The following is a 126,899-nucleotide window of genomic DNA, read 5'->3' as shown; positions in this document are numbered from 1 at the left end:
CAAATCCATGGGCCCTGATGGGATGCACCCACAAGTGTTGAGGGAACTGGCGGATGCCATTGCAAAGCCGCTCTCTCCCCTAAAATAAATGAACCAAAGCTTACTGCACATTAGTGCGGAAATAAAAATGTATGCTCAGCTCCAAGAATTTAAGTGGTGTTCAGGAGGTTGTTTTCTTAAATTGTGAACCATTTAACCTGAGTCATCACCCTGAAGCAGCAGTTCTACTCTAAAGAGGCTTTTTAGCAAGATGGGTCATCATCCTCTAGGATGAACACACATTTAGGAGATCCGAGACACAGAGTAAGTCAGATCTTGGCTGTTACACAGGCACCACTTACTACAGGAAGACACACGGTCGCTCTTTGCTTCAACTTTGGAGTGAATCTCTGCAATGGTCAACCACAAAAATCCTCAGGATTTAGCCCCACTGATGGAAGGACTGAGGCCACAGACTGACTTCACACTTCACCTTTGCAGCATGGCCTGGAAGCCCCCCGCCCCTTAAGTATGTCGAGCTACATAATCTATCCTCTGTGCCCTCTCTTCTCTCCTATAATATAGGGGATCGTTCATAACATGAACAGGTAAAATATTTCAGCCCCTGTATTTTAATAAATCTGTGTTTCCAAATCTTTTCCCCCCATTTTTACTTATTCAAGTTCTCCTAAGTTTTGACCTGCATTTCAGAGACTTTTTTGGGATTCATTTGTTGCTGATGCCTCTCTCAGTCAAATGTAGGATTGGCATAATGAAAAATGTTCTGATTCTCTATTACATCACATAGGTCTTTTCCTCTTAAAAAAGGGATGCTGACATAGTGTGATGAACTTGTTTTCCTTTGGATTGCTTCATCTACCATATTGCTACCACACTTCATGGGCACTTCTGTCATAATTGTTGATATATTCACATACTATTAATATAATTATGAGAGAAGCTGTCCCATCAAAAAAAAAAAAAATCAAATCAAATGCAAAACACAGCTAACATGGACACTTTCATTCATTTTTTTTGTATGGAAGATTTTGGCAAGACACAGCGTAACTACTTAGACAAGGCACTCCATGGTCACGTGAATGCACATATGATTATATGACAGCACAAGCTTTACTGGCATTATTTACTTTTTGAATGGCAAAACATCAGTGGAATCCATTTAGAGGACTTTTCAGATTCTATTTATTTACCTGATTTTTTTTCCCCTCAACACATCATCAGTACCATGTTAGTTGCTTGTTTTGTACGGGAGATGGGAAGCTGGCAGACAGAAGCAAGCCAAAATACTGACTCCTGCTCTCTCTCTCAGGAATCCCTGAGTGCTGGCAAGCATCCCTAGCAGCAGGCTTTTGGAAAGAGAGCTGGACCTGGACTGTACCAGAACCGAAGCATGGGTTTAAGCTTGGCCGTCAAATAGTTCCCTGGAAAGTCACAGTCTTTGCAGGATTTGGGGCTTAAAAGTATAGAAGCTTGTCCCGGTTTGGCTGTGCAGTTCCAGGGCAGCCAGGGCAGCCGACCCGAGTTAGCTCCAGGGGTAGCCCACACCATGATGGCACGGTCATTCTAAAGGGGGAAGGTTTGCTGAGGAGAGGGAGCTCCTGTGGGGTTCCTCTGGCTTCTCCTCAGGACTGCCCTCTGGCCAATGGGGACAGCTGCATATTCCCTTGGCTAAGCACGTCTCTGTTGGTATTGGTGGTGTTTTCACTAAATCTGCTGCACTTCTACCCCAGGTCTGCTCTCCTTTTCCCAATTCCCCTCCCTGGCTGGTGAGGGTTCACCAGGTGACAGAGTGACTGTTACAGCTTAGCCCCGGGTACAGGCTCAATGTAGACAAAGATACACGAAACCCAAAGTGCAAAGTCTGCAAGAACTGGAATTTATGAACCATATCACAAAAAAAGTCTTTTCTTCTACAGTACGAGTAAAAATACCATGTATCTTTTAAGGCAGACGCAATGGCTTTTAAAAGTTAGCAGGAGGGCAGACAATTAAAACCAGCTAATGAGATTTTACAAGACATTTCTCAGCGTAAGGATGACAAGTGAGAGATGCTATGGAAAAAGTAGGAATACTCCAACAAGACAAAAGTACGGACAGCTTTGCTTACAGGAAGCCATAGATGCTTTATAACAGCACCAGAGGATGCTTGTCAAGGCTGACATTCATGATCCACTGACAGCAAGAGATACCTTCAGGGTGATGTTCTTTACCTCCCTTTGGTGCAGATACAGATCGAATAGAAGAGAGAGATTACACCAGTAAAAAATTAACAATTTCTTTTTTTTTTTTTTTTTTTTTTTTTTTTTTTTGTATGTGTGTGTGCTGGCTGTATTATTTCCTTTCTAGTCCTAGAAACAATAACCAAAGAATGACAGTTTTATTGGATCACTCAGAAATACTTATACCTAATAGGGCTTCAGAGACAAAAAAAATAATATTCCTTAACAAAAGAGCTGGATGGTGGGGTGGAGCAGGGGAGAAGAATAATTGTTTCGTTTTTTACAGCATACGTTTCTATTTCAATGAGACAACTGTATGCAAGTCTTCATTTTTTTAAGTGTTCATTAAAAACAAGTGTTTGATTACCTTCATGAACATTAAGTTTTGTTTTCCTCCTATCATCCTCTGTTATTTACAAAACCTGATACAGACAGGAGACTGACTTCTGCGGTCCTCGCTTTGGGACTATCTCACCCCACAGTTGACCTGTCACCAAGAATGCTGCTAGTGGTTGTGTTGAACCAGCTGCACTCACCAGGCATTGCCCAAACTACATCCACAGACACAGAAATCCTTACAAAGCTCTTCAAAAGCAACCAGGCGCCGTAAGGCACACAGTGATACAGGCTAGAAAGAAATCCAAGACCTGCAGAAGCAGAACCCGGGAGATGTGAATTTTGACTACGGTGGTTTTGACTTCCCTGTGGGAAGGTTCTCTGTGGAAGAATGTCTGAACTTCAGCAACGCTCATCTCACCTCCATGAGGACAGTGGAAATGAATTTCTGGTTTCCTGTTACCTTAAAACCCCATTTCCTGGAGTCCAGCTGGGCCCTCAGCTGACTCCATGCAGATAACCGGTAAAAAGGAACAAAGGGAAAGTTTCAAGTGGATTTCCCACACCTTCTGCTCTGTTTTACACGATGTAATTCTCTACTACCTTATAAAAACAAATACCAAAGAGAGAAAAGGGGACCAAACTACGGCACTAATAGCTTGGTGTACTGGGGGTGACCGAGGAAGAGACCTGAGCTGTTCCAACAAAGAAGCAGGCGACTGGGACGTGAGTTCATGTTCTCACAGGTCTAGTGGGCTGAAGAGGTATTTGAATTTTCAAATAAACGCAAAAGGAGATTGCTGGCAGTAAAATACACCTACATCATGCAACAAGTTTTTTAAAAAATAAATTTCTTTTCACTCTGGAATAACTGAACCAAAAGATTTCTATAATGAAGAACAAGAACTGGTTGACACTAATTACTGACTAGTCAGTGAATATATTCTTTATTGTCGCACAGCTGAAAAACATTAATGAGCCTTCTAATTTTCAGCGATGCGATGGTTTAATGGAGGACGTGCCGAGACTCAATGGAGCCCTGTTTGCTAGCAGAAGTTTGGGACAGACTGTCACGACATGAAATCCTTGGCAACACAGCAACAGGTCTCACTTAATTTTTAATGACATGCTCTTCCATCTCCAGAAATTTTTTTAAACTGACTTAAAACTCAGATCTGAGTTGCTTGCTTTGTTCTCTAACATATAAAATTAAGCCCCAAGATCAAGAGGATGTCAACAGCACTTTTTAATTTTATTTTTTTTTAAGTGAATCTTTTGTACCTAATACTCTAAAGGGCGTTTCAAGTGCTGGCACTCTCCAAATCTGCTTTTAAAATGGAAACCACACAGACAGCGAGTGCACAGGATGGCACAAGAACCGAACAAGAACACCTCATCCATTCAATGCATAGAATAAGCTTGCTTATTCTGTGCAAGGAATACTCTGCCCAGGTGTGCTTGTGTCACCATTTCAGGCAACTGTACTAAATGAACATGAACCTTTCCATAAGACTTAACCATAATATAAAAAAATAAAGCTTGAAAAGTCAGGAGAAGATACGTAATCTACTGCAATGTCTTTTAATGATAGTTGATTTTAAACAAAGATTTCTTTTTTGTTTTTCTTTCTAGTTCTCTTCTTCTATAGAAGAGCACTCCCTCGCGGGCAGCGGCACAGCAGCAGCGGAAGGGAAGTGTCTGCCAGGGGTCACCCAGCGCCCCGGGACCCCCGTGGCTGTGGCACACAGGGCAACGTCACTGCTGGACAAAGCACCCAGGTCATCGTGGGTCATTGTCCCTACTTTTAACGGGTCTGCGTGGCAAGGTTTTGGTAGCGGAGGGGTTACAGGGGTGGCTTCTGTACAAAGCTGCTAGAAGTTTCCCCTGTGTCAGATATAGTCAATGCCAGCTGGCTTTAAGACGGACCCGCCGCTGGCCAAGGCCGAGCCCATCAGCGACAGCGTTTTTCGCCTCTGTGATAACGTATCTAAGAGAGTGAAAAAGCTGTTGTGCAGCAGTAATTGCAGCGAGTGAGGGGAGTGAGAATATGGGAGAGAAACATCCTGCAGGCACCAAGGTCAGTGAAGAAGGAGGGGCAGGAGGTGCTGCAGGCGCCGGAGCAGCGATTCTCCTGCGGCCTGTGGTGAAGACCACGGTGAGGCAGGCTGTCCCTCTGCAGCCCATGGGCGGTGGAGCAGATGACTGCCTACACCCCGTGGAGGACCCCAAACCGGAGTAGGTGGGTGCCTGAATGAGGCTGTGACCCTGTGGGAAACCTGCACCGGAGCAGGCTCCTGGCAGGACCTGTGGCCTGTGGAGAGAGAGAAGCCCACGCTGGAGCAGGTTTGCTGCTGGTGACCCCGTGAGGGGGCTGACGCTGGAGCAGTCGGTTCCTGAAGGATGGCACCCCATGGAGGAGACCCACGTTGGAGCAGTTTGTGGAGAACTGAACCCGTGGGAAGACTCACGCTGGAGAAGTCATGGAGGACTTTCTCCCGTGAGGGGGACCCCACATTGGAGCAGGGAAAACGTGTGAGGAGTCCTCCCCCTGAGGAGGAAGGAGTGGCAGAAAACAACAGAGTGATGAGCTGACCCCAACCCCCATTCCCTGTTCCTCCCCTGCACTGCTGGGGGGGGAGAGGAGGGAGAGAAATCGGGATCAAAGTTAAGCCCAGGAAAGAAGGGAGGGGTGGGGGGAAGGTGTTTTAAGATTCTAAACATAGAAAAAATTAATCTCATTATGAAAACTAAGTGGTGCATGACATTGCAAATATGTAACTAAAAAAGTATTTTGTATTTTTAAAAAGGACTCAAAATGTCCTGAACACAAATAGGACAGGACTTCGGACAATCTTTATAAATACAACGACCGCCCCAGTTCTCTGAAGTCTTTCATTATGTTGCTGTTTGCGGTCTTTTTCCCTCCATTTGAATGGTCGTTCCCCAGGCTGAATGCCAACAGCCACTTATTAGGTAAAACAAATCAGTACATTTATCTTAAACTTGTCAGTGCTGGAAGGTACCAGCTACCAGGCTTGTGGGAGTCGGCTCCTGGACCTACAAAAATAACCTTTATAAAGTGAGATATGGTTTAGGAAATGGTTAAGCCTTTATTTTCTACTATGCTTTATCCTAATAAACCTAATCCCTGAAAAAAGTCAGGACCTCAAACGCTAATTATTCATTTTGTAAAAATAACAAAGTGCCCAGCACTTTCCCAATGGAGGTGCTGAGGCTGGGCACAGCAGGTTTGGCTCTATTTTGAACCAAGCTTTAAGGAACCTCTCGCGGATGAAATGGCAAGCCACCCACCCTGCAGGAAATGCTCACTCTGCCCGGGCAATGCAGCTGCTGCTTGGCAGAAACACACCGCTTCCACACCAAAACAAAACACCGACACCACTCCAACACGGTACACGTCCCCCAGCCCAGCAGCTCCGCAGTAGGTGAGCATTAAGTGCGGAAGGGAAGGAGGTGGCACGGGAAACAAGCCTGCCCAAATGGCACAGCAGTGTGGGAGCAGGAGGGATTGGCACGCCATGGGCGATGGGTCAGGGAAAAGGAGGAGGAGGCAGCAGAAATGCGGCCGCTACCCAGTGCCAAAGGTGACCCGTGCCGGGGCTGCGATGCAATGGCCAGTAACCGCATCACGGCACTGGTGCCCGCACTGGATACAGCGGGGCCGAAAGGGAGCAGCTGGGGTGCTGGCCCCAGGCAGGCAGGCAGGGAGGAGCAGGCAGGCAAGGGCTGCAGGGCAGCCCAGGGCAGGGCACCCCACCGGCTGGCTGCCCCCCAGGCTGGCAGTGCTCCCGGGCACAGCGAGGGGCACGGCTGTGCGCCAGCTGGTGCAGCTGCTGGGGTGCGGGGGGACAGGTCCCATCGGCCAGCCAGGCACCGCTCCTGCTGTCTCCAACCCCCGGGTGAGGGGCAGGGCACGTTGGCTGCTTTGGGGCTCCTGCGCCCCCGGGTCACCTCTGCAGTCATATCGAGCCCCCACTCAGTGTTTTGGGAAGAGGGAAATGACAGGGAAGAGGAGAAGCCACGCTGGCGTTCAGCAGCTCTGCTGAGCCATGCCCTCACAGGAGACCTTCACAGGCCCAGAGGAAAGCCAACGAGGTGCTAGAGGCTTACTCGGAGCAGGCTCCCCGTGAGCTCAAGGTTGGAGGAGAAGGAGGACGCAGAGCAGGGGCCAAGCCTGGGCAGCAGGGGAAGGGGTTGGAGGTGCTTACTTCTGAAGTGGCTTTGGAACCCAGCCCTGGGGGTTCCAGGTGCCAGCCCAGGGGGAGCAGGCAAGGGTGGGGCGGGCAGGGAGGCAAAGGGAAGCTTACACCGAAGGCTCACCCTTTTAAAAGTAAACTTAAAACAAAACCCCAACCACAAGCAGCATGCACCGTGGAAATAAAACACCAGCCAACCCGCCCAAATGATGGCCTGCAACTGTCTCTGTGGAGCAGCTCACTGGTGCAGCTGAGGGGAACACTGCTCACCACAAAAGGACGCGACCTAAAGAGTCTGAAGTAGCCAGCCAGAACCCTTTTGCATTGACTTTTTTTTTCAGATTGTGTGGCTTTCTTCCACAGTCACTTGAAAAAAGGCAGTTGGCTGAAGACTCGTGTCTTAAGCAAAACAGGCCACCTCCTATTGCAGGGCTCACTGCAGCCTTCAGCAGCTGCAGAGGCAGGAACAACAAGAAACCCAGCAAGTCACAGGCCACAGCTACACTTACTGCACTGAAATGTTAACGAGACTCCAGTGATACACTCCTCCAGCCAAAATTCCGGGTCATAAAGCACAGAAGACAGCCACTTCTTGGAGCGAGAACTGCCTTTCCAGACACGAGGCACTAACCTCCCCAGGCGCCAACCAACGGCCACAGCAGGTCTGCCCACAGCCACGCACATCCCCTGGGAAAACCCACCCAGATCAGCCCAGTGCTTTCCTTTGCCTGGAGCTCCTGGAGAGCAGGCAGGAGGTGCCCTCGCTGCGTGCTCTGTGCAGCGTCAACACCAAGGAGATGGGCACTGGAGAGCAGCGCCAATCCCCCCACACGAGGTCAGTCACCCCGGGGGTGGATACACTGGGACACCTGCACTCCTAAACCTGGCTCTGCTCCTAGGTGAAGGAGGCAGGACCCACCCAGCCAGAAAGCTTTGTCATCCTTTTGCTCCAAAGCAGCAGTTCTTTTTGCTCCTACGTCTGCTGCCACAACAGGAGAGAGTGCCAAGAACCCCGGGAGGGTGAGCAGAACAAACGTCTGAAATCCCAAACGCAGAGGAGGCAGAGGCACTGCCTTGCAGGGCTTCCCCCCAGAGCCATTTCTCAATAGCACGCTTCTCCTCCAGAGCACAGAGCAGGCTGTGAAATGCATCCACCTCTCAGACAGGAGACGAGCGCTTGTCTGCAGAGCAGTACAGAGCACAGCAGCAGCACAATCCAAAACCCACTGACTTTTAGCAGGTTAAAGTAGGGGAGAAATTTTGACAGACTGAATAGTTGCATGACAGCAATGAAAACAGCGGTCCAGAACTGAGGAAGCACTCACATACAGACCCTGAAACATTTTCCACATAGATCAGTAATACCTGTATTTCTCTTTTTTCTGAAGGCAGCATTTTAAGCATCAGGAAGGAGCTTTTAATGCAGACTAGATTCCTTAGTGCAGTGGTTTAATTTGATCACAGAAGTAGGAGATACAGCTGAAGGAACTTCTGTTTTTGAAGTTTTGAAAAACTCTGTTTTTGGAAACACCACCATCTCTCAAAACTATGCAGATCCACTTAAAATCCTTTTGCGTCTATCAAAATTTGTAATGATTTTGAAAACAGATGTACCGTCTCATTACACAGGTTTCAAGTGTCATCTAGTGGCTATTTTCCACTTTTATTTCAACTTGGTATTTAAAAATAACTTTCCCCCCTTTTTAAATTTTGAAAAGTTTGTTATTTCTATCACTTACTGTTATTTTATTATGCCACTCTGGCTCCTGCAATGGTAAGCAGATGCCCAAGTTTAAGCATTCAGATGGACTGAATCTGAGCCATAAGACAGCTGATTTCAGGACTAAAGAATTAAAAGAGAAAGAGAAAAAAAATCTTATCCATCTTGTCTATAGAAACAAAACAAGGCACAAATGTCAGTTCATGATTTAGAGCTTTTTCAGTACAACTTAATGACTTCTTACAATGAGAAAATTCTGATGCGTTAAAGTCCATAATAAAGTGTATAAAATCCACAGTGCCGTGTCAGGAGGTTTGTGTTTTACACTAACCCAGCTGGTGATCTCACACAGGCCCAAAACTTCGATACCCAGCTCAGGTTGGTGATTTACCATATTACTCTCATAATGGGAACAATTAGTTCAGGTCTTCTGTCTCCCACCTCAAATATCCTCTTATTCGCCAAGAATAAGGAACGGAGATGACCAGGTGCCCAGAAAAATGGCTAAACCTGCACATGCAATGCAGCGTGCCCAAACAGCCATCAGACCTGCACTGCATGCCAGGCAGACATGGCGGGAAACATGCAAAGCACATCAAATCCTGAATCCCATGTGTCACAAAGACATGTAAGTCCATTTATACTGCAGCCTGCTAGAACTCGGTGACACGACGCGCTGTACGTAAGCCCTACACCAAATTAGAAGCCAGTTACATCCCTCGGTGAGTGTTTGATATTTGACATTTTGCTTTCCCCAGATCACGTCTGTCACGTAACTTTTCATAGGCTGTTACGGAAATTCAACTCTGCAGGCTTCTAAAATTTCCTGCTTGTTTAGGCCATGGAAGTTACACTACATATACAAGAACAAGCCCTTCTTTACACAGGAACTCGCATTAGTAAATCAAAACCAACTCAGCTGCCTCCAGTTCTTATTTCAGTCTCAGAGCTGTTGATTCTCAGTTACCTTAGGCTGCTTCCTCAACACCACGAAGCTCAGAGGATGCCAGGGGAATAAAGCTGTACTGAATGTTGATACTGATTGACAAGCAGCTGAATATGAGTCAGCAGTGTGCCCAGGTGGCCGAAAAAGCCAACAGCATCCTGGCTTGTATTAGGAACAGCGTGGCCAGCAGGAGTAGAGGTGATTGTCCCTGTCTACTTGGCACTGGTCAGGCCACACCTTGAGTGCTGTGTCCAGTTCTGGGCACCTCAATACAAGAAGGACATTGAGGTGCTGGAGAGAGTGCGGAGAAGGGCACAAAGCTGGTGAAGGGCCTAGAGAACAAGTCTTATGGAGAGCAGCTGAGGGAACTGGGGCTGTTTAGTCTTAAGCAAAGGAGGCTGAGGGGAGACCTTACTGCTCTCTACAACTGCCTGAGAGGACACTGTAGAGAGGCAGGTGCTGGTGTCTTCTCACAGGTAATTAATGACAGAACAAGAGGGAACGGGCTCAAGCTGCACCAGGGTAGGTTTAGGCTTGACATTAGGAAAAATTTTTTCACTGAAAGGGTTGTCAGACATTGGAATAGGCTGCCCACAGGGAGGTGGTTGTGTCACCATCCCTTGATTAAAGGTCATTTAGATGTGGTGCTTGGCCATATGGTTTAGGGGTGTCCTTGGTACAGTAGGGTTGATGGTTGGACTCGATGATCTCAAAGGTCTTTTCCAACCTGAATGATTCTATGATTCTAATGTTGGAATTTACAGCCATGACATATGTGGCTGCCAGTGTGTCACAAAACCCAGACTGATTTCAGATGAAAGAAACTACAAAGCTGAAGCCTCACAAGGCAAATCATTCACTACTTCGATTTAGGTTAAACAGATTTATGAGCTTAGAAATAGGACTAAGTTACTGCAATTTGAGTAGCTGAGCTGTACAGCACTTCAGCCTACAGCAAAAGCCAGGTCAAGCACATTTTTGGCTTATGAAAGTCACACGATAGGAGGATTTGAATGCAGAAGATTCAGTGGAGGAGGTTTCTGGAATATACCTACTTTACCTCACCACTGGGACAAGAGTATTCCCTGTGGAAGCTGCAAATACTCAGTTATCAAAACTTTCTGCTGAAACATATCCTTAACCAGTGGTCTGCTGCAAGGTCCATCCCAACAGTGCCAGACTAATGTTCACACCACAACACTCACCAGGTGTCCACATTCCAAAGACCGCCGTGACCACAGAGAGGCCTCCATGTGTGAAAACAATGTGCATGGTGTGTCCCACCACACACCTGGTCATGCACCCAACATGTAATGGCCAGCTCTTCATGCATCTCTGACTACACAAAGGGGGACACAGCAGTAGCTGGCAACTGACTGCAGTGGGCTATCCCACTACAGCCCCCGTTTGAGATACAGGCTTGCAGTGACATTACCCAACCTCAGTGTTCACAACTGAACACACTGTTAAAAGGCTCAGGCACAGAATCAGATGCTGGCCAGACACTGCTTATCCAGCTCACTCTAACATAGAGTTATGTCAACCACCATAGACGTTGGGAGAGGGCAGGTTTAGACCGGATACAAGGAAGAAGTTCTTCACCCTGAGAGTGGTGAGACACTGGCACAGGTTGCCTGAGGAAGCTGTGGCTGCTCCATCCCCGGCAGCGTTCAAGGCCAGGTTGGATGGAGCCTTGAGCAGCCTGGTCTGATGGGAGGTGTCCCTGCCATGGCAGGGGGTTGGAACTAGATGATCTTGAGGTCCCTTCCAACCCAAACCAGCCTATGATTCTAACCCAAGAAAGCTGCTGCCCAGAGTCAAAAGCAAACAAGGACTGCCTGGAGCTCAACATGTACCCTTCACTCCTCAATTTCTGCATGAAGGAAATACAATACTGGATTCACAGAGGCTTAATCTAAGATGGGATTAAAGATAGAAATATCAGCTTGAGTTGGAGGAAAATGAGGAAGCAGGCATCTTCCTGAACAGTGTGGTAGTACTAGATGCCACAGCTAACCAGCACACTCTTGAATCTTGTTACCTACTTTAAGTCACAGGTCACAACCTCAGCAAGGCCACTTTCTTCAGCTGACTACACCGATTCACAGTACGTAGACGATCTGCCCCATGTTATCAATAAACAACTTGCACCCTCTGAGCTCTATAAACTATTACCTCTGGCTTGACAGCAGTAAAATTTACCCACCTTCTTCCTACCAGGACTCCTTGATAAATGGCAACTGCTGCTCAAACCAATGCTAACTAGAGATGAAATACTTGAAGATTTTGAAGTATTCGCCTAACCTCTAGCAAAGAGATTATTCTTGGTGAAGATGTTACAGTCTGGAAGAGCTGCAGGCTGGAGGTGCCCGCCCGAGCCTGAGGACATGGGCTCAGGAACCCCCAGGACCCAGGAGGCCACCGTCTCCATGGAAAACAGAAGCACCACAGAGACCCAAGTAAATGAAAACAGAATGGCCGCTCCCAGTGCTCGTCAGGATGCTGCTTCCCCATTTGCTTAGCACCTGCCAACACTTCAAATGTCCTTTTGAAGGGACCAAGTTTAACAAGTGCTGTCAAGCAAGTGGGAACTGCGAGCAAACCTGCAGGTGTATCCCTACAGCTCACAGCAGCCAGCTTCGCTTTCATTTACCAGCTCACTCAGAGCCACTGATGCAACAAACTTCATCCCCTAGTAAAAAGCTTTCTCAGGAGCTGTACGATACCAAAGTATTCCAAACACTTGAGCAACATAACCCTTTGCCTAAGGACCTCACAGCTTAAAGAGTATCTGATACACAAAGCTACACAAAACAGTAACCAGCCTCCAAATTGGAAAAGGCTCCCAAAGGTGCTAGAGAGCTGAGAACTATCCCAGCTAATCACGTTAGATGTTATGATCCTGGCTATAGTTCAGAATTACACAAACAGAAAATGCAATCCCCTTCCAACTTGTCAGGGGCTTATCCACATGGACTTTGTCTGAAAATCAGAGGGTGATACAAGTATGGGAAGTGCTTTTCACTATCACCTCCTGATGGATCCCAAGTCTTGCCTCCTAACTCCTAAGAGACTTTAATTCTAAGAGGCTGGGGGGGGGCAGGGCCGGACAGGGGGGAGAAAATAACATAGAGGCATCTCATCTGAACACCTGACATGCCCATGCATCCACCAGGATTAGGACAGGTTTCTGCCACCTGCTCCATGCTAGATGGAGAGAGAGGGGGAGATAGGGCTGAGAAGAGAATGGGTTTATCCTGAGTTTCAAAAGAAATTTTCCTCCTTCTTTCTACACAGCTTTCCCTTTGGGTGGAACAGGGTGAGCGCTGAAAGGGCTGATATCCAACTGATAACGCATTTCAAAAGGAAAAACCTAACTTTCATAGGTTAATTCAGCTTATGCCCTCAAATAAAGTCATGGAACCGAATTTCTCATTATGACAAAGCTTGGCATAAGGCATAGTGTTTCCATATGAGCAGAAGTTGCTTTCACTTGGATGTTTACACAGCTTGCACAAGTTTGGAAACTTGGCTGTGAAAAGAGAGTTGAAAACACAGCGGTTATCTCCTCCCTTAGGTGTGCTCCTGGGCCCTTTCAGACCACTCTGAACTACTGGGGACCAGCCTCTTTGCCTTGCCAAGCTCTTCCAAGCCAGCGTATGGGACCTGATCCCAGAAGTGAGGAACTGTTCTGCAGAGGAAAGAGGTGGTTGACAGTGCACATGCTTGTCTGTAGAGTGGGCACAGCAGAGCCACAGCATTGCTGTACGTGCTGCTACTGCTACGCAACAACTGCTGAGAGAGAACAGCAAGAGCTCCCGGTTACCCGTGTGGGAACACAGGAACCACGAAACAAGGACCTGCACAGTGGCCATGAACTTACTGAGACCAGGAAGACGCCTGTGCACGCACACCTGAAGCTTGGGAAGACAGGTCCTGAAGGTGTGTACATCAAATTCCAAATCTGTTCATTTTAATGTCCTCCCCAGCCTAAAATAGCTCTGTAATCTTGCTGCAGTACATGATATTTATTTAGTACTACATATACAATATATTGCTGTACAATGAAAAGCTTCTGGGCACTATAAACAGATAACTGTCCACCAGAATAAGGCCAATTTTAATTCCACTTAGCCAATTCTCTTTAATTCTCCAAGCGTTCTCAAAAAGGCCTCCATTGCAAGCAGCTGTAGATCATCAGCACAATCCATAGTCCAACACATTTTGCACTGAAAAAATGTTAACCTAGAGCATGAAATGTTTAGTGCAAATGAAAGTTAATCATATGATAATACCAGAATACCTGAATGTAGCGATATTGCTTGTTTTCCTGAACATCATTTCTTAATAGTGCATTAAATGGGTAAGAAAAGACACTGTTCTTTTATTTTCAGCACTGATTCACCCAAGTTTCATCATTCCTTAGAAATACTCATGAAACTAGAAAAAAAAATTAAGCAAAAACATTAAAGCAAAGTCTTCAATAAGGAGAAGCGTACATCCAGCTTCTTGTGGCTAGAGAGAGGGCAGTCAGAGCAAGGCGAGTGAACATGACCATCAGAAAAGCAAGAGCTGAGCAGTCCAGGAACCACAAAGCTGAGCAAAAAAGGAAGGCAGGGGGGCGGAGGTAGAAAGGGAGACAAGGAGACCCAGAAAAGACAACTTGAAATACAAGTGTCAACTAGTCTTCAAAAGCCTTTGTGACTTCTCAAGTGTTTATTCAAAGGAAGGTGTCTTCATGATATGTCTTGCAGCAATCAACCTCTCCAGCAAACACCTTCTGAAGGCTGCCGCGGCAGCTCTGCTCAGCCAAGCACAACGCTGCAGTCCAGTATCACCTTCACGTATCCGAGTGTGCTGTGCCTGCTGTTGTTACAGGCAGCTGGTAACATGCTCCTAAGTGAGAGGAGGTGAGAAAATATCTTCTGTTTGCATATATTCTTCTTAACTGTTACTCATCTCACACCTTAGCCCTTATCGAAGAGCCACACCAATTTAGTGTCCAACCATCCGAGCTGCAGGAATGATTCAGCTAAGAAACAAAGGCAGAAAACAGAGGATGTTGAAAGAGTTCTTTGTACGAAAAGGACAAAATCCTACTGCATTTTGAATCTCCTGTGTGAGCAGTGTGCGTGGCCTTCGCTTCGGCTCTGCTGAACGTTGCACCTCCCAACAGGTCTTTGCCAAATGGAGGGGTACGGCTCTGCATAACTGAGGTCACTGCTCTTTGCCCAGGGCCTGCACAGGGGGATGTTTACCAGCCTTCACCCCAGAACAGCTGACAATGAAGAGGCACCAATACAGAGGGAGCTCAAGGAAAAAGAAAAATAAAGAAAGGCCCTTTCGGTGTTGTTCATCTATCAAGATACTTGCACTATTTATAGGGTAGGTAGAAGACAGAATCTTACAGAGAGAACATCTTAAGACCAGAGGAGATTCCAGGACTGAGTCAACAATTGTATGGTTTCAAATAACAGTCATTATGAACTCCGCAGTTTGGCATCTAACTCTGAAGCTTCAAGGACTTGCAAGATATTTTTTGGGTTTCAAATAATATAACCATCGGACAGTTACTTTAATTAAAGTCAAGAATTTTAAAATCAAGAATTTAAATGAACATAATTTGAAGAGCTGAATCTTTAATCAGTCACTAGATAGCATGAAACCCAAGAAAAGAGGAGCTGTTAATAGCAACACCTCTTTGAAGGCTATTTTTATAAACTCTTGTGAATTTTATTACAAATAGCTGATAATCCACACCCCCCCAGCACTCTTATGCTAGGCCTCAGCACACTTAATGTCTCTATCAACTAATCCAACTGCTAACACCAGTACTAAATGAGCCTTTTACTACAATGTAGGGACATCCCAGATGTTCTCTAGCTGGTTTTGAAATCTGAGATAACAAGCAATAAAACAGAGTTATGTTTATGATCCACAAGACAATGTTGAGCAAATCAATTCCGTTACTGTATTTCATTAACATACCTGCATTTGGGGGATTTAAAGGGGAAAGCACAGCCAAGACAAGTAAGTAGGCATGAAATTCTAAGACTGAGAGAGGGTTGCTTTGCATTAATCTCAATGTCATTTAAAAGAAAATGACTAAAGCCATTAATTGTAAGGTATTTCCAGTGTCATACATCTGTTGGTGCATGTCAACTCTTCATACCAGTGCAAAATGCTTCCCACCTGCATGGCAGAACAGTCTTCAAGCTTCATACTGGGAAAAGAATTACAGAGATGTAGTGCAATAATGGTGATTTTGGCCTCAAATATCAGGCAACTCATTTCTATCTCAATATTCTTTTGTTAGTTCACTGAATGGAAAATACAGTGGACTCAGTAGACTTTGAGCACAGAACATATGCAAACACACGGTTTCTATGAGGCAATGTGCATACAAAGTGGGAGATGGAAGGGAATCAAGCTTGCCCACCAATCCTGTCAATGTTATTTCAAATAAACAAGAGCAAGCAAATTTCAGAGCAGTGAAGCAATTCAGAAAACACAGCAACAATGACATCCACAATGAAGCATCTTTAAGTAAAATGAAAATGGTAATGTTTCTATTTGCTTTATTTAAAAAAAGCATCAAAAATGTTTGTTTTCACTTAGCAACTATTTCTGCTTCTTCAGCTCTAATTACTAGCTTGCAGTTACTACTTTATCCAGTGAAGTACAAGTCTGACCTCTAGTGACTGCAATATGCAGATTGAGTGGGATTAACGCCGTAACTTCGCCGCCCCCCCCCCCCCCCCCCCCCCCTTTTTGACCAATGAAATATTTGAATCCTGATGATTCCTGCTAGCAAGATAAGGCGGGACAGACAAAAATCATGTAAGAAGGTTGGATTCATACCATAAAGAGAAGCTGATCACTGGAGTTTATTAAAGGGGTTCTCACCAAGAATAAAATCAAGCCAGTCCAATTTGGTTTTCTTTGGTACCGTGGAAGCCACATGGTTTGCTAAAGGAAAGCAAACAAACAAAACCCCTGCATCTTACAGGGCTGCACGGAATACTGAAGACAGGCAAACCACCCTAGGTAAGACAGAGACAGTAAATGACAACAACAACAACCACCCAAACAAAAAGCCAACCAAACAAAAAACCCCAAACATACACACACAGGAAACCCATAAATAAACCCCACCAACCTGCAAGTGGGATTTGCTCTTTCTTAGGATCTGAAAGGAAACACGGAAATTTAAACAGCAAAAAAGGAGATCCGAGGAACTGGATTTTCAAAGGGAGTGTATGTTCAATTTGAGGTTGAATCAACTGGGGAAAAGGAAACCCTCTCTTCACAAATTGTAACTATGTATTGCAAAAGCGAACATTTGGCACCCCGCAGTTACAGGTTAGGGCCAAGAATGTTAAAGCACTATTGGATGAGCCATTTCTTCAGGTGCCCTGCAGATGACTGAGGAAATGGGTCCCCAACGCTGATCCTCTTAACAATCCTCCTCAGGCCATGGAATACACTTGGAAGGCTGAAAAGCCCCCCTGGGAATGGAAAGATAATCACCTCCACCACGCTGTCAGGTCAGACAGCTTTCTAGCTCGCTGTATGTTAGTTGGGGAAGCAGCCTTTCACACCTCCAAATTATATTCTATGTTCATCTCAGGCACACAGACATGGAAGGTTACACGGTATGATTATTCCATTAGCATGTTGCAAATTCTTGGAATCCAGTGGTTTCTGCTTTCCTTCAGAGTAAAAGATGACAAAACTCCTAAGTGCAGAGGAATGTTTAAAAACCCAAGTTGCATGCATGGGGACAAAAAACCACAAAGTTGAAAAAGCCTCCTTGTCCAGCTTCATTAAAAAGAGGGACACATCAGTAAGCAACCACTGCTCTTGGATGCCTGTGTTATGTGGGTTTTTTTCAGTGGCTCGAATTGGCCCTGTGCAAGCAGGGACTCTCACAGAGAGGCTGCCTTCTCAACAACCCCTCTCCAGTCCCATGTTGTCTCAAAATGGGAGGCACTGCATTTAAATTAAGGAAATAAAGATACTCTATGATTACAAGTCCACAAAGACGTATTTAAAAACAGACTTACAAGAGTGCTAGAACAAAGCTGGTTTTTAAAAGGTAAAAAATAATCCTAGTTGCTCTTGCTGTTTCATCTCAAGAACACAACATTAAAACTATATCATGGTACCAAGTTTTACACACAGATTACATAAACTTGCTATGAATGTATAGATTTGCAGTGCTCTGTGATCTTTGATAATTTTCATCCAAGTGTGCCTTCAGCTACATTTTCAGTCTTTTCCTTCCTCTTCAGGGACATAGGTTTGGGTCAAGAAAATTCTAGTCCTGGTTTGCAAAGACTCAACTTAATCCAGAATTGCATTTTTGGGAGCTAACTCAGAAGGGGTTTTGCACCTATCAACAGGTCTTAAGTATCTAAGAGAGAAAAAGGAAAACTACAGCTGAAGAAAACTTCCAAACATAAAATGGTTTGGGTTGGAAGGACCTTAAAGATCATCTAGTTCCAACCCCCTGCCATGGGCAGGGGCACCTTCCACTAGACCAGGCTGCTCAAAGTCCTGTCCAACCTGGTCTTGAACACTGCCAGGGAGGGCACTCACAGCTTCTCTGGGCCACAACATGATAGAAGCAGAAAGGCTGATACACCTGACCCTTACTTAAAAGATAGACACTCCTAATGTATATTAAGTTCAAAAACAGGACTAGCACTATGCTCACTGTGAACACTGAAGCTGTAATGTTTGAATGCTTCCAAGAGTAACATAAAATCTTCACAGGTCAAGCCACAGTTCAGGGCCAAATCTCTATGGGATTCTTGGCTGATGAAAACAATTATGAAAAAGAAATATCATCAGCCTCGGTACCGCCGTTTTACCCAGCACATACTTTGCACCAGGAAGTGGTCACATTTAATGGCAACTAAGGATTCATTATTACATCTCAGAAATAAAAATGGATGTCAGAGAAACACATGGAGCAACAGCGGGACCATCTCATCGTCTAAATACCTTGATAAAGTGACTACATGCTTAGTACAGACACTGGCAAACACACGTTTATGAAACTGAAGCATCATTTACGTTGTCTCTAAATGACAGGAAGACTATTTACTCCCGAGCATCTCAGGGTGAGTGGACCCTCTGAGTACGCAGGGAAATCTGTAGGGAGTTTGTGGAAATTCTGCCTGGGCCTTAATTTCAACAGAGTCTGTTGAAATTTTTTCCAGCCTAACAAGATTCATCCATCCATCCACCTCCAAGACGCAAAGCAGTGGCAAAGATAGTGTTATGTTGCTGCTGGGGTCTTTTGTGAGTCTTCTTGCTTTGTAAGCTCGCAAAAGAAGAGTTTTAACAGCAGAGCTCAGACATAAAACCAGGCATCATTTGCAATCTAGTCACCCAGTAGTACAACCTGTAAAATTAGCTTCTTCACACGTTCATTGCCTCAGTAAATCCACCCTGACCTTAGGGAGGGCTGGACCTTTGTTTTGCAAATGCTTTCAAAGGACATATTAACAAACCTCACCAACTTGTGATCTGTAGAGGTGTATTCCCCTGTAGCTACTTCAACTCAAACTACAAACCACGTTAACACTTCCTTCAGTTGCGAGACATCAACCATGTATTTTGGTGCCTCTCATTCAGTACAGACCAAGAACAGCCCTCTCCTTCCCACACCAGCTCTTCACTTCCACAGCTTTCCTCACCTTTACCTACCAGCAGGCTGAAGGAGTCATCTAGTGCCCACAGATAATTCCCGCAGCCTCATCCGCTTCTTCAGTCCAGCTGTCAGGGCAAGACACTAGAGGTGTGAACTCTTGAAGTACACGCAGCCCTGACAAGATCCGGGCGGTGAGCCACTGCGTCCCACGTCACTCGCTGTATGTATTACCTCATTAGTATTGTTGTTGTTACCGTTGTTTCTTCTCTCTTCGTGCTGTTCCATTAAAACTGTTCTTATCTCAACCCGCGGGGTTTCACCCTTTTCTCCCCATTCTCCTCCCCACCCCGCCACAGTGGGAGGGGTGAGTGAGCGGCTGCGTGGTGCCTGCTCCCAGCTGGGCCCAAACCATGACGGTCCTTTTTGGTGCCCAACATGGGGCACGAGGGGTTGAGATAATGGCAGATCTGGCCAGAGCACATTGAAAGGTCTGTCATACCCCTCTGTGACGTCAGTTAAATCACCGCTGGTCACGCTGGTTCGGCTGCTCACGCGGCAGTGCTGTGTCAACTCGTACATGCACTGTGTGCTCCCTGTGCTGATGGTCGGGACCTCTGGGAGGGGGATCAAGACTAGCATCTTGCTGCACCGACTGATGTCGACTCAGGATCTGATTGCATCACTGGTCAAGAGGTTAAGCTGGTATTTGTATGTGGCATTGCTGTCATGCCCAGCCCCCAGGCACCTTCTCACAGCATTTGTTACTCATCGCACCCAGCCCACAGGAGGGACAAAGGAGGTCACTTTCTCCCACTCTTCCACCTCCCCTTCCACATTCAGGCTCATTATAGCAGCTTTTGAGAATTCCAAATATCCCTGGGATGCCCAAGCCAGCATGTTCTTGCTGTATCTCCTGAATGTGTCCCAGGGCATTGTTCACGGTTAAACAAACTTTTGCTAAGAACACCACCCAGAGATCTGCCCTGAGGATGGATAATTACGAGTGGCAGGGTGTGTGGGAGAGTACGGGCAAGTGCCTGGGACAGCGGTCACCCCCAGTGTTTTGGGATTTCACCCCTGAACAAATACAGAATCCTGAAAAACTAGTAAAATACTTGGAAAAGGTATGTTGTCACCCTGGCAATTCCAGAGAGACACAAATCACTGCAATATGCTGGGGCCTGGCCCACGCCTACCGAGCCCTTCTCAGCACTGCTCAGTGCCCTCAAAGGGAAGAGAAGGTCTCTGGACCTTCTGAGTAATTTTCACAAGGAGTGACTCTGATGAGGATTAGAGGGGCCCTGCCTCCAGCCAGGGGGAGGAAAGGGACAACCGGGTTTACTGGACTGCGTGGGCCCAATGGCCTGGCACGTCAGACCCACAGGAGTCTAAGGCTCCAGGAGACGCTGGTGCACACTGTACCCTAATGCCATCAAGCTATAGAGGGGCAGAACCCTTTCGTCTTTCTGGAGTGACAGGCGCATCCCAACAGCTAACTGTACTGGAAGCTGACCTGAGTCTAACTGGGAATGACTGGCATAAACACCCCATTGTGACTGGCCCAGAGGCTCCATGCATCCTTGGCACAGACTGCCTCAGGAGGCGGTATTTCAAGAACCCAAGAGGGTACCTGTGGGCCTTTGGTATAGCTGCCTTGGAGACGGAGGAAGTTGAATAGTTGTCCACCTTGCCCAGTCTCTCGGAGGACCCTTCTGTGGTGGGGCTGCTGAAGGCTGAAGAATAACGGGTGCCAGTCGCTACCACAGTGGTACATCGGCAGCAATATTGCACCGACCGAGACTCTCCGATTCCCACCCATGAGCTGATTCATCAACTGGAGAGTCAAGGGGTGATCGGCACAACTCGCTCACCCTTTAACAGCCCCACGTGGCCAGTGTGAAAATCTAATGGAGAGTGGAGACTAACAGTAGACTATGGTGGCCTGAATGAAGTCACGCCACGCCTGAGTGCTGCCATGCCAGCCACGCTAGAACTTCAATCCCAACTGGAGTCAAAGGCAGCCAAGGGGTACGCCACAACTGGTATCGCTCATGCGTTTTTCTCAATCCCTTTGGCAGCAGAGTGCAGGGCACCGTCTGCTTTCACTTGGAGGGGTGTCCAGTACCCCTGGAATCGACTGCCCCAGGGGTGGAAACACAGTCCCACCATTTGCCATGGACGGATTCAGACTACACTGGAACAGGTGAAGCTCCAGAACACCTGCAATACATCGATGACATCATTGTGATGGCCAAACCATCTGGTTCCCGACATCTGGATACCAGCATCTGCACAAAGCACCTCTGACCAGTGCAACTGGCGCAGCAGCTGCCCCTGGGACTCAGCTGGAACCACAACTGGTAGCAGACGCTGTGCTGGGCCATCTCTGTGGCTCACCAGCCCACGCAAGGCATGAAATTGAGCGTCGCTGCAGCGAGGCTCTGACTGATCCCTTCCTGCTGTGCAGGCTACAGCACGTCCATGCATAGATCTGAATCTCAGCTTCCGAAGTTGGACGGTTACCAGAGGGAAATACACTGACCGGGTGCTGCTTTCTCCAAGGCTGTCGGGATTTCCTTTGGAACTTGGGAGGTTTTTTGGGAATAGCTCCCTATTCTAGCTTTCTACTTCCCTCTTTGACAAAGTTAACAGAAAGTATGAAGGTAAATGTCACACGAAGAAAATACTGAAAATGCATTCTTACTGGACTACTCATCCCTGGGATGCCAGCTAGGAATCAGCCTGGGATCCAGCCGAGGAGTTGGAAAAGCCCTCCCGGTGGCCGCATCTGCAACCAAACACCCACGAGAAGTTACCGTCACGTGTTCTGACCCATGGGGCCATAACTGAACAGCAGAACAGAGAAAGGGGCCACATCATGACACAGCACAGGCACGCAGGGCTGCGTTCTCATCCCCGCAGAGGCGCCTGGCTGACTTTGGGCTTTGAGCTGGCAGCTCCCGAAGGTTTAAGGACAAGGCCATGACACACCCGCGCGACCTCTCTGCAGGCCAGCCCTGGAATCCAGCCGGGAAGCTGGACAGCCCTCGCCTGCAACCGTGTCCGTGAATGAACACAGGACAGAGCAGCTCCTGTGAAATGTTTCAATGTGCTGCTTCAGGTCTGAATGCCAGCGAACGCAGCTCAGACACAGGACTGCTCCAGAGCGCTCCTCTTGCCTTCTGCTCAGGTGCCTCTTGCAGATAGTTACCGGCTGCCTGCAGCGGCATGGAGATGTCAGCTCCCTGGAACTCCCAAGGCTCCTAATCAGGCTCCAGCTGAGAAGCTTGATAAGCCAGGCCAAGGCCATCACCTGCAATCCATCAGAGCTCAGAGAAGTTTCCACACACACAGGGGAAGCCCACCCCTGGGAACTGGAGGAAAAAGTGACAACAGACTGTTCCAGGCAGCAGCAGCACTACCCCTGCCTGTTCCTGCAGGCTGGGGACCTGCGGTTCATCCGAGGGGAGCAGGACTGCAGGACTGGAGCAGAAATGCTCCTGTTTTCCCGAGCAGACCTCTCCTGAGCGTGCCCCTCTGGGGTGGCCACGAAGCTGACAGCCAGGATCCAGCCAGGGAGTGGCACAACCACAGCCCTGGGCATGGCTGCAGCCAGCCCGGGGAGAAACGCTGCCGTGGGCTGCTGTCTGGCTCCTGCGGTGCCACGCTCTCACCCGCCCTGGCACACAGCGGGGGCAGGCTGCCCTGGGGCAGGGCACTGTGGCACGGGGCCGGCTGTCCCCACAGGGACTTAGTGCTGGATTTCTTACCCTGCACGGCCGCTCCCACCAGAAAATGCCCCCAAAGCAGCCACAGCCCCTCTACAGCTCCACGCAGGGTGTCTGCCCCCTCTGCCCATCACCACAGTGCCTACCTGGCTTGCCTGGCCCAGCCCAGCTGCTCTCCCAGACTGAGCCTTAGTCTTGGCCCCGCCGCCGCCCCACTGAGGCGCACTGGATGCCACACCGCACTCCTCGGGGCTGGGTGCTGGCCCTCTGCCTGCCTACCTGCTCCCTGTGCTCATCTTGGAGCATCCTGCAGGCTTGCAGGACCACCAGGAGGAGAAGGAGGCGGGTAAGGACCCGGGCCCCACACACTCACACCATGCTGCTACTGGCTGCTGCTGCTGCTGCCGCTGCTGCCGGAGTGTTGCCCACAGCTGGCATGGCACAGCACAGCAGGGCAGGGCTCTGTCACCACAGAGACCTGCCAGGCCCCATGCCCCACCAGGCCCCCTCAGCGTACACCCGGTGCCATTGAGTTACCGAGTCTGCACACTCTTGCGTTTCCTCGTTCTCCGTGCGCGGGGAAGAAGCCGAAGCGGAGAAGGGTGGATGGACCTGTTTTGGGAGGGGTCGTGTCTCTAGTACCTCACCTGTCGTGCCTCTAGGATAGAACTCATGCGTGAATATATTTCAAAACACCTTTCTCTGTCTTTGAGATGAGAGGGAGAGTTATATACCCTGTTTGTTTTCTGGGTTAAGAAATGAAGGAAAACAAGGCCTGTCTTCTCAAGTGTGGCTTCGGGAACCCACTGGTGAAAGAGCTTGAAAGGCTGGAGCGGATGGTGAGCCTCCGAGGACAGCGATCTGTCTAACTGCAGTGCTGCACTTCAAAGTTAATGGCTGAAATACGTGGCTGAAATCTTTTGTGCTTTTCCTCGGGAGCCAAATGCAGTATGTCTGACCTCACAGGCACGCTGATTCTCCAGATGCCCGCGGGCTATACCCAGGCAGGTCCGGAAGAGCAGTCCAGGGTCACTTCTGCTGTCCCCTCCACGTGGGCACCAGATACGTCAGTGTGCTCAGAGGTGCAGGTCCCGCCCTGCCCAGCGACCGGTAGTTGTTATCACCTGATACAAAACAGTACGTAAGCGCCTTGACTGAGCACCGGTTTGGTATCAGGAAGGGCTGTTGAGGCCTCTTCCATTCAGTACCAAAGCCCGTTACCGGCCTGCAAGTACAGACCAGGCTGTATGAGGGGGCTCCATCTGATGCCTTCGAGTTCAGCTGATGACAAACCCATGACACAGCGCAGCTCTTTCACCTGCAGCCGCTTCACGTTTTACCGGCAGAAGGTCCTTGGCAGACCCTCGCCTGCCCACGTCCACCTCCAGGCAGCAGCTCCAAAAGGCCCAAAACTCAGCGCACAGTTGCTCGGGGTTCTGCAGCTCTGGTGTCCCGTTGGTCACTATCAGATACATCACCTAGAGAGAACAGAGACACGAGACTCCACCTGTTTCTTTCTTACCCAGAACTGCTCATATAGAGCCCGTTTTTTAAGGTCCAGTCTCCGGTACCAGTTTCTTCCCTGGCAGAGGGTTAGAGATGATTTTTCTATACGTACAAAAAAACCCCTGATGCAGCCACAGCTACTCCAACATCAACATGATCTTGCCTTGACAGCTGATTGCAGTGGCTGACCTGGTTAGTATGAACTCCATCAGCAAAAGCACATTTTGCTTCTCCATGCATCAACACCAGCTTTACTGGCTATTTTAAAGAGTGAATTTGGGTCAGCTGTATTATTTCAAAGGATGATTATATAAAATGCATCCCTGCAGTGCTCACTGCTCCCTAAAGTACAGCTTCCTTAAAACAAACCTAGTCCAGATTTTCACTCTGTTCTAGATAAAAATGGTAACCAGATGAAAAAAACCTAGATCCGTCAGCTTATTCCTTGGACAAACAGAAACATTTGGAATCTCATTTTCTACACAGATGTGTAAGCTGCATACACAAATTTACTATGAAGAAAAAGCATAACTGGGCAGACAGGAGCTACCTCAACTCTGCCTTTCAGCAGTCTCCAAATTCCAGATCAGCAAGTCTACTTAACAGACCTCAGGCCAAGGAATTAGAACAGAATTTTGCAAAACACAGGACGAGCATTATCCGGGACAGTTCACTTGGAACCAAGGTCTCACATGCTGAGAAGCTGGACAGATGAGTTCATTCTGCTTTTGTAAGACATTCTTTAGAAACGCAAGACAAACATTTTGAACTGTTTGCACCTAAATTTGCAGAATATGTCTCAAATATACAGCAATAATAATAGAAATAGATCTAGGAGTCTTCCATAAAAATGTCTGCCATGACAAGAACAGCTCTGCGCTACTGGCATTTAAAGAGACGGTGGCCAAAGGGACTTTGCTCTTATCCTCTTAAACACAGAGGAAAATTTCCAGGCCTAAAAAGGTAAATGAACTATCCTAGAGTAAAAACAATAAAAGGAAGTTTCTCTACTTTTCCCACAACAGAAGTGTCACAAAATCAGTCCTGTCCCGTCCCTCTGCAGCTGCCCTCAGGCACCAGGCACAGCGGTGAGCCGGAGGGCCTGTCCTCACTGTGGTTAAATGATGCTGCCCCAGGGACGTCCCTTCTCCTGCGGTAAAGGAACACAGCACCCATGTCAGCCTTGGGAATTTTATTCCGGCTCCATTCACCTGGCTGTGAAACAGGAGTGCCAGGACAAAGGGAGCTCTTTCAGCTGCTCCTTTCTTCACAGAACTCCAATCAGCAGTCATCTGTAGCTGGGTACTGCACCTTTAAACAGTTCTACAACCACAGAAAAAGGTCTAGGGGAAGCTGAAGCACCTTCTTGCCGTGTCTCTTTTGCTTTCCTGTGATCCAGCTGGCAGAGAAAAACAAGTACAGTACAAAGGAAAGAAGTGTTTGCAGTAGCTGCAAAAGGGCAACAAGCTCATGGATTTCTTTAACGTACCCAGAAACAAGAAGGGATTTGGCATACAGCTGCAGCTGCAGTCTGTGAAAATGAGACCCTAAAGTTATCCAGGGCACCCAGATACATGACAGAACAACATGCAGGTGATTTAGAAGCCTGAAACTGTAGAAGATCCACAGCATTTGGAAAATGGCTACAGTTTTGAAGAAAATTGATGCAGGGTGGTTAATAAATGCAAAAGCAAACAGAAATGCCTAGGATTTGGTTTGTTGGGTTTTCTTAAAACTGAAACTGGGGAGGTCCGACCAGCATTTCAAAGGACATTTATTGCACCAATATTTGTCCCTCAGGCCCCAGGCATACGCCTGGTGGAAGGAAATCACAGTGAGAGAAAACAAACACCATCACAGAAACATCCAGGACACTCTTGGCTGGAAAATGATTCATTCCTGTGAATTTTGCATCAGCTGGGAAGAACCTGAGCACCAGGGGATGCGTTTGCTCTGCACATGGAAAAGCACAAACGCATCGACATTAAGCCTGGCGTTAACTCTACAATTAATGATCCTTTAATGACCTTACAGTATATTTCGGTATTTCAATCCATGTCAGTAACGGAAGCTGCTGCGTGCCTTGCACTATTAAAACAAGCATTCACAAAAATGTGAAAGAGCATGCTTTGGTTTCCAGGCTTCGCAGAACTCCCTGGATGGGGTCTAAATGTGACTATTAAACCCAACAGCTACTGTGTGCCACCAGCTAAAAACCTGACCTGCAAACACAGGTCTTGCTTATCAGCTCTCCTGTTTGGATGCAGCTGAGAGCTCTTGCTGCACTCTGTGATTCCACACACAACAGCAGAGGGATCCTGTCCCTGCTGGGGATGATTCACCTTCATAAAACCAGCTGGGAACTGGGGAACATCAGGTGATCCATCACAAGCTGTTCCCTGTTCCCAGCTCAGGGGCAACAGCCTCTGCCCAAGACTCCAGGAAGTGAACACAGGTGGGACCAACTCCAGGTGCCTGATTTTAACCTCCTGCAGGTTGACTCAGACACCTGAAGATGCCTTGAAGCTCCAAGTGCTGATCTCAACTCCCGCAGCAGACGAGGCATGTATGAAGAAAAAGAGCATCTCGAATAATCTGGGCAAGGGCAGGAATCGCTGAATGTGAATTTGATCAGAGATAAGAAATCCAGTTCCCTTCCTCACAGTTGACCTGAGGCTTCTCGAGGAGCCCTAATCAACAGTTGAGGTTAAGGAAGCTGGGAATTTTCAGCCTGTAAACCAGGGACACAGGCCTACTGCCACCCTGCCAGCTGTGCTGCACTCAGCTGACTCAGCATCAGGCTGAACCCAAACCTGTTTGCTTCTTCTGAGATAAAAGCCGAACCAAAAAGCTCACCCTGAAACGGGCAGCTCAGATGCAAAACCCAAGCCTAAAGGTGAGCTAAAGCCCAAACCAGAAAGGTCACTGAGACAGGTAGGTCAGATGCAAACCCGAACTCTAAAAGTGAAATAAAAACCAGAACTAAAAAGCTCACCCTGAAACTGGCATCTCAGATGCAAACCCCAAGTCTAAAGGTGAGCTAAAGCCTGAAACAAAAAGCTCACCCTGAACCAGGCAGATCAGACACAAACCTGAACTTTAAATTTGAAGCTAAAACCCGAACCAAAAAACTCCTCCTGTGAGGGAAGGGGCTAAGGAAATCTTGGTGAAAATATTATTGCTTAATGATGATCTAGATTACTGTGTAACCCAAAGAATCAGGCTAATGGATACCGCTTAATATTTTGCTGACTATTGTACAAACTAGTTGAAGCAAGGAATGTTGTGGCCCCGTACAAAAGACAATTCCTGATAAACTCACAGAATCACGAAGATTTATGGCTCCACACAAGGATAGTTCCTGATAAGAACCTGGGGGATGCCTCAAGAACCGACTGAAACCAACCCTACGGTTTGAGCAAGAGCCAAGGAGCAACTGAGTCTGCGCAAGAACAAGGGGTTACTAGCGGTGACGAAGAGGAGCCATCAGCCTTCAAGGGGTTAGTAGCGGTGGCAAAGAGGAGCCATCAGCCTTCATCTCCACGACCCCCCTACCTGCCCCCTCCCCCCCCCCCCCCCCCCCCCCCCCCGACGACCACCACAAGGAGGCACTGCGCAAGCGCAGTTAGGAGGAGTTTATGGAAACGACCTTTTGGAACTAATTTTAATACAAAGCAGGGACAGGTTATGCCTATGTATAGGTGTATTGGGAAACCTTAGGTATATGTAGCATCTGACCGTTTAAATCAGAGACAAGTTGCCGCGTTGGGGCGCACACGATTTTGGTGGGGCTGCTCCCCGTGCTGCCCAGCGCTGAATACACATACCTACTTTACAGTCTCACAGATTGGGGAGTGCGTTTTCCGCACATCACCTGAAACAGGAAGGTCTGATGCAAACCCAAACTCTAAATTTGAAACTAAAAGCGAAACCAAAAATCTCACTCTGAAACAGGCAGCTCAGGTGCAAACCCAAACCCTCAACATGGGCTAGAACATGAACCGAAAAGCTCACCCTGAAATAGGAAGTTAAAATCCAAACCTAAACTCTAAACATAACCCAAACGTGAAATGACATAACCCCCCACTGCTCCTTTCTGGACCACCAGGCTGCAAGGGATGTTTTTTCCAGCTGAACTGAAGAGCGCATCAGCCTGCTCCTGGTGACACATGGGTGTTGTGTCAGTGCTCGGGAGCATTGGCTCGGCAACAGATTCACAAAAATAAACACAAAATTAAATGAAATAAAATCTAAAGACAAAACTCTGTTTCCACTTGCAGTCTCTCTGATTTGTGTTGCTGAAAGTGATTTTGGAGCTGAGCAATCCGGAAGGTAAAGAGCTTTGCTGCTGTTGGGACTGAAGTAAGGAACAGCCTAAAGCAGAGCCTTCCTGGCACAGGAAGATGTGTCCCCAGAAGAGACACAAGCCCTAACACGGGAACAGACCTGTGTCTGGCTGAAAATTCGCACTCCAAGAATCACAAGCTTCTGCTCCAGGGGCAGCAGAGCACCAGCTCAACTGCGTCGTCGTAATTTTACCCCCCCCCCAAGAACGCAGAACATGCGCTATCCTTTAAGGCTGCAGAACGGTAACCAAAGTGGAGAAAGGCTTTGAAATTAAGTCAGGATGGCACTTGCTCAGTCACACTGGGAGCAGGTGCAAGGCAGGGAAGACAGCAAAATGGAGATTATTCCTTACTCACACAGAGCTGACTCGGACTCAAGTCAGTCTTCCTCTTCTCCTCCCTCCAAATCAGGCATGCCCTCAGGCAAGAAGTCCAGATTTTGTAGCCATCTCTGCAGACAAGCAAAAAACGACCCTGGCTCCGCTTTTGCGGTATTTAGGAAATTGCAGAATTCAGCAATTGCAGAATTCCAAGACTTCATTCCCATTTCAGTACCCATCTACATGCATCGGCACAGGATAAACTAAGAATCACAGCGTTTCCAATTTGCTGTGACCCAGCAGACCTCCAGGTTTCCTTTCAGAGCACACGAAGGTACATCTCTCTGGGCATCACGTGGCATCATCATCATCGCCAGATGACTTGGCGAGCTTGTAAGCATCCAAACGGCTGCCAATGCGTTGATCCGTAAGGTGGTGGATGAAACGCAGCTGGATCCCACCCTGCGCGCTCCTGCAGGCAAACGTCTGCTCACCCCTTAAAAGCCACCGCACGACCCAGCCCACAGAGTGGGCAGCAAAGCCAGGGATTCCCTCGTGCACCTGAAGACCAGAAAAACATTCCCCAAAATAAGATAAGGGCCACGCTCCTTTCAAGTTCGCTGTAACACGTACCAAGTGAGGCAGTAAGATCCCCTTCCCAGCATCACTGACACACACACACGCCCCCAAAGCTACTTGAAAACAGCTTCTGTAACAGAACTGCCAGAAAGCTCAGCTTGAAGTAGCTGAACTCGACGGCCGATGGATTTACAGGTACAGAAGATAAATGCTCGCGGCCTTTAACAACAACGACTTACCACTGCCGTGTTATTGCCACTGAGCAAAATCTGGTCTAGCTTTGTGATTCTTCTGCCCTCAGTAGAGGCAGCAGAGTGATTCTTCTGCCCTGCTGTAGAGTTAGAAAAAGCAAGTAAGAACACGTAACCAGGGACGCTGATCCCAGCTTTGATCACAGAACTGCCATCAATCTCTGCATTAAGAGGACAGTTGCTGGAACCAACAAATACATCAGCCACGCTGCAGCATCATCTCGAGAAACCTGCGTGAAGAAATCTACCTGGCCACTGAAAACATGCCTTGTACTTTTCTGCTCAGCACACAGATACTCAGATTTACCCTCGAAACCTTGGCAATTTCTTGAATACCACCGATACTCAAACTGGCTTTCAAATAGCAACAGCTCACGGCACAGTAGCAAATATCCTTAACTTTGCTGCCTTTTGAAATCTTTGCCTTGGGGAAATGTAGCAGCAAACAAATGAGCTACTGGGAAGTTCAGCACACAACCCATCCAAAATTCAGGCTGCAAATTAAGAACCTGATTACAAGTAGGAATCATGCAACCGCTAGGACAGGCTGTCTGACAGATCACCCTCTATAGGTTAAGTCCAAGGGAGAAACTCCTCAGCTGGCAAGTACTCCAAAAATATAGAAATATATAGAAAATACAGAAACCCTTTGGTTATAGAACTTACACACTATTTTTCCTTAGGCGGCCCAATGCTAGACTCTAGCAACAAGAGTAACACCCTAGCTGAAAATCGAGTTTCGAGGAAAATTAGGCCCAGAATGCTAAAATCAAAATACCTAGAAAACCCCAGAATACTACACTTAGCCCATACAAAAAGGCTGGGTGCAGTGAGCTCAAACCTCTCCACAGCAACGGCTGAATCAGGCCCAAGCCTCAAACGTTTCTGCTGCAGGACACGGACACAGTCACCAAACCCAGCAGTGTTCCTGCCGTTCCTGTGTCGCTCCTCACCACGTCTAAACCAATATATCCCTAAAACTATGTAAAATCTAAACATAAAATAAGATAGAATCTAAATCTGAAATCTCAGCCTAACATCTAGACATAAAATCTAAACATAAAATTGCATAAAATTTAAATGTTACATCTAGATGTAAAATCTAGACTTCAAAAGTTAAACTTGAAATCTAAATGTAAAATCTAATCCTAAAACATAACCTAAAATCTTGAAGTAAAATACAATCATCATATCTAGACGGAAAATCAAACTGTAAAATGACATAAAATGTAAACATAAAAACGAAACCTAAAATGATGTAAAATCTAAATGGAAAATAGGACAAAATCTAAACCAAAAATCTAAATCTAAAATCTAGACCTAAAATCTCACTGTAAAGTGGCATAAAATCCTGCTGCTCCTTTCTGTACCTCTGTGACCGCCCTTCGGCTCGGAAACAGATTCGGAAAAATAATCTAAATGGAAAATGACATGAAATCGACAGGTAAATCCTAAACAAAAAAAGGTAAACTCTACACCTAAAATGACAGACTTTCCTCAAACAGTATTTATAACCTATCCAAGTAAGGGGACGCCAATACTTCCAATAGGTTACATAATCCAGCTGTAGGTCTTTGGGCTCAGCTAGAGATCCTGATTCTCCCAAACCTGATTTCCAAAAAGAACGGCAATGAAACACTCTCTTCCCCCACAAAAAAAAACCCACACCAAACCAAAACCTTCCTGCCGTCATATTGGCACGCCAGGGCTGTGATCTAACCTGCTTTGAGCCAGCTCTAGAAGCAGAAGGAAAGGTTGCTTCCCAGTCCAGGCACAGCAAGAGCAGGCTGCTCCTGATGGGATGGGGATCTCCGGGCCAGCAGGACCTACCTCAGCACCCCAGTAAGGCAGCAGGGCAGCCCCAGAGGTGGCTACAAGTCCAGATCACCAGGCAAAGCCACGGGGACAAGGCAGGGCCCATACCAAGCCAGGAAGGTAAGTCAGGATCACGGCCAGCCAGCGCAGCCAAGGTCAGACACAGTCCCGCAGGGGCCAGGCAGGCCTACAAGGACAAGACAGACAGACAGACCAACAGCCAGCATGCTGGGGCCGGGAGCAATGAAGACCCACACTCCCACAGCACTGCTCAGGGAGAAGGTTATAGCCTCAGGCTGAGCTTCAGTGGAGCTCCTGGGCTGGGGGCAGGCTGGGGGGAGACCCCAGGAGAGGCTGAGCAGGGTCATTAAGGCTGTTCTCGCCCTTGGGGCCCTGGAAGTGAAGGTTCCCCCCAGGGGAGAAAAAGGGTTTTAAATATTCCCATTCCACTATGAGGAAGGCAACTCTACTTATATCATGGGCGCTGGATACTGAACTAAAATCAAACCTATCACCTGGAATCTCCCTCCTACCAATCCCAAGGCACTCGCTTGTCCAAGCTCGTTTCCAAATCCTGCAAACTTAGGAGAAGAACCCATATTCCTTCTCGCTTCACCATCAGCATGTGAAGCAGCACTCCTAAAGAAATCACAGGCAGCTCAGTGTCCAAGGAAGGCTTAAACAGGGAATACTTCTTCACCGACCTTTCAGAGTAGCCGGAGGAAACCCGCCTGTCACTTTTGAGTGCTCAGGAAACGCGGGATACCTTTACAGTACAGATTAAACATTACTCAGAAAAGGACCACAAGAAAACTGGCTGCATTCATCTTACACGACGGTCCTGGTACCCAGCACTATCTCCTCAAGGCACTTGCAGGAAAGTGGATCTTTCCACTAAGCACAGCTGATTGGATAGTCCCCAGCTGCCCCTGGAGAGGAACAACCCCAGGCACCAGTATATGCTGGGGGCTGCCTGGCTGGAAAGTGGCTTTGCAGAAAAGGACCTGGGGGACACCAAGTTGAACACGAGGCAGCAACGTGCCCTTGCTGCAAAGGCGGCCAACAGCACCCAGGGCTGCCTTGGGAGGAGTGCTGCTGGCAGGCTGAGGGCAGTGATCCTTCCCCTCTGCGCAGCTGTGGAAGCAGAGCTAGAGGCGACTTGGAAATTAGACTTGGATTAACGGTGCAGCAGTGTTCCCCCGCTAAGGAAGGGCACAAAAGCAGAGTGCGGCGGGTACACAAGGAATCCATTCCCCAGGAGCTCCCCAGGCAACCTTGGCTGTTGGCAACATCAGGGGAGCTTGATGTGCTGACTCTGAGAGACAAACGGCACGGCACAGAGGGTAGGGGCAGCCAGGCTCTGCGGTACCGACCTGGGATGGGAACTGGATGCAGTCCCAGACTCCTGCAAGAGACATACAAACAGAAAATCATCTTGGGTAAGGAAAGGTCCTCCTCCAGAATACACCCGAGACTCCTCCCAGGTACCTCCCAGTCCTTCGACCTCTGTTTAGGGACCTGAGAGCCCAGGTAGCAACCCCAGACTCCTCCAAGGAACCTACCCAAGATCATTTCTCCATTTGCAGACAGATCTCTCCTCCAGGATCAACCCAAGACTCCTCCCAGGCATCTCCCGCAGTCCTTTCACCTCCGCCTTACCACTTCAGATCTCACATAGCAGACCCAGACTATTCCAAGGAAGCTACTTGAGAGCTTTTTTCTGTTTGAAAGGAAACTCTCTCATCCACAAACATCACTAGACTCCTCCCAGATATCTCCTGGACTCCTGTGATCACTGCTTAACGCACCTAAGATCTCACGTAGCAGCCCCAGACCCCTTCAAGGAAGCTACCCGAGAAGTTTTACCTCTTTGGCAGAAAGTTTTCTCCTGCAGGATGCACCCGAGACTCTTCCCAGGCATGTTCCTGGGTCTTCTGACCTCAGCTTTAGGGACCTGAGGTCCCAGGGAGCAGTCCCAGACTCCTGCAAGAGACATACAAAGAGAAAATCATCTTGGGTAAGGAAAGGCCCTCCTCCAGAACACAGTCGAGCCCCTCCCACATGTCCAGCAGGGTTCTTTGCCTTCTGTTTAGGGAGCTGAGATCCCAGGTACCAGCCCCAGACTCCTCCAAGGAACCTACCCGAGATCATTTCTCCCTTTGGGGACAGAGCTCTCCTTCGGGATCCACCCAAGACTCCTCCCAGGTATCTCCCGGAGTCTTTTCACCTACGTTTTAGCACCTGCGATCCCAGGTAGCAGTCCCAGTCTCCTCCAAGTAGGCTACCTAAAATATTTTACCTCTTTTGCACAAAGTTCTCTCCTTCATGATGCACACAAGACTCCTCCGAGGCATGTTCCCAGGTCTTTTGACCTTAGATTTAGGGACCCGAGGTCCTGGGTACCAGTCCCAGACTTCTCTAAGGAAGCTACCCAAGAGGTTTTTAACCTCTTTGGAAGAAAACTCTCTCATCTGCAAAGATCACTAGGCTCCTCCCAGATATCTCCTGGACTTTTTTGATCCCTGTTTTTGGTACCTGAAATCTCACGTATCAGCCACCGACGACTCGAGGAAGCTTCCTGAAAATTTTACCTCTTTTGCAGAAAGCTCCTTCATCTGGGATGCTGCTGAGACTCCACTCAGGCTTGTATTGGGGTATTGTGTCCTCTGTTTTAGAGACCTGATATCCCGAGTACCAAATCCAGGCTCTGTGCTGTAATAGATACTGCTACCAATGCCACAAATTCCCCACTAGCAAGTGTGCCCGGTATTAAAGAAGCAAGTGTGTGTGTACAAATCTCTCTGCCAAGCTATTACAAGTAATTATCAACAATCAATTGCTGTAACAATCACCATTGGCAACAACAGATAACAGGAACACCAAGTGTCTGGATAGTACTACAGTCAATGCAAACTTCTCTCTAAGAAAGCAAATGTACCAGCGCTAGGACAGGATACACTTGGGATAGGTTCCTTCTAGGTCTACATATGGTACACACTGCATGGGAGAGATCCCTGAAGGGGAACCAGCTGTCCCAGAGGTGAGGGGACAAACTGAACCACCCCAGCAGTAGGCTCAGAGGGGGGCTAAGAAAGCAACAGACAGAGTCTCATGACTTACCCACAATGCTGGGTGAAAATTAAGTCATTTTTCTACCATAGAGACCCCAGAAGGTGTACGACACCACTGCTTTGAGCAGTCAAGCGATGCTGGTAATTCCTGTGGTTCACCGGGGCACATGATGGTATTTTGTTCTCTCAGACCAATTTTTATTTTCCCAGACTGTTTTCCCTTCCTTGCAGTGAGAAAGGCCAATGGCAGTTACCGATCCTTACTTTCTCAGGGTGTCTTCCTCTTTTTCCACACTATTTTTCACATTTTCAGGTGACCAGTTGCTGTTACAGTCCCTAGTTTTGCACTCATCAATGGTACCTCAAGATGTCTCCTGTTCCTCGGTACCGTTACCGAAATGGATTTGCTGCATTTTCTTCTCTTCTAGTTCGTGCACGGGTGCCGAGAGAAGGCAGCAGAAGGGCACGCTCGTTAAAAACCCTTTTTACTGCCAGCAATGAAGGTGCCTGCCGGCAGGGAGCACAAGAAAGAGCCCCTATTACAGCTCTTTCAATTCTCTGCACTTCTCCAAAACCCCAGCGGATTACTGCCTCAAAACCCCTCACAGCATTCCAGCCACGGTGTCAGAGAGGTCGCAGCGGTGCCAATGGTAGAGCTGGGGAGAAGAACATCTGCGGGTGGATAAATACCTCTTAGTCAAAAAATGGGGTGTGACTGTCAGCCCGCAGCCAGCCTGAGCCCCGCTTCCATCACCATTCCCAGGACAGAGCCTGTGCCCGTGTTGGCTTCGCATAGCAGGTGAAAGACCCCCCTTTTCGGGACACACCGCGACGGCGGGGTAGGCCTTTCAGACCTCGGCAGCCCCGCTGGTGCAGACGGACCGTCACCCCCCACCCCCCATGACCACCCTTCCCCGCCCAGCGCCTCGCCCCTGTCGTACAGAGGCACCTGGGGGGCGAGGGGGGCGAGGGGGGGATCGGCCGCCGCCCCGAGCGTGGACTCACCTCCGCCGTCCCCTCCATCCGCTGCGGGTCGCCGGCGCTCCCCGGACTGCTCCTCACCGCGGCTGGGGTGGCCGCGGCCCTGCGGCCGGGCCGTGCCGGGGCCCCCGCTCGGGCCGGGCCGGCTCCGCGGCGGCTCCCCCCGGCCACGGGCCGCTCCCGGCCGTTGCGCCGCGCTCGAACCTCCTGCCGTTGCCCCGGCAACGCCCAGGCCGCGCCGCGGCTCTCGGAGCGCTGCCGGCTGGCGGCGGGTCCCGCCGCGGCCCGGGCCGGTCCCCGCCGGAGGGGAGCCGCTGCGCGCCGGGGCTGCCCGGGGCTGCGGGCCGGGACGCTGCGGGCAGCTCGCCTCGGCCGGGGCCGGCCGGCTCCAGGGGCGCCCGGGCGGGCGGCAGCCCCGGCGCCTCCGAGGGAGCTGCCCGAGGGGGCTGCTGGCCCTGGAGGAAGGCCCCTGCCCCGGGGCCCGCCCGAGACTCCCTCCCAGGCGCCTCCCGGAGCGCTCCACCCTCTGCTTTAGGGACCCGAGGTCCCAGAGAACAGCCCTCGGCTCCCCCAGGGAAGCTTCTCGAGGTGCTGCTTCTCCCCGTCTGGAGACAGCTCGCTCCTTCGGGATCCACCCAAGACTCCTCTCCAGAGGCTCCTCCCCTCTGCTTTAGGGCCTTGAGCTTCTGGCCGATGGGTTCCGATACCCATCCCACTTTTGCTCCCGCAGAAGGAGGCCTCCGTCGGTCTGTCTCGTCTCATTTCAGTTTTCCCCACCCTTAGGAGTCCAGCCGTCTCTGTCTCCATGGCAGACACAAGGTTAATGTGCCTGGGGGATGTTGTCCCTCTCCCTTTAAGGGTAACGGAGCAGCCCAAGTCCCACCGCTGCTGACCCAAACAGTGTGACCCGTGGGTGGGATAGTGTCCCGGTTGCAATCAACTGAACGGAACCTTTCTGTTTGATCGGTCCATGTATCCAGAAGGGAACTAGTTTGACTTGAGCATTCACACCCCCATTTTAATGCTTGGGTCACCGGACCTATTCTTTGAATTTCAATGGAGTTATTTGACGTGGAACAGCTACAAGTCAAGCTACAATTCCATCTGGGGTGCTTCCTAACAGTTTAATTCCAAGTAATACACCAAGGTGTAATTTGCATATATTCCCAATCTCCTGTTTCTGGTTTTTTCCAAACCCTGGGGACTGTCATGCCCCATGGGTATAAATGACAGTTTCCTTCGGGATCAATCCATTTGTTCGGCCCAGATTTAGAGGCCAAACTAGTTCCCAGCACTGTTGTAAGATTATCACTGTCTCTGGTCCGTATTCACCAACATGTAAGGTCGGAGTTGGTTACCTTCCACAACTTTGACCCCTGTCCTAGTCCTAGCACCATGCTGAAGTTCTTCTTTTCTTTTAATTGCAGTGCTCCATCGCCTTCCCCTAGCATGGCCTGGCAGGTAGCATTTAAACCTGGAGTTAGCATTCCCCATGCTACCGGTTTAGCTGTTGACTTACATAGTGGTAAACAAGCAATTATATTGCTGGTGTTATGGATCCTCCCGAATGACTGGATGAGCTGCAAAATTAATTTCCTTTATATACTGTGAATGTAAAACAAACTGATATTACACTTACGGCATCCATCTTAACAAGGGCTGATTTATAATAACAGCAACGCTGCCAAGTCCACCTCTAAACCATGTCCCTGAGCGCATCAGCATCAGCCTTGCACTGTCTTTTCAGGAAAGTACTTGGAGATTTTATTTCACTGAGTTGTTTTTTTTTTTAACACTGTGTGTTAGAATTTGGCTGCTTGAACTTGCAAAATGCATCAGTTTAACTCAGAACCAAGCAGGGAAGAGGGAGCAGCGTCAATGTGATGCCATAACCTCCTTACACATCACTTCAGGATGGGTTTTTGCGGTGGCAGGATGCTCTCCCCACCCCTGCTCCTGGGCGGCTCAGCACTTGCTGTGATCCCTCCTCCCTGGGCCGCACACCAACCTAGGGCAAGTCGGGTATAGAGTGCAAAAGGCAGCAGCGCTTGGGATTGATTTCATTTAGCAAAATCCATTGATAAACAGTCACTTCGTTCTGCTTTGTGCTGTACGATCAGTTGAATGACAGGATCTGCATGAGGAGCTGAAGACCCTCAGGTGCGTTTTTCAAAATGGTAAAGCTTTGAGGAGCATGCTGTGCAAAGCACTGACACGAGCAGGTGTCCCCATGTCCTTCAGGTGTTGTGAAAAGAAAAGGGTGAACAGTCACAAAAATTCCAGGTTTCACAACTAGGTGGGCTTGTGTAGTTGATGGGGGAGGGTGGGGGGATGGGGGTGGGGACAGGGACATCAGACCTTGGTGGCACCAAACTATTCTCAAACAAAGACAACAGGAGTTTGGAGAGAAGAGATTGGTAAATGTCTGATTTCATATGTAAAGTTAGGAGTGACATCATTTACTTCACTGCAGTTTCTTTGTTGTTATTTTGTATATAAGACCGGGTTTATTTCCCCGAAGGGGTGCTGGCTTTGTGGAGTTACCACCTAGCACACTTTTCTGTGCAGAATTGGAATGAAACAAATATCCTGACTGTGTTTTTCAACTCTTTGCACACCAAGTAAAAGAACGCTGATTTTGGGGACAACAGGACTTACAGTGCTAATACCCTCCCCGCAGCTTTTTGAAAAACACATAGAAGAAAGTGTGACAAATGAGCTCATAGAGAGGAGGGGGGAAGAAAATCCACTAGATGAGTAAGAGCTATGTCTGTAGTTGGATAAAGCTGCTCTGAGAGAGAGACATCCATCTTCCCTCCATGGGAGAGTCAAGGCAACGATTAGAAATGAGGAGCTGTAATCAGGTGTCCTTTTTTAACCCCAGTGTCGAAGCTGTCCTTTGAGCATTTCCTAATCCCACTGCAGCTGAAGTGGGTCAGGTACCTCAAAAGCATCTCTTGACTGACCCAGCTGATCTCTGCACTTGTCCATATGTGAAATGGGAAAATGCCCGGTTTGAATAATGGCCTCATTAATGCCTTTAGCCTTAGGGTCTGGATATGGACTGTGACAAACATGAGGAGTTGAACAGACTTTTTAATGGGTCACTCCCTTTTGCTACTAGTGTCTCTGTAGAGATCCTTCATCTGTTAAGTACAGTTCTTGCCTCCTGTTCCACTTGTCTCTCTCTGCTGGTTTCAGCTGGTAGTGAAAAGTCGTGGGTTTTCTCCGTTTTTCCCTTTCTAAAACAAGTGTTCTATGATGTGAAAAAAAAAGCTAATGCTGCCTTTAATTTAATGTTGCCCTGCCCTGTCGGTCCTGTGCTGCTTCTGACTGCAAATGAGCCTCAACACGCAGGACAAGTGGAGGGTGGGAGGTGAAAATTGTGCCTTGCTGTAACTGGAGTTCCGGGGCAGTAACCTGGGCAGCCTCCAAACCAGGTGCCTGGTGTCGTGCTCTGCCTAACTGGGCAGTGAGCTCGCTGAGCCAGATCTGAACACCTCTACAACCAGAGCTTGGCTTGGGCTGCTTTGTATGCTGACTGCTTTAGATAAAACAACCGTGTGTACAGCTGAGCCTCTGGACTATAAAAACTGAACACCGTGTTACGAGCAGGAGGCTCTCCCAGCAGCATTCCCTGCAGATTGGTTCATGTTCTCACACTCTTCCATAAACAAACCCAAGGTAATACTGAATTTACTGCATCAGCTGTGTGATAGGTAGAGACACCGACAATTTAAAGTGTCAAAATCCAATGCGAATTTTATTATATTAGCAAGCGAACAAGAGCAAAGGCAGCGCTGGGCGGCCGGGGAGTCTGCGCTCCGCCAACGGCTCGCAACTTCCCGCCTCGTGTAAGCACATTATATACAGTCTCATTTCCTGCATTCGTGATGTCGCAATCAGGTCGATACTCTGCGCATGTTCCTTCTGTTGCTGGGGGGTCTTTCTCTGCCTCCTGGTGATGGTAAGGATGAAGGCTGAAGGTCTTCCTCGTTGCCCTGTGGGTGGACTTATGCAAGAATGTGACTACTCAACCCCCTCAGCTACGGGTCCTGTTGACTTATGCAAGAATGTCCTTCGGTTGGGCTATCAAGCCTTGCAGGCACATAAATCTTCCATCCATACCTTCCCATACAGGTTTAATGAACAAAGCACAATATGTTACTTATTACAAGCTGTGTTTAACAGCCCGTTTCGTTAGATGTCCTTCCACTAGAAGGCCCTTCCAGAATCAGCAGCAGCAAGCAAATATATTTAACTAAAAGAAGCCGGTGTTAAACTATCTTGTTTAATGTCAGCAGGAAGCTGATGGGAATATCCTTAAATCACAACTGGTATGGAACTGGAAATGGGTCCAAAACTTCTGCTGTGTGACCCTTAGTGGGATTCAGACCTTTTCATTTCCTGGTGATTAGTTCTCCCTGTCCAGAGCAATGCAAATAAGTTGTGTTAAGATGGCAGCAACTTGGATCTTTTCTTCTATCCCCAAATGTTTTTTAAAAGAAGTAGTTGTGGCTTCTAAATTGGGTCAAATTATCTCAAAATCATAATCAGGATTTTTTTTCTCATTTATGTTAATGCTGGGTAGAAGAGCAGAAGCTGATTTGGAAACCTGTAAGCTGAAGGGTGTTTTCCAATAAGTTTCTTTTTTGTGGAGTCTTCAGCATTTTAATTTCTCCCACAGGACTTCTAGGCTGCAGAACCAGCCCCAGGGGCACTATGCAATTACTTCTGCAATTAGCTTGGCTCCCTCTAAGGACATAGATTGCTATCATACTCAGAAGCTGGTTGAAGCGATGAAGCCATGTGGGGTATTTGAAGAAGAGGAAGAACTGAATCGCAGGTGTGATAAATAATTTTGTCCCAAATCAAGTTTTTAAACAAAGTTTCCAATTTATTAAATGAATAGAGATAAGCAAACAGCGCTGGGTGTGCCGGGAGTTTCTGCTCTACCAGGACGCACACCAAGTTCTAAAGGCAGCGTCTTTTATATTCTTGGTGCACTTTTCTCCTATTGGATCCTTTGAAAGTCTCAGGGTCCCATCTTTTGGCGGGCTCTTCTAAGCAGAGGTGACATCCGCTCTAAGCGGGGTTTTTTCTTCTTTTTTTCTTTTCCTTTTCTTTTTCTCTAAAAAGTGGTTACATTGTTCGAAGCGAGAAGAACACTTGTTTATATTCACAAATTCTCAGTTTGATTCAAACATTCATCACAACCATGATATAGGTCGCAGTGACTACAAACTACTTCACACAGGGCACAACAATCACATTTATCACACCATATTCTATTTTGACACAAATCATGCCTATGTTTTCCACAGCAGGTATAACAAGGCTGTAAATCTTGTTAACTTCTTCAGTCTTCTAGGGCAAACTTAATATGAGTTTTCTTTACAGGCTGGTTGTTCTTGGAAAACTGAGTAACTTGGTCAAAGAATGGATGTCAGACCTTGGTGAGAGCAAGGTAAGGATTTTTTATATGTTCTTCTCAAAACAGCTGAAGCTTTTTTGTTTCTTTTAAAGGGCATACTACTGGGATTTATGCTAAAGCTCAACTTTTAACTTTCTTCTGAAGTATTGAGTGGAGCCGTTGTAACTGCCACTGAAATAAGGTATAAAAGATACTTCAGGTGAAGATCTTGAAGTCTTTGGGACACTGATTGAATCTGTGAAGTGGCTCCATCAGTTGACTTGTAGCAGTTCACAAAGCTGAAACAAGGTGTTGTGGGGTGAGGTAGATGGTAAATAGGCACTGATTTGCCCCAAACAGCCTGCAGCACCCAATCTGGTTTGGCATTGTGACAGGAGACTTGCCTTTTGTGTAGCTGCTTCAGGTGTGCCTGCTGCAGGGAAGACTAACAATAGGTCTTGTTTTGGGTAAATTAACGAAAGGAATGCTACATTGGGGTGGGGGGTGTGCTGTGCTTTTTTTCTTTGGTTTTTTGAGTAGCAAGCACTCACTTCAGAAAAATAGCATCAGCCTGTTAGACTAACAGCTCCGCAGGGGAGTGAGAAGACACTGTTTATGAAGGCTGTTGTGGTCTTTCCAGTAACTTGCAGATAGGTCAGTGTGTTTCTTCTATTCTACAGTAAACTCTCTTCTGCCCACAGAATCTTCCCCCTTCAGCAGCAGCAAATGTTGGTGGCAAATATTTACATTCGGGTCTTACAGGCTTGGAGTTCACACTAAAGGTAGAACTTTCATTGTCTAGTCATAGTTCTAACATTTGAAAGCGACTTCCAACAACAACAGAAGAAATGGAATCTCTTTGTTGGTGCTGACATAGATGCTGTTTGTGTTGTTTCCTAGATGTGCGGAAAGATCAGATTTTTTTCAGGCATTGTTTGAAAAACTAAAACATTGGGAGGAAATAAAGAAATCTAAGAGTGAGTAAGCTTTCACCTTGATAGATTGTGCAACTTCTTCAAACAGACTATTCATGTTCAAGACTCGTATTCGTAGTGAATGTCTTATAAGCCAAAACTAAAAAAGAAATTGTTCCTGAGCACCTTCTAAAATACTATTTTATGCAGCATGAAAAGGCTGAAGTCGAGCTTTTGGTTCCTTTCCACGATGACCGTACATCGGATAAGAATCTTGGTGGTACACTTCTCCCCTGCCCATGGTTTGGGAATAAGTCAGCTGCATCAAAAAGCCAGCTTGTCCCTAGGAGCCTTGCTTTAATCTTAGCTGTAGGAAGGGGCTTGGAAATGAGGTAATTGCATGCAGGAAAAGGGAGGGGCAGCCTGAAAAGTGAGGTAGTTGACTGTCAGTGGAAAGGCTTCTGTCAGTACCTCTGCCATGGTGTTCCTCTGGGTGTCCTGCAGGACCTCTGATTCCTTCTCCTCTGGTCACCTTCCTCTCCGGCTGCTCAGCTGGAGGCTTTGCGGCAGGGCCGTGCTGTGGGCTCTGCAGAGAGTCAGCAGGAGCTGTGCTGTGAGCACACAAACTGCTCTGTGAAATCACCCGCAGGTGCCCATGTGGCGTACTTTGCCCGTACAAGTGAGCCTCGAGAAGTGTTTCTCTTGGCCTGGCCTTCCTCGCGCAGACACGTTGGAAGACTTCATGCGCACAGCTGAGGGGCCTTCCTTTAGAGGATGGTCACCTGCCAACAGACTGGCAGTGGGCTGTGGCACGGCTCTAACAAGCGGTCTGCAGCACTGAAAACTGCCCCGTGAGGTAGCTGATAGCATCTCAGGCACGGTAGAAAGTAAAAATACAGAAGACGTGTACCTTGTCAAATTTTTTACATTTCTCTGGATGTTAACCAGTAGTAAGGCAGCTACAGAAATGTCTCACTTTTCTTCCTCACCACCGAGGTAAGTACCTTGCGGTCTCTGATACTGATGGCTCGTTGTGCACTGTTTGCTCGTTACAATACATGATCAGCCTCCGAATCTCTTGGCTAAATAACTTTTCAAAGCTAGTATTAGTACCGTATTAGTGCTAGCCTGCTTGCAGCTTAGTAACACAATTTTTGGTTCGGGAGCAACTCAGTCTGTTGTCCCAAAAATCAGAGTTCTTTACCCAGTGTGCAATGAGCCAAAAAAACACATGGAGTTGAGATATTTGTTTAATCCATGTCTGCACAGAGATGTGTGCTAGGTGGTAACTCCACAAAGCCAGCACCCATCAGTGATCACAGCGTAAGCATTTACACATGTTGAGCAACTGCTGTCAGTACTTTTGCACTTACTTTCTCAAATGGTTTAGTCCTCTTTATTCTTACTGGTTCTTGCATGGTCTTGTCTTTAAATAAAGACAGTATAAAGTCACGGTGTTGATCTGCTCTCGGCTGAAGTGGACAAAGTATTCTATATCTTGTGAAGCAGGTGCTGCAGATTTGAAGGAATATACTTGGGTATTGAAAGACTACAGGCTGACTGCAATGCATCCATTCTAGGGCGTGGCATTTCCTCCAGCATGCTGCGTTTTCTTGGTGGGGTTTCCTGGGCAATCCTGGTAGCAAGAACATGTCAACTCTATCCCCATGCTTTGGCTTCTACTCTTGCGAACAAGTTTTTCTTGTGTTTTTCAAAATGGTAAGAGCTATTGTTTATTTTAATTTGCATAAAGGAAGTGGGGCGCTTCCACAAAGTGGCTCTTCCTTTTTTTTTCTGGCCAGGTGGCTGAAGCCACCTCTGAGCAGTGAAGAAAGTTTCAACAGGCTGACTGAGTGCTGCCGGCACGTCTTGTCCTTTCTTTCCATGGAGGAGATGGAAGTACAAGGGGAGATGAAGGCAACAGCTCAGGACATGCAGGGACCCACCAGGCCCTCCCTGCTCACCTCTGTGCGGGATCCCAGTGAACCCCGGCAGGCACCATGATGCCAAACCTCCGTCCTCCTTTCCTGCTTTCAGGCTCAGCTCCACTTGTGTGTGGAAGATCTGGGCTGGATCATGGCAGCCCTTCTTGAGGCAGAGGTGACCTCTGCCTGCTCCTGTGCCATGGTCCATGTAAGTAGCCCTTGGGCAACAGGGAAAGCATTGGCCTGTCAGGAGCCAGGGCAGAGTTGCGGTCAGTGCTCAGTGGGGCTGGGGGCTGTGCGGAGCTACAGGGCGGCAGGGAGATGGAGAGGGCATCAGGGAGAGAAAGGCACCCGTCATGAGACAGACCCACCCTCCACCAGGTCCAGTTGCTGGCTCAGCTCACCCAAAGTGTGAGAGCGGGAGGGGGCCCTGTGGGTCTGCACGCACATGCCGGGCATTCCCGAGGAGCGATTCAGGCACCCCTGCATGCCACCGTGTCCCCTTGCTGCTGGCCACAGCCTCCAAAGGGAGCCCTGCCTGTCTGGGTGCTGGGTTTGGGGTCTCTGGGGGTGAGGGGGTGGCCCCTCTGCCCAGTCACTGATCGGGGGCAGCGTGGGCACTGGGGCTGTCAGTGATCCTTTTCCTGGCCTTGCCCCGGCAGAGACAATGTGTCTGGAAGCACTTGGGCTCCTTGGTGGTGCTGCTGGGGCCTCACACTAGGGAATTCCTGGTGACGTCCAGTGAGCTCACAGGGTTGTGCCTGGGCCAGCTTCTCCAAATGCTAAGTGAGGAGAGCGGGCACTTCCCTGCCTTGGTCAGCCAGATCCCCCCCTCCCCTCCCTGCCTGGCCACCGAGATCCCGTGGGGCCATGCCCCATCTCCAGGAGGCAAAGTACTGGGCTGCTGTCACTCCCCAGCCCTGTCCGTCCTCTTCCCCCGTGCCCAAATCTCCGATTACGTCACTTGAGTTGGTGACCAACAGGTCCAGTATCGCATCCCCTCTGGTAGGGCTGTCTACTGCCTGTGATATGGGAAAGTAGAAAATATCTGAAAATATTCTTTTTGAAATATGTGATATGCTTTAGTCTCTGCAATATTAGCTAGCTAGCCTTGTCTTTGGTAAACAAGAGTGTGACCCCCTGCCCTTGGCAGGGCTTAAGTAGGGTCTTTATCACTTGAAGGCCTGCTTCATTGTGCTCAAGTAGGGTCTTGATCACTCGAAGGCCTGCTTCATTATTTTAGGTGAGATGGGGTTGGGGGAGGAATTGTATTTGTGCTACAGATCGTGACCACGGAGGGGGATGTTGCCTTGCTGTGCCTGAACTGCGCACTCTGGAGGATGGGTTCAAAAGGACAATCATGATGAAGACTATCGAGGAACTCTTACTCCCTCTCCAAGACCACGAAAAGACCCCCGAAGGGGAAGACTGAGCCTGCGCAAGGGGGAGGAGATCCAAATTACATCTGAAGTGGGACAGAGTGATAAATATGTAAATATGTAAGTTTTGTTGCTTTAAATAGGACGCAATTACTGCAGCTGGGATGCAGCATTCTGCACCGGACCCTTGCTGCACCCAGCGCTGCAGAGCTGTAATAAACAGACCTGCTTCACCATCAACTTGGATTGCGGAGTTCTTTTGCGGATCACCTGGCTTAAGAAGTTATCCTCAAAGCATTCCAGGAGTCTCCTGGATGGCCTATGACTCGCCCTGCTACTTTCCCAGCAGATGTTGGAGTGACTGAAGTCCCCCAGCAAGACAAGAGCCTGTGAGCGTGAAGCCTCCTGTAGCTGGAGTAAGAAGGCTTTGTCCATAGGCTCCCCTTGATCAGACAGCCTGTAGTGGACACCAACCAAGAGGTTCTCTTTGTTGCTTCAGCCTCTGATTCTTACCCTAATCATGGTGGTTACGGTGGACTTTCAGACTGCCTTCTGTCCCAAGGACAATTCTTGGGCTGGCAGGCAACAGCCAGGGCCACAAGAAGAACGATCGGTTCCTTTTTTCCTCTCAAAACAACCATTCTTGGCATTTGGCCTTGTAAAGGGGCAAACGGGCCACTCTGATACAGGCAGCAGTGCCCTAAGAGTCACTGGGACCTGTGGCAGAAGAGACTGGAGCAGAAAGCCTGGTCCAGGACCTTCCATAGCTTTCCCTCTGCTATTCAACTCTGCCCAGCGCCTCCCGCAGCTGGAGCCAACAAGCCCATTGAAAGTACCAGCCCCTGTGGGGGCCCACTGTGCCCTGGGGCCTGTCCTCTGGCCACCATCAGTGGTACCCAGGTAGCCGCTAGCTTCCAGTTCAGGGCCTGCTGCACCTGGTGCAGTGTGCTGAGGTCCAGAGGGGCTGCAGTGCCCTTTGCTCTGAGCACAACGGCACCTGCTTGATTTTGAGAAGTGCCCACAACACTTGGCTCCTGGCCGCAGGAGACCAGAAACCTCCGTGTGCCAGGCGACCTACGGAGACACCAGAGTTTTTCAAGCTTGTCTGCCAGGGACTCATCTGAGCACAGGTCTTGTGAGGAGGAAAAGGAGAGTAAACCGTCTCCTGTCCCATCCACCCCCTTTACCCACGTGGGTTTCCCACCCACGAGAGTTTTTTCCCATGGCACACCACCCGCATCCCCTGCCCTCCTATCTCACGCCCCCCCCTTCCTCTCCCATCTCAGCCCCTGCTCCACTCCCCCATATTCAGCACTGCCCCCCCCCCCCCGTCACCCCTCTACCTCCAGACCCTGGGGCTGCTGCTTGCACCCCCCCACCTGCTCATTGCTCCCCACCCAAACTCTGAAACGCCCCCCACGCTTCCCTGCACCCCGCTCCCATCCCACTCTCCCTCCTGCTGCACTGTGTGTCTGTGCTGGGAACAGCGTTGCTCCCCCAGGGGTGAGTTAGTCCCTGCTGAGCGGCGCTTGCACAGCGCCGGGGCTGTTCTGCCCCCCGCACCCCCGCCAGCGAGCGGGCTGGGGGTGCACCGAAGGTGGGGACAGCTGACCCCGAGTGACCCAAGGGGTGTTCCAGACCGTGTGGTGTCATGTTTGGTGGTAAAACTAGGGGGGAGGTTGGCAGGGGGCTGATGCCTGGGGACTGGCCGGGCATCGGTCAGTTGGTGCTGAGCAGTTGTTTCCATCTGCATCGCTTGTCTGTCTGGGGCTTCATTTTTCTCTGTTTTTTTTTTTTTCCCCCTCCTTTTCCTTATGTGTTATTATTGTTGCTGTCATTATTTCTCTTTAATTATTAAACTGCTTTTATCTTAACCCATGAGTTTTCTCACTTTTGCCCTTCTGATTCCCCCACCCACCCTACCTGGGTGAGGGGGAGTGAGTGAGTGGTTGTGTGGCTTAGTTGCTGGCTGGGGTTAAACCCCAACACCAGGTTACCTGGCTCGTGCTTTAGGGTCTCCATGTTATTCCCACCATCCCGACAGCCCAGCCTTGTCCTTCATCGCTGCTTTATCGTGCCTTTTGCGCCATAAGTAGCAGCACCGAGGCCGTGCAAGCATACCTGTCTGCCAGCCTCTGAGAAGTAACTCTGCCAAAGACAAAGAGCAGAACAGCCATGGCACAGTCTGCTGCAATTCTGCCCCTCAAGGCACCCGGCAGCCTCTCTCTCTCGCCTCTGGCTCTGCCCAGCTGGGCAGGGCAGTGCAGCTGTTGCAGAAACTGCTACACCCTGTGACTCCTTCTCAGGCTGTAGCTTTGCCCTGTGTACGGGCTGCCGAGGCCATCGACTGCCCGGGGGCCAGGCAGCCTGGAGAGCTTTACCCCAAGCCATTCCCTTCCCCTTTGGGCAGCAGCGGTTCTGCCGCTGCTATAGGCAGCCGCCTTCTCAGGGCAAGGGGCTGGGACCACAGGCTGCTGCCCGCTCCCATCAGACCGAGATGCTGGTCCCCGGGCACCTGGTGCAGGGAACGCTGAGGCCCGTTCTGCACTGCCCACGGCTCTGCACGAGAAGAAGGTGTCTGTCACCAGCAGCCACGGGTCACTGTGCCCAGCGACTTGGCAGGTGTCCTGCTGGTTCGAGAAGAGGCGTATTTCTCGCCTCGTAGTCTTGATGCCGAAAACGGTTCGGGGTTCAGCTTACAAAAGTCTTTTGACATCAAAGCAAGATGACAGATTTTTACCAGCACTGTATTTCAGCTGTGTTGCTCGCTGAAAACAGCCTGCAGGCCAGGGGATACTCAGAGGGGTCTGAAATAAAGAAACTGAGTGTTGAAATGATTGTTTTAAGGAGGTGGATCAGGCAGCCAAGGGAAGCGAGCTGCTCACCTGCTCATCGGCAGGGCAGCCCATCCAGCCCAAGCGTTGCGTGTTGCAGGCAGCAAAGTGCAACTGCCACGGTTGCTGGCAGGAGGGGCAAAGAGAGCAGGGCTGAGACGGAACCTCCAGGGCTCTGCGGGCACCAGCTGAGGACACCTCATCTACCAGCCGCCTCTTTGCCTGCCCTACTTCACGGCTCATCCTTTTGGCCCCCGGAGGGGGTGAGTGCCGTGGCGCAGTGTCCCCTGTGGGAGTGAAGCCTCGTGTGCGTGCAGGGCGGCAGAGCAGAGCACAGGCGGCTCAGAGGCGAGGGAAAGCGCAGCCGCCCCCCCAGAGCCCGAGGTTCACCGGCGTCTTGCCCCCCGGCGGGTCAGCCCCTCGCCTCTGGCCAGCCTGGGGGCGCTGGTTCCTGGTCAACACCGCGGCCCCTCTCACCGAAAGCAGCCTCTCCTCTCCCGCCTTCAGCACGCCGCCGGGGCTGCCTTCCCCCCGCCAGCGTGTGCTGACACGCTGCTCTCCCCCCCCAGCCCCGATGCCGCCTGCAGACCGACACAGCGACCCCCGGGACTGTCTCCGGGGGGAACAAACCCGTGTGAGGGGTTCTCTGCGCGGCTGCTCCTCCCCAGCGAGAGGGGCGGGGGCACGGGCAGGAGCGAGCCCCAGGTCTCCCAGCGGCCGAAGGTGAAGGGCCGAACCGCTCCGGCCCCGCGGGGCCGTGCGGGCCAGGGCCGGGACTGCCGCTGCCCGGACTGCGAGCGGGGCCGGGCAGAGACCGGCAGCCCTGTGCCCCGAGCAGGGCCGGGGCTCGGCGGCTCCGGCGGGGCTGAGGCACCGGCCGTTCCCGCCCAGCTGGGCGCTCGGAAGGGGTCATTAAGGACACAGAGTCATTAGGGACACAGAGTCATTAAGGACACAGAGTCATTAAGGCGACACAACGACCAAGGCGACCCTACCCCGCCACCACCAAAGTGCCGACGCCCGCTGCTGTGGCCGGGCCGCCGCGCATGCGCCGTGGCAGCACTGTGCCGCGGGGCGGTGCCTCGCGCTCGCCGCCCCCTCCCGCTCGGGCCGCGCCGCCGCCGCGTGGCCGAAGCGCGGTCCTGCAGCCCCGCGGTCGCGCGCCGGCTCTGGCCCCTGCGCCGCGCCGTCGGGACCGGCGCATGCGCGGTGCCACGGCAGGAGCAGCGTGGCGGCGCGGCGGGCGCGGGTGGCGGCGGCGGCGGCGGCGGGTGAGGGCCGAGGCCAGCGGTGAGGCGAGCGAGCCCCTTGGGCGGGCGCGGGGATGTCTGCTGCCCGCGGGGCGCCCGGGGGTGGCGGCACGGGAAGCGCCGATCCCCCCGCTGCGGCGGCTGCCGGTCCGCGGGAGGCGAGCCGGGCCGGGGCAGCCCCGGGGAGCTGCCGAGAGCGGGGATAAGGGGAAGGAGGCGGACGCCGCCCCCCCTCCCACCCCGGACGCAGACCCCGGGTCGCCAGAGACGCCCCTGAGCGTCCCCGGCCCCGCTCGCCCGTGCAGCTGCCGCCAGCGCCGGCACCTCCCCCGCAGCCTGTCCTGTAGCTCCAGGCCGCCCCCGACGCCGTCATGCCGGCGGCAAGACGACATGGAAAGTGTCTCCAGAAGCCCCTGACGTTCTCTCGTTCCAGGTTCCTGTCCCTGTGTTTTCATTCTTCCCCCTCTGTCCTGTAGCCCGTTCTTGCCTTCGCTGATCTCTGTCTGGCTCCCTGTCCCTGGTCTTTAATTGCTCTGCCTCTTCCCCTTGAGCTCATCGAGTCTTTTTGGTATTTCTGAGTCTCTCTCTGTGCCCCTTACTGACCCCTTTCTTAAATCCTCCCTCTCTGCCCTGTGGCCCGTCGCTGTTCTTTCTTTTTGTCCATCTCTCTCAATCTGGTTCCCTCTCCTTTCGCCCTTTCTGTCCCGTAGCCCATCGCTCATTTTTTTCCCTGTGCCTCATTCACTGTGGCTCCCTTTCCCTATTTTTCAGTGCCCCCTCTCTGCTCTGCAGCCGATTGCTGTTGTGTTGGGTTTACTGGCAAGGTTCCGTTAGCGGCGGGAGGCAGGGGCTGCAGGGGTGGGTTCTGTGAGCAGACACCAGGAGCTGGGCACAGCCACTTCCAGCTCCAGGAAGGATCTGCTGCTGGGCAAAGCTGGGCCCATCAGCAGCGCTGGTGGTGCCTCTCTGATGGCCTGTTTAAGAAGGGCTGAAAAATGCTGCTCAGAGGCTGAGACAGAGGCAGTGTGAGCGTGGAACAGCCCTGCGGACACCAAGGGCAGTGGAGAAGAGGGGGGGAGGTGCTCCAGGCACCAGAGTGGAGATTTTCCTGCAGCCCGTGGTGAAGACCACAGTGACGCAGGTTGTCCCCCTGCAGCCCATGGAGGTCCACGGTGGAGCGGACATGCACCTGCAGCCGTGGAGGAGCCCGCGCTGGAGCAGAGGAGGAGCGTGAGGAGGAAGGAGCAGCAGAGACAACTTGTGCTGAATTGACCGCAGACCCCGCTCCTGTGCCCCTGTGTTGCTCCAGGCGTGGAGGTAGAGAAGTCAGGAGTGAAGGTGAGCCCAGGCGGGGGGAAGGTATTCTTTAGATTTGTTCTGACTTCTCATTATCCTACTCTGGTTTTGATTAACGATAACTCAAACAAAAACAATGCCTAAGTGGAGTCTGTTTTGCCTGTGACAGTAATTGGGGAGTGATCTCTTTGTCCTTTTCTTGACCTGCAAGCTTTTATGTTGCGTTTTCTCCCCCTGCCTTGTTGAGGAGGGGAGTGATAGAGCGGTTTGGTGGGCACCTGGCAGCCAGCCAAGGCCAACCCACCACAATCTCCTCCTATCAGGCTCTCTGTCCCTAGTTTTCGGTCCTGTATTTCTTGTACCCCATTGCTTTTGGAACTTTACCTCTCCGTCCCTATTTTTTTTAAGTCTTGTGTATGTTTCTTGAACCCAGTTGCTTTTTAAATTTTCTTGCTCCCTTTCCCTCTCTCTCTGTTTCCCTGACCTAATTTTAATTTCTTGCCTGTGTTTCTTGTACCCCGTCGTCCTGTACCCCGCCACTTTTCCGTTTGATTTCTACATCTCCCTCTTTCTATCTCCCTGACCCTATGTGTTAGTTCTTGCCTATGTTTCTTTTCCTTTGTCACTTTAGAATTTTTCCCTTTCCCCTTGTCTTGTCTCCATCTTCTTGTCCCGCTGTTCCCTTCCACCTCTCTCTCATAAGTGTTCCTCCATCTCTCTCTCCCTATTTTTTTCCTTAGTCTCTCAGCTCTCCTCTCTCTACACTGTTGTCCTGCTGCCTGTCCCTCCCTTGTTTGCAGTGTCCTGTTTTCTGGCTCCCTGTCCTCCACGTCTTCTCTATGTCCCTCTGTCCTTCCTCCTGCTTTTCCCTTTTCTCCCACTGTCATGGCCAAGAGTGTGCAGTCTTGTGCTGGCGACTGGTTGTACCAAAACCTGAAGAAGGTGGAAGGCTATGTCCCTCCCAGTGTCACCCAGGCTTAGGTCCAGCAGGCTTAGTTAGGTCCAGGGCATGTGGCCCTTAAAAAGGGGAGCAGAGATTTGGAGGAGACCTTGAAAAAGGTCCCTGAAACCTGGCCATGGGGAAGAGTTTGTTCCTTATGTCAGGTATCTTACTCGATTTCATGCCCTTTCAAAATTGCTGTATTTCAGTAATTGAAGAAATTGTTATTCTGCTTGTCTAGGGCAACTAAACTTGTCGTATTGTGCTGCATCCACTGGCCAGCTGAACTGAAGAAGGGTAGAAGTCTTCAAGGGAATTACACTCCTGCAAGCAAGAGTGACTCTGCTAAGTGCTTTTCCCAGAGGAAAAGCAGCAGGATTTTGGTTATTAACTGTTGTGCTTGGCCGCAGCCGGCCAAGCTGTGTCCTGGCTGGAGAACCCCGATGTGCAGAGTGGTGGCACTGGTCTCCCCAGCCCAATGGGGAGAGCAGATGGGATCTGGAGGGGTGAGCTATGGGCAGGGGACACAAATGGAGACAAGCCTTGTCACCTCACTTGGCAGTCTATTAGCTGAACCAAGCGTGACAAATTAGGCTCCACTGTCAGTGGCAGCCAGTGCCACGCTTCAATTTTTATCTTTTCTGCTGGCTTTAGAGGCCATGTCTCTTGATTTCAGTAGAACATCCCCTTGATGGTGCTCTGGGGCGGAGGCTAAACCAAAGTGGTGCCTGTGCTTTTGCCAGGGAGATGCTGGTGCTGAGGTGCCAGGAGGAGGCTGGTTGTTGGTGAGAGCATCTAGCCAGCCTCGGGCTCTGATCTCCCCCCTCCTCCTGGGGCTTGGGGTGCTTTTGGGCTGTCTTCTGTCACTGGCAGCCTGTGTGATAAAGAGTAGCTTTGAAATGAAGAACACGGGGTCCCCCACCTTGGGACTGCTGGGACAGCTGGGACAAGGCTCTGTGCACAGCTGAGGTAGGATGGGGCTTTATTTCCCCTTCATGTGCAACCTCTGTGAGGAGCGATGGGTCAGCCTGACGAGGTGTGAATGCTATCTTGCTAGAACTGGGCCTTGGTAAAGCACAGCTGCATTTTTAATGTTGAGTTCTGGTTCCTCATTCACTTGCGCAAGGCTGGAACGACCAGATCCCTTTAATTAACTGGTGCTGAAGTAGCTTCCGGAGAACTGAGTGTGGTGGCTCCTCAGTTGTCCCTCAGGGCAGCCATCCAGCCGTCTCTCAGATGCACGCTGGTTATAACCAAATGTTGGCAGCTCTTCTTCACAATGAAATCTGGCCTGGGAGAAGCTAACGATCTCAGCATTGAACTTCTTGATTGAGTGATTGATCCCAACGCTTGCCTAGAACTCAGGGACTCTGATGTCCAGTAGTGTAAGTCCCTACAGGGGCAAAAATAGCCACCATCTTTGCCTATCCAGTGCATACAGCTATTGCATCATTTTCCGGAGCATTCAAGGATAAACAAGTAGCAGGGATGTTATCAGAAGTTAGAGCGTGGTCTTCTAAGTGGAGGAGTTTTTTTAGTGTGACTCTGAGAGATTTCTTGTCTCTGGGACACAGCCTGGATGGGTGTAGGCAGAAGCTGACCTAGAAACCCGAGTGAATCTAGCCCAGCAGAGCCTTTTGGTCCTGGCAGGTCTCCTGGTCAGCGATGCCCTGTGCTGCCCCTTGGACCCACACCAAATGCTACCTGAAAGAATGAGGACACGATGCAAATTGTGCTCCTCTGGAGCGGGCTGTTGGCCTTGCAGGGCCTGCTGGGTCTGCGCTGGGCCACTCTGGGAGATTCAGAGTCTGGCTCCATCGAGACAGCCTGTCATTGTTCCTCAGTAATAGCTTCTTGGGTACAATTTACTGCCCGGCTTGTGGCCAAGCTTTGATAAATGAGCTTTGTCAGAGAGCAGACTTGCAGCTTCACCTCTGGAGCAGAGCTGTCAGGTCTCCTTTTCAAGCGAGCTACCCTGTCTCAGCCTGAATCAGAGGAAGAGTTGTACATTGATGTCAGTGAGAACCTCCCGCCCAGCAGCTCGGTAGGAACGTGTTTGCTGGGTGGCCCTGGGCCGATGGCAGCGCAGTGGCTGCCTCCGAGGCCTGGCGATCAGCTACGGGTGGGATGCAGGAACAGCAGAAGAGGGTTGGTGGGATCCTGTGTGGTCAGTGAGTGTTCACCCTGTGCCAACTGCCTTCCTCCATCCCATTCTTACCTAAGACTTTCTTTTGCAGCTCTAGAGGACAAATTAAATGGAGCTGGGTTTATCAGTTTTGCCAGCGCCTGGAATCCTTTTGATGCCTTTGGCGTGCTCCATCCTGGGATGCAGGCGTGCAGACCTGACCTGCTCTCCGTGCTGGGCACAGCCAGCCTAAGGAGACGCCGTAGCTCAGGCACCTACACATACTGCGGGGACGCTGAGTGCTCACCGGGCTGTTGCTTCCCTGGCCTCCAGCTTGTCTTACCCTTGTTAACAGAGGTTGTTCTGAGGGGGTTATTTAAAATGCTTCCCATGACTTTGGTTGGAGTGCTGCTTGGTTTCCTGATGCTTCTCTCCCTCGGGCTGGCTGGTGTCCTGTTAAAGCTCAGTGCTGCCAGCCTGACAGATGGAAACTCAAGCGGACTTCACCTGGATCTAGCCTTGCTTGGCTTGTGTCAGGCCTCCAAGCACAGTGTTGGTTTCTATTAAAAAAAAAAAAAAAAGGAAAGCCCCCTTCTGTTACAATACTGCAGAGTTTTAGGTGAGTAGTGCCTGTCGTCCCAAACCCAGCACTGAACTGTGGGGTGCAGGTACCATCAGCACAGTGATGGACACTTGGAAGGCGTACATCTAGGCCCTGGTGCATTTCGTGCTGGACAAGGTGCATTGCATGCAGCTTCTCTTCTGCGAGCAAGCTTGCTCCCTGTGACTGTGGTTTTAGATGGGCTGGGGGTCCAGCACCCTTATTGCCCCATTTGTAGAGGGAGGTCCAAGAGAAACCCGAGGAGGAGAGTGCTTGGGAAGCCGGGGCCGTGTCCACAGGGCACTTCTTGCAGTTTTCTTTGTGCTTATGACTTTACTGCCCTGCTGTAAACACTTAGAGCTGGATTTTCCAAACGCGGCCACTGTTGTCGGGAAGCCAGGAGAGAGAAAGCAGCTTCTCTTGTCGCACACTCCAAAAGAGAGGCTGGAGGGGGAATAACTCTTTGAGGATGAGCATCCCTTGGGTTGGGCAAAACTGGGTTAGTGAAGTGAGTCTATTAAAGGAAGGTAAAATAGAGGCTGTATAAGCTCCTGCATAGCTGCTGTTTCCAGACACGGTAAAATTAAGCCTTTGTGGTTTTTACCCTCGTATCTTTGGTCTTTCCTTTTCCTGCCCTCCCCCAGGCTCCCTGGTTTCCATCCTGTTTGCCCTGTCTTACAGTCTGGCAAATGCTCATGCTGGAGGATTGAACCCAGTAAAGGAGTGATCCCCTCCGAGGCAGAGTTGTCTGTGGCTGTCATAGCAAGCTTGGACGACACTGAGAAGTTCAAGGACAAGGTGAACCTGTACATCGAGATCAGCTGTACCTACGTCATCCCTGTCCGGGCTGTTGGCATCGGCACCACGATTGTCACCGACGAACGATTTGCTCCGGAGCTCAACTTGGGACCGCACTTCAGGTAGGGTATCTCTCAGCTCCCACTTCTCCCGTGGGCTCAGCAAGGAGGAGTTTGGCTGTAGTCCTTCAGGCTGGTTCTTTAGTGCTCAAGGTCCTGGCTCTGTTTCACTGAAGCCCCAGGGATTCCTTTAGAGACATTTGATGGCCACTTGAAAGTTCTTAGATACCCTCAAAAGCCATCCAGATGGAAAGCAGTTGCTCAATTGTCACTGAATTGTCTTTAGTTATAAACCATTTGTTTTCTCACTCTACCAAATAAAGATTTGGAGGAAAACAGCAGGTCCCAGAAGCCTCCAGCTGGAAAATGCTACATTACAAGTATAAACCTATTTCCCTTTGCAATAGCATTGCTTGCTTTTCCATTCGCTATGGAGTAGCATCTCGCCACAACAGCAAACCTTGGTGGGTAGCTCGTTACCAACCCCTCAGCTAAATGAATGGTGCTGTTTTGTTTCCCTTCTGCCCAGCAGTCCTGGAGGAGCAGCAGAATTTCTTTGCCCTGCATTATGCTTCAGTTCACTCCTCTTTCCCAGCTCCCCTGCCAGGCTGCTCTTTATCAGACGCAGTCGCCCTTCCCTCGTTTCTCCTGCTGGCTTTCCTGGCTGCCTGCACCGCAGCAGCAGCCCGAGGCACAGGCAGGTGAGGTGGCTGCAGGACCAGCTCTGAAAGGGAGAGGGGGAGAAGCCCGCTGAGGTTGGGTGGGATAAATTGGGAGTGTTAATTGAAAGAGCTTCGCTCGAAGGAGGGGATTCACCGATCTTAATGCCTGTGTCTGAAACTGCGCACGTTCTTATAAATGAGAGAAAAATAAGGCTTTTCAAAGTGCTGTTTGCCTTGTGTTGGAGACCTCTTGGGATGAGAAGAATGGTCTTCTCAGTGTCTGTTCCTTTCCCTGGCTGCAAAGAGGGTCCACAGTGCTCTGATACTGAAATTTTGGGGTAGAAAGGAGAGGTTAATCCTACCTTAAGCGTTTAGGATAGATTTGGGGAGGGGGCTAAATATGCACCCACAAGCCATCCACATAAGCAGGGACGTTGCAGGGAGGGTGGTGCTGTGCTCTGTGCAGCCACAAATTTGCTACACAACAGAGGGGACAATGTCAATGGGATCAGTGCCATTGTCTTCTGCCACCCTTCATGTCTTCGCCTGCATACTGGGTTTGGAGTTGTTGCCATCGCTGTTGGCTGTGGAGCTGCCACTGGATGAGCTGAGATGGGACCCAGGTAACACCTCAGATAAGTTGGGCTTTCCCAGAGCCACAAATTCTGCATCTACCCAAAGCTTCTCCAAACTTTTAGCTGTTGCTGTCCGCAACATAAACCATTTCATACTGAGCTGGTACACATCATTTTTACCAGTCTGTTTCAAAGACTAGTTTGTTCTGTGCTGTCACTTCTGTGTTTGTATTTAGCTGCTTGTGGCAGACAGGCGTTTTGTCAGCCTCATATTCTGTACCTTTCAAAAAACCCCAGTCGCTGTTCCAGAAACATTTCCTGGCTGTGCTCAGATTTATAGAGGGTAAAAGAATTGCTCCAGACTAGCCTGCAATTAGTGTTTCTCTATCTGAAGGAATCAATTTCCATTGAATATCCATTTTGGCTTATATCGGCTCCAGTTATTCATCCCTTGTTGTTGCTTCATTCCCCCTCAGCAGCTAGACCCGGTCCTGCTGCTGTGTTCGTACTGGGGAAGCTTCTGTTGATGGTGTGTTCTCATAGTGCTTTTGTGTTCCTAAAACACGAAACCAGCTGCACCGTTCAGGCAAAGGGTGCTGTGTTGGGGGCGATGAGAGTTGGATGCTCCCTGAGGGGTGGGGGGATGAGAGGGCTAACATGGGTGCCAGGGCAGGGGCCTCACCAGCGAGGCCAGTGGTGCCCAGGTCACCAGATGAGTCCATACACCCTGCAGCTTCCCAATAGTATCTTCAAAGGAAGCCACCTGAGGCAGCAGCTCCCCAGGGGGAGGTGAGATGGCAATGAAGCTGTTCCTCCATCCCCGTGCAGCCAGGACAAGGCCAGCTGAGCATCCGATGCAGTGAGAGCTGCAGGAAGCACCTTGGAGAAATGCTCTGATTATTGAGCACCAAAGGCTGGTGATGCTCTGTCCACAGCAACTGAGGTGGTGATCTTCAGGAAGCTTTTCCTTGCTGTAGGCAGAGAGACCAGCTGCTGGATGGTGATAAACTTAGGGGCAGCCAAGGTCTGACGTTTGCTGAAGCTTTGATCTGGGTCAGCCTTTTTGGAGGTGATTTTATTGCTGAGCGTGCCGTCAGAGAACGCCGTCAGGGTGCTGAAGCGGGGCAGCCGCTGGGAGACAGCAGCTCCCGTGACGTTTTCCCTCTCTGCTTCTCTCCTAGCCTGGATCCCTGTCGTTACCGCTTCAAGATAACGAACAAAGGGCGATGCACCCATCAGCTCTACTGGACAACGGAAGGTTTTGCCCCGTTTCGCCAGCGTGATCGCCCCCCTGCCAGCAGTAAGGCCAAGGGCAGCAGCTCCTCCCAGAGGCCCCAGCCTGCCTGCCCTGTGTTTAAGCTTCGACCGCTGAGGGCAGAGCTGATGCCGGGCAAGACCGTGGAGATGATGCTGGAAGGCTCCTCCAGCACTCCCCAGGTGAGGTCCCTCACGAGGGCTGTCCCTTCCCCATCAGATCACCTCCCCTGGGACTTCTTCTGCGGCCCCTTGACATTTGCCTGCGAAAATGAGCAAGTGCTTTCAAGAAACTGTTTTAAGGCCACAAGTTACCGTGGCAGCCCCAGTGGCTTTCCTTGCTGGCCACTGTCAGTTGCTAAGGCTTTTTTGTGTTGCCATAGCTACCATAAACCCAATTTGCTGATAGCAGAACGCGGGCTGAAGGAAGTATTGCTGCTTCAGGGGCCAATGGCAGGTTACAAGGTGTTGTGTGCTGAGGCAGGAAAGGAGGGCAGAGAAAGTAAGTTCACTGAGACGATGAATACAGGCAGAAAGTAAATTAAAAACTGCCAAGTAATGTATCTGGGGGAGCAGTGAGTAAAACCACCTGCGAAGGGAGGGAGTGTCTGGGAGCAGCATCATTTTTCCTCTGTAGACAAACGTGGGCAGAGGGCTTGTCCAGCGCTGAGTCCTGGAGGAGAAAAACGAACACAGGGTGTCAGCTCTCATGATCGGAGTGGCGTTCGTCCACATGGGAAACAGTGCCCAGGGATCATTATAGTTGACAGTTTGACTTTTGACAATATTTCCGTAAGAGCCTGCCCCAGTGTCCCAAGGGCAGTCGGGTCTTGCAGCACCCTTGGGTGGCAGCTCAGAGGGGAACATGTCAGCAGGGTCCCTGGGTGCCCTTCTTCCCAGGGGAACCCAGCTCTGCGGAGAAGCTGCCAGCTGACCCTCGTGTGCATTCCCTGGCTTCAGGACCACTGGGCACAGATGTTTAAGCAAATGTGAGATAAATCTGCATTAAGCTTCTGCTGATACTGGTGTTTTGAAAGGTGTCTTAAAGAGTTACCTTAGGGGTAGCTTGAGGCAGACTTGATTACTCCCCTGGGTGCCTGCGATGGGACTGTCCCTGTGCAGTTCTGAGCCCAGAGGTTTTGCTGAAGAGGGGAAAAAGGTACCAGAAAGAAAATAAAGTGATCAGGGCACTGGTGAGGGTGTCTTGCCTGGAAGGCCAAAAGGGGATCTGTGAGCTCAGCTGTGGCTACCTGGCTCCTGCAGTCAAAGCCAAGACCATGGGAGCAGACTTTCCACCTTCCTGAGGCCTTGAGAACTTAATACTCTGCAGGTTGGCCAGAAGCCCAACTCCCTGCATTGCACATGCAACACAGATTATTTTGAAGTCTGTAGGCTCTGAGGAGGAGCTATGTTGTGGTGTTGTACCAGAGGGAAGAGTGAGGAATGAAGGGAAGACTTTGAGGAAGTGAAACCATGAGAAATCAGGAAAAAGTCTTGAATGCAAAAGCATCCCACTTAAGCAGAGGGTTTTTATGTAAAGTGCAAGACAAGTCTTTCCTGGGGAGACTTCTTTTAAAACCGGCTCTAGGAGGGCGCAGTACGTCCTAGGAAGGAGTGATCCCTTTACCTGAAGGCTGGCTGGCTATTGGACTGATTTTTTTTTCCCAAGGATGCTTTCCACTCGGCTTCCAAGGAGGGTTTGCTGCCGTTGGCCCTTCTGTCACCTCTTTCTCTTAATATAGTTCCAGACTTTTTTCTAATTAGTTCCTACAGCTTTCTGTAAGCCTTATGCTTGGCAACAGGACAAACCAAACCAATAATCCTTTGGGGCAGGGGTTATCACAGCTGTAGGCAACACGTCACTCGCGAGTGCCGTTTGTGGCTGTTGGGGTGTAGCATTACGGGCGTTTGAGGGCAGAATAAATAGGACGCTGCACAAAGAGAAAAGGGGGCAATTGAGGAGACCAGGGACTGTAACTGTGTGGCAGTAACACGGCCCGTGGCTGGGTGGCCAGCAAATGCAGGGTGTTTTCTGGACCCTCTGGGTGATGCGTGACTCTTGCTGCAGGTGGTGAAGGAGCAACTGCTGTGTCACGCCGTCGTGGGGAGCGAGGCAGGGAAGGCACAGATAATGCAAGTGGATGTCACGTGTGAGTTTGTTGCTCCCGTTCTGCAACTGTCCTCCAGAGAAATCGCCTTCCGGATGGAGAAGGTAAGTCTCTGGGTTGCATCCTGGCATTCAGTAGCATGGCTGAGGACTGGAAGCCTGTGGGGCGTGTGTGCTGGTGTTCAAAGGAGGAAGTTAAGCAGCTTCTCCAAGTCCATGGGGCTTTGGCTGTTGGTTTGAGCGGGATGAAGCTTTTGCCGTTAGCCCTGAGATCGTCATTTTGCTCCTCTGGGGTCGGGGACAGTCTCAGTAGCTCTGTTCTGCCCTTCTTGATGTGGAAACAGAATTGAGCTGCTGAGCCAAGGGCACGGGGTGAGATGATGTGTGGGGACCCACAAGAACAGCGTGGGCTTTGCACAGCTACCTCGAATGCTGGGGCTGCAGGTGGGAGAGCAGATCGCTGCAGCTGAGAGATGCTAAACCCCCTCCTGCCCTTTCTGAGGTGCTTTGTAAAGTAAGTGAGGTTGTTTTTAGAGATGGGACTGGTTTTCTTAACTTCACCAAAGTAAAACTGAGATTACAGCTGCTCAGAGATCATGGCGGGGATCATGGCCACTTCTAGAGAGCCACCAGTTTCTGTACTTGGTATAAAGGGGAGGTTTTTGAGGATCCTCGGGGGCACGGTGATGTCTTAACACCGATTCTGTAGGGAAGCTGAGACAGACTGAGATTCCTGTCAGCTCCTCAGTCTGATGAGGCAAAACTGTCATCCCTTGTCCCTCTTTGCCTTCTCTGCTGTTGGTATGGATGGTAGCTCTTTGCATTTCCCCAAGCCTTACTTTCTTCAAAGGACCTGCAGATGTCCTTCAGCTGCAGTGATGATAACACCAACGCAAAGCAGGTGCCCTTTGGTCTTCTGATCCTGACTCCTGCATCATCTTTTCCTCTCCCATGAGGTGTCAAAAAAGAGAAGATATTTCATTATTTAGTTCCTGTGTTTTCAGGTCTCTTCTCTGGTTCCCAGGCTTTCAGAGAAGCATGAATTCCTGTGAGCAGGCAGTTCAGCTTTTAATAAGAAGCTTCTCAGCCACCCCTGATGTCTTGCCTGTGGTCTGCTTGATGCCACGCGCTCCGATTTTTCAAGTGCTGTGACACTGCAGCTGTTTGATATCAGGACATCCAGAACTGGTTTCCCAAACACTGTTCAGTTTATGTAAACCATGCAGGAAGCCCAGAGCAATGCATAAACAGGAAGAAATAGCTTAGGTTGAGCTTAGCTTTGAGGCTACAGACACCTTGTCGCTGTAGCAGGGGCAGCAGGAGACACGTTGCAAGCGGACTGTAGAGGTTTCTAGCTGGCTGTATGTGCCTTGAAGTGTTCAAAGCTAACCTTGGGCTACTGCAGGCTCTCCACTATGGGCCAAATCCTGCTTGCTTTTCTCCTCTGACTAACATCACTGCTTTTGTGAGGCTACTAGAACCGATAAGGTTGTAAGAAATGACTGTCTGTGAGTGAAGATCGTCTTGTGCCATTGTGCCCAAGAGAGCATACAAAACTGGAGACAAACGGTCTGGGTTCACTTTCTGGTTTTGATCTTGTTCAGGCAGCTGCCTCCTCTCAGCGTCCTGTTCCCTCGTCTGTATGCAAGACTGTTTCCCTGTCCCCTGGGGGATGCTGTGGTTTCTGAACATGAAAAACATCCGATATACTTAGAGAAGAACCTTCTTGAAGGGTAGAAACTAATAAAAATAGTAAAGAGAGATGTATGCACCTTTGAGGTTGAAAACTTTGAAATGCATCGGAAGGGGAAGGAGATCCATGGCCACTTCAGGTTATTTTTCCCTTGTCTCCTGTTTCTGTAGCAACCCAATGTTGTCCTGACTCTTCAGTACAAGCCTCTCTTTAAAAAACGTCTCCTCCCTGCCGCTCAGCATTGTCCTGGCCTTAGGGCAACCCTTCTTAATCTGCGAGGTGGACCAGCAGCCCCTCCCTGCAGACGTTCAGGTGAGCAGCCACCGACCTTCCTGCTGGGGGCGTTTGCAGAGGGAGGAACGTGGTGGTGCGTTTGTGGGGGGAGGTCCTCTAGCAGACAAATTTATTCCTTAGAGTCAGCAGTAGACTCGCCTGAACTAAATCAGGTTTGAAATGAGCTGCTGAAGGAAACAAAATATACCTGAATTGGGAAGATTCGTCCTGGCTCTGAGACATGAGAAGGGAACAGACAGCGAGGTCTGGGCAAGCCATGTGGTAAAGGTGTCTGCTGGAAACCATCCCAGCTCTCCAGCAGCCGTCCTCAGATAACCTCCAGAGCAGCTTGCTCTCCAAGGGCAGCCCTGCTTTCAGGAAGGCTGAGGACGCTTCTCCAGCTGCTGCCTGGCACCTGCCCCACTGTCAGTAGAAGCTGTTGGACATGGACTCTGCTAAACACGTGTTGTTGTGGGCATGGCCGCCACTTCTGTGCTGTGCCAGTGAGTAGCCCCTGCAAGGGCGAGGCAGCGACGCTGTGTCACTTGTGCTGTGAGGTGAAGGAGTTCCTCTAGAGGCAGGGCAAAAGGCCCTGGCGTGCCAGAGTGCTGATCTGGTTGTGTATTTAGTGTATAGCTTCTGTGGGTCCAGAACTCAGTAGAACAATATTTATTTCCCTCTTGTATTAGTGCAGAGCACAGTGACGTGAGCCTGAGAGAGTCTCAGACGAGAGTCTCATGGTGCTTGCGGTCAGGCGCACACTGTGCAGAAAATAAGAGATGAACTGAGAAGCCTGAGCTGGGGGTCACACTTTGAACATTGGCGTGTTTTGTGCTATCAGACCCTGGGACTTCATCACCCTGCTGGTTAATACTCTTCATCTCCTTACAGCCCATCAAGCTGGAGATAAGGGAGGAACTTCATCTGTCTATCAGGTTTAACCCTGCTTATGAAGAAGACTTGAGTATCTGGGTAGTGGAGAAGGTTCTGAAGATCAAGTTCCTTGAGCATCCTTGTGAGGAGCTGGTCACCGTTTGGGGAGAAGTCTGCTTCCCGAATCTCCGTATCCAGACTGTGGCCCTGGACTTTGGCTGCATCTTGAATGACACTGAAGATGTGCGTTACGTCGAGATGACCAACTGCAGCCCGCTTCTCGTCCGGTACCACTGGTCGTTCCTGCCAGACGGCCACGTGAGGCAGATGAGGTACGTGCACCTTCGCTCTCTCCTTGAAGCAATTCTTCCTGATCTCCTGGTTGTAACTTGCGAAGCCCAAGGCTGTTTGCCTGGGATGTGACAAATCGCTTTCAACTCTCCCTTGTGGAAATAACACCTATGGGCTGTGGTCAGGCTAGATGCTCGGGGGAGAGTTGATCTCCACCGGTGTGACTCTTGGAAGCAGACAACGTTCTGCAGCCAAGCTGGGACTGTAAAACACTGCCAACGCTTCTCACATAGCCCATGACCCAGAGTCCTGCTCTTTTTCTGGAGCTACAAAGCTGTGCTTAGGCACTTGGACACGCAGATATAGAGCATGACCTCGTGTCCTTCCCTGCCGACCCTGTGTGTTGTCACCTCATGCTAAGAGCCTACACAGGCACTGCCACCAGAATGATGTGCTGCTGTCCCAGTCTCTTGCTGCTGCTTTGCTGTAGCCCCTGTGCTGGTTCCCTGAGAGGGAAAGCTGGTGTGGAAAGCTGCTTTCTCAGACCTTTGTGGCCTGAGGCAAGCGCCACCTCGGTGAAGTGAGTTTTTGTCTGTCGAATTGCACGTCACGTTCACAAAACAGCTACTTAGTGTTTTACAGTGAAGGGGCAGGTTCTGCTGCGGCTGTAGGTACAGCTGTAGATGTTGGTGGGAGCACTTGTCTGGACATACTTGGGAATCCCCAGGGCCATCCAGAGTAAGTCCGTGGTTTCCAAGCCTGAGAGCGATCTTGCAGTCGTGCTGGAGCACACCTATAAACACATTTCTAGCAGTTCCTCCCGCTGTGGCCTCTCTGCATAGTACAAAAGTTGTCTGGGCAATTTTAATTACAGTAGCAAATGGGTTTTCCATAATGCCCCAGGAAACCGAGCAAAGTTAACTATTGTGCCTTGAAGTGCTGCTATTATGAATAATAGAGATCATCAATAAAGAGTTTTGTTTAGGGAATTGGGATTTGGCTCAGAGGAGATGACCTATTGGGAACTGGAGATTAGCTGTGGCTATGAGGAGGGCTTGGGGGAGAAGACCTGGGCACTCGGGTAGCCCATGCACAGCTAGGTCTTACCAAGCAGGCTTTAGCGTGGCCCTTGATGCATGGCACCTTCCAGAACAGACCCTGAAAGGAAAGTCTGCAAAAGCAGGTGGAGGGAGATGGGCAGGGAAGGAGGAGCAGGACTGTGTGTGGTTTGGCAGCAGCAGGGAAGCGGTTTGCTTGGTGTAACAGAGAAGTGGCCTCTTATTTCTCAGAGGTGAAGTATCTTGGAGCAAGGACTGGGTGCCAGGCAGGCTTCGCCTCTGAGGTGGCAGTCCGGCTGCCCTGAACGGCTGATGGCGAGGCTGTGTACTTGTGAACAGAGACAGTGGGGAGCTGAAGCGAGGGCGAGACGGAAATTTGCTCCCTGTTCCACCCAGACAGGCGGAAAAGTAACTAAAATGATTGCCAAGGAGGGGTTTGGAGCCAGGCGTAAGCGAGCACATGTTGTCAGCAAGTCTGTATGAAAGACGTGAGCCTGGATACTGGGTGGGGCCCAGTGGTGCTTTATTAGGACAGAGGTTGGGGGGTGATGATGTCCTATTTGTAACATGTCTGCAAGCTTCTTCCTTCTCCGCCTTCACCTTCAGCATGGTGACCATCACCATGCACCCTCCATCTCTGTGCCTCTTCCAGCATGGTGCTGCTCTTTTCCCAGCTGGCTTGCTGGCAAGTCAGCCAGCCTGCCCAGGCCTGGGCATGGCACCTTCTGGTTGATGACTGCACGGTTGAGACGGCTTCTGCTGCCCCAGAGCTTCTGACCACTGGTTATGCTGTCATGCGCCTGGAGGACTTTTACCCAGGCCATTGCAATGGAGGTTGGAGTCCAGAACAGCCGCATGGGAATCGCTTTGACTATTGCATTTGGGTTTTCTGAGGCTCAGCCTCCTCCTTTGCACAAGGGTGACAGACCCTGAGAGCTGTCATTTGCCTCAGTGGACTGGGGAGCAGCCCCTGGGGGGTTGGAGGAGCAGATTGAGGGTAGGGGAGGCAAAGGGGAAAGCGCTGCTTGGGTGAAAAGCACTGCGCATCCCACCCAAGGTGCCGTCAGGCAGCTGGCTGTCTCCCTGGCAGGTGACTTCTTGCTCTGCCAGTGGTGTTCAGCTGACAAACCTGGGGAGCAGCCGCCTTCTCTCGTTGCTTTCTGACCATCTTCATTGCCCAAGGACGCAGCGGGAACCCGAGGTGCGCTTGCACTGCCAACAGCGTCCTTCTCCCTAGAAATGCCGTTCCGCCTGTGCTGCTTGGATGGCTGGTGCTTTAATTCCCTCTGGGCAGGAGGCTGCAGCTCCAGGCCCACCTCTGCAGAGCTTTACTCTTTGAGACAAAATGTGGATTTTTGCGGTGGTGGTGTTTGTGGGAGCTGCTCGTTGTCGTAGCCTGGCTGAGGCAGAGCGAGAGTATCAACTGGGGAACTGCTGCTGTTGCTTCCGCTCATCTTTTTGGTGGAGCACTGAGCAGGGAAGCCATTGGATGAAATCTGGGTGGCAGGATGGGCTGTTTACTCCTGCTGGTTTGCTGTCCTGCTGTCACTGCATGTGGCAATGATGAATGAGTAAGGTGACATAATTTTCCAGACCTCTCTTCTCTCTAACTTCTCCAGCTGTTTCTCAGCCGTCATTCTTTTCCTGCTTCCTGCAAGCTGTGCACCAAACAGCTTTCCCTAGGGGGAAATTCATCCGAACGCACTGGCATTGTCCTGCCCAAGAGTGCCATCTGTAGGAGCGCTGTGCTCTTTCCTGGTGCATCCCTGTCTTCACAGGGTGGCTGAGAAATCTGTAAACTCTTAGGAGAAGAGGCTCAAGCCAAATTTGAGTCCAGGTGCCAAATGGTCACATGTTTTGGGGTGTAAATGTGCACTGGGGAGTTTTGTGCTGATTCCTTCTAGTCCAAGGAGCCTCCTAGTGCAGAGGTGATGGAAAGCCCAGCTTTCCTGCCGGTGCCATCATCAGCCCTGAGCTGGCTGCTGCCGAGACAGGGATTTGCAGCAAAAACCCTTGCAGAGAACAGGGATTTTGTCCTGCGTAAGGCTGGACACTCACAAGACAGCGAAACTGATGCTTGTCCTTCTGTACAGCCGCTCTTTCCCCTCGAGAGGCTGGTATTGGGGTGGTGGCTGGACAGTGTGGGGTTTGGGTGGATTTCAGATCCCTTGCTGCTTACTGGCTGGTTTAAGGCAGACAAGGAGAGCACCAGTCAGGGAGATTGTTTCCCAAAACATCATCACAAATGTCTTTTTCAGAAAGGGTGGGATCTGCCCGGCATGTGCCAGTGCTCTGTTTTCCTGTTGTATCACTGAGGAGGCAGGAGACTATCCCAGTGTGGAGCAGAAGCGATGCTTGCTGCTCCTCTCAAAGCCAAGTGGCCAAAGCCAGTGTTTTGGTTCCCAAATCGTTTCTTTGCCCGCAGCCCCAGCTCCCCGTGCTCTAGGTGAGGAGCCTCTCCATGCTGTGATGAACTCTGTTAAATGTTTAAAAAAAAAAAATCCTCTCCCATCCAGCTGGCCCATCTCTTCATCCCTGAAAACAGCCACAGCGTGAAGAACTGCTGTTCTGCTGACCTTGTAGCTGCCCAGGAGACAGGCGACGCTCTGCAGGGGCAAGCGAACGCCTTCGTCCCCTCCAGTCCTGCTTTGATTTTCCACGGGGACGGTGCCGAGGTCTTGCTCGGGGTCCCCTGGGGGGTCCCAGCAGCAGGCACAGGGAAGGCTGCAGAGGAGCTCAGCTGGGCCAAGCCTTGTTCTTGTGTGCAGCTGCAGGAAGGACAAGTCAGGTGGGACCTCTCAGGTTAGGAAGAGCAGAGCCTCTAATCCAAACATGAAAACCAGCCTTAAATAATTAGCTACAAAGCTAAAGAGAAATCCTCATTTGGGAGCACATCATTGAAGGCACCGAATTCCCAGCTGGGAATGAAGCAGCCAGGTTGCTGTAGAACATCTGCCTTGTTTGGCTGGGGGGGGAACACTTGCAGATAGGCACGGTGCCAGGCAGGCAAGGTTCGAGTGTGTCCATCCATTTGGCGTTAGAAATACAAACAGAGTTACTGTGAGTGCCTGCTGTGATGTGCACCAGGGAATGTAACCTGAGTCACCTGGGAATGTTTGAAAATGTGAAACCATTTACTTTTACTGGCAGATGTTGGGCAGGCTATGAACAGCTTGTTTTAGGAAGGAACAGAGCTGAGTTTGAACTGCTTTGCTTGAATCATTTGCCACATTGGTCCTCAAATGGTTTGTGTTTAGAAACTGCTGGGGAGGGAATTGCGCCATCGGCAAGTGCCACATGGGCTATAACCTAATTTCAGCAGAGCTGCTGCCCTTTTAGCTCGAGGTGCAGTTAGAGCTGTTGTTTTGTGACCAGGGAATACCTGCAGCCCAGCAGGGAGCTACATCTTGTCATCATGTATGGGTTAAAACTGACCAGAGCTTCCTTCCCCAAAGTGCTGATCGCTGCTGCTTTGGTGCTCATCAGGGGTCAACGGGCTGTTTCACTGTGAGTCTCTGCCTGGAGCTGCTCGATGTGTCTTTCCACGTTGCCTTGTGTGTGCGAGGGTGTCCCGTGCGGGGCTCTGTGGGCGCCCCTGGGCAGTGCTGGGCTCTGTCAGGGTTGGGGCACAGTGGGCTGCGGGCTCCATCCCTGCTCCTGCCGGATGGTGCTTGGAGAAAGCCACGGGGATCCGCTTGCTGGTACCGACCTGAAGCTGCGGGTCGTTGTCAGGGGCAATATTCAGGATAAATGCCGAGGAGAGCTGCAGAATCTGTCGCTTTGGCCTGCTGGGCGGGGGAGGCCCAGTCCATGGCCGTGGGTGCTTTCAGGAGGGCACTGGTGGCTCTGCACTAGCTCATCGCTGTCCGGATCTGCCCCTTTGGGTCTCTGTCTCAGCTTTTTGCACGGTTTGAGTGTCTCTTCCTTTCCTGCTGTGTTTTTTACCTCTCCACAAGGTGTTCACCGCTGTCCTCTTCCATTTCTCCTTGCAACCAGCTGCCTGCACCACCGCTATACCAGCGTCATCCCTGGGCAGCCCCAAGCGTTGACCTGCTCCATGCTGGTTTCTGCTGGGTCAGACCCATTGCTGAGCTCACACCACCAGTGCCCGCCCAGGAGCCCCATCCTGCTGGGGGGTCTGTGCAGGCTCCCCTCCCTCCCACTGCAAGTCCGTGATCAAAATGACATTATTTTCCAGGTTCAGTCCTCCAACACCTAAATTTTTCGTCAAACCCCAACCACCGAAGGAGGAGAGAGCCTGGTCAGAGCGCTCAGCGTCTGCAGAGAGCAGCTCCAATGGTGGAGGTGTGGAGGAGCCAGCCAAAGCCCTGGGAGCAGTGGGGGATCCTGCCCGAGAGCCAGCAGATGCAGACCACTCCCCAGAAGCGAAGGTACGTTTTCCTGTACACCTGCCGCTTGCGTTGCCTCCCCAGCTTCCACTGACAAGCCGTGCTCGTGCCAACCTCCCTTTCTGCTGCCCCGCTGTTGCGTACCCTGAGAGCGGGCTGGGCAGCAGGGCCAGCAGCTGGACACGGGGCTGCTAGGGAGGGAGAAATGGAGTAGTTTTGCTTGGAGAAGCCCAGTCAGATCCTACTGACCTATGTTGAGTTTGGGATTTTTTTTCAGGGTGGTTTGTTGTTTGTTTTTTTTTTTTTTTTTTTTACCATGTAAAATGAGGCTTTTATCTGTGTTGTGATGTGAAGGCTTCCAGTTTCCTTCCTGTATCAAGCTGTGCCAAGTACTGCCACCTTGTTCTGCATCGTGTGGGGCAGAGGCTGCTCCTGGGGCAATAAAAAAGGATGTAAGAAAGCACAGGAGGTTCTGAAAGTGCCAGTGTCGGCACTAAGTTCAAGCAGAGGGGTTGTACCTGCTTACATCCAAATATCAGTCATTTTGACGTTATAGCTCTGCACGTTTTTTCTGACATAGGAGAAATGATACCCTGTAAGCATCAAGAATAGTGTGGCTGAATGTTTTCAGATAGAAGTATGAAATCATCTTGATTTCCTGCTTTGTTGCCAGATGTGCACAAATAAACCAGGGAAATTCAAGTGGATATGGCTTAGTGGGATCCAGAATTCTTTCAAGGGATGCATCTGGATTGCAGCTTCATCTGCTTGTGTCACTGCATCAAGGCAATATCCACACAACACCTCTGGGGTGGTGGGAGACCATAGGCCTAGGAAAGATGTGGGGTAGCATCTTTGGGAATACGCACTTGGCAAAGCTTTGTTGGGTTGGAAAATGTGGAGACGACAGAAAGAGCATTGAAGCATGAGAAATCTCAGCCCTCCCCAGTGTTTTATCTGCTGGGGAGATGTAGCCTCTGATTAGGTCTAAGGAAGTCCCGTAAATATTCTTGCAGATTCTGCCGATGTCAAGGCCCCAGCCCAAAGCACTTCTTGAAGCAGGGGTTCTTAAACTTCAAGAGCCATCACAAAGCCCTCGTTTATAAATAGGGCTCAGAAGCCCAGGAACAAGGTTGCTTTTGCAAAATGACATCTCTGAGGTTAAACACCAGCTCTCAGCTGCTGCAAGACAGAAAAACATCTTGGCTGCCTTCTTCAGGAAGGTGTCGTTCGAGAAGAATGACCCAGGGGAGATCCTCAGCCCTCCAGCAGCAATGAGTGTGCGAGATGAAACTTAAGCACTATCTGAAATTGGATGGTTGTGCCAAGGACTTATTTTCCTGATTTTGATACTTCTCCCTTGCAGCTGTGTTCCTGTGTTTGTCGTGGAGAACCTGACCTGTCCACGTGGGGGATTCTCAGTGTGTCCTTGGGCAGGAGTGACCAAAGCTGGGCTGGCGTGAGGGTGCAAAATGGCCTTGAGGTCTTTGCCAGGACTGAGTGCTGGGTGCCTCCAGCTTCCTCGTGCAGCTTGTGCGTAGGAAGCGCAGATGGAGCCCGTGTGTCATCTGTGGGTGGACTTGACCCATACCCAGCTGATGGCATGGACAGACCCGTACTTGATTTGCACCCAGGTCCCATCTCAGCTGCTCCTGGCTTGATGAGGTGGTGGAGCTTGCAGCAGAGAGGTCTCACCCAGACCAGCCAGCTGCATGCTACAGCCCATGACGCTTGTTTTCCAGATGCTGCCATCAGGTGCTGCGGAGCCTCAGAGCCTGGTGGGGATCAAGAAACTGATGCCGTTGGTGGAGGCAGAGCCCCTGCCCTTGGGAATGGAGGAGGTAAGTGGGAATCTGTATTGCTTCCGTGTTTCCAGTGTGGCAAGCAGTTATGTAGCCGCCACTCCCACTGGTGGCCCTCAGCGCCGCTCACGGAACAGCCTCACAGCCCTCCAAGCACCTTGCACAGCACCGCTGAAGCAACTGGTCGTTGGAGAGGCCACGCGGGACATGTCGTGGGGCTGACCGAGGGTGTCACCTGCGCAGCAGCTACGGAGGGCGTTGTTCATCTTGCTACTAATCAAGTGGTTGACGGGAAATTTCTGCAGTAGCTTTGCTGTAGCGTCTTGAGAGAGAGCAGCGTGCAACTGGGAGAGAGTGAAAAGCATCAGGAGTCAGATGAGGTGGGCTGCAGTCCTGCCCCTGGCCCCAGGGGCTCTCACCTCCGAATCTCATGGTTTTCTAAAGGCAGTAAAAGGTGGTTTTAAAGGCAAGTTCTGCAGTGGAGAGAATTTCTTGCTGCCAGGAGACGTCCCAAATTACTTTAATGTAGTGTATTAATTAGGGAGTATGGGAGAAGATTGTTCCCATGGTCCCTCCACTGGTAAGTGGAACGGATGCAGGATGAGGTTCGGATGATTTTGCCTGTGTTGAGGAAGAGGCCCTTCCAGCCATGTCTGTACTTTGCTCCAAGCTGTGGCTGCTCTTCCGCATCAATTTCCATGCTCGACATCTCGATCTCTCCTCCCCTCCCTCCAGGTGTTCGACATCCTGCCGCTGTACGGCGTGCTGCAGCCAGGCGAGAGCCAGCGGGTCACATTCACCTTCTTCGGCCACGCAAACATCGTTGCCCGTGTCATGGCGCTGTGCAGGGTGGAGGGAGGCCCGACCTACAAGGTGGCGCTGAGCGGGGAGGCTTCGGTCATCAACTACCTCCTAGACACCGCAGAGATTGACTGCGGGCTGCAGGTACTGCGCGCTTCTCTTGGCCAAGGTCCTGGTCTTGAGACCATCACTGGCGGATTGCTGCCCACCTAGGCCTAGGGCTCACTTCCCCTTCCCAGCTTCTTTTTTGTTTTGGCTCTGTGCCTTGGAAGTACAACCTTTGAGTGGTACGTCCTTCCTCCAAGCTGGTTTTTAATGGCTATCTCCACCCTCCCCAAAGCTGGGAATTGCTCCTCTTCAAGGTAACTAATGCTGCTTCATGAGGCAGGCAGGATCCCAGGGGTGATCTCCAGAGGGACGTGCCCAGAGGCATTCATCTGCTGATCCACTCCTAAAGCCTGAGGTCCCAGGAGATGCTTTCTTTCAATGCTTTTGATTAATCAACAGAATGAACCAGGGAGGAAGTTAACTTGGGCTTCCCAGTCACTGTAGCTGGAGAGCGTGTCCCAGAATAGTCCCCACTTCTCTTCAGTTACAACCCCCCGGATGTTTCCAGCTGTTGGCCCATGCATGTGTTGCACTGTCTCCCCTTTTGCTGTCGCTGCAAGCTCCGCAAGTACTTGTATGTGGGTGCCTTTTCTTCTGCAGTGTCTTGATGCCACCTCCTTTGGTTCAGGTGGGCGTCAGATGACACCTTAAAGGGCAGAGAACTTGTATCCTCTTTGGTTCCTTTTTACTGATCTTCATGGGGTTGGCATTGCCCCTCTGCATGCTGCCAGAAGTGTTTGTTCCTGTGTAGGGCTCAGAGGCCCCCTGTGGCTGTGGGTTCCCCATGTCAACCAGGGAGAGTCAAGTGCCTGAACCTCCTCAGTCTCTGCTTCTCTCCTGTGTTGTGTTCATTCGCTCTCACCCCAATGAAAGCAGGAGATCCCCAGTATCAGGCCGTGTCTTCAGCCTCCCACTCCTCCGTCCTCTCTTTAGATGTTTAACAAAGTCACCGAAGCGGAGGTCACCCTGCAGAACAGCGGGAAGGTGGGATTCACCTACGTGGTGCCAAACCCTAGCGCAGCCACCGCAGAGAGCCCTCTGCCCGGCGTGCCCCTGGTCGTGCCCAGCGCGGTGAGTACGGAGGTGGTACAAATGATTAACCCTGGCCCTGTGTCAGGCTGCCCAGGAGAGGGTTGTAGCGGAAAAAGGGAGAAAACAAAAGGAAAACCAACCAAACCCCACAAAAGCCGCCAGGAGAGAGGCAGGGCTGTAAGCAATGGCTGCTGGGGGCAGAGTAGGCCAAGTGGGCACAGTCCTAATCGACTCCCTTAATGGCCTCTGCTGGCGGGTGGCCCTGCCGTCACACAGCAACTGCCAGCGGGAGGCTCGACTGCTCCGGTGCCTCCCTGGGCCCCAGCTGCTGAGCGCTCTGCTGGTGCTGGCACCGGAGCCGGAAGGTTCAGGCCCTGTTGAGGGTCACCTCACGGGGCTGTGTGATGGATGGGATTTGCTCCTGCCTGTAACCAACACTGCCTGCCCTCTGCCAGCACTAGCCAGGCGAGACCTAAACGCTTCCTTGCTCGGGCATGAAGCTCTTTTGCCAGAAATCCTGACAGCCCCAGTACCGCTCCCTCCCTCCTCCAGCCTCACTGCTCTGCGGCAGCTTTGTGGGGCAGCGAGGGGGCCAGGAAGCAGCAGGGCTGGAACAGGGCGGGGAGGAGTTTGCAGCATCCCGCCAGCCCAGCTTCAGTCCGGCGTGGATGTCTGGGCTGGAGCAGCCATCCTAGCTATGTCCCTCTGTTGCAACGGGAAGGGGAAGCCAAATGGCTTTCACACCTCCTCACGCTGGCCCCCACAAGGGAGGACACACGGACACCCTCTTCCCGCGAGCTCCTACAAACACAGCTCTGCCTGGGCCCGCGCAGTCAGCGATGTAACAGCACCATCGGTGCTGGCAGCTCGGCGGGGCTCGCTCTCGCTGCGCTGTGTTGTGTGCTGGAGTGAGGGTTCAGGGAACCGAGTGGCAGGATCTGTCCCACTCAGCAGCTTGTCCCTGCAACGGGGAGGGGAGCGGGGAGCCGAGGGTCCAGCCCTGCGTGCAGAGCGTGAGCCAGGGAAAGCTGCAGCTGTGTCCTGTCACCCGGAGCCGTGTTGCTGTCTGCTTGCATATGCTCTCAACCCGGCTGGTGTGAGCCCAGCCCGGGGCTTGGACAGACCTTCTGGAAGCCCGGAGAGGAGGTGCCCTTCCCGGCAACACCTTCTTCCCTAAGTCTCGTCCTAGTCTCTACTCCTGTGTTTCCAGGGATGTCTGTTTTCAGGTCAGCATGAGTCTGGAAAGGCTTGTGCACCCTTGGTGTAACCGCCCAGGCAGGAGATGTTTGGTTGGGATTATTAATAAGGGGCCAGGCCCCTCGACACCAGCCTGGGAGCCACTGATGTGCTGTGACAGGAGCTGCCAGCCCTGCTGAGAGTGTGGGCACTTCACTCGTCTTCCATAGCGGCTGGTACAAGAGCTTTTATTTACTCGGTCTGGCTCTTGCTAGCAGAGGGTAAACACCATCAGAGAAGAGCTGTGCTCGTGCTGAGCCACGCGCAGTCTGTTGGTCTGCCGTGTGGGAGTGCCTCCCTACAAGCCCTCTGAAGGACATCCTGCATCCTGGGGTAGGAGACTTCAGCTTTTGGATACCGGAAAGCTAGAAAGTGATGTTATCTGACATTTTCTTCTATAAGGGAACCCATCTCCTCTTCTCACTGGGTCTATTGTCTGAACCATCCCTCCCCAAACCCTATTTGGTGCATTCCCTCCCTCTTCTCTCACGCTCTGCAGTGTTACGTTGAACCTGGCAAGGAGCAAGTGCTGAAAGTCTGTTACCTGCCGGGAGTGCCTGGAGTCTTCTGCAGGACTTTCCAGATCCGAGTGGGTCACCTGGAGCCACAAGAAATTTCCCTGAAAGGAGAGGGGATCTTTCCCAGGATCTGCTTGAACCTGCCCAGGAACATCAAAGGTGAGCACTGCCTGTCTGCTCCCCAGGAAGGTCCCCTGGCTTTTCCCCCATGTCGTAGACCCACAGGGCAGCTCACACCCGCCTCCACCGAGGCTGGAGGTTTCAGGGCTGTCAGACCAACACTCAACCCTCTGGTTGCTTCCTGAGTTTCTAGAAGCCCCTGTGGGCTTCGCCCCGGGAACCATCATGCAGAGCTTGCCAGCGTATCTGTCGGAGGCCTGGAGAGATGATGGCTAGACAGAAGTGCTTGGGAAAGCTGTAATACAGGCTGGCAGGGATTTGGGCAGGGATGGATTTGCATCATGTTGTAGGGGATGAGATGTTCCTGTGGGGAGGAAGATGGGTGGGAGGGAACATCAGGATTGATAGAGGAAAAGCAGCATTCACTTTCCATACATTGTGTGAAGAGTGTGTTTCTGGGAGAGGCCAGCATCGGGGAAAGTGGGGCTTCCCAGCTTCACTGGGAATGGTGCTGTGCCCATGCTGCTATTTGTGGATGTTTTCTTCCTTCAGGAAATGAAAAATACGAAAAGGTCCTCAAGGAGGTGACAGAAAAGATGGAGAAAGATGGACAGAGAGATGAAGCAGTTGCTCTGAAGGAGGCTGTGGCTGCAGAGCCACCCATGGACGACTCTGGCACTGTGGTGAGAATGGCTGCTGCCCCATTTGGCACATGCCACCCTGTCCCTGTGTCATCTGATCCCCTTGCACCCTGCTCAGGCTTCCTGGTGCCCTGCTGGCACTTGGGACCTCCCTGCCCACACCTGGCCATGATCATGCATCAGCTCTGCGTTGCCCCAGGGGCTGCTCACCTGTTCCTTCTGTAGATCATGAGCTTCCTGACTACCCCAGGGAGATCCTGAAGACCATGCTCGAGTGATTGCATTTCTGGTACTTTGTGATGGGCATGTAGGTCATCACTGGGGTGTTGGTTGCTCACCACCCAAGCCCTGCCAGGTTTATGGGGCTTAATAGCAGCAGCCTGGCTGGCTGGGACTGTGCTGTCAGTGCTCATCCCCAAGGGGCACCAGCTTTATTGCGATTCCCTTTTCAAGAGAGCTTTTGTCCCAGCCAGGCTTTGGTGGCAGCTGGGGGCAGGCAAATACTTGGAGCTCTGGAAGGTTCCTGACTTTGTCTGTCTGTCTGGACAGGTCAGCCTTCATAACAGTGACTGGGCAGGCAAAGATGCTGGAGTTCGTTTCCCTTGAGATGAGGTCCTGACTAAGAGAGCAGGAGGTGTCACAGACACTGAGCAATGAGACAGGAGGACCCCATCACCCGTCTTGACAAGAGCAGGGTGGGTCCTCTTTCAGAGACAAGCCTGTGCCTTGGGAAGGACCTTTGTTAACCAGCCCTTGTCTTGCCTTTCCTCAGCTGGACACTCGTCTGCAGATGGAGATGGAGCAGGTGCTGATAGAGAAACACGCCCTGGAGCAGCAAAAAGCTCTTTCCTCTGGTCCTCTGGAGGCCGCTGCCTTTGACCAACATGCTCGTCGGAGGCTTCTCAGGTTAGTAGGGACTCCTGTACCCTATGTCCAGATGCCCCAAGGGTAACACCCAGCAGTGCACCCCTGCTCCTGAGAGCTCTTTGTGTCTGCAGAGCTGGGAGTAGCTGGGGACTTCAGAAAGGGTCTGATCCTGATGGCTTTGACATTTGAACAGTGAGCAGCTGAGTGTCCTCACGTCCACAGTGCCACCCTGAGCTTTGGAGGTGCTCAACTCCCCACAGATGCTGGGTTCTGTTCTTAGAGCTGAGGGGGCCCAGTGCAGACCATCAAGCCCTTCCTGACAGCCCAGATGCCATCCCTGCTGAGCAGCTCTGGAAGAGGCGACTCAAAGCTGGTGTCTTTGTTCCAACTAACAGACCACACTAAGCACAAAGAGCAGGGAATCACATGGGTTGACAAACCCTAAATCAGGTGGCTTGGATGCTTGTGGGACTTCAGGGCTTACCTAGGTAACTTGGCCCTTCCCTTTGCTCCTTCGTGATGAGGCACGGGCACGGTAGGCTTCAGTTCAGGAAGAAGCTGGTCTGCAAACCAGATCATTTAGATGCTTTTCTGAGTGGGATTGCTCTGGAAAAGGCCCTTCCCGTGAATCTTGTAGGTGTTGATTTACCGGTGCTGCTCTGGGGGCAGATCTGGCTGCAGAGCAGTGAAGATTTCCTGTGCAGGCAAATCTTGTTACAAAGTCCTGAAGTAATTTCAGGCTTGGGCTGTGCACCAGGCTTAGCAGTGTCACTGAGACCAGTGGACGCCCAGTGGACTTACCTACTGTGGCTTTTCATAGCAGAGGAGCTGTGACCAGTGTCCATTTTAAACTAATTTTATTTTGAGGTCCCATTGGTAGCTGATGAAACCTGGGACCCACATTCCCTGTGACTCACCAAAGCCTTATTACCAGGTGGTCAGGCCTTGGGTTTCACAGGCTTGAATTGAGTTTTTACAACGGCGGATACAAAACTATCCACTTTATTTGCATCTTCCTTGGAAATGTAGCCAGGCTGTCCTTGTTCCTCCTTTCAGAGCTGAGCTGCCCGAGTACATCCTGGACTTTGGCTATGTCATTCTCTGTAGCGTCTGCACGCACATGGTGAAGATCACCAACACCGGGCGGTTCCCTGTGTCCTTCCATGCTGATGGACAGGTCCTGCGTGACACAGGTAACCAGGGCTGGAGAGACTTTGTGTGCACTTGAAGGAGCTGTCTCTGACAGATTACCTTCAGCCACTGGACATGGGGCGGGTTTTAAGTGCTTGTTTGTGTAGGTTTTTTTCCTCCTGGGGACCCTCTGCCTGGTGCTTTAGAGCCTGAGTTCTCCTGGCCAGCAGTGCTCAGAGACCTGGCCTGCCTGTGGCTGCCCTCACACTTCGTTGCAGGGGCTGGATGGGCTGATCACCTTGGTCACCTCTCAGTATCTTCTGCTCTTGGCTACCGTGAGCATCATCTGAGTTTCTTTGTGCACTCTGTGGGCTTGTGTTGCAAACAGATGGACCCTCCGTGGTTTGGAAGTGCTTTGTTTGGAGTTCATAATGTCGCAGCACTTCTGTTCAGCCTTTGTTGAGAAAACAGCCTGTGGGGTCCTCTGTTGTATCGAAATAGGCTCCTGAAACAGGCCCCCATCACATGGTGACTCGCTGTGTTTGAAGGGTGGTCAGGTGTCTCCTCTAAGCTGTTTTCCAGGGAGCACCACAGCATGGAGGAATCTCAGTTGGGAATTCTCCTTTGGAGAGGTCTGTGCATCCTCCCCTGGGATGCCTGATGAAGGAATTGCTGGAGCTTCTCAGCTGATACATTTCCTTTTTACCGTGTGGGCCTTGGACTCTGGCTGTGAAAACCCTTTGTCCTTGTGCAGTGACAAGGGAGAAAGAGTGGCAGGCTCCTCCAGAGATGCAAAGGGGTCCTTCACAGAGCTGCTGGCCAGACACCCAGATGGCCTTCACGTGCTTGTGACACATCTCATGTTGCTTGTGTATCTCAGCTGCTTTATCTCCATCTGTTCAAGGTTTCAGCGTGGAGCTGGACCATGCGAAGCACCTGCCCTGCTGCGAGACGGAAACATTCCAAGTGCGCTTTGATCCACAGAGCGCCAACCTGCCACTGGGAGAGGTGGATGTGCTCCTGCCCATCAAGGTACCCCTCGATGCTTCCTCACCTCCGCATGCCTGCACCACCTTTCGGGGCAGGCAGGAGGTCTGGGAGAGCAGCAGATGTCACCTGGGCTCTGAGCTGGATGTTTTGTCCTTCACTAGGTAGCAGGAGGCCCCACATTTCACGTCCGCCTTCGTGCCACCATGGCTGTGCCATCCCTCTGCCTCTCCCGGGACAGACTGGAGTTCTCTGCTGTCCAGTGTGGGCAGTGTCAGGAAGAAACCATCCAGCTCCACAATCAGCTCCAGGTCCCCTGTAAATGGTTCATCACCATGAATGAGCCTGTTCAGAAGGTAAAGCACAGACAGCACGTAACACCAGACTTCTTGGTTGGGTTTTCTTTGCCTCTCTGGCACTTTCTGCCCCTGTGGCTGCCTGAGCACTTGGGCTACGCCTTGTTTAGGAAGCTTTTGAGGGCACAGAGGAAGGCTGGTTCACCTCGACCTGTTCACTAGCTGATGCTTCACTGCTCTGCCATCTTCACCCATTCTTCCTTCTCCTCCGAGGACAGTGCCTCCCCCTCTGCCTGCCCTGCCTACATGTTTCCCCTCCAGTTCTAGGCCAGTGGTGGCCATGGCTGGTTTGGATGTGGGTGCCAAGGGTCTGTCCTCACAGACCAAGGAGACCTCACACAACTGTGTTTTGTGCTCAGGTGGACAAACACTTGCCAGCGAGCACGCGTCAGAAGCTGCTCCAGCAGTTGCAGTCCAAGCCCTGTGTCTTTGAGGTGCTGCCCTCGGCTGGAACCCTTGCTCCAGGGCAGCGATGCAACGTGCGAGTGAGGTTTTCACCCACGGAAGAGGTGAGATTGGCGGATCTGGCAGGGCAGTGTGGTAACAAGAGCCCAGCGCAGGGAGCAGGAGATGAGCTCTGCCTCCCTGTGGAGCTTTCTGCAAGTGCCGTACCCACTGTGCCTCAGTTTCCCCTGCAGTGCACTCTTCTGAGAAGTGCTTTGAAATTCCCATGGGGAGCTTGCACAGAGAGCATCAGGGCACTGCAGTGTGGCTGCCTCTGGGTGCATGGGGGGAAAAATCTGCCTGTTTCCCCTCATCTTCCCCCCTGCATGGGCGTATTTGCAGGGTGCAGCACCCTGGTGCAGAGCAGCTGGCACGTTTGCAGCGGATAACCCTGGAAGAGGCAACGTAGGCTCATCCTGCTGCTGGTACCAGCAGACAAAACAGCCACCAGACACCTTCCTGGGCACAGCAGGACAGTCCCCTGTAGCAGTGTGCTGCCAGCAGCTCCTGTGTCTCTGGCCCAGCCTGCCTGCACGTTCCCAGGCAGTTCGGGAGGCGGCATCAACGCCGGAGCGTTCCCAAAGGCAGTTTGCATGTGGCCACCGTGACTTGGAAACTGGCAGGGTGTAACAGTGTGGACACAAGTGCTCCCATGCCTGGGAATAGTCCCAGGGGTGTTTAGATGGCTAATAGCAGTGTAACCATCTTGTCTCTGGCTTTGACCAGAGCCAAACACTGAGCAGAGAAGACGACCCTTATTTCTAGCCAGTGAGAGCTCATCTGCCTCTCATGTAGCTGCTGTTTGCCTGACACAGCAGTGCCAGGACTGCGTCTGGGCAGCACAGCCCTGAGGACCTTTCTCCTGAGCATTGCACTCCCTCGTGTGAGGTGAAAACATCTTATAGTCCATTTAAATCTGTCTGATACCCAAATATCCAGTTACGCATCACACCAGGATTCATCCCAGTTACTCGGAGCCAGCATGCAGATGCTGTAGCCCCTGCTCTTTTTTCCCTTCACCTTAGAGGTACTGGTGACACCCTGACCTTGGTGCAAGGGTTGCATTTGAGGCCCTGTCACCTGGGACTTCATGAAGGAGCTTTCTGCGCTTCTCTCTTTTCAGAAGTCCTACAGAAGTGAGCTGAGGATTAACGTTTGCCAGAGCAGCCAGCATCTCCACCTGCAGGTCTCAGGGCAGGGGCTGGAGCCCCAGCTGGAGTTCAGCCCCCCAGTGCTGGAGCTGGGACCGTTGCTGCCATACAGCCGTGGGGCGGAGGGGACAGTGGTGGTGAAGAACCCGTACGAGTTGCCCATTGAGTTTTACTCGCTGGAGAACGATCAGCAGTACCTTGCTGAGGAGCAGGTGAGCGGGAAGGCCTGGTCCCCCTGTGCGTGCTCCCGTAGCTCTTCACAGCACTCCAGCATTCCCAGGCTCGCGCCAGGGCGATGGAGGCAGTCCCCAGGGCAGAGCCTGGTGGCATTTCAGGGTTAGGCAGCTCTGCCCGCGGGCTGTGAAGGCGCTTGGATAGTCCGTGTTGTTGGGAGGAAGGAACGAGGGAGAAGATGGGTTGGTGTGTGAATCTGTTCATGGGATGAAGGTCCAGAAATGCACCCCGTCTGTGGTTTCTCTTCCCCACGTGCACAGATCCTGCGGCTGCTGAAGGACTACGATTGCCACAACACCTTGTTGTTGCCTCTGCGCACCCCGGGTGAGAAGCTGCCCCTGGAGGTGCTGGAGTACTATCAGGACCAGAAGAGGCTGCAGGATGAGCAGGAGCAGTCCAAGGCTGGCAAACCAGCAGACCAGGACAATGGTGAGGGTTTGGCATTGGCTGTGCTGAATGTAGGCACAGCAAGGAGTCCAGCCCACGTACCCTGAGCTCTCCATGGGAAGCCCGTGCTTTTAGCAGCCGCCCGTTCCCCAGCTTGGTAGAGGAATTCCCGGGTGAAAGTCTGTGGCTCACGCCTCCTTTACCAGCCCTGAGTGCAGCCAAAGCAAGCTCCTATCTGCCTGCCACGCACTGGAGAAATAACCAGTATGTCCCCTTGTGTCCCTCAGCCATGAAGGGTAGAACTGGATGAGTTCTTCAGCCAGTAGGACCAGGTCTAATATCGCTAACTGTTTTATATTTGCTCGTTCCCAGCAACAAAAGCACAAGCTCAACGTTCCCATGAGGGGAGAGACAGCCTGGACAGGCTTCTCAGTGCCTCAGGAGTCTCCCTCCTTGGGAAATTTTCGGTCTTTTGCGTGTGGCCTTGCAAAGTGGCAAATAGCAAAGAGCAGATTGCTTGGCCATGTTCACCCTCTTCTTCCCTCTCCGTGTCCTTCCTCTTCAGCAAACTCTGAAGGTGTCCAGTCTCTGTCAGAACAAGGAGGAAAGCACTCTGCTGGGATCGTTCACACCATCTCATCCCATAGCTCAGTCGTTCTCTCCTCCATTTTTGATGAAAGCCAGTCCAAGAAGGTGGATTCTCAGTCTGCATGTGGAGAAGAGGAGGAGGAAGGTGTTGAGAAAAGATGCAGGACAGGTAATCCTCTGTTGTGGCAAAAGGGCCTCAGTGGAGAACTTCAGTGTCACCTCCATCACTTCACTGCAGCCTGGGGCCATCTTCACTCCTGTAGGCCCTGAATCTGTTCTTCTATGCAAAGGCTGTAGGATCCCAAGAAATCTGGGCCAGGGACAAGTGAGAGGCCAGGGAGGTTTTCCATTTGGCTTTGCCAAATGAGCACCTTTGCCCCCAGGAGCTGCTGGGATCAGGATGATGCTGTTCCTTTTCCTAGGCAGGGCAGCACGCTCTGTCCTGCGGGACGCTGCAAGCTGAAGGGGCTTTCTGTGACCTCCTAAGGGCAATGGTGGGAGCTCTTTGTAAATGCTGTTACGGTGAATTCAGAGCCCAGCCACATCTCCTGGTGTAATATTCCTAAAGCACCCAGCTCTTGGATAACTGCTTGATCCTCAAATGGAGCCTCTCCTTGGAACTGTGTGAAATGTCCAGTTCTCCCTGTCCCCCTGCCCGCACTCAGCAGGACCCGGGACCAAACTCCCATGAGGACCATGTTGCCAGTTCATGGAAGGAGATGCGGCCCAGTCCTTTTAGGTATTGCTGGATGCTCGTTCTTTCCTCTTTCTGCCGTCACATTTACTATACTGTGAACAGGCACCTTCACCAGTGTCTAGGGCAGACCCTGGCCTGCACAAGCCTAGAGGAAGGGCATGGTGAGACCTCAGGTGTGACCTTGGTTTCATCAGAGTCTCTTCACCTGGGATCTGAGGGGACAGGGAGGATGGTCAGGGTCACAGGTAGACAGGAGGCTGACTTTTCTATCCGGTTCTGCACAGCAGAGCATCGGCAAAGCACCGCCAGCAGCCAGGAGGCCGCGGGAGAACTGGGTGACAGCCCTGTCTGTAGGGCCATCGCCTGCCACATCGGCATCGATACCTTTGCAGAAGGGCACGCAGCCCGAAACCGCAGAGGGATTGTCGTCATTGTCCATGGGGCACCCCTGGCAGGTACGTGAGCCGCAGCCCTTGGCTGCAAGGAGTGGGGGAGCAGGAGAGAGATGTCCTGGTGGACCATGGGGCTTGGCTGACCAGCTGAAGTGAAGCAAGGTAAGCCCCAGTTCTGCTGGCACATGAAACTGCCCGAGGCCTTCGCCTAGCTGGTGCAAGTGGTGTGGCTCATCTTGTGTCTGTACAGTCAGGCTCTCGTTCCCCCAGACAGGGTGCTCGTGTCCCTGTTGCTTGGGACCACACTGCCTAGTGTCCGTGTTGCCTCGTGGGAGCAGCCCTTAGCCTGTACTGACCCCTAAACCGCGCCTGGATGTTGCCTGAGGCAATGCCAGCCAGCACAGGCTAACACGAGCGGTCTGAATGGTGGTGGGACAGGGCTCGAAACGTCACCCTGGGCCCAGGGTTGAGGTCACCGCGAGGGGCAAAGTCCTCAGCTGAACATGAGGTGGAGATGATGCACCTGGCTCTAGAGGACAACACTTTTAACCATGTTCAAGCTGCCTCCTTCGTGGTTATCCCTGAAAGGACACTTGCCTTCTGACCAGCCTTGAGACTCTGAAAACCTCTTTGGGAGATTTTCAGAGCCTGTCCCTGAAAATGCCTCACATGCAAGTGTCGCCAACCAGTCCTCCTCTCTCTCAAGGCAAGACGTCAGCAGCAGTCGCCCTGTCCAAACACTACGGCGCTGCCTGCTTGTCCATCGATGCCGTGGTGACGGAAGCCATCTCGGACGGGAGCAGCTCAGCAGGGCTCCGTGCCCGGGAGCTGTGCATCAGGGCTGCCATCGAGCAGAGCTGCAAGGAGTCAGAGGATGCCGGTAAGGAGAAATGCTGGACGCAGAACAGCTCTTCAGAAACCTGCCATGACCATCCACTTGTGCCTGCTCCAGGGAAGGAAGTTTGACAGCTCTTGGGTGTCTTAGGGAACATGGATGGGTGCAGCACGTAGAAATGCAAAGCTGTTTCATAAAGCATCTCTGGTTATTAAAAAGAAAAAAAAATCTCTATTTTAAGGGCTCAGACAGGGGCACTGTTACTGCCTCTGGGCTTCTTGGCCCATGTTCCTTTTTCTAGGAGCAGCGAAGCACACTTGTATCTTTCTGAGTTTTTAATATTTCCTCAAAGCTGAATCCAGCGTGCTTCTCATGGCCATCAGGCAGAACTGCTGCCCACTTTAACAAGGGAAGAAGCCCTCTGAAGTGGCTCATTAAGCACTAGATGACTGACTTTGAGTGTGGCTTCACAAACATGAGAGGAAGGGAAGAATAACCTCCCAGAGGAGTTTCAGATGAGACACACGCTGCAGAGGAGCACTTTTCTCCAGAGGTTTTCCTGTACATGCTCTCAGGTCACGCAGCTCGTGCATGTGGTGCTGCTCTCCATGTGAGACCGGCGACTTTTAGGAAACTTTATTGAGTGGTTGGTGCCCACCCTGAGCTCTGCAGGGTGAGGCCAGACCCTGGCTTTGGTGGGGGAAGTTTTGTGTTGCTCAGCTTTGAACCTGGTTGGGTTGGGAGCTGGTGGAAGGAAGAAGGGTCTAGGTCCTGGGTGGGATTATCCACTGCAGAGGATTTAGCTCCAGTGGAGATGAGTGCTGCAGCTGGGGCAGGGCTGTGTGTTACAGTCTCCATGTGAGAATGCAGGATGGGTGCAAACGATGGTCCTGGAGGAGGAATCCTTGATTTGATCCATAGGGGAGCGACTGTGCGGTGTCACCTGTGTGCGCATTTCGTAGGAGGGACCCAGGGCTGTGCATGAAAAACTCCCTGGTTTTAAAATCCAGTCTCAGATGCTGTGCTTGATTGTGCTAACAAGAGGAGCAGAGAAGGAGCTGCTTCTGGAGGGCAGCGCTGCTAATGCCCGGCAGGCTGGGGGACGAGTGCCGTGTCCCTGCCAGGGCGCAGGGCTGTGCCATTGGGGTGGAAGGTGCCTGCTCGCTCCCCGCTGAGCCGTCTGTCCTCTCTGCAGGTCAAAATGCAGAGGTGTCCCTCGGCCTGCGGTTCAGTGCAGAGGCCAGGCGCGGCTCAGACCTGAGCCGGCCCAGCTCTGGGGACACAGTCAGCCTGCGGTCCGTCCGTTCCCGAGGCTGGGCGAACGCTGCCCCGGGCAGGAGGAAGACCCATGGCCACACATCCCCATCGCTGAAGCAGCATTCAATGGATCCAGCAGGCTCCCAGGTGAAGCACGATCCACGCTGGTTAATGCCCGGGACTTTTCTGTTGCCTGTGGGAAGTGAAGGGGCTGCTTACAGAGCCCGGTGCGGGCGCATAGAGTGCAGAGCCAGCTGGGCGGGCTGGGTATGGCTTGGGGTGGCAACAAAACCCCGTGTTCTGGCAGAAGAACTCCACTGGGTCTTAACAGTTTGTTGGCAAAGTGCAGCCCTGGCTAACGTGGCTGCAGGCAGTGGGCAGAGCTGCAGGGTGCTGTGGCGGGGGCTTGCAAGCTTGGGTCTCTGCTGGCCAAGGGATGTACCCTCCGGGGTGTCCCCTAGAACTGTTGGCCTGCCGTTTTGTTCTTGTCTCCCACTAGTGAGAAACCCCAGTTGCAAGCCCAATGGTTGGAATTGTTCAGGCGTTTCCAAAGTGGTTTATTTTTCCTGTGGTATTCAACATTGCAGGGCTCGTCCAGTTCTCGTCTCGGTTCTCCCCTTCCCTGTGTTCCTGCACAGCGACGGCTGAGCGTCACCGGCAGCACAGAAGGAGAGCTGGGCTTTATGAGCTGCGTGCTGCCTGAGGACCTGCTGGTGGCCATCCTCTCTGAAAGGCTGCAGGTACGTGGGGTGGGGGCAAATGATACGTTCCTGCTACAGAGAGACAGGCAGTGAGGAACAATTCGGAGAGGAGGAGGTCTGTAGCTGCTGTTGGAGGGGTCCCGGGCTGTGTGCAGGGATCCTTGGGTGAAGCTGCAGATGCCGTAAGCTGGCAGAGCACGGGGAAAGATCAGAGCTTGTCTGAGCTGACGGCTGGTGTCCTTTGACCTTGGGGTTTACTGCCTCGCTGAGAGCCCAGTGCGTGCAATAGCTGACTTTCTCTCCTTTTCAACTTGATTCACAGCTGAGTGACTGCTACCAGGGCATGGTGTTTGATGGCCTGGAGACCCTCTTTGCACACAACATGGCATCTGCTCTCCTCTGCCTGCTCAAAGCTGTCAGAAATGGGCCGTATATCTATTTTGTGAACGTGTTCCAGGATTATGCTTCTCTGAAAGCCAGGGAGACAGCTGCAAAAGAGCAGGAAGGTGAGACTTCTCATTTTTGTACCTCTCAATCTTCTCTCAAGCTCTCAACCTTATCTGTGTGTATTTGGGCTACCGTCAGAGCTTGTAAGAAATGTTTTTATTAATCCTTCCTCCTTCTGCCTCAGTATAGCCAGTACTCAGCTCCCAGCTGCTTAAAATACAGCAGAGCTGAGGCTGTAAGCCTTGCCTTAGTCTCTAACATTAAAGCTTGGGCACAAGTGCAAGCTGCTGTGGCTCAGTAACTGGCCACTGGCCAGCTGTCCACAGCGCTGGTGCACGTGAGCCAGGTAAGGCCTGGGAACTTGCTGAGCAGCAACAGTTTGGGGGATTATCTGGATTTTGGAGTGGGGATATGCACTCCCCAGTATCTCCTGGTAGGGCGATAGGCTGGGTCAGGACAGAGTTGTGACTCCTTGCGGGTCACCTGGAACAGCAGGCTTCACTTGCAGTCGCTAATGGTTTCTCCTCTGCTCTGTGCTGAAGGACGGGAGCAGGAAGAAGCTGCCAGGAGGCAGAAAACACATCTCTGGGAGGTGGATGAGGAGGAGTACGATGCCCTCACTGAGGAGCAGAAAACTCAGTTTAATAACAATATCCGACAAGTCCAGCGTGAGAGGAAGAAGAGGTCTGTAAGCCTTCCATGGGTGATTCCCCAGGATAGTGTCCCCGAAGGGTTTCCCTGCTCCAGAGACCTTGGTGGAGCTCAGAGGGGTTACAGAGCAAAGGCCAAAAGTGTCCGTTATAGGCAGCACAAAGATGGCCAGTTCCACCTCCCTGGTTCCCAACAGAGGAAAGACCTTCCTCTGGTGAGATGAGAACATCTTCTCTCTATTTTAGCGGTGAGCCCTCCGACTTAGACGCTACCTGCAAGGAGCTCGTCTCTGTGCTTGGCTTGCCGCTGCACTTACGAGTGTCTCTGAGTTAATGATGTTGATTCTCATCATCGTCATCCCCCCGTCACCAAACCAGAGGGGTTGTGGTGTGGGTTGGTGTGAGGCGTAGCTGTGCTGGCTTGGTTCAGATACCAGTCCTGCCATAGATGAAGCCCTTGCAGTGCTGGTCTCCCAGGGTTCTCCTTACTGAGTGACACCAGCCATAAAAGCGAGTGTCTCTGGGGCTCACCTTCAGCTCCAGCAGCAGGTGAGCCTGGGAGAAGCTCTGATCCAGCAAAGCAGCCGTGTTCAGGAGGATGGGTAGGATAAGGGTAAGCCTGTATTAATCCCCGCCTAAAACTCGGGGAGGGACTTGCTTAAAGCAAGCATTTCAGCACTTGCAGTGCCAGCTGAAGCTTGTTTCCCTGGGAGGGTATCACTAGGGCTGCTTCAGATTGTGATTTCCAGGACAGGCAGCACAAGTCACAGCTGGGTTGCAGCAGGAAATCTGGTGGTTCAGACCAGAGGAGGGGAGTTGCTGCAGCCTTTGTTTTCCAATGGATATGGTTATTCTCACTAAGGAGTGGGCTATGCCCGGGGAGAAGGGCTGGATAAGCCAAGTAAATGTTGGTGCAGGAATAAGTAAGTGCAAGTGATTTGTGAGCTGGTTTACACTGGGAAATCGAGAGGGCTTCAGGCATCAGTGCGGAATGACGGTGGATCAGACTTCAGCAGTGTGCTGTAGGTGTCCGGGTGGACCTTCTTGAGAAGCAGCACAATTTGGACCTTATGACAGCAAAGCCTAGATTTGGCTGGCCCTGGAGGTCCCCTCCCACCTTTCCTCACTTTGGATGTTCCCAGCCTCCCCAGGTTGAGGGAAGTCCATGGAGATGATCTAATGGTTCTGTCGACAGCCTCAGGGTCGATGGATGAAGTGCAGAACCAGCTGGGGTTACAGCAAACCCAGATTTCTGGTGGTCTCTCAGGGTTGTTTTCTGTTTGTCGTTCTGAAGGGAGCTGGAGCAGCTGGCTTGAGAGCTTGAGGAAAAGCACCGGCAGGAGCTAGAACGCTTGAAGGAGGAAGAAGAGCTGAAGCAGAAGTTTAGGCAGGGGACGAGAGAGCTTGGAAAAGACAAAGATAAAGCTTCAGGGAAGAAAAGCCGGCCTGGAGTCAGGCAGGTAGGTGGCTGTGTTTATAGATGAGTAAAAGCCCTGGGGACCTTCCAGCTGAGCTGTGCCATTCCCGGGAAGCCAGCAGCCACAAGCAGTGCTGGGGATGAGTACCTGGCCCTGAGGAACATGTGGGGCTGTACTGGGAAACAACAGCTGGTGCTTGATCACGCTGCTGCTTCACCCAGGGTGTTTTCCCATGGCTTTGTTGGTAGAGCTGCTCTTCTAGGATCATGCTGCCTTTGAGTCATGGCTTCACGTAACTCCATCCATTCACTGTGAAGCTCTAGATAGTTTTAGGCCAGCATTTCTGCCCACTCTGCATGTGACTTACACCACTGAGACACGATCAGTCTGGGATGTGGTGTCTTTTCCTCCAGGTCTGGCAGGAGATCCCACCAGGCCTTAGGTGTTTGTTAGCAGCCAGACTTCCCAAAGTGTCAGGGATGCTCAGCACACCAGAAATGAGCCCAGAGGGACTGCACAGGAGTAGGGATGTGTCTTAAGCTCCCTGTTTGGGTTGGGAAGCTGTTCTGTTTCTCAGCTGGTTTGCAGGACTCCTCATCAGCCTGATGCTGGAGGGTTTGGTTTCGGTTGAGCTAAACTGGGTACCAGCTGCGTTCTGAATTGGGATTTGTAGAGAACCTAGCACAGATCCTGGATGAGGCTTGGGGTGCTATTGCAAAGATCATCACTGTCCTACTGCAGCTACCCCATGGTGTTCCCCAAGGAATAACACTGGGTCCAGTCTTATTCAACATACTCATCAACGCCCTGGCTGAAGGGAAGCAGTGCACCCTCAGCCAGTTTGCTGACGATACAAACTGGGAGGAGTGGCTGACACGCCAGAGGGCTGTGCTGCCGTTAAGTGAGACCTGGACAAGCTGGAGAGCTGGACAGAGAGGAGCCTCGGGAGGTTCAACAAGGGCAAGTGTAGGGTTCTGCACTTGGGGAGGAATAACCCCCTGCACCAGTAGAGGCTGGGAGTCGACCTGCTGGAGGGCAGCTCTGTGGAGAAGACCGGGGAGTTGTAGACAAGAAGTTGGCCATGAGCCAGCCATGTGCCCTTGTGGGTGCATTAAGAGGAGTGTGGCCAGCAGGTCGAGGGAGAGTCTCTTGCCCCTCTACTCTGCCCTGGTGAGGCCACATCTGGAGTGCTGTGTCCAGTTCCGGGGTACCCAGTTGAAGAGGCACTACTGGAGAGAGTCCAGCAGAGGGCTACTAAGATGCTTAGGGGGCTGAGAGACCTGGGGCTCTTTAGCCTGCAGAAGACTGAGAGCGGACCTTATCAATACTTGTAAGTACCTAAAGGGCAGGTGTCAAGAGGATGGGGCCAGGCTTTTCTCAGTGACAGGACAAGGGGCAACGGGCACAAACTGGAGCACTGGAAGTTCCGCTTGAACATGAGGAAAAAATTCTTTACTCTGAGGGTGGCAGAGCCCTGGAACAGGCTGCCCAGAGGGATTGTGGAGTCTCCTTCCCTGGAGATATTCAAAACCCACCTGGACACGGTCCCGTGCAACCTGCTCTGGGTGAACTTGCTTTAGCAGGGGGTTGGACTAGATGATCTCCAGAGGGCCCTTTCAACCCCTTCCACTCTGTGATTCTATGGTTTGTGTCAGTGCTTTGAAATGCTCACTGCTTTTTTCCTGCTTCTCCTGCCCAGAGTGTGAACGCGTCTGCCAGCAGCACCAGGGTGTCCACCAGCAACCGTCTGGATGCCACCAAGGGGGTAGACAGGAAGGGATCTGTAAAGGAGGACTCAGACTCTGCAGGTGACAAGGAAGATACGAAAAAGCAGAGCAAGGTTCCCCTGATGGAGGCCTGCCCAGCAGCGGTTGTGCAACCCTCAGACCCAGAATAGGGGGAAACCAAAGATGAGGCTCAGAGTGACAGTGAGAAGAACTTGACCCTGAGGTTTGAGATGTATGAGGCATCGCAGAAGGATGTCGCGCGCATTTTGTCATCCTGGGACAGGGTTCAGGGTATCCTGCTGTCCCCTCTGAGTCGAGAGGAAGTGCGGCACCAAGCAGAAGACCAGCGCCAGCGTTTATCCTGCCACAGGAACTGGAAGAGCAGAGAGAAGGAGTGGCTGGAGAAGGAGCGGCTGAAGAAACTCAAGGCTCTTGAGGACACCAAGTTATCTCCGCTGGAAGGGGAAGGTGCAGCAGAAGGGTCAGCCAGAGGCCAGGGTGTCAGAGTGTCCTGCTTGGACATCCAGGTGCTGAGCTCAGCAAATGTCACTAAGACGATCTTGGAGAGCGGCAAGCTGCCGGCAGCAGAGCAGGTAAAGCCCTGTGAGGCTCAGATGCTGAGCCTGCCGTGGTCTGGGCCCTAGTGCATTGTGTCCCACCAGGTGACAATGGCACAGAGCCTTGTCCAGGCCACTGGTGATGTTCCATGACAGCTCCACAGCAGTCACGTGGCTGTGGAGGTTCTCACTGTCCCTCAGATGGGTGGAAAGAGGGAGTGCTCTCTATTCAAGCACCCTGTCTGTTCAGAGAGTTTCCCAGTCTGTAAACCATTAAAGATGGTCCCAGGGCAGGGCAGCTCATGGTCACGGTTTCCTTCAGCTGAGTCACTCAGAGGAGAGATTTCTCTCTGTAGGTCCTGGCACTGCTCTGGAGCCTGCCCACCCCTCTGGGCAAAAAAAAAAGCACCGCGCTCCATAGAAATAAAAAAAAAACATGACCAAAAGTTTAGTGTCTTTAAGGAAGTGTGAGGATGAAGGTGGTGGAAGTATAAAAAGGGTTTTCTCTTACGCTTTTAGATCCTGGATGACCTGGGACTGGGTCCCTCAGGGCCTCCCATTCCACCTACCACTTTTTACTCTGTGATCCACTACCCGGAGAAGCGGATGGCCCCTGCAGCCGGAGAAGCCCTCAAGCACTTCATCTTTGTTGTGCCCAGAGGTGTCCCTGCGGAAGAAGAAAGGAAGGATCCAGAAAGTCTTGTGGATGCCCCCGTTGTGCCTGCAGTGAAGGTGCCAGGGCGGGGGCCAGGCTGGATGGGGGGCAGATGGGGTGGAAAAGGATTAGTGTGGAGGAGCAGTGAAGACATGATGGGGCTCCATGTCTGCAGGCAACCCTTGTGTCTGTCCAAAAGAGACAGGGCAGTTCTGTAAGATGAGAGAAAAAAAACCCAACACCTAAACCCCTCAACTTCCCGTGAGGAGAGGGTGCTGGGCAAGGAGGGGTCCTGGGCAGGGAGAGGTGTCATAGGCAAAACAAAGTCTGATAAGGAAGACCAAGTCCACGGGCAGATGTGGTGGGGTATTTAGTCTCTCTCCTGTTGAACCAAGCTGCAGCTTTCTTTCCAGGGTAGGAATGTCTCGGGGCAGGTATCAGTCTCACCTCTCTCCCTTTTCTCTCTCCCTCGGTGCAAAGATGCCGGAGGAGCAGGTCACACCAACGAGGGGCCGATGGAGGAAGCAGAAAGCCGCGGGCAGCCAGGAGGCTGCGAGGGAGAAGCAGAGCTCTGGCCAGGGCAGGAGAGGTCTCCAGTGGCCAGAAACAGGAGCACCCACACCTTCCCCCAAGGCGTACCAAAGCGGTGTGGACACGCTCCCATCCCTGGAGAGGTCCGTCAGGTGAGCTGTGAGGGAGGAGGTGATCCCTCTGCTTTACGGCCGTCTTGCCAAATGAGGTCCAGTGTCCCCAGCTCTGCAGGGACCCTCTGCCAGTCCCTCCATGGGATGGCCAGTCCATGACCCTCCTCCTTGCTCATTTGCTCTTTAGCAATGTCTGAAACCTCCTTTTTAATTGCCAGGCTGAGCAGCTGCCAGTAGATAGTGCCTGCCCGCGGCGAGGTGGAACTGACGGTCCACTTCAGCTCCACGGTGACGGGCCAGTTTGATTAGACCCTGCATTTTGAGATCTTGGGGACAAGGCGCCTGTACCAGCTGCACTGCAGGGGCACCTGCCTATATCCCACCATCAGCCAGGACCTGCGGTAAGGCTGGCCTGAGGGAGCCTCCCACGCTGCTCCCCCCTGAACTCAGAGCCAGGGCTGCCCCTTGTACCCCAGTGACCTTCTGGCTTGGGCAGAGCGCGCTGCCTGAGCCGCCCAGCATCTCTTCCTGTGCTTAGAGCTGGGAACCGGTGTTGGTACCTCAGCACCCATAAGGGTTATGGCTTTCTGACCAGGTTTTCTACTTAGAGCAGCTCACGACTCCTCATTCCTCATTTTCTCTGCCCAGGCTGGTGTTTCCTTGCTGGAGGAAGAGCAAGGCAGATGATGACATCATCTTCAAGCAGTATGTCATGAACACGGGCGTCTTCCACTTTGGACCACTGCTGTGTGGGGAGTCAAGAGACCGGTACGTGTTTCCTGCACTGAGTGAGCATGCTGATGCGCTGCCTGCCCAGAGTGAGATGTTGGGATGGGCTCTCCAGAGCCTTGTGCTTTCGTGGACACGCTTGGGGACACGCTGCCCTGGTGGCACAATTCAGGGCAGGCCCAGGCAGAGACCTGGGAGATACATGAGGCTGAAGGACCATGGATGTGTGAACTTGAGCAGATAGCAGGCACATGAGTCTTGGAGGACCCGGGGAGAGATGGAGCTGATCTTGCTGCCTGGTGGGTGCCTTGGTGGCCACAGCCACATGCTGCTTCCGGCCTGAAGGTGACTTGGGGCAGCTTGTGTCCCACCCCACCACGTCTCAGCTTCACTACCTGTGAAATGAACTTTGTGGGGCTTCTTTAAAGTGCTTTGAGCTCTAGGGGTAGACTGAATTATTCTGCTGATGGCTTTGTAAGTTGCTCATTAATCTGTAATATTAGTAAGACTTTGTGATTTGACCTGCCAATATGAGTGTGGGCAAGGGGGAAACCTGCAGAGGAATAAAAATGGGAATTGCATTTTCCTGCTGGATAAAACCTGCCTAAAAAATTTGTCATAGTAGCTGCTGGCATAATTCTGGTTTTAACATCACTTTTTGGGGTTTTTTAATATCAGAAATGAAGTTCTTGTCTCCCTGGGAGCTCTGGAGAACTAATGGTATTTTGACAATCCAAGGAGATTAAATCAAAACAGTTTAAAAACCAAAAGAGGATCTTTAGCCAGGGTGATGAGTGGTCTAGGATTTCTGTTTGGTTTTTTAACCCTTTAACTCCAAATTCTGTTCCACACCTGAGAGAAGGGACATTTGTTAAATTTAGCATTCCTCTTGGGAATGAATCCCTTCTGTTTCCTTCCCTCAGACTTTGAGCTAATCCATAAAATATGAGGCAGTGTCATGACTTTCGAAAGAGAGAAGCTTAGCTATTTTTGAAACCTCTTTTCAAAAGCATTTCTTTATACCCTGCAGGGAAGGAAGCCCAACAAAGAAGGGGGAAGAACCCATGTGCTTGGCGTACTTTTATTTTTCCAGGCGCCTTTGAATTTATATTTTGTAAGACGCTCTTTAAGGGGCCTGTGCATCGTCACTCTCCTGGGATGGAGGCACCAAGTATAGGGGCGGGCATCAAAGTGATGCAGGGATGAAGACCCGTACCCCGGAACGTGCCCCTGGAAGGGATCCTTTTTCTTAGCCTGCTTGTTAGATCGTGGCCTTCCAGCGCAGGCTCTCGCTGCCTGGACACGGGGCTTTCCTCGATGTGTGATAAAGGCAACGGTCTCCTCTGCAGCTTTTTCCCCTTTTATGGAAAGGTACAAGGCGCTGCACTCTCCCAGCAACTGCAAGAAGCTGACCATCCTCAACGTCACCCCCTTCGAAGCAGCAGTGCGTTTCTTCTTTGAGTGGGATCACAAAGCGGGCACGTTCCTTTTAGACCCCCCCAGCATGAGGGTGAAACCTAATGAGCATCAGGTAGGAGACGGGCAGGTAGGGCAGGCACCAGCAGAAGTGCCCAGGAGCCGTTCTCCCTGCTCACCGAATGTTCTTCTGGTGTTTGTTTTGCAGGGACGGGGCTAGCAGCTGAGTGTTTGGGCGTACCCCACTTCGGCCGGCCTCGTGGAAGACAACCTCATCTGCTGCGTTCAGGAGAACCCCGAGCCAGTGGTCTTCTGCCTGTGCTGCCAGGGGGTGCAGGTGGAGCTGGGGGTCAGCCCCAAGCAGGTGCATTTCAACAAGCTGCTTCTGCACAGGTCAGTCATCCCGTGGTCCCTCTGCTGGGGACAAGAGCTGTCGGCAAGCTCCTCCTCAGCGGCCGCTCAGGTTGGGGGTTGGGCTAGCGCCTCTTTCTCCCAGTGGTTCCCAGTCTCTTGCTCACCATTCCTTGCTGGCTTGGATATCCCGTGACAGCCACCAGCTCTGTAGCCCCCCGGCGATCCTGTGTGATGAGCGTCCCGATGCATTTGCATCTTGTCTGCTGGCTCAGAGAGCAATCCAGTTGCTCCTCCTTATCTCCCGTCTGTCGGATACACTTCTAACACCAAGCTCTCCCCCAAGGACCTCACCTCTCAGGCCTGTGGCAAAGAGAAAACACTTAACTGCAGTTTCAGATGCGTGGATAGGGCTGCTCCAAGTTGCATTTGGTGGCAAGGCTAGCATGACCGTCACACGACTGGTGCTGCCTGTCTTTGTGTCTCTGCAGGAGGGACAGCAAGACCCCGGTCCTGAGAAACAGCACCCCACTGCCCGTGGCCTGGCGGCTCGGTGGGCTGGAAAACCTTGGAGAGGACTTCTCTGTGTCACAAGACAAGGGCACCGTTAGTCCCTGCACAGAGTTTGTGGTGTATCTGTATTTCAAGGCCACGAAGGCTCTCAGCGTTAAGAAGATGATCCAACTAGAGGTGAGAGGGACTGTGCCCTCCCTGGCAGAGCAGGGCAGTGACCAGCCCTGTGCTCTTAGGGATGGAGTCTGTGCTTGAAGGTTACCCTGCAAAGAGGGCAAAAGGATGAGCCTTCATGAGATTCCTTTCTACCCCCGTTGCCAGGGGGTCCAGGCCCATAGCAGCAGGGGACTCACTGAAGGGTAAAGTTTTGGAAACTCAGTGACAACTCAGGTGCTCCTATAGCTGAGCTTCATGGGGCAAGTATGCTGTGGAGTCAGGAAGAGGTGTACCTGACGGCCACAAGGGTGCTCTGCCCCCAGCTGCTGCTGCCTCTGGGTTCGCCAGAACACACAGCGCATCCCTGAGCATCCACGTCGCCCCAGATGACCAGGTGCAGCCTCTGCGGGGCTTACCCTGCGTTATGAGGCTGCGTCCCGAGCCCGTACTACAAGCGCCTTGCTGCTGTGCGTGGTTGAATTGGTTGTCCAGACTTGGGCGTGCTCCCTGCACCCATCCTGGGGTCCATCTGGGGCTCTTAACACAGAGCAGCAAACTCTCACCCTGGGGTTTGGTTCGCTGTGGTTCAGGGGCTGCCTTTCAGTGGGGATGCTGGGTGATTAAGAGGAGAGGGGTGGTTGTCAATGCCACCTGCTCTGGGACACCTCGCCCTTCTTGTGGTCGTTTTGACATCGCTGTGCCTCCCAGGATGCTTTGGCAGCAGGTTCCCCGCTGTAGGAGTGCGGAGTTGGGCTGACAGTGTTTCTTACTGCAGCAGAATCACGCTGGGTCAGCCCGTGAGATGAACAGGTTAGCAAAGCCTGGGAGTCCGCAAATGCTTGTGAAGCAGGGGAGGCCATGGTGGAAGCAGCCAGCAGAGACAAGAACTTGTATGTGGTCTACCAAAAGCATTTAGGAGAATGGTCTAAGCAGTGTTTGTTTCTTGCTGCCTCCAGGTTTCAGATGCAGAAAACGTCCCGGGGGTTTGTTCAGGTTGAAAATATCCAGATCGTTGCGGAGGCTTATGATGTTGCTCTGAGCATCGACATTCCTCAAGGTCAGTGGATGCCTCCAAAACAAATTGCTGTGGCAGGTGGGCAGCCAAAGCGCTTGGGACGGGACGGGACGGGATGGCATGCAAGCGTGGCGTGGATACATAAAGCACACGTCCTGCAAGCTGCAGGGAGTAAAGCACTGTCAGGGCACAGCCAGCCCTGCATCTGTCACCTCTGAAGTGTGGAACTTCCTGTGCAGATTTATTTGGGGGCTTTGAAACAACAGTGATGTCAACCAGCAGTAGGCAGCTCCTGAAGGCTCAGCACGGCAATAAAGTTGTTGGATCTGTGCTTGGAAGCAAGGAGATGGAAGCCAAGCTCCTTAGCTGCTAAACTCTGTGGATATTCTCCGAGTAAGGAGAGAAGGGGCAGCAAAGTAGCCAGAGAAAACTTCCGAGAACGGAAACTTGCTGAGAAGGGTTTTGTGCCGCCTGAGATCTCCAAATATGTATCTTGTCACTCGGTGTAGTCTGCAGCAGCTCACAAATATTCACCGTTTCTTACCTCGCTCTGTGGGTTTTCTGCAGGTACAGATGGCAGGGTGGAGTTTGGAGTCGTTAAGGTCCTGGATGATGTGAAGCAAGTGCTGACTCTGAAGAACAAAGGGAAGTACGACATTGCATACAGGTGGGTCCAGCTGCCTGGTCTGTGAACGCGTGGTGCCACCATCTGCCCAGGCCTGCGTTCTCCTTCTGTCCATGGCTGGAGGCTGTTGCTGTGCTGACTGCCTCATGGTCTGGGTCAATACAAAACCTGGGCTCTCGAACCTCAGATGTTTTGATAGAGAATCCAGCTGCACACCAGCATTTCTTCGCAGCTCAGCGGGAACCAGGAGGAGAGACTCTGACATTTAAGCCACTCACTGCTGAGATTCATTGCCTTTCTTTGAGGGTCAGCTCTTATCTCTTTATGAGACTCTTTAAAGGAGAGAATGAAAAAATTTGGTGTTCAGGTTAGCTTGCAATGCTCGGGATTGTCCGCACTCTGTGTCAAGATGTGGGATTCCCCAAGCAGAGCTGGACTCTTTCTCTTTTTATTTTTTCTTATGGTCCTGTGCAAAGTGCTGGCTGTGCTGGTGCCACCTGTACTTTTAACTGCAGACATCTTCGTTCCTTCCCTTTCTTCCCAGTTTTGGGCTGGAAACTGCAGATACCAACATACCCGACTTGGCATTGCACTTCACTATCCAGCCGTGGAAGGGTGTGCTGACTGCCTCCGGGCGCCCTGTGCAGGTCCAGCTGCTCTTCCACCCCAAGATGGAAATGAATGTTGAGGACAAACCCATCCTGCACTTCCAGGTGAGCTGTCTGGGCCAGGCAGTGTTAGCACACCATGGCTTGGGAGTGTAAGCAGGGTATGTCTTCTGGAAGGAAGGCTCTAGCTGGGGAATCCTCTCTCATACATATACAACAAGGTCTTTCAGAAACCATTTGTGACACTTCCTAAGTGGAGCTGAAAATCTGGCTCTGGGGAAGGCTGGTGGGGGCTTGAGGTGGCATCGGGGGACAGAGAGAGAGGCTGGCCTCTGTCCTATTGACCAACCCCTCCTCCGGTTGCAGGTGGTTGAGCCCAGCCTCTGTGAAGGAGGCGAGACCATCGCCGTCATCCCAGTGAGGGTGTCAGCGAAAGCTGTGTTCAGCAAGTACAGCATTTACCCTGCCTCGCTCATCAGCTTCGGTGCCATGACGCACGATACCAGGAAAACCTGCACCTTCACGCTGGAGAACAAAGGCATCCTGGACTTCAAATTCTTTATCTACAAAGCAGACCAGGATGCAGCTCTGTTGCCAAGGAAGAGGTGAGAGAAGACCTGCACCATCCTTCCTGCCTGAGATGGCACCACAGCATGGCTGGTGTGTGACAGGCAGCCAGGACACCTGGGTGGTTGTCCATTGGTGTCACTGGCTTGTGAACAGGGAGCAGAAAAATGCCTCTGCATCCCCGTGTGTAGGACAAAGCCGGTGATGCAGCCGGTCTGTTGATAAGCTACAGCCATAGGTTGATGCAGGCAGCCCTCTGGAAGCAGGAGGACTTTCCTCCATGGGGAGGAAGGCCAGCTTTGGCCTTGGAGAAAGGCAGGGGAGCTCAGCATGACGGATGTTTCTGCTTTCTCCTCTCAGTTCACGTCAGATGACAACTGCCCACTCCCACGAGAGCGAAAATGTAAAGGAAATGACTCCCTCAGTCAAGCAAAGCAAGCCGTCGCTGCGGAAGGACGCAAACCCCTTCATGCAGGTGGGCGGCTCCTGCTCCCCAACACGTGCTGCTGCAGGTGGTGTGGGAGGATGCCGCTGTGCCCAGGATCACCACGGGATGGGATGTGGTCTTGCGCGACGGAGGTCCATCATCTCCCAGCAGAGGCAGGAGCTGCTCAGTCCCACTGACAGTCCCACGCTTTGGCTCAGACCTGGAGTTGTGGGGTCAAGAGAGGGGGGCAGGTCCTGTGTTTGGTAGCTGCTAACCCAAATAGGTCTGTGGGTACCACAGATGCAGAACATCCCTGTTTGAACTCCCAGTCTGTAGATGTCAGATGATCTTGCTTGTTCTTCTTCCCAGCCCCCTTGATCTTCTTCCATCATTTCTCACAGTTATTTCTGCTCTCCTGTTTAACCCCTGGAGGTTTAAGGATCCCAGCTACCTCCTTCAGCCTTTCCACGCAAACTCTTCTCTGTGCCACTCGGGACAAGCCTACACCTCCTGCCATCTTGTTCATGTCATCCTGGGGCTGCCTCTGGGCTGGGGAGTCATCCCTCCCTGCCCTGGGGCCAGCGCCTTGGGCCCAGCTGAGGGCCAGGGAGTGGCATACTCCTTGCTGGGGATGCCAAAGGTGAGACTGTGAGACATCAGCCTCTCCTGGGACTCTTTCTGCAGGCTCACGTCACTCTAGGCATGTTTACGGTGTCTCCTGGCTTTGGCTCCATCCCTCCTGGGGGCCAGCAGATGATCGCGGTGGATTGCTACCCAGAGCTGCTGGGGACGTTTAAGGAGCACCTGTCCATCGATATCAGCAACAGAGACCCCAAGGACAATCCCCTTAGCATCCCCTATGCCCTGTTGGCCGAGTCCTGTCTCCCAGGTACATCCTGTCCAGAGGTTCCCATGGCCAGCCCTGCTGATGATCAGCACCTAAACTTGCTGCTTGGATAGAGAGGCACCCTGACCCCGAAGTCCTCTCTTAAAAACCTCAAAGGTTCCAGTCCTTTTCAAGCCCAGCAGTGGGAAGAGGCTGGGAGGGATGCATGGAAAGAGGAAAGGAAAGCAATACCCTTTAAGACTGAGGGCAACCGAGCGCCAGCCTCACAGCCACCTCCCCCACCCAGGGTTGGGTTTTGCAGTGACCTGGGCTGAAAGGGCTTATCAAGCCTTCTGAGAGGCCAGTGGGGTCAGCAGGAAGGCTTCTCCATCCTCAGCCCTCCCTCTGGTCTGCTCGCAGCATTCGTGGTTGACAACATAGAGTCCATCTTTGAGGAGCATCGAATCTGCAGCAACATCAACCTCTGCCAGGTCCTGCAGACAGTTCAGGACAAGGGCGTGTTCATCACAGATGAGAACAAGTTTGTCTTCACCAATGTTCTGGTTGGGCACCGGGCCACAGCCCGCTTCAAGATCCGCAATGTGGGCAAAGTCACCTGTCACGTGGTCCTCTTAATCAAACCCATCCGTGGCAAGGTAAGAACAAGAGGCCGAGGTGACTGCTGCCAAAGGCTGTGTGGGAGCCAGCCTTGTTCCCCAGATTTGTTGCTTCGTCTTGCCCGGACCCGTCCAGCTCAGTGCAGGTCAAGCTACAGGGGAGAGCAGCGATGCTGGGGTGACAGTTGGGTTGAATTCAGCATATCTCAAGCGAGGTTTTGGCTCACGCCTCTGGGTCCGGTGGGAGACCTGAACCCTTCTGAACATCTCTTGGAAGCACACTCAGAGCGGGGCTTTTGCTGGACTGATGTGCCGGGGCTCAAAGCAGATGATTTCCTCAGGCTCCCTGGTGTTTTCCTTCTCTTTAAAGGCCATTTCTAGGTTATTTGCAGGGTTTTCCGTGCAGTCCCCACCTCCCTGCCCAGCGCTCAAAGCAAGCTTCTGCACTCCTGGGCTTTATGGCAGCTCCCTGTGCAAGGTCAGCACCACTCTGGAGTCTCCCCCTGAGATGGAAGGAGCCTGTCCAGGGAAGCAGCAGGGAAGACATGCTGTCTGGGGCTGTTCCCCATGATGCATGTATGAGCAAGACTGCATCACGTTGAAGGGTGTTTCTCCCTAACGCCTCTCTGTGGGTTCCCCCGAGCTTAACAGTCGCATCAGTGGTGTTTTCAAGGTGGATCCCGTTCGGATGTGCGTGCCCAGCCACTCCCACGCCTTCGCTACGGTGACCTTCACTCCGCAAACGATGCAGAACTACCAGTGCACCTTTGAGGCTTCCCTTGATGTCCAGGCAAGGTAAGTCACCCCGGGAGATCTTGGGGGGGACCTTTCTGATAGCTGCCTCTCCTCTAGAATCATGTAGACCTCTCGTTAACGCTCTCTTAGTAGCCCTAGGGAGGGTACTTGACATTAGATAGTATAGGAAGCTTTAACCCCTAGGCATAGCAGAGCAGAAAAGTGAAGAGTCATAATTTAGCCTATATGAGTAATGGCGAGGACAGGCAGCCAACTGGAAGTTACTGGATCATAAAAAAAAGGGAGATGTGCAACAGCTGAGCTGGGGCTTTCCAAGGGCAAAGGGTCAGGTGAAGCAGTTTCTGTGCCAGCAAGTCAGTGTGCGTTATTTCCTCCTTGTCCCTGTGCTCCTGTGTGATACCTGGGGTACAGGAAGATCTTTTCTGTTAAAGGAGTGATCAGACCCCTTTGAGAGGAGCCCAGTTCCTCTGTCCTGGGACCTGTGTTTGTACCGGGGCTCTGACCTGCTCTTCCCCAACCCTTTGGTCACTGACTTGGGCCAAGATAAGTCAGTCTGCTGCCCTAATAGGCAATTCATTTTTTTAGTCTCCTTGGAAATAACCTTTACTGACGGTGTTCTTTATTTGCTTTTCCCTTCCTGCTTTTCTGCTGTTTTCGTGCTGTGCTTGTGCTTTTTGCATGTGTCTCATATCACCGCAGCCAGTGAATTTGCCATGTCTCATCTGTTGCGTCATTATTCACCTGCTGCACTGCATGTTTCTATTAAGTTAAATGATTTTTAGCTGTTTTTCTGGAAGATTTCAGAGCAACTTCCTCTTGTGCATGGCCCTGACCTGACTGAGGGGAGAGGTGTGAGGGGGAGTTGTGTCGTGGGGTACGGGAGCACCAGCCAGGGAGACCGCAGCGAGTGGCCCTTGCTTCGTTGCTTGCCGAGTGGGGAAGGGGTTAGTGCCAGCCATAGTGGTTTCTCCTCTGTCTTCTGCAGCCCTGCAGCAATTAAAGCACAAAGCCTGACCTTCGATGTCAGTGGAGAGGGGAATCTGCCTCGGGTGACGGTCCTGCGCCCGGTCCTTCACAATAAGAGAGGGAACCCTCTGCTGCTCTTCAAGAAGCTGTTGCTGGGCGCTTCAGAAAACCTCCCTCTGGTCCTTCGCAACGGTGGCATCGTACCTGTCCAGGTGAGGACCTGCTGCGGAATGCTCTCGTCTGGGCACAAGTGCTTGTGCCATGGAGGAAAGGTCCCAGAAAACATGGCAGACCTGGGAACAGGTCTCAGAAATTCAGTTTAAGCAAATGACTGACTTCTACTTTCCAGAAAGGGAATTCCTCTTGGAAATGTGATTTTCTGACTGGTCTAGCCTTTATTGGTTAAAGACAACACAGGGAAGTTGGTGGGGTATTTTTCTCCCTGTCTCCTCATGTTTTGGTTCTCATGTGGGCCTGTGTGGTGTCCTAGTTAGATTAGATTGTATTTGATCTCATTTTACTACATCTTTGTTAAACTCAGTTGTGGTTTAATTACATTCTGCTAGTTACTTTTAGTACTTTCTGTCCTGTTTGGTTATATTTTAATTGTATCCCAGTGCCTCTGAACACTTTTTTTTTCCTGTTTGATTTCACTTAAACCTCGTGCCAAAAGCTGTGTTGGAAGCAGGGCAGCGTGCCGGGTTCCCCGTGCTGGAGCAGCAGCGGTGCGGTGTCAGTCCCTGTGCCATCCTGTACCCGCACCAGTGTGGTCATGCTCTGTGTTCCCTTTTTTCAGTTGATGATAGACCTGTTGGATGAAGGGGGAGTTTTCTTCTTGAAAGCCAGGCCCACCACACACTGCATTTACCAAGCTGTGGGCGTGAAGGAGGACTCTCCTGGCAAAGGTAAAGTCATTAACCATGAAGTGTGGTCATCCATGCAGGGAAATGTGTGTCCTGCTCTTGGCGTGGCCAAGCAGCAGCCAAGTGTCAGACATAGTTTCTGTCCTGGGGCTCTCTGTACCCCTAGTTTTGCACGTGGACTTTTACAAGATTTTCTCCTAGCAAGTTGTAGGAAGCTTTTCTGTTCTTCTGGACACGGTGGGTTGAGTTGTGGGGCCTATCACCACTTCAGCAGACTGTCTGAGGTCTTCGCTGCATGTGGGAAGTTACCAGCCTGAACAGAGGCAGCCTTTGAGCCCACAGCAAGCCAACAGAAGCCAGAACCACTCTGACTCAGCTTTGCGTATGGCAGGAGCTGGCTGGATGCAGTTTGAGTGAGAGCTGGGTGTTAACCTGAGGTTAAGACACTTCAGCAGTGAAATGCGTGGTGGTGTCACAGTCTCGTGACCATAGGAGGAGGGTCTGGATCTGTGGGTGGGAGAACGTCCGCTTAGAGGCAGCTGGGTTTCAACCTTTTATTCCTCTTACACCCCATGGCAGTATTTCCTCTGCACACTGTATCACTTGTCTCTGATTTCCGTTGCTGTGCAGAGAGGAAGCCTCACACTGCTTGCCTGGTCCTGCATCACGGGAAATTAGCGGAGTTTGACGAGCTTTTCAAACCCACCGTGGCCCAGCGTGTGGAAGGGAAGGTCCACCTGTCAGTGGTGGACAACCCCTACGAAGAGACCGACATTCAGCTCGTGGGTGAAGGCTACAAGGATGACTTCACGCTAGATAACATCCATGGACTAGTGGCAGACAGCAAGGAGGAGAACACAGAGGGCAATCTGGAGGAAGATATAATTGAGGGTAAGAGAGGAGAGACTGCCAAGATGGAGCAAGGAATAGGAAAATCCACATTTCTGCTCACTTTGTGGCAGTGCAGGTGTGGTCTAGACTTAGTGGACAGATCCCGTTGCCTTTTGTAGCCTGCAGAGCAGCCACGCAAGGGAAGAGCACAAGGGAAGAGCCTCTGTCAAGGGAGAAGCTTGCAGGCTAGCAGGGAAGGGTCCGAGATCCCAGCGTTCAGCTGAGTATCTCTAAAAGAAGGTCTGCCAGCCCATGGTGTACTATGAAGACCAAGTCTGATAATTTGTGTCCTCTCTATAACCAGGACTGTGCTGTTGCCCACGAGACCGGGTGGTCTGTGAGGGTGCCAGCCATGTGCACAGAGGCGATGCCTGTGGTACTGCATGTCCCTCTGCACAGCCACAGCCACGTGTTTAGGGACGTGTCAGGGTGTTGCCCTGAAAGTGGTAGGGTGGGGACCTGCCTCTCTCAGAGGGAGGAAGGCTTGGAGCAAGGAAGGGTTGGACATACGTGTGTCTGTGTGCATGAGGGGTCGGGACGGAGCTCACCGCACACTGAGATCCCTTGCTCTTGTTCTTAACAGCTGCCAGAGTGGATCACATCCAGTTTGGGGACTGTCATGTTGGGACGCCCTACCCCGTGACCTTCGCGATCACCAACCGCAGCAGGGTGGAGGGGATGCGGTTTGAGTGGCTGGCAGACGTCCCGTTTCACTTCTCCCCCCAGGTGAGCTTGGGTGGCTCTGCCTTTCCCCGCTGCTCAAGCCCTGCCCGGTGGGTTTCCGGCAGCGAGCAGGGAGTCGCCAGTGCCATGCGGGAGGTGCGGTCCCTGGCGCTGCTGGGCAGGGCTGTCAGCCCTGCACAAAGGGCTCTGTGTCACGGGAGGCGGCAGCTTTCCTTTGTACTTTTCTGTATCAAACCTCAGACAAATGCAGAGTAAGATGCAGATTCCTGGCGCAGCTGCTCACCATATCAGTCCCTTTGCTGTCAGTCGTGCCCTTGCCAGTGATTCCAGTTTGGTCTTGGCTCTCTGGTTCTCCCTAGGTGGGACACCTCCATGCTGGCCGTGCTAAGGACATCACAGTGACCTTGAAATCGGATGTCGCAGTCACCTTCAAAAGGCACCCTGTGAAGTGTACGGTGGCTAGGATCTCCTTCCTGCTGCCTCCAGAGCAGGTTACCGACTGGGACGACCGCTTGCGCACCATCAAGTGGGTGGACACCACGAGGGGCCCAGCAGCCAGGTGGCCTGTCAAGAAGAAGGTAAGAAGCCCAACAGCAAAAGCTAACGGAGCTTCCGCAAAACCAACTGCCAACGGCAGCAGACCATCTGCAGCTCCTGCTCCCTCCTGATGTTTAATCCACCCGGGAGGGTAACCAGCCGTGCGTTTTAGGGGAGGGGTGGGCGCACAGTGACCCGATACGCTCATGCAAGATGGGGAAGTCTATTTGGCGAGAGGTGTTTTAGGCACATGCAAACTGTTGGGCTCTGCCAAAAGCTGAAGTGTTGCAGCCTGTGTTGAATGGGAGGCCACGTCTTGTGGTAACACATTTTATGGTGTTAAGATCTCTTCATCTCATTCGGTGCCATTTCACCAAGAAGGAGTTAAAACCACTGTGCTCTGTCTCTTGGTTTGAAGTAGAGGGCAACACCAGCACTCTCTAGGTGCTGGCTAGCCCACCAGCACATTGTGGGTGAGCTCTGAGCCCTGCCTATGCTGATACCAGAGACTTTGCTGGTGGTCTCTGTATCATGTGGGCTATCTCCTTACGGAGCAGCCCAGGCACTGTATGGCAGCCGTACAGGAGTCTGGAGAAGTATCATCTTCAGAAACTCTCACTTTTACTATCATTATTGCCCAACACCCTTTTCTTGGGTGATGATTCTTCCCCAGTTTCTGAACCATTGTAAGACCTATAAACCAAACTTCTTCCCCATCAGAACCTCAGCAGTCAGAGACTTTCCTAGTGAGTTCATTCCCATCCCAAAATGCCCAGCCCCAGCCACCACCAGTGTAGCTGTTGGCCCCCACAAGACATGTGGAAAGTGCTTTCTCCGAAGACAAGAAGGAATAGGTGCTTTCTAGCTTTGTTCATTCTTGGGGTTCTCCATTCACAGAGCTCCAGCAGGGAAACTTAATCCTAATTTAGAGCCCTGCTGGCTTTATAGGGGGGGCCAGGCAGCAGCAATGATACCCAGTCATCGTCCCCATGGGCATATGGTGGCGATTGCTTTGATCAGTAGGTAGAAAAAAGCTATAGTGGAAGGGTCAAATTTTGTCCCCTTTCTGGGGAAATAAATGGGAATGGTCCTTTCTAGACCCTGTATGTGGCTGATTTTGGAGGCCAAGAGACTCCCTGCTCAGGCTGGCTTTCTGGGCTCTGCTTAGTGATTCTTCCCTCTCCTGTTTGGAGGTGATCGAGACAGTCCCAGAACCAGCTCACGCTGTCCTGGAGAAGAGCAGCTGCGAGGTGGAGCTTCGCCTCAGCACTGTTGTTGACTATGCCGAGTTCCAGCTGGATACGGACACGATTCAGTTCAAGGAGACCTTGCTCTTCCAGACGAGGACATTCACGTGAGTGCTGGAGGCCGGGCAGGGACCTGTGAGTGGGAGTAGGAACTGCCTTTGCCATGAGGTGACCCAGTGTCTGCTTCCCCAGAGTTGTGCTGTGCTCTCTGGTGGCTTCTACTTTTCCTTCTGCTCATGGTCCTGTGCTGCTCAGCCACTTAATAAACCTCTTCTAATTTCTAACAGGCTGATCAGCCTTGGAGGGGGGTGCTGCTGCCTGCTGGGTATGAGGTTGCAGCTTTCGCCCATCTTCTGGCACGTCCTGGGGGCCTGGAGATCTCCCACATGGACCCGAGTCCCTTCTAGGGCCTTATGTTCAGTCTCGCCTGCTGTTCTTCCTTTTAAACAAATCGTTTATCGTTTCGTCTTTTCTAAGTAGTGGCTGAGTGCTGGGGCCCACATACCTGCCCACAAAGCCAATCTCCTGCTTGCCTATCTCCTTGCACAGCCTTGCAGCCTCTCTCTGCAAGCATCGAGCAGCAAATCCAACAGGATTGCACTCCCCACCACGGAGGCAGCGGAGGTGAAACAAAGTCTTTTCCCAGTGTCTCCGCACCCGCTTCTACCTAGGCTGGATGATCATCTTCCTTTGCCCCTGTATGCTGGTTGTTTCTGCTGCCTCTCCGGGGCCGGCTGTCCCCAGCTCTGCACTCCCACCCACCCCATCAGAGCTATTCCCACGGCTATCCAGCAGAAGCAGGAGTTGAAAAGTGAGCAAACCTGGACTTCTCCTACCTGCAGAGCATGCGGCTCTCAAAGTCCCCCACGTACACAGGGGAGAACTTCATCTGGAAGAGCTGCTCCTGTCCTGCAGGGATGGTGCCGCTGCAGGGCTCGACAGAGAACGGTGGGGTGGCACCGACGGTGTTCAGAGATGAGCTCGGGGAGGAAGAGACCAGCTCCAGAGTGCTGCCCAGCTGGCTTGAACAACGGCTAGACTGGAGCTTCAGAGAGGCACTAGAAGTGGAGGAGAGGAAATTCCCTGCAGTAAGGAAGAGGTTATAGTAGGACACCACCTTTCAAGGGGAAAATCCTCTGTTTCCAGCACCCCTGCCTCCCGCTGCAGGTGGACAGAAGGGAGCTGGGGTGCACTTGGAGCATCTCTGGCCAAGTGCTTTCAGCAGGACTCCCCCCAATGAAGAGCAGGAGAGGGGTCAGTTTGCATTTTGCTTCTGCGTTACTGCTTGATAAATCCTAAACCAGGAAGTCCTGGGGAGAGGTGTGAAAGTGAGAAGACAGACAGAAGGGAGAACAGGGTGGGGGCAGCAAACACAGTGAAAAGGCCCAGCAGAGACCCAGAGAACTGCTCGAATCAAAACCCACCGCTGAACCTCACCCTGTATAGACACTCAGATGACAGACAGGAAGGTTATGTCTCTGTTAGCAAAGTAAATGGGCCCAGGACTGAATCCTGCTGCTTCACTCCAAGCTGTTAAACTCTTTCCAGCTCCAGGAGTGGGGAGCTAGGTGCAAACTTCTGCAGAATGCTTCCTGGCCAAATGGTCATTCCCAAACCATGTCCAGGAACTAACAGCAGAGATGTCTGTGTTACAGCATCTGGGAAAATTCCTGGGTGCTGTTTCACGTCCCAGTACAGCCAGCCTCAGCGCTTGGCATTAAGGACAGTGTGAAGTCCTGCTCCCCTGGGGCCTACAGCATTGAATTGTGCTTCTTGTGTACGGTGGAGAGAAGGCTTTGGGGAACAACACTGCTCTGCCCTGCACATTCTTGCCTGCCTTCCTCTTTGCCAAGCTTTCGTAACTAATGACCAGACAGCTGATGGCACAGCCCAGCAGACTGGCTTCAGCCCGAGTGTGCCTGGTGCTGGGGAAGAGCCAACACCAGGACCTGGAGGGAGACAAGCACATTCAGAGCATCAGGGACTTCGGCTGAGGTCTCCCATCTTGACCATCAGACAAGCTGCCTGCGCTAGGAAACACAAGGGTTGACAGCGCTCCTCGCTCCTTTGTCCCTTTGAAGAGCATCCTTGGGACGTCCTTGTTGCCTTGAAATAGCAGTCAGACAGGTTCAGTGAAGGCTGCAACCACAACAGAGAACACCATCTTCCAAAGGCATCTTACTGGACTTGATTTTACCATTTTCACTTACCGTTTTACTATTTTCACTTACCATCTTGCCATTTTAACTGCAAGTGTTTGGCTACTTTCTTTGCTAATCCCTTTGTTGGTAGCCATTAATTTTTAGCCACCTGAGACAAACAGGGCCCCTAGAAAGCAGGTGAGATGTTTGTGCTCCCAGTGTTGTTCCCCTATGCCAAATAACTCCTTCCAGATGGTGTCCAGGACTGCCAGTGCCTGATGTCTGCTACAGGACCAAGGCAGTAACATCCCAACGCCACCTTAGTAGTCCTTTTTGCTTTGCGTTCCCAGGACCTTCATGGTGATGAACCCGACTGATTCCGTGTATTCCTTCCAGTGGACTTGCCAAGACCCTGAAGCTCCCCCAGAATGGGTGGCTTTCTTCTGCCTCACAGGGAGAGGTCAGATCCAGCCAGGGAAGAAAGCAGAGGTGGGTGCAGAAAGTTAAGAAGGTAGATCCAGAACACATGTATGCCAGTTTTAACACCAGCTATGTATGCACTGACTGGGCATCTCAGCTCGCTGTGAGCTTGCCAAGACCATGAAGAAACCTTTGACTGCAGTGTAACTGAACTGGCAGATGAACTGTTGTCACCCTGTACCCCACTTCTGCCAGGTCTTGGGGCTATGAGAGGCACAGCAGCCTATCTCTGAGCCCGCAGCAACATAAGGTGGAGGTTCCTGGGGTTTCTTGGTGGTATAGGCTGCACTCCCCTCCCTTTACCCTGCCAAGGGCAGCAGTTATCCTCCATTTGCCTCTTTCTCCCACAGATGAAGTTTGAATTCATCCCCCAGCACCTGGATATCACAGAATCATTCTGGGTCTTCACAATCCCTGAGCAGAGCGTTTCAGTCCCGTTCCTCTTGGTGGGCAACACCACTGACCCGCTGGTGACTTTGGACAGATCCCACCTGAACTTCCACTTGGTGTTAACTGGTGAGCACCGTGGTTGTACCTTACACCCTCACATGGGGACCGTTCCAGGGACCCAGCAGTCCTGTTTTTCCAGCTGGCTCCACCAAGGAAGCTGGAAATGGAAACAGGCACTTGTGAGCAGATCATCCAGCTCCTGGCACCCAAGTGTACGAGGGAGAGGAAGGGGAAAGGAGGAAGGCGTGTGGTTGGGGCTGTTTCCAAGAGGGGGTTTGGGGGTGATGCAGGGGAGCCCAGGGGGTCAGAAGTGCATTTCCGTGTTGGCATCCTGAGCGTGCCGTGCTGCAGGCAACGCTCCTCGCTGCAAATTGCCTGCTGGGCTCAGCCAGCAGGCAGGCACGCAGCAGGCAGTGGTGGTCTGGCGGCCAGAGGAACAAAAGTTTTTCAGCAGCTTCTTTGTCTGCTCCCCAGGGCACAAGGTACAGCGGACTGTCTATATGATCAACCGTGAGAAGGAAGCCTTCAGCTTTGCTTCCAGAAAAAGTTCTCTCTTCTCAGCGGGATGCAACGCCTCTGTGAAAATAAGAGCCCCTGGAAGGCTCCATCGCTCCTCATTCAAGGTAACAGGGCTCACAGGCCAGATTGCCTCAAACGTAGTACTCAACGTTGCACTGTCATTTTGCTTTTGAGGCTTTCTCCCCTCCTCGGTCACCAGGTGGCTCTCAGCAATAGCATACATCTGCCTTGTTTTGTTCCTCCCCGATGGGGACGCCTTGAAACTGCAGGTCTCTCCATAAAGTGGCTGTGTTGGGGTTACCCCGGTCTTCTAGGCCCCCTTCCTGGAGAAATTTAGGCTTTGGATCTTCTAGTTTTGATGATAAAAGCATGTTTGAGGGTTTTAACCCTGTGACCCCCTGAGCCAGCAGCCCTAAGTGTGCGAGGTCTCCTCTCCTCTCTGTTCCACCACACATGGTCTATACAAAGCTACCAAGAGCAGCAAAGCACAGAAGCAGCACTGCAGCCCATTGTGAGGGACAGCAACAGGCTTACACAACTGGCTCTGTTTTGCAGGATCACCTGTCAGAAAACAGATGCTCTTCTCTTGTAAACGGCAGCCATGACTTGCGAGCAGACGTGATCATGAGTTCACACAGTGTAACAGATCACTAGCTCATCTTCTGGTCCACCATGGATGTCCCTGTGCCCACTCAGAGCCTGTCTGGGTGTAAGGAGAATGTGTTAGCTCTGGGCAGCTTTGCTGTGGCTTAAAAGATGCTGAATTTTGGCTTGCCGCAGGCTGCGAGATAAGAGAGCACCCTGCATCAGCTACTGGGCCTCACCTGAGAAGTGGTAATTCCTTAAATCTCTGCAGTTTGGCTGTATTTGATCATGTGCCCAGAAGTTACCCACAAAAATTACAAAGATGCGGTTTGGTGGCACCCGCATGGTACCGCTGTCATGGGAGGTGGATGATTCCTTTTTGCAAAGAGGATGTTACCCCTGCCATGTAGATCGGAGAGATCGGGGAGCTCCACGAGTGCCCTCCTCTGTGTTTGGGACAGAAGTGGGGTCTCAACCCAGTGCTGCCCTGTAGCATGTGGGCAGGGCAGGGAGGTCAGCATTGGCTCAGGATTTGCTGCCGTGTTGTTGTATCCTCTGCTGTTCCATTGCATGGAATCATCATACCCTGACCAGGGCTCACCAGGGCTTGCTCCACAGCAGAAAGCCCTGGAAGGGCAGAGCGCTGCTCCTGGTTTCTCCCAGGCCTGGGATCTCACCACAGCCGTTGCCCAGATGCTCTCCCGCAGAGCCAGCACTGTTTGGCCAAGAAAGCAAAGAGGCAGTGAATGGAGCAAAAAGGGTCTTCTCTCCCCAGGTTTCCCATTACAGTCGTCTTCACACCGACACTAGAAGGAGAGGCAGTCTTCAACCTCAAGTGCGATGTCAAGAGGAAGACCCAGCCCCTCTGCCTGATTATCAAGGCCACCGGCTATAGCATGACCGTGTCTGTCAGGAGTGAGGACAGCAACGACCCTGTCACCAAGCTCAGCACGGAGAAGGTCAACGTCATTGATTTCAAGGAGGTGAGCAGTTCCCTGAACCATTTGCCCCACGAAGCCCTGCCAGGTTGGGCCTTAACCAGGAGCTTTGCCACTACATTTGCACAAGAGGGAATGCTTTTCTTCATTTATGGGTCTCTAGAGGGAGGGAGGTGGATTTTTCACATTGGCCATTAGCTGAATGGGAAAGATGCAGGAGCACGTTAGGAAGAAGCACTTGCTGGGCCAGCTGACGCTGCGTGTGCTCCAGCCCTTGGTCCTCGCCGCCTTCTCCCCGCAGGTACAGCTGAACGAGAACATCAAGCGCATCTTCAGCATCCGCAACAGCAGCAAGTTCAGCTTCCCCTTCTCGTGGGAACTGAGCGGCCCTGCAGCCCGTAAGCAGGTCCTTACCGTCACCCCTCGCACGGGCACCGTGCGGGCGGAGAGGAAAGCAGAGACACAGCTGGCTTTTCACCCCCAGAAGATGTGCTCTTTAGAGGGCGTAGAGCTGAAGCTGCAGGTGAGGCACCAGCGTTTCGTACAGGACTTTCACCTTCCCTCTGCAGCAGCTTGGCAGCAGGAGCCCAGAGCCAGGGGTGAGCTCTATCACTACAGAGCCTGAATGAGGTAGAGAGGCTCCTGCTGCCAAAATAGCAAGCCTGACAGCTTCTGAATGGAGTATTTTACTAAGTGCTTATCCAGGACCACTTTGGGAAGCAGTTTTGTGGCAGGACATATCCCCCAGGCCCTCTCTGCCACTAGTTTGGAGGGGGGGGTGTGTGCACCCCCCACCCCCACCCCCCCCCAAAGTAGATGTGCGTGGGGATGGAGCTGTGTCTCCTTGCCAGGCCCCTCCTGAGTCGGGTCCCACAGCTCAGAAAGGTCTTGCCAGCACGTGGCTGCGCAAAGCAGGGATGTGACTCTCCAAAAACCTTTTCCTCTCAGACCAAGCCTTCCCCTTTCTATTTCTGTTCTGGGGTCCTTTGGCACTTGCTTTTTGTTATTGTCACTGCAGCCAGCTGTCCCTCATCCTCTTCCTCGGCCACCTCTGGTGTTTGCAGTTGTCGTTCCCATCTCTTCAGCTGCCTCACACTTTCTTTCACCCCACCAGATCAACAAGGGTCCCACGTTTACCTGTGTATTCCTGGCCACCGTGGTAGTGCCCCCCGTCCACTTCTCCACCACCAGACTCAACTTTGGAGCCTGCTTCGTCTACCATGCTGGGATGGGACCTGCCCAGCAGACCGTTGTCATCACAAACAAGGCAGACAAGGATGTGAGGTAGGCCTTCTCCGCGCAGTCCTTCAGCCCTTGCCTGGCATGTGCCTGCTCCATGTCCTCATGACCACTGTGGGCGAAATCGTGAGGATGCAGGGAGAGGAGACAGGAGAGCCCTAAGCAGCGCTGATGTCATCTGAGCACACACAGCCTTGTGACACCTCTGCTCCTCTTTGCTCTGCTTTCTGTCAGCTTGAACTGCTTGTTCACCAGCACTACGCACCTGGAGGTGGACTTCCCAGGGTCCATCCTACGCCCGGGAGGGACAGTGGAGGTGCCCATCACTTTCTATCCCAGAGAGGTTGCATCTTACCACGAGCTCGTCCCTTTTGAAATCAATGGGCTTTGTCAGCAGACTGTTGAGGTCCGAGGAAAGGGCACAGAAATGAAGGTGAGATGAAATCCAAATCCCAAAACTCCAGGTGGCAGGCAGCCAGCATGGCTTTCTCAGTTTTCCTCATCTCTTCCCTAGCCTACCATGTTTTGGTTTTCTGCCACCCTCGTGGCAGAAAACCTGTTCTCCTCCTTTCCTTTGGCTTTACATTAATCCCTCCTGCCTCAGGTTGATGTTGTGGAACCACCAGGAAAGAAGGTGAAGCTGAGAGCCCTCTCCATCAGACAGACGGTGAAGAAGATTGCCACCATAGCAAACAACAGTGCTGTCCCAATCACTTTTAAGCTCAGTCTTATGTCCACCACGCCAGAGCTGCAAGAAGCTGGGGTAAGGCCTCTTCCTTCACTGGAGAGCACTTTGGTATGCCTGCAGGGATGTCTGCAGGTAGCTATGAGCTGCTCTGGGCAGGAGCTAGGAGATAATTACAGTTGTGTGCTGTCCTGGCTGCCTGTATGCTGTCCTGTCCTCCCTGCTGGGGCTGCTCTACCAGCAGAGACTTGCAATACAAATGTCTCATCTGAGCTGGGTGTCAGAACTCCCCTAAGAGCCAGGAGTGAGGGGAGGTACAATTCCTCTCATCTGTTTTAGACACGTACATTAGGACGTGGCCGTGTATATTAGATACGGAAAGGTAATCTTTAGAGACCAAGAGTTACAGCTCTCTTGGAGCTCATGTGAAATTACTTTGGAAGACACGGTCCAGCTCACCGTGGCCAGATGGACACGTCACAGGAACACGTACCTTGGTGCCTAGGGATGCGTACCAGGGAGTGAGTAGCGTTGGGCCAACGTTGATGGGGACAGAACAGGAACTGGAAGACCCGAGGGAGGATTCATAGCTCAGTTGCTAGATGAAGCAGTCTCCACTCCTTTCTTTGGGCACGTTCTCTGCTTGAACCCCACCAGCAAACTAAGTCTGAAGCCCAAAGGAGACACCTGTAAAGTGGAGGTGACCTTCTCCCCAAAGCGTCGCATCCAGCTGTTCAACGAGGAAGTGGCGTTGGAGTGCAACGGCCTGATGCGCTCCCTCTTCATGGTGCGGGGGTCCTGCCAGGGCATCTGTGTGAGCTTGGACCAGGAACACCTCAGCTTTGGAGCGGTGGTGCAGCAGAGCTACACATCCCGGTGCATCGTCATGCAGAACACAGGTGACATAGGAGTCAAGTAATGCAAAACCCCGTCTTTTCTGAGGGCTGAGAGCTTGGAGGGGGGTTGGATGGAGCTGTAGCTTGCCCAGATAGTTCCCCTCTGCTTTTCCATCCCACTGGGGAGTCGTGCAGCCAAGGCTGTGCCATTAGGCCCTGGAAGTTAGGAAGGGATACACCAAAAGCATGTTCACAGATGGGTGCAGTTGAGTCCTGCCCAGCCTGAAGCCTTACTGCCAGGTGGCTCAGCATCGTGCCTGAGATCTGATGGAAAAGCCCACGAGAGAATTAGAAACAGCGCGCTGTGTTTGCAGCCTCCCAGTTGCTAACCCTTCGTGCCTGTCCTTGTGCTTTCCTTGGCAAGGTTTAAGTGGGACGCCGAGAGCTTCAAGCCAGATTTCTCCATCAGCCCCACAAAGGGTTACATCTCTCCAGGAATGGATGTCCCCTTCACTGTGACCTTCCGCCCCTCTAAGCTGAGCCGTGCTATCCAGTGCGAGGGCCTGCGGTGCTTCATCCAGGGCAGTCAGCCGCTCCGGCTTACGCTGGCAGAGTGCTGCGTGGAGACCCCTGTGACCAAAGAGGTAACCAGAGCAAAGTCAGGATGGGTCCCCCGCCTGCCCCACCATTTTCACCACATCCCTCCCAGGGCAGGCTGTTTCCGTGCATAGACTCACTCCTGCCTGTTGTCCTGCCTGGGTATCCCAGAGAGCTGAGAAAACTGCTGGGCAGGATTCCCAAAATTTCTGAGCCCTGTAATTGCCGTCCTGCCCTGTTAAATGCACCGCTCCTCCAGTGGGCGCCCCAGCTGTCCTGGCTCTGCGTTGCAGCAGCCTTGCTACGGGGACACCCTGCAGGGCTCTTCTGAGACCCTCCCCACAGAGCCACCCAGCTATAGCCACAGGATTGCACCCGCAGCCCCACTTTTCCTCCTTTTCGGGGCAGGGGAGGGCATCCAGCACTAGGAGTGGGCAAGGCAACTGCATCCCGCCCCTGGGGCACAGGGATGCAGCATGGATGCACCTGGCTCTCACAGGCATTCCAGGAGGGTGCAGCTGGGAGGTGTTGGCTCTTGCTCCCAAATGAGAGCCCAGAGCTGCTCTTCAGCCTGCCCCCAAAGGGACTGTGCAGCTGCAGGTCTTGTCCTGTGCAGGAGAATTTCCGTCCAGGACTCCCCACTTTCTTTCTCCCCTCCTTGGGAGGCAGCAGGCCCCTTCACCCAGCATGCAAAAGACTTATTCCCCTCCCTTCTTTAAGAACAACCAACTTGATTTACTCCAAAAGCTATGGCCCAAATCGATATTTTGCCTATGACAAGGAAAAGCTGCTCCTTGTGCTCTGGGTCCTGGCATGGATTCTGGTCAGTCTGAGAAGAGTGGAAAGGGTTCCTCAGTATGACCAAGCAGCCTCTGTGCTCCTCTGTTGCAGACACTGACTTTCGTGTGCGATGTGCACGAGCAGCACAGCCAGACCGTCCTCCTGTCCAACCCGAGCAACAAGGCCCGGACCGTGCAGCCTGTCATTGAGGGGGAACACTGGAAGGGGCCTGAAATTTTCCATCTGGAGGCCAATCAACAAAAAAAGCCCTACAGGATCACCTACAAGCCCCTAACCATGAGCTCTGTGAATAACAAGCATCAGGTATGTGAGCTGTGCCTCAGCATGCCGACCCTCATCCTCACCCTGCTTTGGGCAGGAGGTTGGACGAGGTGACCTACAGAGGTCCTGTCCAAGCTGAAGTTGTCCTGTGAGCTATGTTGGAAGCTGGGTTTCTTGGCAGCTGGAGGCCAGGCATAGGGAAAGCGCAGGTGGGAAGTCTGGACTGACCACTAAACGTATTGGAGCAGCGAACCTAAAAAGCCAGGCTTTCTGAAGGTGCAGGCAATGAAGTTTGGTCTGTGCAGCTCCTGGTCCCTGCCCATGCAGCCCAGGGGGGCTCGGAGACCCCCGTGCTCAACCCTGTGAGCTGCACAGGCTCCCCAAGCCCTGGGCACGACCATTTCTGCCAGACCTGCCCTCGCAGGTTCCCTTTGCAGCATGCAGGGAACAAGGCGGGGGAAGCTGCCCTGCCATTTCTCAGTGCCCCCCTGGCCATGGGCAGTCAGGTGGGAAATGACACAGAGATCTCTTGACCTCCCCTTCAGTCATACAGGCCCTTTGGAAAGAGCCCTTCCTGCAGGTCTAAATCTGGGCGGATGGGGTGTGACTGGCCCCTCTGTTTTCATGGGCACTATTTCTGAGACATGCCAGGGACAAGCTTTTCAGTCCAGGGGTTCAATTCAGAACAGCTCTGGGGTGCTGGAGGTGGGTGTCAGGCACCTGCCCCTTGTCCTTTTCCAGCTGACCCTCTACTAAGCCAGAATTTAGGCCAGGGCAAGAGTGGAGGCTAGAGGCTTCTGGGCTCAGTCTCCAGGGTGCTCAGCAGATCTGCGCCCTGTAGGGTTGCATATGCTCATATCTCTTTCATGTAGAGCCCTGCATGAAGTGCCCTGCAGTTTTCAGCTGCTCTGGAGGCAGAGGAGATGCCCCAGGGCAGGTGGCTGTGACCCACTGGCACCATACTGGCTATGAGCTTTTCGGGGCCCACCCTGGCTGGTGGGACCTTGCCATGCCAGCTCGCAGGCTGCGCTCTTGGCCAGAGTGTTGGGGCTAATCCCAGCACTGCCAGGGCAGTCGAGCTCAGCCGGGACGGCCACCTCCTTGCCACGGCTGTCCCTGCACGAGCGCAGGGCTGGCAGCCGATGTGCCCAGGTTAGTAAGGCTAGTAAAGGAGTGTTGGGATGGGCAGAGCAGCTCTGCTGCAGGGCCAGCGTTTCCTTGCTTTGCCCAGCCGTGCTGCCTCTGTGTCCTATAGCTGTGCTGGCCCGAGCAGGTACAATGTTGCCATCTCCAGCCATGCAGGATGGGCATGCACAGGACTGCAGTCACAGCTCTGCCAGCTGGACTTGCTCAAAGCTGCTCAAGTGACAGCCTGAGACTTGGGACACTCTGGGTGTGCTTGAAAGCCAGTAACCGGTCTGGACAGAGAGCAGGAGAGCTCACTTACCCTGTTTCTTGTCTCTAGGGCTCCATCTTCTTCCCATTGCCGGATGGGACAGGCTTGTACTACCTCCTGCAAGGGACTGCTGAGGCCCCAAAGTGTTCAGGGACCATTTTCCGGCAGGTCCCGTGTAGGACTTCCTACACTGAGCTCATCCCCGTCTCCAACTGGCTGAACAAACCACAGAGGTGAGTCCAGCCCTGGAAGTCTTGTCCCATCAGCAATCCATGCAGCAGCACGAGGAAAGGCTTCCCACTGCCTGGAAGCTCCTTCCTGTAAGCTTTTCACTCTGCTGGGCTGTTTCTGGCCACAGGTGTCTGGGATCACACTACCCATGTTCTGCCTATGCAGACCCATCCTGGAGGGGATGAGAGCTGGCTCCCTCTGCTTGAGGCATTGAGGATGAGAGAGGCTGTGTTGTACCCCGATACGAGAGGCGTCCTCTGAGAGTCCTTCCTGTTGGCCATCACTGCACGCTTCTCACCCACAGGTTCCTCGTGGTAGTGGACATTCTCAAACCAGAAAACCTGGAAAGCAGTTCTGTGCTGCAGGGACTGGAATATGTCGATGTGCCAGGCTCTGCTAAGAAGGACTACAAGCTCACGTTCCGCTCCTACAAGGAAGGAGTTTTTAACACAATGGTAAGCGTGGACATGGGGCTGTGGGGCTCTTCAAGGAGCTGTTGGCTCACTGAGAAGCTACACGCCTGTTTTCATACCCCCACTGGTGGGTCTGTAGGTGTCCTAGGTGGGTACTGAACAGCAGGCATCTCCCCACACACCCACTCAGGTGTCCGTCTCTGTGAGGGTCCCACTGGGGACTGCAAAGCCCAGGTGGGTCAGGGCATTGGTGAGCTGGACGCAATGGGCGATGGGGAGGCTACGACGTGGAAACACCACACGTGCTTTGTTTTCCCTGGTCTTGCGCTCTGCCTGGGCGGCTGCTTACAGCTGTTCTTGGAAGTCGGGCGCTGAGCCCAGGGGGTTCTTGGGGCTGGCTGGGTACAGCTGGTGTCTTTTTGTGTGCAGAATGACCAGCGCTTCCCTTTTTCTCTGATTCAGGTGACCTTCCTCAACGAGGTGACCAAGGAGTACTTGTTCTACATGGTGACTTTCAAGGCCACCGCTTCGGGACCCATCAGCACTGTTGAAATGACCACCGCTGTTTGACAGAGAGCGTCTTCCACCGTCAAGGTGGACAACCCTCTGCCTGTCCCAGTGACGTTTGCCGTAGATTGCAAGGTGTCTGACGTCAGCGTTCCCCAGCATTTCACAGTTCCTGTGCAGTGAGAGGTAGGTACAAAGCTCATCCAGTAGGCTCTCCTCTCCCTGAAGCCTTTCTGGGAGTGGGTGTTCTTGAAGGGTGATGCCCTACATGAACCATCTGGGACTGCTTTCCAAGTGTGACAGCTCCCACCTGCTCATAATCTGGAGGGGAAGCAGCATGTGAGAACATCCCTAGTGGGAATTGCCCTGTGCTGGTGAAGTCTACCATGCTACCCCTTGTGATATGCTCCCCTCAGGCCTCGCATGGCCGGTCCTTGTGCCACATGCGCCTTATTTAGTGTGGGTATGTTCAAACACTGGCAGGGTGTTTGCAGCCTGGATTGATAGGAGGCGTTGTGTGCCCTGGGGACAGTGGGGGCATTTTAGGGTGAGAAGCTTCTGGGATAGTGCTGGAGGGTTCTCAGATGTTGGGAATGGTCCCCCAAGTGAACCGTTCCCTAGATGCAGCGAGGCTCTGCACCAGAGAGAGGGAGTTGGAGTGAGGGCTGGTGCTGGGTTCCTTCCAGCACTGTGTGAGCGCCCCAGGGACCAGTTTCCGCCATCCCAGCCCTGGCCTCCCCGCCTCTGCCTGACCCAGTGGCTTTTCCCTTCGTTCCTCCCAGGCTGACCTCATCTTTGAGTACCAGCCCCTGAAAATGGGTGAGAGCACCGGACGCCTGGTGCTCCAGAGCAGCGACTTGGGCTCCTTCTACTACAACCTGCACCTGAAAGCCACTGTGAGCAGGCTGGAGAAGCCCCTCTACTTCTGCACCACGCTGGGCTCTAGCCAGACCATCACCACCAAAATCATGAATTACACCCAGCAGAAGACAGACTACCTCCTCCAGGTGACTCCAGCCTGCCCAGGGCTCTTGCTGGGAGGCAGCTCATGTGGCCAGCATCAGCCCTCTCCATGGAGGGATCGTGTCCCTCCGGCTCGGCCTGGCATAGCCAGTGTGGCTGTGTGAGCCCAGGGCACTTCCTACCGACGCTGGGCTTGTCCCCAGCTGGACTGTCCTCACTTGCAGACCACTCTCTGCTGCCCTTGTTGGAGCTGCTCTTGGAGGTTCCATGGTAGCTGGACTTCCACCCTCAACCCCAGCTCTGGCAGGAAGGTCTTCTGAGGTCTGGGTGCAGGGTTGTCCCTGCTGGGCACGTTTGGACAGTCCTTATGGCCATTCACCAGGGGGGTGGGGACGGGTGATAGCAGCATGATAGCAGGGGACTCTCCGTCTCTTCCTGAGGTGCTGGCTGTGCTTTTGTGACCTGTCCCCCTCTCTGGTCTCTTCTCTCCCCTGTGCAGACCGACTGCGCTGACTTCCAGACAGAGGAAACCGTCACCGTGGCCCCCGCCAGCCCAGGGGGCTCGGAAGTGAGCATGGAGGTGACCTACGAGCCCTGCCAGCTGGGCGAAACCAGGGCCACACTGAAGCTCTCTCCTCCCTGCTGGAGGAGGATTACAGCATCCCCCTCTTCGGCCTCGCCCTCCCACCCAAGCCCCAGGGCCCCTTCCCCATCGAGGCTGGAGGCAGCACCTCCATCCCCTTCAAAAACATCTTCCCGCAGCCCATGGCCTTCCAGTACACGGTGGAGCACCCGGCCTTCACAGTCAGGGCCGCCAAGAGCTTGCGCTCCAAGAAGACCACCATCATCAGCGTCTCCTTCGAGGGTGGCCCGGCCCACGTCCCCACCCAGCTGGTGGTCTCCTGCCCCGGGGGGGCTGGCATCTGCTGGGTGTACTACCTCCGCGGCCTCCCCGCTCCCAGGTGACCCTCAGGCTGCCTTCGTCAGCGAACCGAGGGGGAGCAGCGACCTCCGCAGCGGTCGGTCGGGAATAAACCCCGCGGGGCTGCTGAGGGAGCTCCCTGCCAGGGAGCAGCCGGAGCAACGAGGTGGGTGGCTGCCCACCTTCATGTGGGACAGCACAGAGACAGTTCCCACAATGGCCAGAGAGGAAGACACCTCTCAGGAGCCTGAAGAAGGACAATCGGCAAAGGAGAAGGAGGAGACGGAGGAACAACATCACCCCTCATGCCATGAGAGCCGTCGCCCGTGCTCACACAAGCATCATCGTCCAGTGCAGCGCAGTGGGCACACAGGGGAACAGCGTGGGGCCCTGGCATGTCTATCTGCTGAAGGCATGGGACGAGGCCCAGGCGTGACAGCCCACTGAAGGACGACACTGGAGCACATGGAGGTGGATCCACCTCCAGAAGAACCATGGCCGTGGGTCCACCTGCCACAGCCATCACCTGGCAGTACCCCAGCCACCCGGGCTCCTTTGCATGACATGGTGCCAACAGCATCGCAGGAGCGCCCAGCTGGCTCCCCACCAGCAGCCCAGCCTCTGCCCCTTCACCACGGGACGATAATCAACGACAAAAGAATAAAAATGCTTTCAGCCTCTCTTATTTGGCACTTTGGCGACTGCGTCTACACTCCTGTCACCCGTCCTTATCTCTGTCATCAAGTAAGGGGCTCTTTTGGAAAACTTGACATTTCCAGGCCCACCTTCGTGCTTTGGCGGTGCCTTACATCCTGGGGCTTTTAGGCTGTCACATCAATAATTTTATACCAGGTGGGGTTTTTTAATGGAGTAAAAGTATCCTAATGAAGGCACTGAACACTATGAATTGCTTGTTCCCAAATTATCAGTCTCACTTCAGTGTCAGGTAAAATTATGGAGGTCATTCTGGGAGTTACTGAAAAACACTTGAGAGACAACACCCTCTTTGGCGGTAGCAACACATGTTCACAAGGGAAAAGCCCTGTTTAACTGAACACAAACGCTATGCACTTCCACAGGCTCACCTGCCACCTCTCCCAGCAATAAACAGTACTTTTGTTAATTGTCAAGGGTTGTGTGGGCTCACTTCCCCCATCACTGCCCCCTCGTGAAGAGGTGCCATCTCTTCTGCACCGAGCCCCAAAGGGAGAGGGGAGGAGAGGCCCTGGCTTCCATCAAGCTGCTCCCTTCCCCACATGGCAAGGGACACCCACAACCTTGCCGAAGGTGGCCTGTCCCACTACCACCCAGGCCCTTCCTTCAGACGATCATCAGCATCAGACCCACCACTGACCTCAGGCACACCACCACCAGCAGCTGCCCCGCGGGGGGCGATTTGTCCTGCTGAGCACAAGGCAGCGGTCCTCCCACCGTGCAGTCCCCTTCTCCTGCCCACGCCTCACCCAGCTGGATGCCCTCGCAGGCTGCGCCATGGGCCTTGCGACAGGCAGAGTAAATGCCAGGCGCTGCTGTCCCCTTGTCCCCCTAGGACAGTCACCTCTGCAAAGCAAGGCTCATGTTGGGCCTGGCACAACTTGTTCTCGGTGAAGCTGTGCTGGGTGTTCAGGGATGTCACCTTGTCCTGTAATAAAGAATGGCTAACTGCCTTTTAGAAAACTGGCTTTTAGAAAAGTGCTGCTGACCAGCCTTTAGAGATAGGGAGGGAGGCTGATTTGTACTGACCCTTATGCATGGATCCATTGCGGCCTAACTAACACACACTCTAAAGATAAGAACAAAGCAGAATGCGCCAAGCGAAGGACACCAGGTGGCATCCTCCGATCAGACTGTGGGGCTCAAGGAACACAAAGGACTGAGCAGGAGAGAGGGAGAGCAGCGAGCAAGAGCTGGTTCTGTGAATTGGAAAAGACCTAGGATGGTTCAGGGCATGCGCCACAGGGCAAGTTCAAAAGTTCAGCCCTGAGGAAGACTTGACCTTCATCCCCAACGACCACCAAGGACCCCCGACAGGGGCATAGATTGGGCAGACTGAGGCGGGACTGTGAGAGGAACTTATGTTAATGAATTCCTGGAAATAATAAGAATAACCCAACCTTTTCTTAGAAATGTAATGAATAAACATGAAAGCTGTAAATACAAGACAAGAATCCTAACGCTTGAGTGCGCACGTATGGAAGGAGCCATCCCCCGTGCTGCCCGGTGCCACAATAAACAATCCCTGCTGAATAACACTGTTGTTAGTGAGTTTTCTCGGCTTCAGTACCTTTTCAGTTACTGTGGGTATTTTCATAGGGTCACAGAAAACTGTTTCGCATGACGTGAAATGTAAAGGAAGGGCATTCAAAGGCGGTACTAATGGACTGAATGGTTAGTCTCAGAGGTTAAAAATAGCTGTTTATTTTTAACAATGAGTGCCCCAGAGGTAATCACGCCAGTGAGTCTGGGAATGAATGCTTTTTAAAACAATAACCAATAAATCGAGAACGTCTTAGAAAGAGGAGATGATTTCCTTCCAGGGCAGGCAAAGCTGCATCGAATGTGTTCTTGAAATCTCCATTCCAGGGCCCAAACCCTCCATCTTAGGGCCCGAGCCCACCTTTTAACGGTCCAAACCCAAGTTTTAAGGGTCCAAATGCCTAATTCAGGGCCCGAATCTGCTTTTCTGTGGCCCAAACCATCCTTCTTCGGATAAAAATACACACTTCAGGGCCCAAAACCTCCTTTTCAGTGCCCAAACCCTCATTTTAGTGTCCAAACCCTCCTTTTTAGGGTGCAAATCCCCAGTTCAGGGCCCAAACCCTCCTTTTTAGGGCCCAAGTCATCCTATTTTCACGTCCAAATCCCCACTTCAGGTTCCAAACCCTCTTTTTCGGGTTCAAATCCCCATTTCAGGGCACAAATGCTCCTTTCTAGGGCCCAAACCCTCCTTTCCAGGGTCCAAACCCTCTTTTTTTAGGGTCCAAATACCCATTTCAGGGTCCAAACCCTCCATTTCCATGTCCACACTCTCCTTTATAGGGCACAAATGCTCAGTTTTTAAGGTCGAAATCTCCATTCCCCAAAACCCTTTTTCTTAGGGCCCAAACCCACCTTTTAAGGGTTTAAATGCCTAATTCAGGGCACAAATCTGCTTATTTGTGTCCCAAACCATCCTTTTTAGGATAAAAATACCCACTTCAGGGCCCAAACCCTCCTTTTTATTGCACAAAACCTCCCTTTTCGGGTCCAAATCCCCACTTCAGAGACCAAACTCTCCATTTTAGGGCCCAAAGCCTCCTTCTTAGGGTCCAAATGCCCACTACAGGGCCCAAACCCTCCTTTCCAGGGTCCAAACCCTCCTTTTTTAGGGTCCAAATCCCCATTTCAGTGCCCAAACCCTCATTTTTAGGGTGCAAATCCCCATTTCAGTGCCCAAAGCCTCTTTTTAGAAACCAAACCCTTATTTTTAGGTTCCAAATCCCCACTTCAGGGCCCAAACCAACCTTTTTAAGGCCCAAAACCTCCTTTTTAGGGTGCAAATCCCCATTTAAGGGCCATTACACTCCTTTTTAGGGTCCAAACCCTCCTTTTTAGTGTTCAAATCCCAATTTCAGGCTTCAAGCCCTCCTTTTTTTGGGGCTAAATCCCCATTTCAGGGCAAACCCCCTCTTTTTTACAAACCAAACTTTCCTTCTTAGGGTGCAAATCCCCACTTCAGGGCACAAATGCGCCTTTTTAGGTTCCAAACCCTCCTTTTTAGGGTGCAAATACCCACTTCAGGGCCCAAACCTTCTTTTTAGGGTCCAAATCTTCACTTCAGTGCTCCATTTTAGGGCCCAAAGCCTCCTTTTTAGGGCCCAAACCCTCCTTTTTAGGGTGCAAATCCCCACTTCAGGGCCCAAACCTTCCTTTTTAAGGCCTAAGTAGTCCTTTTTTTAGGTCCAAATCCCCAATTCACGCTCCAAACCCTCATTTCTAGGGTCCAACCCCCCCTTTTTAGGGTCCAAATCCCCATTTCAGTGAGAAACCCTCCTTTACAGGCTCCAAAACCTCCTTTTTAGGGTCCAAAGCACCACTTCAGTGTCCAAACCTTCCTTTTTAGGGTCAAACCCCTGCTTTTTAGGGTCCAAACCCTCCTTTTTAGGGTCCAAATCCTCCTTTTTAGGGTCCAAATCCCCATTTCAGTGAGAAACCCTCCTTTTCAGGCTCCAAAACCTCCTTTTTAGGGTCCAAAGCACCACTTCAGTGTCCAAACCTTCCTTTTTAGGGTCAAACCCCTGCTTTTTAGGGTCCAAACCCTCCTTTTTAGGGTCCAAACCCTCCTTTTTAGGGTGCAAATCCCCATTTCAGCGCCCAAACCCTCCCTTTTAGGGCCCAAGTAGTCCTTTTTTAGGTCCAAATCCCCAATTCACGCTCCAAACCCTCCTTTCTAGGGTCCAAACCCTCATTTTTAGGGCCCAATTCCCCATTTCAGGGCACAAACCGTCCTTTTTAGTGCCCAAACCCTCCTTTTTAGGGTGCAAATCCCCATTTCAGACTTCAAGCCCTCCTTTTTAGGGTCCAAATCTTAATTTCAGCGTCCAAACCCTCCTTTTTACAAACCAAACCCTCTTTCTTAGGGTCCAAATCCCCACTTAAGGGTCCAAATCCTCCTTTTTAGGGCCCAAACCCACCTTTTAATGGTCCAAACCCAACTTTTAAGGGCCCAAATACCTAATTCAGTGCCCAAATCTGCTTTTTTGTGTCCCAAACCATCCTTTTTCGGATAAAAATACCCATTTCAGGGCCCAAACCCTCATTTTAGTGCCCAAACCCTTCTTTTTAGGCCTTAAATATTCCTTTTTAGGGTGCAAATCCCCATTTCAGGGCCCAAACTCTCCATTTTAGGGTCCAAATCCTCCTTTTTAGGGTTCAAATACCTCCTTTTTAGGGCCCAAACCCTTGTTTTTAGGGTGCAAATCCCCAATTCACGCTCCAAACCCTCTTATTTTGGATCCAGATACCTCCTTTTTAGGGCCCCAGCGAGCTGCATCATGCACAGCCGCTATTGGAGACCTGCACAATTCCTTGGGCAGGTTTCAGGAGAGTGGGTCAAGAGGCAGATTTCAAGGAGCACTCGATAGAAAAGGAGTTTTGCTTTTCTCAGGGTATTTTCCATTCCTTTTCCGTTTCCAGAAGCAGTGATAGCAGCCATTCTCCAGCTGCCATCCGTCCAGTTTGTCTCTTAAGGAGGTCTGGACAGCTCGGAAAAGCACTCTTGTGCAGGTCCATCCATGTGTGGACAATCTTGCTCCACACTGCTCCCCAACCCTGCCATTGCTGTCTGCAGCGTTGGCTCTGGGAGTGGAAAATCTCTGTCCACGTGACACAGCCTGGGTACAGACCCCTCCCAGAGCAGCTCGTAGTGCCACAGTCTGCCCAGGAGTTGGTTTTGATCCCCTCATCTTGCCACTTACCCCAGAAACAGACAAATACACACACCCAGAGGGGTGCAGGGTGGACTGCTCTTGGCCTTGAAGACGAGAGCCTTGAACATCCACCTCTTCTCTCCAGGGCCATATGCCTTGGGATTCTTCCCGGCAGGTCCTGCCACAGGCCCAAGTCTGCTCTCAGGATCTTGAACACCACTTCCTCACACTTGCTGCAGCCAAGGCTGCCCCTGACTTTGATGCCCCAGACCAGCTCTCTCCTTCTTTGCAAGCCTGAAGTCCCAGAGGGAGCCTCACCTCACTGGTTCCTCAGTCACTTGTGCCGGGAAATGGTCACCGATGTTCTCCAAACACCTCCTGGATGACTTGTGCCTTGCTCGGTTGCCTCTCCAGCAGGTATCAGGTAGCTCAAGTCTCCCGTGAGGACCAGGACCTGCAGAAGCCCAGAGGCTGGTGAGCAGTGGCCCAAAGTCCAGCTGGAGGCACAGCCCAGGGGTCAATGCCTGTCCAGTTCAGTTTAACGTCTTCCTTGATGCTCTGGGCTGTGGGGCAGAGCGAACCCTCAGCGAGCATGCAGCCGCCCCAGAGCTGGGAGGAGCGGCTGACTGCAAAGAGGGAGCGTTGCTTCTGTGGCTCTCAAAGGAGGCTGCAGCTTCTGAACCGCTGGGGAGCTGGGAAATACCTCCGCCAAGGCCGACCTTTTCCCATCGCTCTGAGGGGTTGGGACATCGGCTCAGGCTTGGCTAGAAAAGAGACGGAGGCATTAGGGCTCAGCCAAAGTCATGGCACAACCCCAGACAGGTTCCCAAGAACAAGATCCCTGACACCTCCCCGCAGCCCACGTTGAAAAACCCCTCTCACTGCTCTAATGGCTTTTCAAAACCAGTTTGAAAGGAGCAAAACCGGCTCAAAAATACTGAGAGCCAAGCAAGAAAGACAGAAGAAAAAGAAGCGCTACTGTATTGTCCATATTCCCACCCTCTCTGTCAGGAAAGGGAAAGTCCCACGGCCTGTGGGAAGCTTTCAGGGGCGGGCCCTGTGTGAACCTGCGTTTCTTGGGCCTCTCGGCGCACGTCGGCTCCTTTCACCTTTCGAGCCAGGGAAAATGTTCCAGTTTGGCCATCAAAGTTTTGCCTATCCTGCCTGGAGAGCCAGGACACTTGTGTCACACCCCAGCCAGTGCTGGGAGAAGACAGAGGGAGGTTGTGTGGCTGGACCTCGGCTGGGCTCAAAGGGCAGCCCAGTCCCTGAGCTGGCAGGACAGCACAGGCTGCAGTTAGACCCAAGCTCCCCGACACGACGGGGCGTTCAGACCCAGTGGGCGGAGGTTCTCACCGAGCTCCCTGAGGAGGGCAGAGTGCTGGGGAGAGGGGAGCAGGCTTCATTTTCCGCACTGCCAGGGCAGCGCCCAAAACATCCTTCCCTTAGCCTCTGGTATCCCGTGTCCTGAGCTGCAAACAGGGTGGGGCTTCCCTCAGGAACCCTTCAGGTGTCTGTGTGATTGCCCCAAGAGTGTCAGCACCTACAAAGACAGACCCTGGTTGCCCTCTGGGCACTGCCAATGGAATCAGTATTTCCAAGACAGGCCCCGCAAGGAGCATCTGGGGAACTACAGGCCTGTCAGCCTGACCTTGGTGCTGGGGAAGACACTAAAAATGAGGCTTTGGAGCCTGGAAGTGAGACTTTGCAAAGGAAATCCGACCCTTTGGAGCCAAACATGAGGCCTTGGGAGCTCAAACTGAGGCTTTGAGCCCTAAAAGAGGTCCCTGGACCCTCCCAATGAGGGTTTGGGCACTCACGATGCATCTTGGACCCTAAAAATGCCTGGCAAGATCCCCAAAATGAGGCTTTGGACCTTGAAAGTGAGACTTTGCAAAGTAAACCTGACCTTTTAGACCCTAAATATTAGGCTTTGGAGACTAAAATAAAGCTTTAATAGCAAAAATGAAGACACTGGAAAGTAAAACTGAGCCTGCGGTCACCATCATTTAGGCTTTGGACCTTGGAAATGAGGCTTTGGGGTGTCAAAATGAGACTTTGGAGCATCAAAACGACGCTCAAGGTCCTTCAAATGAATCTTTGTTCCTTTAAAAGCGTAAACCCTGGAAGGTAGAAATGAGGCTTTGGAGCCTAACACTGAGGGTCTGGAGAATAAAACGCAGCTGTGGGAACCGAGAAGATGCTGTGAGTGTGAAAGATAGCCTTGGACCTAAATATGAGGATTTTGGCACTAAATTCACACTTTCCAACCTAAAAATGGGTCTTTGGATGGCTGAAAATGAGAATTTGGACATGGAGAAACTGAGGCTTTGAGTCCTAAGTGGGGAGTTGCCCCTTCAAAGGAGGATCTGGAGCATAAAAACGAGGCTTTCACCCCTAGAATCTCAGCTATGGACCCTAAAACTGAGGCTTTGGGACCACAAACTATCAGCTGGCTGCACTCATTCCACAAGTTTTCCAAATTAATTACCAGCCGTGTGCTAGAAGATTGTTTTTCACAGTTTCTTTTAGGAACTGAAAAAAAAAAAAAAAAAAAAATCTCAGAAAGATTAAAGTCACAAATGAGCTTTGCAAGTTTCACCCCACGGCCGAACACATTTTGTACCCCGTCAAGACAGCCGACTGCGCAGCTTGGTTGCTTGGTTTCACAGGGAAAAGGGGATGTGACAGCTCCAGCAGCCAGGGGCTACCTTTACAGTTGGGAAGCGTCGCCATTTGCCTCGCCGTTCTTTTGGCACGAACCCCAGTGTTCTGGGCCTGAAAAGGAGCAACGTCTCCACCACCCCAGGGTAACCCCCGCTCCCTCCTTTTCCAAAGCCTCTGCTGTTTCCATGGCGCTCCGCTGGCACTGTGCAGCTCAGCCTTTGGCTCCGGTTCCGTTGGGGCTGCAGCTGCTGAAACCACCCCCGCTGCGCCCCTGGGCAAGGGTTTGTCTCCCCCAGATCAGGTCCCCCGTCCTCCCCA

The 126,899-nt window shown here is 52.0% G+C and overlaps 1 pseudogene; it reads left to right on the top strand.

Annotated features, from left to right (window-relative positions):
* Window positions 1–53,544: 53,544 nt before the first annotated feature.
* LOC147412343 (axonemal central pair apparatus protein HYDIN-like) lies at window positions 53,545–118,550 on the top strand (annotated as a pseudogene).
* The last annotated feature ends 8,349 nt before the right edge of the window (window positions 118,551–126,899 follow it).

Source organism: Leptosomus discolor, unplaced genomic scaffold, assembly GCF_034619465.1.
Source record: "Leptosomus discolor isolate bLepDis1 unplaced genomic scaffold, bLepDis1.hap2 HAP2_SCAFFOLD_82, whole genome shotgun sequence".
Classification (NCBI taxonomy): Eukaryota; Metazoa; Chordata; class Aves; order Leptosomiformes; family Leptosomidae; genus Leptosomus; species Leptosomus discolor.
The sequence above is the reverse complement of the archived record's forward strand: the minus strand, read 5'-3'. Positions and strand labels throughout refer to the sequence as shown.